The sequence below is a fragment of the Pristiophorus japonicus genome, chromosome 8 (assembly GCF_044704955.1).
Source record: "Pristiophorus japonicus isolate sPriJap1 chromosome 8, sPriJap1.hap1, whole genome shotgun sequence".
NCBI classification, from domain to species: domain Eukaryota; kingdom Metazoa; phylum Chordata; class Chondrichthyes; family Pristiophoridae; genus Pristiophorus; species Pristiophorus japonicus.
In genome coordinates this window covers 31,541,658-31,685,836 of record NC_091984.1, presented here as the reverse complement: position 1 = coordinate 31,685,836, position 144,179 = coordinate 31,541,658, and the positions used below count along the sequence as shown (strand labels likewise).

The 144,179-nt window shown below is 43.5% G+C and overlaps 1 protein-coding gene across 2 annotated transcripts; it reads right to left on the bottom strand.

Moving 5' to 3' along the window:
* Positions 1–65,865: 65,865 nt before the first annotated feature.
* On the bottom strand, positions 65,866–137,266 carry LOC139268464 (polypyrimidine tract-binding protein 2). 2 transcript variants are annotated; one of them, XM_070886650.1, is made up of 15 exons: positions 137,159–137,266; positions 136,285–136,315; positions 124,674–124,746; positions 115,554–115,726; positions 112,323–112,466; positions 106,912–107,076; positions 106,709–106,819; positions 88,491–88,686; positions 79,646–79,726; positions 78,251–78,384; positions 75,826–75,859; positions 75,318–75,410; positions 74,998–75,214; positions 74,808–74,885; positions 65,866–68,225 (listed from the first exon to the last, which is right to left on the bottom strand). In XM_070886650.1, the coding sequence occupies exons 1-15, from the start codon at positions 137,164–137,166 to the stop codon at positions 68,093–68,095; spliced, it is 1,671 nt and encodes a 556-aa protein (XP_070742751.1). In that variant the 5' UTR covers positions 137,167–137,266; the 3' UTR covers positions 65,866–68,092. The 2 variants fall into 2 exon arrangements, with proteins under 2 accessions (XP_070742751.1, XP_070742752.1); XM_070886651.1 differs by having other exon boundaries at positions 65,866–68,222.
* Between the last annotated feature and the right edge of the window lie 6,913 nt (positions 137,267–144,179).

The following is a 144,179-nucleotide window of genomic DNA, read 5'->3' as shown; positions in this document are numbered from 1 at the left end:
CTGAAGGCCAGGAAGTGGCGAGCTATGTTGCCGAGCTGAGACGCCTTGCAGGACATTGCGAATTTGAAGGACATTTGGAGCACATGCTCAGGGACTTCTTTGTACTTGGCATTGGCCAGGAAGTGATACTTCGCAAACTTTTGACTGCAGAGATCCCAACCTTGAGTAAGGCCATAGCAATAGCCCAGTCGTTCATTGCCACCAGTGACAATACCAAGCAAACCTCTCAGCACATTAGTGCTGTTACAAGTACTGTGAACAAAGTAATGTTTTTGAATCGCAGCATACAGGGCAGGCCTCACATGCCTGCAGCTGTACGTCCGCAGATGTCTCAAAGTCCACCATCAAGGGTGATGAATGCTAGGCCATTAACACCTTGTTGGTGCTGCGGGTGTGATCATCATTTCCATTCATGCCGCTTCAAAGGGTACGTTTGCAAGGGCTGCGGAACAATTGGACATCTCCAATGTATGTGCAGGCGAGCTGCAAACCCTGCTAATCCTGCAAACCACCATGTTGCAGAGGAGGACAGATCCACAGCGGATCACGATGAACCAGAGCCTCAGACCGAAGAGACAGAGGTATATGGGGGGCACACATTTACCACAAAGTGTCCCCCGATAATACTGAAGGTTGAATTAAATGGACTCCCGGTGTCAATGAAGCTGGACATGGGTGCGAGCCAGTCCATTATGAGCAAAAAGACTTTCGACAAATTGTGGTGCAGCAAGGCCTCAAGGCCAGTCCTGACTCCTATTCGCACTAAACTGAGAACTTACACAAAAGATCTGATTCCCGTAATCGTCAGTGCTACTGTAAAGGTCTCCTACGATGGAACGGTGCACAAGTTACCACTCTGGGTAGTACTGGGTGATGGTCCCACGCTGCTATGCAGGAGCTGGCTGGGAAAGATACGCTGGAACTGGGACGACGTCCGAGCACTCTCGTCTGTCGACGACACTTCGTGTGCCCAGTTCTTAAACAAGTTCCCCTCGGTGTTCGAACCAGGCATCAGGAAGTTCCAAGGAGTAAAAGTGCAGATCCTCCTAATTCTGGGGGCACAACCCGTCCATCACAAGGCGAGAGCAGTACTGTACATGATGAGAGAAAGGGTGGAGATCGAGCTGGACCGGCTGCAACGAGAGGGCATCATTTCGCCGATCGAATTCAACGAGTGGGCCAGTCCGATTGTTCCAGTCCTCAAGGGAGACGGCACCGTCAGAATCTGTGGTGATTACAAAGTAACTATCAATCGTTTCTCACTGCAGGATCAATACCCACTACCAAAGGCAGACAACCTTTTTGCGACGCTGGTGGGAGGAAAGACGTTCACGAAGTTGGACTTGACCTCGGCCTACATGACGCAGGAGCTGGAGAAATCATCGAAGGGTCTCACCTGCATCAATACGCACAAAGGTCTCTTCATTTACAAAAGATGCCCGTTTGGGATTCGATCAGCCGCGGCGATATTCCATAGAAACATGGAAAGCTTACTGAAGACGGTTTCGAGCACTGTGGTCTTCCAGGACAACATCTTGGTGACAGGTCAGGACACCGTCGAGCATCTGCAGAACCTGGAGGAGGTTCTTAGTTGGCTCAACCGCGTGGGGCTCAGGCTAAAACGCTCGAAGTGCGTTTGCCTGGCGCCTGAAGTGGAGTTCCTAGGGAGAAGAATCGCGGCGGACGACATCAGGCCCACCGATTCGAAGACGGAGGCAATCGAGAACGCACCGAGGCCACAGAACGTAATGGAGTTGCGGTCGTTTCTAGGACTCCTGAACTACTTTGGCAACTTCTTACCAGGTCTCAGCACACTGCTAGAACAACTGCGCGCCTTACTGCGTAAAGGAGACGAATGGGTATGGGGTAAAAGCCAAGAAAATGCCTTTGTAAAAGCTAGAAAACTGTTATGCTCGAACAAATTGCTTGTGTTGTATGATCCATGTAAGCGTACTAGCATGTGATGCGTCGTCGTATGGGGTCGGGTGTGTATTGCAACAAGCTAATGAATCTGGGAAACTGCAACCGGTTGCTTATGCATCCAGAAGTCTTTCTAAGGCTGAGAGAGCCTACAGCATGACTGAAAAAGAAGTGTTAGCGTGTGTTTATGGGGTAAAGAAAATGCATCAATATCTGTTTGGGCTCAAATTTGAATTGGAAGCTGACCATAAGCCACAGATATCCTTCTTTTCCGAAAGCAAGGGGATAAATACGAATGCATTGGCCTGCATCCAGAGATGGGCACTCACGTTGTCCGCATACAACTACGCCATCCGCCACAGGCCAGGCACAGAAAACTGTGCCGATGCTCTCAGTAGGCTGCCATTGCCCACCACGGGGGTGGAAATGGCACAGCCCGCAGATTTAGTCATGGTAATGGAAGCATTCGAGAGTGAGCAATCACCCGTTACCGCCCAACAGATTAGAACCTAGATGAGCCAGGACCCCTTACTGTCCTTAGTAAAAAAACTGTGTGCTTCATGGGAGCTGGTCCAGTGTCCCATTAGAAATGCAGGAAGAGATAAAGCCATGCCAGTGGCGCAAAGATGAAATGTCTATGGCAGACAGACTGCCTTCTGTGGGGTAATCGGGTAGTGGTACCCAAAAAGTGCAGGGACACTTTCATTAGTGATCTCCACAGTACCCCCCAGGCAGTGTAATGATGAAAGCGATAGCCAGATCCCACGTGTGGTGGCCCAGTATCGATGCGGGCTTAGAGTCCTGCGTGCACAAACGTAACACATGTTCACAGTTAAGCAATGCACCCAAGGAGGCGCCACTAAGTTTATGGTCTTGGCCCTCCAAACCATGGTCTAGGGTCCATGTCGACTATGCAGACCCATTCTTGGGTAAAATGTTTCTAGCGGTTGTAAATGCATACTCCAAATGGATTGAATATGAGATAATGTCGGCAAGCACGTCTGCTGCCACCGCTGAAAGCCTGCGGACCACGTTTGCCACGCACGGCCTGCCTGATGTCAATGTGAGCGACAACGGGCCGTGTTTCACCAGTGTCGAGTTCAAACAGTTCATGACCTGCAATGGGATCAAACATGTTACATCTGCCCCGTTCAAACCAGCATCCAATGGTCAGGCAGAGAGAGCAGTGCAAACAATCAAGCAGAGCTTGAAGAGGGTAACTGAAGGCTCACTGCAGACTCGCCTATCCCGAGTCCTGCTTAGTTACCGCACAAGACCGCACTCGCTCACTGGGATTCCACCCGCTGAACTGCTCATGAAAAGGGCACTTAAGACCAGGCTCTCGTTAGTCCACCCTGATCTACATGAACAGGTAGAGAGCAGGAGGCTTCAACAAAGTACATATCATGATAGCGCTAATGTGTCACACGAAATTGAAATTAATGATCCTGTATTTGTGTTGAACTATGGACCAAGGTCCCAAGTGGCTTCCCAGCACTGTTGTGGCCAAAGAGGGGAGTAGGGTGTTTCGGGTCAATCTTTCAAATGGACTCATCTACAGGAAATACTTGGACCAAACCAAACTCAGATTCACGGACTATCCAGAGCAACTCACATTAGATTCTACCTTTTTGACCCCCCAACATACACACCAGTGGCAACCGACACAGCAGTTGACCATAAAGCAGAACCCATCACCCGCAGCAGCTCAGCAGGACTCACCACACCAGGAAGTCCAGCAAGGCCAGCTGCACAGCAGCCCAGCGAGGGCCCAACAAATGACTGACCAAAACCAGCATTTGCACCGAAACGATCAACCAGGGAAAGAAGGGCCCCAGATCGACTCACCTTGGAAATAGTTACACTGTTGACTTTGGAGGAGAGTATTGTTATATATGTAAACCTGTAAATACCTTGTGTAACCACCAGAGGGCTCGTCCCCTGGAGTCCCAAGTGATCCCACAATCCCTTGGGAGCACCTGTACTTAAGGAGACCTCACAGGCTGGGGATGCACTCTGGAGACCTGAAATAAAAGACTAAGGTCACACTTTACTTTGAGCTCACAATATCTGGTCAGACTCTTTATTCATACATTACAGTTAGTATGCAGGTACAGCAAGTAATCAGGAGATAGAGTATAAAAGCAGGGAAGTCCTGCTACAACTGTACAGGGTATTGATGAGGACACAGCTAGAGTACGGCGTACAGTTTTGGTCTCCATATTTAAGGAGGGATATATTTGCATTGGAGGCAGTTCAGAGAAGGTTCACTAGGTTGATTCCTGAGATGAAGGGGTTGACTTATGAAGAAAGGTTGAGCAGGTTGGGCCTATACTCAATGGAGTTTAGAAGAATGAGAGGTGATCTTATTGAAACATACAAGATACTGAGGGGGCACAACAAGGTAGATGCAGAGAGGATGTTTCCTCCCGTGGGAGAATCTAGAACTAGGGGACATAGTTTTAGAATAAAGGGTCACCCATTTAGAACTGAGATGAGGAGGAATTTCTTCTCTCAGAGTGTTGTAAATCTGTGGAATTCTCTGCCCCAGAGAGCTGTGGAGGCTGAGTCATTGAATATATTTAAGGTGGAGATAGACAGATTTTTGAACGATAAGGGAGTCAAGGTTTATGGGGAGGGGGCAGGGAAGTGGAGCTGAGTCCATGATCAGATCAGCCACGATCTTATTGAATGGCGGAGCAGGCTCGAGGGGCCAAATGGCCTACTCCTGTTCCTATTTCTTATGTTCCCTTATGTTCTTATGATATATTATGATAATTAAAACCCAATCAAATGACGTTATGTGAAAGAAAGAACAAACATATTTGTATAATGTCTTTCATATCCTCAGCACGTCCCAAAGTGCCTCACAGCCAATGAAGTATTGTTGAAGTGTAGTCACTCTGGTAGTGTAGGAAACTGTAACGTAGTGTAGGTACTACGGGGCCCCTCTCCCGACAGCAGCCAGGAATATCGAAGTACAATAAAACTTCAAACCCAGAGCTATAGGGTCAAACATTCTTTGCTTGGGACTCTGGTTTTAATTTTTAGCTTTCAGTCAAATGTTTAGTTTCAGCCTTGGCTCAATGGTAGCAAGGCTTCACAAACATTAATGTGATAAATAATGGGATAATCTGCTTTAGTGATACTGGTTGAGAGATAAATATTGTTCAGGACATCTGGATAGTGCCGTAGGATCTTTTACATCCACCTTCAAAGGCAGACAGGGCCTTGGCTTAACATCTCATCTGAAAGATAGCACCATCAACATCCTCAGATACTGCGCTGAAGTGTCAGCCTAGATTATGTGCTCATGTTTGTGGAGTGGGGTTTGAACCCGTTACCTTCTGACTCAGACGAGAGTGCTACCATTGAGCCAAGGCTGAAGCTAAACATTTGACTGAAAGCTAAAAATTAAAACCAGAGTCCCTAGCAAAGAATGTTTGACCCTATAGCTCTGGGTTTGAAGTTTTATTGTACTTTGATATTCCTGGCTGCTGTCGGGAGAGGGGCCCCGTAGTACCTTTACAAGTACAGGCTGCTCACCGGATTATGTGAATGACCCTGTCTCTCTAGCTCTACAATTTGGGATGGGATGTGCATCCATCTCCGTGAGCAGCTGAGAGTTCCACTCCTCCACACTCTCCCTGGCAAATCAAAGACTCCTGTATCTTTACAGCTTCTGTTTGCTTCTGCAGTTTGCCCCCAAGCGTTTCCACTGTTGTTCTCTCCTCTTTTCCTGAGGGTCACAGCATGGCAGGGACTGGCACCTCTCTGCTACCTTGTCCAAATCGGTGCTCTTCATATGTTAGCTCAGCTAGCAGAGCAATCCTGTTCTCACCCACTGTTTACCAGACATGTTTCACTAAGTATTTATCAGAAGTAGGTTGATTTTTCCCTCTACTGAGTCCAGGAGTGCTGGGGTCAATTATATCACCCATACTGATAGCCTGTCTCAGATCAGTCAAGTGTTCATAGACCAGGGACTGAACCCATTATTTAACACTTCACTGGGCCACTGGGGAAAAGTATTGTTATAGTTTAAGTCAAAATGTCAGCACATTTACAGAAGTACAGACTGTCAATTGGATAATAAGAATCAATACATGTATAAATTCACACTGCAGTTGCTTAAATAGCAGATTAATATTGATCCATTTTCATTTTTGCAACTTCTAATATATTGTGTAAATATCATAACATAAACTCTGCCAGCAGTCCTAAACTGTTGTACTAAATATTTACTTATATACAGTGACATTGTGCGGTATGAATAAGTTACATATAGAGAGTTTGAAGATTAATTTATATACATCACATTTAGAGAAACTATATATAATATTAACAGTAATAAACATATCTAGATTAAACTTATGCATGTGTATCAAAGTAGGACCCATATTCAACACCATATATGAATACTGTTATTTATACGTAGTTGCCGATTATTATTTCATCCCACTCCCACTCTGATCTCTCTGTCCTTGGTCTCCTACACTGTTCCAATGAAGCTCAACGTAAGCTCGAGGAACAGTACCTCATCTTTCGATTAGAAACTTTACAACCTTCTGAGCTCAACATTGAGTTCAACAACTTTTGATCATAATCTCTGCCCCATTTTTTTGAATGGCTGCTGTGCTGATGATTCGGCTATTCCCATTTAGACCTTCTCTAGAACCATCTTTTGTTTCTTAACTTGTCCCATTACCATCTCCTTTTGTCTTGCACCATCATCCCTTTTGTCTTTTAATCTCTCCTGCCTTCCACCCTATCACAGACTTTCCCTTTTGTTCTTCCCAATCCTCCTACCTTTCCCGGCCTCTGCATTTGCTTAAAACCTGTTACATTTTCCAGTTCTGACCTGAAACGTTAACTCTGTTTCTCTCTCCACAGATGCTGTCTGACCTGCTGAGTATTTCCAACATTTTCTGTTTTTATGCCTATTACTACAACTGTAAAATGGCATTGGGAAAAGGTTATAGTGTATTATACTCATCATGCATCTTTTATGTGTATCTCATATATCTATTTTTTTTTAAGTGACAATTTCAGTCATTGCAGACCCAAAATAGTAAAATTCTTAATAGAGGATAGGAATAGAAAAAAACGAATGCACTGTTCTTTAAAAGCAAGGTTATATAACAGCACTGAATACAAAAGCAAGGGGCCGACGATGAATCTGTTCAAGTCATTGTTTGGAGCACGGCTGGAGAAACATGTGCAGATTTATGTCAGCTGTGGCTCAGTGGGCAGCAATCTCGCCTCTAAGTCAGAAGGTTGTGGATTCAAGTCCCACTCCAAAGACTTGAGCATGAAAAATCTAGGCTGACACTCTAGTGCAGTGCTGAGGGAGTGCTACAATGTTGGAGATGCCGTCTTTCGGATGAAACGTTATATCGAGGCCCCGTCTGCTCTTTCAAGTGAATATATTTCGAATGCCACTATTTCAAAGAAGACCAGGGGAGTTATCCCCAGTGTCCTGGTCAATATTGATGCAACTATTGGTACTAACTGAATGACAGCTATTTCTCTGATTGGCTCTCCATTATCACATGACCTATTGCAGATTGGTCCCCTTGGAGGATAAGCCACACCCTGAAGATTCTCTGGAATGTGTAAATGGAACTGCCCAGCCTAACTTTACACATTGTAACATGATCCATTTTGACTTCAGAAGTCAGAGAGGACACATGTCGAACACATTCCCCAGCCAAAGTCCCTTACCCCAGTGCAAGTGCACCCTCCCCCAGCCAGAGTGCCTTATCCCAGCACAAGTCCCTTACCACCCCCGTCCCCGCCATTGATGGGGCATTGTGTGCAGGTTTATTGGGTATGAAGTGAATAGTGACAGTGTCGTGACTTCTGGATTTCATCCACTCCAATGATGTCCCTTATATCACACGCACCGAGCTTTCTGAGAAATCGGGTGTTGGGGTAAAGGGGGTTGGAAGAACGTGATCCGACTTCTCTAAGTTCCCTCTCTCCCCTCCGATCCCCCCACCCCCTGTGTCTCTCTTCTCCCCCCCACCCATGTCTCTCTCCCCACCCCCCGCAAGGCTCTCTCTCCCCACCCCCCCCCACCCGTGTCTCTCTCTCTTCCCCCCAAGGCTCTCTCTCTCCCCATCCTCTCCCAAGGCTCTCTCTCTCTCTCCACCCCAACTCTCTCTCTCTCTCTCACCCCACCACCCATGTCTCTCTCTCTCTCCCCACCACCCATGTCTCTCTCTCTCTCTTTCTCCCCCATTCCCCAAGACTCTCTCTCCCCCTCGAAGGCTTTCTCTCTCTCTCACACCACCCGTGTCTCTCTCTCTCTCTCTCTCTCTCACCCCCCCCCCCCAAGGCTCTCTCTTCCCCTCCCCCCCCCCCCCCACCCACAAGGCTCGCTCTCTCTCACCCCCACCGCCCCCGCCGGGGCCCGTTGGAGGCTTGTGGCTCGGCGGCTTGGGAACTAATGTCTTTGGGGCCACACTTCCGGTTCGGGAGGATGCATGAGCAGAAAATCGTTAGTACAAATTTCACTGGTGGCGGGGTGTGGGGGGGGGGGGAGGGGCGTTGGGAGGGCGCATGCGCAGAAGCAATTAGTACAAATAGTTACTCCGAATATTTATCCCGAAGTCAACATAACAAAAAGAGATTATCTGGTCATTATCACATTGCTGTTTGTGGGAGCTCGCTGTGCGCAAATTCTGCTGTGTTTCCCACATTACAACAGTGACTGCACTCCAAAAATACTTCATTGGCTGTAAAGCGCTTTGAAACGTCCGATGGTCGTGAAAGGTGCTCTATAAATGTAAGTCTTTCTTTTTTGTTTCAGATATATGTATCCCATTATAGAAAAGTTAAAGTCATGGAAGAGGCGCTACATAAATTCACTAGGATGATACCATGGATGAGACAATAAGAATAAGCAAAACTGTATTCACTGCAGCAATTTACAAAATGTTGAAAGTGTTTAAGAGGGTATGTTAACTGGGCAACTTAGTTTTGTAAGATTGATTAAGGACAGCAAGAAAATATGCTCACAGGCAAGTAATTTTTAAAATTTCAATATTTACAAACAAGCAAGCTCAGGTGGGAATCGCTGTATCTCAAGTTACAATTAATGAGCTCAGTCTTCACGTGTCAAATGAATGTTGCTAGGAAGAAATCCGTCTCAATACATTCCCTGAATGTATTAATCCCAGATGTGATCTATTGGTTGACTATAAATCCAAACCTTCATCTGCACCATTGTAACTAATTGAATTTGAGCCAATAGCAAGAGTTCCCAGCCGCCCATCCCTCACAAGACCAATGATGCCAAGAGGGTAGGAGCACTTGACTTCTCACTTCTGTCAACTCTAAAGATAGCGTCTTATGGTTTTGGACACCAGAAAATCAAGCTCACAACAACAATTTTGTTTAATAACTTTATTAACCGCACTGAAAGATACAGACAGAGAAATGTTTCCCAACCAGGAACAGAAATACAGTGGCTTTCAACCTCCCTTCTGCTGGAAATACACAGCAGGTCAGGGAGCATCAGTGGAGAGAGAAACAGAGTTAATGTTTCAAGTCGATGACATTTCATCAGAGGCTATTTCTAACCGCTTCCTCGTCTTCTTTGTCACTTACATCACGCTACCCTCCTCCAATCTCCCTATTCTCACCATCTGTCCATGGGAGAAACTCTCCCCTAGCTCCCTCTACAACTATCAACTCCCTCTAGACTAGCCCTCCACCTGTCACAGTACTTCCGCCACTGTCAACCTGCTAATAGTTGAGTCTGGGGGAGACAAAGGCATAGATGAGGGTTTCAGCAGCAGGTGGGCTGAAGTAGGGATGTTACGGAGCTGGAAGTAGGAGGCCTTTGTGATGGAGTGGATGTGGGGTGGGAAACTCAGTTTGAGGTCAAATAGAATAGAGAAGCTGAGACAATGGTAAAGGAGGGGATGGAATTGATGGCAAGAGTACGGAGTTTGTGGCAGAGGCCGTAGATTATGGTTTCAGTGTTTAACTGGAGGAAATTGCTACTCATCCAGAACTGGATGTTGGACAAATAGCCCGACAGGAAGGGGAAAATGGGCCAGAGTTTCCGTTCTTGATCATTATCTAGAGACCCTGTAGAAAGTTTGTGCACGTATGGTAATTGGGTTCGGATCAGACTTGGCTACGATACCCTACACATTGGAATAACTTTCCAACACTCACAGTCAAAGCTCAGACAGGAATAATGGCCATTTGGGCAAGGTGTGACTAGTGCCTGTGGAACTGTACTCCAGATTTTTTAAATGGGGAATAACATCTAACCGCACGGTTAACTTGATAAAATTAGCCTGTAGCAGAGGAGTACAGAAGCTCCAAGATTAAAGTTCAGTTATCTGATTGTAGCTGCTATGACAGTAAGGGCACTACATTTGGCCTAAGTGGGCTTGGTCTCCAAAGGGAGAAACTAGCTTGGATTCTTGAACCTAATTGCTAATCAGTGACCTATGCTGCAAGTGCGCCTGTGTGGATCAGGCTTGGCTCAGGTATCCTCCCACAGTCATAGCATGCTGACGCTTGCCAATTACCAGCTCTAGGTCAGGAACCCTGCAGGTTACGGCACTTTAAAAGTGGTGAGGGTTTCTTAAAAGTGGTGAGGGTTTCTACATCCACCACTCTTCCAGGCAGCGAGTTCCAGATCCCGACAAACCTCTGTGTAAAAAAGCCTCCCCTCAAACCCTTCTAAACCTTCCACTACCCACCTTAAAACTATGCCCCCTCATAACTGACACCTCCACAAATGGAAATAGGCCTTTACTATCCACTATGTCCAGGCCCCTCAATATTTTGTACACCTCAATGAAGTCTCCTCTCAACCTCCTCTGTTCCAATGAGAACAAACCCAGCTTATCCAATCTGTCCTCATAGCTAAGATTCTCCATTCCAGGCAGCATCCTGGTAAATCTCGTCTGTACCCTCTCGAGTGCAATCACGTCCTTCCTATGATATAGCGACAAGAACTGCACGCAGTACTCCAGCTGTGGCCTAACCAAAGTATTATACAATTTAAGCATAACCTCCCTGCTCTTATATTCTATGCCTCAGCCAATAAAGGCAAGCATTCTGTATGCCTTCTTAACCACCTTATCCACCTGGCCTGCTACTTTCAGGGATCTGTGGACAAGCACTCCAAGGTCCCTTTGTTCATCTACACTATTAAGTGGCCTACCCTTTCCTTATTAGCCCTCCCAAAGTGTATCACGTCACACTTCTCTGAATTAAATTCCATTTGCCACTGCTCTGCTCACCTGACCAGTAGATTGATATCCTCCTGCAGCCTATGACTTTCTTCTTCATTATCAACCACACAGCCAATTTTAATGTCACCTGCAAACTTCTAAATCATACTCCCTTTATTTAAATCTAAATCGTTGATATATACTACAAAAAGCAAGGGACCCAGTACTGAGCCCTGCAGAACCCCACTGGAAACATCCTTCCAGTCACAAAAACATCCATCAACCATTACCCTTTGCTTCCTACCTCCAAACCAATTTTGGATCCAACTTGCCACTTTGCCCTGGATCCTGTGGGCTTTAACCTTCTTGACCAGTATGCCATGTGGGACCTTATCAAAAGCTTTGCTAAAGTCCATATGCACTATATCGTACACACTACCCTCATCGGCCCTCTTAGTTACCTCCTCAAAAAATTCAATCAGGTTACTCAAACGTGATCTTCCCTTAACAAATCCATGCTGACTGTCCCTAATTAATCCTTGCCTTTCCAAATGTAGATTTATCCTGTCTTTCAGGATTTTTCCAATAATTTTCCCACCACTGAGGTTAGGCTGACAGGCATGTAATTACTCGGCCTATCCCTTTCTCCCTTCTTAAACAAGTGTACTACATTAGCAGTCCTCCAATCCTCCGGCACCATGCCCAGATCCAAAGAGGACTGGAAAATGTGGGTCAAGGCCTCTGCTATTTCCACTTTTACTTCGCTCAACAGCTTGGGATGCATTTCATCCAGGCCTGGGGACTTATCTGCTTTCAAAGCTGCTAAACCCCTTAATACTTCCTCTCTCACTATATTCATTTCATGCAGAATATCTCCTCGATAGCAGTATCTGCATTGCCCTTTTCCTATGTGAAAACAGATGCGAAGTATTCATTAAGAACCTTACCAACATTTTCCGTCTCCACACAAAGATTACCGTCATGGTCTGTAACAGACCCTACCCTTTCTTTAGTTACCCTCTTACTCTTAATATATTTATAGAACATCTTAGGTTTTCTTTAATTTTACTAGCCAAGAATTTCTTGTGCTCTCTCTTAGCATTCCTAATATCCTTTTTAATTTTGCCTTTTAACTTTCTATATTCCGCTAAAGATTCTATAGTATTTAACCATTGGTATATGACATAAGCGGCCCTTTTTTTACTTTATCCTCCCCTGTAAGTCCCTAGACATCCAGGGGGCTCTAGAATTATTATTCCCAACCCTTTTCTTTAAGGGCACATGTTTGACCTGCGCCTTCCGGATCTCCTCCTTGAATGCCTCCCACTGTTCCGACACTGATTTACCCACAAGTAACTGTTTCCAGTCCACTATGGCCAAATCACTCCTTAACTTAGCAAAATTAGCTTTTCCCTAATTCGGGACTCTTATTCCAGGCCTATTCTTGTCCTTATCCATAATCAACTTGAATCTGACTGAATTATGGTCGCTGGCACCCAAGTTGTCATGTTTGTAACCTTCACATAACTGTAACCCTTATGTAACAACACTGTACACTATATACACCTGAGTAATGCACACCTTGACCACAGGGGGTGAACTTGTGGGAGACACTCCTCACCTGGTCATCCAGGTATATAAAGGGAGGTCCCACGCAGGGTCAGCACTTCTTGGTCCTGGGAATAAAGGTTCAGGTCACGTAGTGACCTTGTCTGCAGTACATGCCTTGTGTGATTCTATAGTAAGGTGTAAGGACACCACATTTGGCGATGAGAAACGGGAATCAACGACCCACGAGGATGGCCACCAGTAGCACAGAGGAACAGTACTGTGTTGGTGAGGACTGGGACGATTTCGTTGAGAGGCTCCAGCAGAGCTTTGTCACGAAAGACTGGCTGGGAGAGGAAGCGGCTGGCAAGCGGAGGGCGCATCTACTGACCAGCTGTGGATCCAAGACGTATGCGCTGATGAAAGACCTGCTCGCACCTGAGAAGCCGGCGGACTTCTTTGAAGAGCTCAACACTCTGATCGGTGAGCAATTCAAACCGGCGAAAAGTATACACATTGCCCGGCACCGGTTCTACACACACTGGCGTCGGGAGGGACAAAGCATATCGGACTTTGTTGCGGACCTTTGGCATTTGGCCAGCCTCTGTAAGTTCACTGACGCCTGCAGGGCGGAGATGTTAAAGGATTTCTTCATTGAGGGCATTGGTCATGCCGGGATTTTCAGGAAGCTTATTGAGACCAAGGACTTGACTTTGGAAAGGGCAACGTTGCTAGCTCAGACCTTCATGGCAGGGGAAGAGGAGACCAAGATAATTTACGCACGCAGTCCTGATTCCAACGTGGCGATGGACCAGGGAGTTAACATTGTAAATGAGATTCAGAACCCCGCAGGCAGGCAAGGGCAATTCAACACCACTCAGGCAGCAACAGGCGCCAGGGTGGGCCAGCAACAGAGACAATGGCAGGGAGATCGGCAATTCATGCCAACACAAGGGACAATGCGTCCTGGGATGGGACCATTGACACTCAGCAACAGAGTGCTCAGGAGTAATCAAAGAGAAAATCAGAGAGGAATGCCTGTTAACAGTTCCTTTGTTCACAACAATCTCAGCTCATGCTGGAGGTGCGGTGGCAAACATGCTGCGAGAACCTGCAGATTTTAGCAATTTATCTGCAGAAAATGTAACTTCAGTGGACATCTGGCCAGAATGTGCAGAAAGACCATAGCGAGGCTAGTTTACGAGGCAGAGGAACCAGACGAGTGGTCTGCAAGGCAGGGTGATGCTTGGGGCAAAGCTATGGACGCTGAAGTCCAGCGGGCTCATATGGCAGACGTCCACAGCTCGTATACCAAAACACCACCTATGATGATGAAAGTTCTATTAAATGGCATCCCGGTATGCATGGAGCTGGACACAGGAGCCAGCCAGTCACTTATGAGTGCCCAATAATTTGAAAAACTATGGCCACTCAAAGCTAACAGGCCCAAACTGGAATGCATTGACATGCAGTTACGGACGTACACCAGAGAGATCATCCCAGTACTAGGCAGTGCAAATTTGTTGGTCACACACAATGGATCGGAGAACTGGCTGCAACTCTGGATTGTCCCGAGGAATGGTCCCGTGCTCTTGAGGAGGAGCTGGTTAGCCAAGATGAACTGGAAATGGGGGGATGTGCACACCATTTCATCTGTGGAGCGAAGTTCATGCTCACAGGTCCGACAGAAATTCGAGCCACTTTTTCAACCAGGTGTCAGGACTTTTAAGGGCACCAAAGTAGTTATACGCATCACCCCGGACGCCAGACCAGTGCACCACAAAGCCAGAGCTGTGTTGTATGTGATGCGTGAGAGAATTGAGAGTGAGTTGGACAGGCTGCTAAGAGAGGGCATAATTTTGCCTGTTGAATTCAGTGACTGGGCAAGCCCCATCGTTCCTGTCCTTAAAACGGATGGCTCGGTCAGGATTTGTGGCGACTACAAGGCCACCATCAACCGAGTGTCACTACAGGACCAATACCCGCTTCCGAGAGCGGAGGATCTTTTTGCCACGCTGGCAGGTGTCAAGCTGTTCACCAAGTTGGACCTCACTTTAGCCTACATGACCCAGGAACTGGCTGAAGAATTCAAGCTTCTGACCACCATCACTACGCACAAGGGGCTATTCGTTTACAACAGGTGTCCGTTTGGCATTCGTTCAGCGGTCGTTATCTTCCAGAGGAACATGGAAAGCTTGCTTAAATCCATCCCTGGAACAATCATATTCCAAGGTGACATTCTAATCACGGGTCGAGACACCGAGGAACACCTCCACAACCTGGAGGAGGTGGTACGCTGACTGGACCGGGTCGGCTTGCGACTAAAGAAGTCCAAGTGTGTGTTTTTGGCCCCAGAAGTCGAGTTTTTGGGCTGTAGGGTTGCCGCAGATGGGATCCGGCCCACCAAATCCAAAACGGAGGCGATCCGTCGTGTGCCCAGGCCCGGCAACACATCAGAGTTGCGGTCATTTCTGGGACTATTGAACTACTTCGGGAACTTTCTGCCGAACTTAAGCACATTGTTGGAGCCGCTGCACGTGCTTCTGCGTAAGGGTTGTGAATAGTTTTGGGGGGACTGTCAATGTTAAGTCCTGACTCTAATGTACTGACTTACACGAAACACATGCTGAAGTCAAGATCACTGAGGACCTGCACCTTTAATTCCAGCTCTACAGTGCTGCACTTGCCTGAGACCTCCCTTTATATACCTCAGTGGGACAGATATGGAGTGTCTCCTGCAAGTGCACCCCTGGTGGTAAGGTATGCTTATTATTACAGGTCATATCCAGTTACAGTCATGTATAGCATGGTAAGATACAGTTATATACAGTAATGTGAGATACATGACAGTCAAGAACAGGCTTTCAATCGGGCGCGGAATCTGCTTTGTTCTAACAAGCTGTTGACCTTGTACAACCTCTGTAAGAAACTGGTTTTAATGTGTGATACATCATCCTATGGGGTTGGGTGCATGTTGCAGCAGAGTAATGAGGAGGGCCAACTCCAACCTGTGGCTTATGCCTCCAGGTCGTTCTCCCAGGCAGAACGGGGATATGGAATGTTTGAAAAGGAAGCACTCGCATGTGTCTACGGGGTGAAAAAGATGCACCAGTACCTTTTCCGCAGAAGGTTCGAGTTAGAAATGGACCACAAACCGTTAACATCCCTGTTGTCTGATAGCAAGGCTGTCAATGCCAGTATGTCAGCTCGCATACAGCGGTGGACCCTTACGCTGGCTGCGTATGACTACACCATACAGCACCGGCCAGGCACCGAAAATTGCGCTGACATGCTCAGCAGGCTCCCACTGGCGATCACCGAGGGGGCGTCAGAGCAAAGCGCGGAGATGGTCATGGCAACGTATTCACGTAGACTACGCGGGTCCGTTTATGGGAAAAATGGCCCTGATTGTTGTCGATGCATACTCGAAATGGATCGAGTGCATCATATTGAATTCATGCATGACATCCACCACCGTGGAGAGTCTGCGTACGGTCTTTGCGACCCACGGCTTGCTGGACATCCTGGTTAGCGACAACGGCCCATGTTTCACGAGCTATGAATTCCAGGAGTTTATGTCGGGTAACGGTATCAAACACGTCAGGACAGCACCATTCAAGCCAGCTTCCAATGGCCAGGCGGAACGTGCGGTTCAAATCATAAAACAGGGCATGCTCCGGATTCAAGGACCCTCCCTTCAGTACCGCCTATCATGCCTCCTGCTGGACTATAGGTCCCGCCCGCACTCACTCACGGGAGTCCCGCCCGCGGAACTACTCATGAAACGTACGCTTAAAACGCGGCTGTCCCTCATTCATCCGGCCCTGTCAGACATTGTTGAGGGCAAGCGCCAGTCCCAAATCGAGTGCCATGATCAAACTCAGTGGGGAGATGTATAGAAATTGATGACCTTGTATTCGTTCTCAATCATGCTTTGTGACCCAAGTGGCTTGAAGGTACTGTAATTGGCAAAGAGGGAAATAGGGTCATAGTGGTCAGACTAAACAATGGGCAGATATGCCGCAAACATCTGGACCAAGTAAAGAAAAGGTTCAGCATGGACACTGAGGAACCTGAGGAAGAGCATGAGATGTCACCCACACCACTGCCAGTGAACGAGCAACAAGGACATTCACCAGCATGCACAGTCCCTGCGGCCAGCCTGAACAGAGGCTCAGGCGACAGAGACGCATGCCAAGGCCCAACCACCAGAGCCCCAACTGCGGCTCTCCACGAGAGAGTGTCGACCGCCTTAAAGACTCAATCTTTGATCCAAAGACGTTGGGGGCGAGATGATGTCATGTTTGTAACCTTCACATAACTGTAAACTTATGTAACAACACTGCATACTGTACACACCTGAGTAATGCACACCTTGACCACAGGGGGTGAACTTGTGGGAGACACTCCTCACCTGGTCATCCAGGTATATAAAGGGAGGTCCCACGCAGGGTCAGCACTTCTTGGTCCTGGGAATAAAGGTTCAGGTCACGTAGTGACTTTGTCTGCAGTACATGCCACGTGTGATTCTATAGTAAGGTGTAAGGACACCACACAAGTGCTCTCCCATTAATATCCCTTCAACCTGCCCAGCTTCATTCCCCAAAATTAAATCCAAGACCGCCCCCCTCTCGTGTTGGGCTAACTACATACTGACTAAAAAAGTTCTCTTGAATGCATTTCAAGAATTCCTCACCCTCTATACACTTCACACTACATTTGTCGCAATCAATATTTGGATAGTTAAAATCCCGTACTATTACTACCCTATGGTTTTTGGACTTCACAGCAATTTGCTTACGTATTTGCTCCTCTATCTCCCTCCCATTGTTTGGGGGTCTATAATACACACCTAGCAGTGTGACCGCTCCTTTTTTATTTTTCAATTCGATCCATATGGCCTCATTTGATGATACCTCTAATATATCATCCCTCCTCAACGCTGTAATAGTTAATTTAATCAGTACCGCAACACTACCCCACCTTTTTACACCCCTCTCTATCTTGTCCAAAAATCCTGGAACCAGGAGTTCTTGATCTGCCAAACCTGCCCCTCTTTCAGCCATGTTTCTGTAATGGCTATAATGTCGTACTCCCAAGTATCTACCTGTGCTCTTAGCTCATCCGCCTTATTCGCTATACTCCTTGCATTAAAGTATATACCATTTAGCACAGGAAGACCTCCTTGCTTACTACTTACTAAGCCTTGTTTCCTCTGTCTAACAGATTCGCTTTCTAGATTCTTGCTATCAAATTTCTGCTTTACTTCCTTCTCTTTTGAATTTATTGTCAGGTTCCCATTTCCCTGCCAAGCTAGTTTAAACTATCCCCAACAACACGAGCAAAACTCCTCGCAAGGATATTGGTCCTGGCGTTGTTGAGGTGCAACTCGGCCAGTTTGTACAGGTCCCATCTCCCCCGAAGTGGTCCCAATGCCTCAAGAATTTAAAGCTCTCCCTCCTGCACCAATTTTCCAACCATGTGTTCATCCTCCCCATCCTTCTATTCTTGTACTCATTAGCACGTTGTAGCGGTAGTAACCCGGAGATTACTACCTTTGAGGTCCTACCCTTTAAGTTTCTTCCTATATCCCTGAATTCTGCCTGTAGGACCTCATCCCCTTTTTTACCTATGTCGTTGGTCCCGATATGGACCACGACCTCTAGCTGTTTACCATCCCCCCCCCCCCACCGAGAATGCCCTGCGCCTGCTCTGTGACATCCTTGACCCTGGCACCAGGAAGGCACAAAACCATTCGGGAGTCACGTCTACGGCCGCAGAAACACCTGTCTGTTCCCCGAACTATAGAATCCCCTATCACTAGAGCTCCTTTAGTCTTCGTCCCTCCCCCCTGTGCAGCTGAGCCACCCGTGTTTCTTTGGAATTGGCTCTGGCTGCACTCCCCAGAGGCACCATCATCCTTACCGATACTCAAACATGAATATCAGTTTGAAAGCGAGATGGACTCCCGGGGGGACTGCTGCACTACCTGCCTAGCACACTTACTACATCTGGTGGACACCCACTTCCCCTCTACCTGCACACCTTTAAGCTGCGGGATGACCACCTCCTGAAACGTGCTATCCATGTAGCTCTCAGTCTCTCGGATGCACCATATTGACTCCACCCGCTGCTCCAGCTCCAAAACGCGGAGCTCGAGTAGTTGAAGCTGGAGACACCTCCTGCACACATGGTTGTCTTGGCTGCTCGAAGCGACCAGGACTTCCCAGATGCCGCAAGATGTGCACTCCACGGGACTGAGCTGCCCTGCCATCAGTCTAGTTAGACTTATCTAGTTTAAAATCTAATTATAAAGAAATAGAGAAAAGAGAGATACTTACCAACTCACCTCACCGACCTCTGTGGCCTCCCAAACTCTCGGACTCCTGACCTCTCGAACTCACTGACCTCCTGAACTCACGGATTCTCCCGTTCTCGGACTCCCCCAAACTCGGACTCTCCTGCTCTCGGACTCACTCGGACTCACCAGAACTCGGACTCTCCCGCTCCCGGACAGAGGTAGACAAGGCCATAAAAAAAACAAATTTTACCATGAACAAATAAAAACTCATATCGAGTCTATCTCTGATAAAGCAAAATTATTTTCGCACTAACAAAAATTGAACTTTTTAACAATTCGCATTAAGCAAAACGGGGCAAAGTGGAAATTTAGTTCTGAAACATCCCTCAGATGGGATTTCCGTTTGTCTATTTTACTTTGCTTTCTGTTTCCCTTCCCGTGTTTGATCAAGTATCTGCTAAAACTCACTTTCACAGCCACATCTCTTTCCTCAGTAACTGTCTCCGTCTCAGACTTAATCCATGTGGATTCCAACTGAAATTTCACTCTTCGTGTTTTGGATCCATCCAGGATTACAGATATCTCCGAGACATTCAACATTCCTCGAAGCACTGCTCTCGCCGGATCCTAGAATCCACACACAACGCTGTGCGCTGCCACATGCACGCTCGTGACCTCTCCCTTCAGCAGCACCGACTCACTTTAACAAAAAACTTTTTTCCTTCCTTTCAAGTGTCAAGGGTCGTAAACTTCAACAACTCTTGGACACCAACGCCCCTCCGGAACCTTCTTCCTCCTTCACTTCCCTCTGATCCCATCCCTTCTTCCAATCTCACCCCCTGCCGTGTTTTCACTATCCCCTCTGACCTACCCCTCTCTGACCCCGAACAATCAGTCCTCCGCAAAGGCCTGAGCTTCATCCCGTTAAATCCCCGCCTCAATGAATTTCGACCTTGGCATGATGCTGAGCTTTTTTTCTGCCACCTTCACCTCCGTGCCCACTTCTTCAGCCAGGAGTCTTCCCCCCGCAGAGCTGACCCTTTCTCCCGTTTTCAGAATTCTCTGTCAACCTGGCCCCCTCCCTCTTACCTCGCTAGATCTCTTCATTGCGAACTGTTGATGGGACATCAACCGCCTCAATGTCTCTGCTCCCCTCATTCACTCCAACCTACCTCCCTCTGAACTTGCAGCACTCCGCTCTCTCAGATTCAACACCAACCTTGTCATCAAACCTGCTGACAAAGGTGGCGCTGTTGTTGTTTGGCGAACCGACCTCTACCTTGCAGAAGCTGATCGGCAACTCTCTGACACCTCCTCCCACCTCCCCTGGATCATGACCCTACTACTGAACATCAAGCCATAATTTCCCAGACTGTCACTGACCTCATCTCCTCTGGAAATCTTTCCTCTACGCCACCAACCTCATAGTTCCCCAACCCCGCACAGCCCACACCTCCTTCCCAAGATCCACAAACAGGACTGCCCTGATAGACCCATCGTTTCAGCCTGTTCTTGCCCCACAGAACTTATTTCTTCCTAACTCGACTCTATTTTTTCTCCCTTGTCCAGTCTCTTCCCACCTACATCCGCGACTCCTCCGATGTCCTCCGCCACTTTAACAGTTTTCAGTTTCCTAGCCCCAACCGTCTCCTTTTCACTATGAACGTCCAATCCCTCGACACTTCCATCTCCCACCAGGATGGCCTGAGGGCGCTCCGCTCCTTCCTCGAGCAGAGGCCCAACCAGTCCCCATCCAACACCACCCTCCTCCGCCTGACTGAACTTGTTCTCACATTGAACAACTTCTCCTTTAACTCCACTCACTTCCTCCAAATTAAAGGTATTGCTAAGAGAATCCACATGGGCCCTAGCTGTGCTGCCTTTTCGTGAGATATGTGGAACATTCTTTGTTCCAGTCTTTCTCAGGTCCCCTCCCTCACCTCTTTTTCAGGTACATTGATGACTGTATTGGTGCCATTTCCTGCTCTTGCCCTGAACTAGAAAATTTCATTCACTTTGCATCCAATTTCCACCCTTCCCTCACCTTCACATGGTCCATCTCCGACTCTTCCCTTCCCTTCCTCGACTTCTCTGTCTCCATATCTGGGGATAGACTATTGACAAACATTCACTATAAGCCCACTGACTCCTACAGCTACCTGGTCCTCCCACCCTGCATCCTGTAAGGACTCTATTCTATTCTCCCAGTTTCTCTGTCTCTGTTGCATCTGCTCTGATAACGCCACATGTCTTCCTTCTTCTTCACCAAGGATTCCCCTCCGCTGTGGTTAACATGACCCTCAAACGTGTCCGTTCTATTTCCTGCACCTCTGCTCTTGCCCCTCCCCTCCCTCTCAGAACCATGACAGGGTTCCCCTTGTTCCTCACCTTTCACCTCACCAGCCTCCACGTTCGATGGATCATCCTCCGCCATTTCCGCCACCTCCAACGCGATCCCACCACCAATTGCATCTTTCCCCCCCCCCCCCTTCACTCTCAGCATTCCGAAGGGACCGCTCCCTCCGCCACACCCTGTTCCATTCCGCAGTCACCCCCAGCACTCCCTCCTCTTCCTACAGCACCTTTCCGTGCAAGCGCAGGAGATGCAAAACCTGCCCTTTTAACTCCTCTCCCCACTGTCCAGGGCCCCAAATACTCCTTCCAAGTGAAACAGCGATTTGCTTGAACTTCTTTCAATTTAGTATGCAGTATTCGCTGCTCACGATGTGATCTCCTCTACATTGGGGAGAGCAAACACAGATTGGGTGACCGCTTTGCAGAACTCCTTTGTTCAGTCCACAAGGGTGACCCCGAGCTTCCGGTCATCTATCACTTTAATTCTCCACTCCAGTCCCACTCTGTCGTCTCCGTCCTCAGCCTATTACACTGTGTCAATGAAGCTCAACGCAAGCTCGAGGAACAGCAGCTCATCTTTCGTTTTGGCACGTTACAGCCTTCTGGACTCAACATCGAGTTCAACAGTTTCAGACCATAACCTCTGCCCATAATTTGCTTACTTTCCTCCTTTTTTTTAAACCCACCTTCCCCCGCACCTGAGCTTATGTATTTTTTCTCTCTCTTTGTTTCCCATGGCAGCTGGTCATTATTCCGCCATTCACATTCAAACCGGACTAACCTTTTTCTAACCTCTGCCATTACCATTTCAATTCGGTCCATCATCCCTTTTGTCTCTCTAATCTCTCCTGCCGTCCACCCTATCACAGACCTTCCTTTTTGTTCTTTCCTCCTCTCCCCCTTTCAGTGCTCCTTAAGAATCTGTTAATTTCAAACATTCGACAGTTCTGATGAAGTGTCATCAACCTGAAATGTTAGCTCTGTTTCTCTCCCCAGGTGCTGCCTGACCCGCTGAAATTTCCAGCATTTTCTGTTTTTATTTCAGATTCTGGCATCTGCAGTATTTTGCTTTTATATATTATATTAAAAAAAGCAAACCAAGCACTAGGGTATATTCCTAGAGGTATAGAATTGAAAAGTAGGGAAGTTATGCTAAACCTGTATCGAACCTTGGTTAGACCAGATTTGGAGTACTACATAAAGTTCTGATCGCCATATTATAAAAAAGATATAGCGGCACTGGAGAGGGTGCAGAGAAGATTTACAAGGATAATACCAGAAATGCGAGGGTATACATATCAGGAAAGTATAAACAGGCTGGGTCTCTTTTCTCTTGAAAAAAATAAGGCTGATGGTTGACCTAATAGAGGTCTTAAAATTATGAAAGAGTGGATACAGAGAGAATGTTTCCACTTGTGGGGAAGAGCCTAACTAGAGGCCATCAATATAAGATAGTCACCAAGAAATCCAATCGGGAATTCAGAAGAAACTTCTTTACCCAAACAGTGGTGAGAATGTGGAACTCGCTACTACAGGGAGTGGTTGAAGCGAATAGTATAGATGCATTTAAGGAGAGGCTAGACAAGCATATAAGGAAGAAGGGAATAAAGGGTTATGCAGATAAATTTAAAGGAGGAAAGACGGGAGAAGGCTCGAGTGGAGCATGGACTGGTTGGGCCAATTGGCCTGTTTCTGTGTCGTATCTCCTATGTAATCCTATGTGATTTAATAAAGTAAGAATGATAGCATGAAGATTATATGAAAAATAGTAGCTAGATCTCAGTGTTGAAGTGGTAGCTGTTTGGAATCAGAGGCATTGAAATAAAGTTATGCAATTGGAAAAATAGTAAAGTTATTTTTTATCAACACGAGAGCTGTATATTGTCTCGAGTACTAAATAACACTTCAGTTATGGAAGCTGTATTCTAATTGGTAAGGAAGTATATTTCTATATTTAATACCAAAAGTTTACCATCATTTCTGTATTAATTAAATGTGTATTACAGTAGTGCTTATAACTAAAACCCATTCATTCTGCCGAGCCCCAGGTGGGCAAAGAAAACGCTTCAAGGACACCCTCAAAGCCTCCTTGAAAAAGTGCAATATCCCCACCGACTCCTGGGAATCCCTGGCCCAAGACTGCCCAAAGTGGAGGAAGAGCATCTGGAAGGGCGCTGAGCACCTCGAGTCCCATCGCCGAGAACAAGCAGAAACCAAGCGTAGACAGCGGAAGGAGCGTGCGTCAACCCAGACTCCCCACCCACCCTTTCCTTCAACCACTTCCTGCCCCACCTGTGACAGAGACTGTAGGTCCCACATTCAACTCCTCAGTCACCTGAGAACTCACTTTTAGTGTGAAAGCAAGTCTTCCTCGACTCCGAGGGACTGCCTATGATGATGATGATTCATTCTGAATATACACTTCAAGAAAACAGTTAAACCTATGAATAGCAAACAATATATTAGGCAAATTTAAGACAAGTGTGGAATGAGTGGCTGGAAGAACAAACAACAGCTGAAATGTTTTCCAGAAAAATATTTTCAGTTGATGAAAGAGCTTTAGAGTTCTTTTAGCTATTTTAATAAAGCTACCTTGGGAAACTATACAGACCGCTATTTTTCACAATGCTCTGAGGCATCGCTCGAACGCAATGTCAACATGGAGAGCACCGAGGGTGACTTTACCAATAACCATGATAAAATCAGTTGACAATGTCAGAAGAAAAGCAATAAGGTAATCCCTGTGGTGGTTATGTAATAAGTGTAGAAGTTTCTGGAACAGCAATCTGAAATGCTGGAAATATTTCATACAGAAGTGTGGTGAATAATCATTCTGTAAGATTTAGGGCCTTAATAATGGATAACATCTTAATCTTAGAATTGTCCATACAGCTAAAAACAAATACTTAAACTGAGAAGCCTCCGAGAAATAACTTTTTAACAATTTGCTTGACATTATATCAGATCCCACTTTAGAGGAGAAATTAATTTTTAAAAGATAGGTAGTAAAATGTTGCTAACATGCCCAGAACAGAAGGAGTAGGAATTTCCGCCCAACGTAAATTTCAATTGATTTGAAATAATCCTTGGCTGCTTTCAAAAAGGTTCCAGCTTACCATTTATTTTAATACCTCATATTTAAATATTACAGGAGTGAAATTGGTCTTTGGTGAAACGGGCAATAGCGACTCTGCAGGCTGATTTTATTTTCCATTGTAGGAGAGCGAATCAGCTCCAGTGTAAAACATGCTGCCAACTCACTCTCGCCCATTTCACACATCTATCCGCCAAAGACAAATTCCACTCTTCCATGTGTCTATTTAAAATGATGGTTTATTATCCCTCTCTAACCCCTTTTCCTGATTTTTCTCTCATTTTTATCATCCTGCATGATGCTCTCTTCAGTTTCAGTTTCTAACCACATCCTGAAACCTAAGTTTCTCCTTTATCCACAGTCCTGTGGGGCAATATAAACTGGAGTACAATTTTGAAAGGGCTGAAAGAACAGAAAGACCTGCGATGTAGGTACACAAATCTTTGAAGGTGGCAGGATAAATGGAGAAGGCTGTTAAAAAAGCTCACGGGATCCTTAGCTTTATAAACAGAGGCATAGAGTACAGAAACAGTTCTGCTAAACCTTTATAAATCATTGATTAGGCCTCAGCTGGAGTATTGTGTGCAATTCTGCGCACCTCACTTTGGGAAGCATGTCAAGGCCTTAGAGTAGGTGCAGAGGAGGCTTACCAGAATGGTACCAGGGATGAGGGACTTCAGTTATGTGGAGAGACTGGAGAAGCTGGGATTGTTCTGCTTACAGCAGAGAAGATTAAGGGGAGATTTAATAAAGGTGTTCAAATTATGAAGTGTTTCCACTGGCAGGAGGATCAGTAAACTGAGAATAGAAATTTAAGATAATTGGCAAAAAAGCCAGGGAGAGACAAGGAGATGTTTTTTACGCAGCAAGTTGCTATGGTCTGGAATGCATAGCTGGAAAGGGTGGTGGAAGCACATTCAATCAGAACTTTCAAAAGAGAACTGGATATATACTTGAAAAGTGAAAAATTGGTAGGCCATGGGTCAGTGGGACTAATTCGATTGCTCTTTCAAAGAGCCGGCATAGGCACGTTGGGCCAATTGGCCTTCTGTAAGGTTGTGCTGTGCTGTAACTTAAGAGTCTATGGGCTAGAAGTTCGGTGCATTTGCGCCTCCCATTAGTACCCTTGGGGGGGGGGGGCGCTAATGGGGCACAAATGCCTTACCGCCTGGGCATGGCACTGGCAACGACTCCCGCCATATTGGGCGGAAGTTTCCTGGCGGTGCTACGGCTTTGCACCCCCGATCTCCTGCGCCCGGAGATCGTGACATCATCGCCGTGCGCACCGCCCCGTTAGCATCCCGGCCCCGAAATTCACTATTTCCCCCTGCAGTAGCACTGGGCAAAAGCACTGACAGCTGCAGGAGGCGCGGGTTGGGCAGCCAGCCACTACCGGGGGTGAAAATTCAAGGTGAGGTGGCCGATGGAAAATACAAAAAAAAAACCTTATGTTGGTTTTCCCGCTCCTGCACTGTTTTCTTTGCGGAGTCCTGGCCGCGATCGCTCAGCCCGGCACTCTGCTTGAGTGCTGGGCTGATCGCGCGGCAACCCTGCTCCCGAGGTGATCCAGGTAGGTGCCTTTTTCATTCGCAGTGTCTGCAGCGTGGGCCCTTCACTTTAAGGGAGGGAAGGGCCCCTCGGACGTGGCAGCTTGATTTAGCGCTCCACTTCCTTCCCGGGACGGTAACCCAAATTTTTTGAGAGGGGTGAGAATTCAACACCTGGTGCTAAATCTCGTGCCTCCCAACTGTTACCGCCACCAAACGGGGCGATACCGAATTTCTGCCCCTATGATTATAGATACATTTTCACACCAAAGCCAAAAATGATTCGCAAGTTAAATACTGAGTAAACAACCCTGGCACTCCAGTGCAGTATGGTGGGACTATTGCTTTTTGAGGTAGCACTCTTCAGTTGGAACATTAAACTGAGGCCACAATTGCCTGGTCCAGTGGTTCATGTGAATTAAAGTTCTTACAGAATTATTTGAAAAAGAGTGGCGAGTTCTCCCTGTGTCTGGAACAACTTTCCTGCCTGAACTAATACCATGAAATACAGATTAACTGATCGTTCATCTCACTGTTGATTGTGGGATCTTGCTGTGTGAAAAATTGCCTATAAGTTTACACATTGACATAATTAATTGATTATGTTGTGCTTTCTGAGTGACATGAGTAAGTACTTATATAATTTTGTCTTTTTAATTACATAGGCAACTTCATTTGGCACATAGCTCACAAAAATACCTTATTGGAAATGACTAATTATTTAACAAATGTATTAATTTATGGTAAATTTATAACTTGTTGCATCAGAAGAGTTTTCGTTTGATGAATTTATAAGATCCATGGCCAAGCTGTGAGGTTAATAAGTGGCAGAAAGAGAAAACAGTTGGAGGAGGGGAGTTGGTCCACCTACACTTATCTAACGTGCCTATCTTATACAGGTGCAGCGTCCCAAATCCGGAACCCTCGGGACCGAGGCCATTCCGGATTTTGCATTTTGCCTGATTTTGGAACGTCTTTCTGATGTCACGAATCCGGAAACACCCGAGCCCAGGTTCGGGTATTTCCGGATTTCGGAACGTCAGAAGTCGGGGGGTGGGTGGGGATGGGAGTGCTTGCCGAAGAGCTGTTCGGGTCGCCGGGCGATAAAGTGCTCTGGCGGGCTCTGCCGCCGTGGAGGAGTTCGGGTGGGGCCCGCCGCCGAAGAAGACCTGGTCGGGTGGCCCCGTCGAGGAGGAGGTGTTCGCGCAGGCCCGGCGATGAGGCCCCGAGGTCGGGCAGCAGCGGCACCTCGAGGTCGGAAGGGGCCGGATTCCGGAACATTTAATGGATTCCGGACGACGCTGCCACCAATCGGTCCGGAGTCCGGATTCCGGAACATTACGGAACTCCGGATTTTGGACGCTGCACCTGTATAAGATAGTCACTAATAAATCTAATAAGGAATTCAGGAGAGACTTCTTTAATCAGAGAGTGGTGAGATTTGAAATTCACTACCACAAGGAGTGGTTGAGGTGAATAGAATGAATGCATTTAAGGGGAAGCTAGGTAAGTAGATGAGGGAGAAAGGAATAAAAGAATAAATAGGTAGGATGAGATAAAGTAAATAGAGTGGAAGGAGGCTCGTGTGGGGCATAAACACCGACGGCCTGAATAGCCTGGTTCTGTGCTGTACTCCTTGCCACAGTCTCTCAGATAAGATTCTCAATTTAAGGAGTCAGTGATCAGTGACAAGTAAGTTGGTATGCGGCACTGGACTTGGAATCTAGAATATCAAGATACCGGACACATCACAAGCCCTCCTGCTTAGGGCCGTCCAATATGGTGAAGGCAGATTTTTGTCAAACAACCAATGAGAAAACTTTAATGCTTAGGGCAGCAATAACAACAGCAACTTGTATTTATATAGCACCTTTAACATAGTAAAATATCCCAAGGCGCTTCTCAGGACAGTTATCAAACAAAATTTGACACCAAGCCGCATATTAGAAATCTAGAAACATAGAAACATAGAAAATAGGTGTAGGAGTAGGCCATTCGGCCCTTCGAACCTGCACCGCCATTCAATAAGATCATGGCTGATCATTCACCTCATTACCCCTTTCCTGCTTTCTCTCCATATCCCTTGATCCCCTTAGCCGTAAGGCCATATCTAACACCCTCTTGAATCTATCCAACGAACTGGCACCAACAATGGATTCATGAAGGGAAAATCATGTTTAACTAATTTACTAGAATTCTTTGAGGATATAACGAGCATGGTGGATAGAGGTGTACCGATGGATGTGGTGTACTTAGATTTCCAAAAGGCATTCGATAAGGTGCCACACAAAAGGTTACTGCAGAAGATAGAGGTATGCGGAGTCAGAGGAAATGTATTAGCATGGATAGAAAATTGGCTGGCGAACAGAAAGCAGAGAGTCGGGATAAATGGGTCCTTTTCGGGTTGGAAATCGGTGGTTAGTGGTATGCCACAGGGATCGGTGCTGGGACCACAACTGTTTACAATATACATAGATGACCTGGAAGAGGGGACAGAGTGCAGTGCAACAAAATTTGCAGATGACACAAAGATTAGTGGGAAAGCGGGTTGTATAGAGGACACAGAGAGGCTGCAAAGAGATTTGGATAGGTTAAGCGAATGGGCGAAGGTTTGGCAGATGCAATACAATGTCGGAAAATGTGAGGTCATCCACCTTTGGGAAAAAAATCAGTAAAAGGGAATATTATTTGAATGGGGAGAAATTACAACAAGCTGAGATGCAAAGGGACCTGGGGGTCCTTGTGCATGAATCCCAAAAAGTTAGTTTGCAGGTGCAGCAGGTAATCACGAAGGCGAATGGAATGTTGGCCTTCATTGTGAGAGGGATGGAGTACAAAAGCAGGGAGGTCCTGCTGGAACTGCATAGGGTATTGGTAAGGCCGCACCTGGAGTACTGCATGCAGGTACTTAAGGAAGGATATACTGGCTTTGGAGGGGGTACAGAGACGATTCACTAGGCTGATTCCGGAGATGAGGGGGTTACCTTATGATGATAGATTGAGTAGACTGGGTCTTTACTCATTGGAGTTCAGAAGGATGAGGGGTGATCTTATAAAGTAGGACCTCAAAAGTAGTAATCTCGGGATTGCTACCAGTGCCACGTGCTAGTCAGAGTAGGAATCGCAGGATAGCGCAGATGAATATGTGGCTTGAGCAGTGGTGCAGCAGGGAGGGATTCAAATTCCTGGGGCATTGGAACGGGTTCTGGGGGAGGTGGGACCAGTACAAACTGGACGGGCTGCACCTGGGCAAGACCAGAACCAATGTCCTAGGGGGAGTGCTTGCTAGTGCTGTTGGGGAGGAGTTAAACTAATATGGCAGGGGGATGGGAACCAATGCAGGGAGACAGAGGGAAACAAAAAGGAGGCAAAAGCAAGACAGAAAGGAGATGAGGAAAAGTGGAGGGCAGAGAAACCCAAGGCAAAGAACAAAAAGGGCCATTGTACAGCAAAATTCTAAAAGGACAAAGGGTGTTAAAAAAACAAGCCTGAAGGCTTTGTGTCTTAATGCAAGGAGTATGCGCAATAAGGTGGATGAATTAACTGTGCAAATAGATGTTAACAAATATGATGTGATTGGGATTACGGAGACGTGGCTCCAGGATGATCAGGGCTGGGAACTCAACATCCAGGGGTATTCAACATTCAGGAAAGATAGAATAAAAGGAAAAGGAGGTGGGGTAGCATTGCTGGTTAAGGAGGAAATTAAGGCAATAGTTCGGAAGGACGTTAGCTTGGATGATGTGGAATCTATATGGGTAGAGCTGCAGAACACCAAAGGGCAAAAAACGTTAGTGGGAGTTGTGTACAGACCTCCAAACAGTAGTAGTGATGTTGGGGAGGGCATCAAACATGAAATTAGGGGTGCGTGCAATAAAGGTGCAGCAGTTATAATGGGTGACTTTAATATGCATATAGATTGGGTTAACCAAACTGGAAGCAATACGGTGGAGGAGGATTTCCTGGAGTGCATAAGGGATGGTTTTCTAGACCATTATGTCGAGGAACCAACTAGGGGGGAGGCCATCTTAGACTGGGTGTTGTGTAATGAGAGAGGATTAATTAGCAATCTCGTTGTGCAAGGCCCCTTGGGGAAGAGTGACCATATATGGTGGAATTCTGCATTAGGATGGAGAATGAAACAGTTAATTCAGAGACCATGGTCCAGAACTTAAAGAAGGGTAACTTTGAAGGTATGAGGCGTGAATTGGCTAGGATAGATTGACGAATGATACTTAAGGGGTTGACTGTGGATGGGCAATGGCAGACATTTAGAGACCGCATGGATGAACTACAACAATTGTACATTCCTGTCTGGCGTAAAAATAAAAAAGGGAAGGTGGCTCAACCGTGGCTATCAAGGGAAATCAGGGATAGTATTAAAGCCAAGGAAGTGGCATACAAATTGGCCAGAAATAACAGCGAACCCGGGGACTGGGAGAGATTTAGAACTCAGCAGAGGAGGACAAAGGGTTTGATTAGGGCAGGGAAAATGGAGTACGAGAAGAAGCTTGCAGGGAACATTAAGACGGATTGCAAAAGTTTCTATAGATATGTAAAGAGAAAAAGGTTAGTAAAGACAAATGTAGGTCCCCTGCAGTCAGAATCAGGGGAAGTCATAACGGGGAACAAAGAAATGGCGGACCAATTGAACAAGTACTTTGGTTCGGTATTCACTAAGGAGGATACAAACAACCTTCCAGATATAAAAGGGGTCAGAGGGTCTAGTAAGGAGGAGGAACTGAGGGAAATCCTTATTAGTCGGGAAATTGTGTTGGGGAAATTGATGGGATTGAAGGCCGATAAATCCCCAGGGCCTGATGGACTGCATCCCAGAGTACTTAAGGAGGTGGCCTTGGAAATAGTGGATGCATTGACAGTCATTTTCCAACATTCCATTGACTCTGGATCAGTTCCTATGGAGTGGAGGGTAGCCAATGTAACCCCACTTTTTAAAAAAGGAGGGAGAGAGATAACAGGGAATTATAGACCGGTCAGCCTGACATCGGTAGTGGGTAAAATGATGGAATCAATTATTAAGGATGTCATAGCAGTGCATTTGGAAAGAGGTGACATGATAGGTCCAAGTCAGCATGGATTTGTGAAAGGGAAATCATGCTTGACAAATCTTCTGGAATTTTTTGAGGATGTTTCCAGTAGAGTGGACAAGGGAGAACAAGTTGATGTGGTATATTTGGACTTTCAGAAGGCTTTCGACAAGGTCCCACACAAGAGATTAATGTGCAAAGTTAAAGCACATGGGATTGGGGGTAGTGTGCTGACATGGATTGAGAATTGGTTGTCAGACAGGAAGCAAAGAGTAGGAGTAAATGGGGACTTTTCAGAATGGCAGGCAGTGACTAGTGGGGTACCGCAAGGTTCTGTGCTGGGGCCCCAGCTGGTTGCACTGTACATTAATGATTTAGACGAGGGGATTAAATGTAGTATCTCTAAATTTGCGGATGACACTAAGTTGGGTGGCAGTGTGAGCTGCGAGGACGATGCTATGAGGCTGCAGAGCGACTTGGATAGGTTAGGTGAGTGGGCAAATGCATGGCAGATGAAGTATAATGTGGATAAATGTGAGGTTATCCACTTTGGTGGTAAAAACAGAGAGACAGACTATTATCTGAATGGTGAAAGATTAGGAAAAGGGAAGGTGCAAAGAGACCTGGGTGTCATGGTACATCAGTCATTGAAGGTTGGCATGCAGGTACAGCAGGCGATTAAGCAAGCAAATGGCATGTTGGTCTTCATAGCGAGGAGATTTGAGTACGGGGCAGGGAGGTGTTACTACAGTTGTACAGGGCCTTGGTGAGGCCACACCTGGAGTATTGTGTACAGTTTTGGTCTCCTAACTTGAGGCAGGACATTCTTGCTATTGAGGGAGTGCAGCGAAGGTTCACCAGCCTGATTCCCAGGATGGCGGGACTGACATATCAAGAAAGACTGGATCAACTGGGCTTGTATTCACTGGAGTTCAGAAGAATGAGAGGGGATCTCATAGAGACGTTTAAAATTCTGACGGGTTTAGACAGGTTAGATGCAGGAAGAATGTTCCCAATGTTGGGGAAGTCCAGAACCAGGGGCCACAGTCTAAGGATAAGGGGTAAGCCATTTAGGACCGGGATGAGGAGAAACTTCTTCACCCAGAGAGTGGTGAACCTGTGGAATTCTCTACCACAGAAAGTTGTTGAGGCCAATTCACTAAATATATTCAAAAAGGAGTTAGATGCAGTCCTTACTCCGAGGGGGAATCAAGGGGTATGGGGTATGGCGAGAAAGCAGGAATGGGGTACTGAAGTTGCATGTTCAGCCATGAACTCATTGAATGGCGGCACAGGCTCGAAGGGCCAAATGGCCTACTCCTGCACCTATTTTCTATGTTTCTATGTTTCTATATTAGTTTTAACTCCTCCCAAACAGCACTAGAAAACACTCCCCCTAGGACATTGGTTCCGGTCCTGCCCAGGTGCAGACCGTCCGCTTTGTACTGGTCCCACCTCCCACAGAACCGATTCCAATGCCCCAGGAATTTGAATCCCTCCCTTCTGCACCACTGCTCAAGCCACGTATTCATCTGAGCTATCCTGTGATTCCTACTCTGACTAGCACGTGGCACTGGTAGCAATCCTGAGATTACTACTTTTGAGGTCCTACTTTTTAATTTAACTCCCAGCTACCTATATTCATCTCGTAGGACCTCATCCCGTTTTTTACCTATATCGTTGGTACTTATGTGTATCACGACAACTGGCTGTTCACCCTCCCTTTTTAGAATGTCCTGCACCCGCTCCGAGACATCCTTGACCCTTGCACCAGGGAGGCAACATACCATCCTGGAGTCTTGGTTGCGGCCATAGAAACGTCTATCTATTCCCCTTACAATTGAATGCAGATGACACAAAGATTAGTAGGAAAGCTAGTTGTGTAGAGGACACAGAGAGGCTGCAAAGAGATTTAGATAGGTTAAGCGAATGGGCTAAAGTTTGGCAGATGGAATACAATGTCGGAAAATGTGAGGTCATCCACCTTGGGAAAAAAAACAGTAAAAGGGAATATTATTTGAATGGGGAGAAATTACAACATGCTGCGATGCAGATGGACCTGGGGGTCCTTGTGCATGAAAATCCCAAAAAGTTAATTTGCAGGTGCAGCAGATAATCAGGAAGGCGAATGGAATGTTGGCCTTCATTGCGAGAGGGATGGAGTACAAAAGCAGGGAGGTCCTGCTGAAACTGTACAGGGTATTGGTGAGGCTGCACCTGGAGTACTGCGTGCAGTTTTGGTCACCTTACTTAAGGAAGGATATACTAGCTTTGGATGGGGTACAGAGACGATTCACTAGGCTGATTCCGGAAATGAGGGGGATACCTTATGATGATAGATTGAGTAGACTGGGTCTTTACTCATTGGAGTTTAGAAGGATGAGGGGTGATCTTATAGAAACATTAAAAATAATGAAAGGGATAGGCAAGATAGAGGCAGAGAGGTTGTTTCCACTGGTCGGGGAGACTAGAACTAGGGGGCACAGCCTCAAAATATGGGGGAGACAATTTAAAACCGAGTTGAGAAAGAATTTCTTCTCCCAGAGGGTTGTGAATCTGTGGAATTCTCTGCCCAGGGAAGCAGTTGAGGCTAGCTCATTGAATGTATTCAAATCACAGATAGATAGATTTTTAACCAATAAGGGAATTAAGGGTTATGGGGGAGCGGGCGGGTATGTGGAGCTGAGTCCACGGCCAGATCAGCCATGATCTTGTTGAGTGGCGGAGCAGGCTCGAGGGGCTAGATGGCCTACTTCTGTTCCTAATTCTTATGTTCTTATGTTCAAATGTTCTATGTTCTTATGAATTCCCTATCACTAATGCTCTCCCACTCTTTTTCCTGCCTTCCTATGCAGCAGAGCCACTCACGGTGCCATGAACATGGCTGTTGCTGCTCCCCCCTGATGAGTCATCCCCCTCAACAGTACCTAAAGCGGTGTATCTGTTTTGCAGAGGGATGACCGCAGGGGACCCCTGCACTACCTTCCTTGCACTGTTCTTCCTGTTGGTCTTCCATTCCCTATCTGGCTTTGTACCCTTTTCCTGCGGTAAGACCAACTCGCTACACGTGCTACTCACGTCATTCTCAGCATCGTGGATGCTCCAGGGTGAATCCACCCGCAGCTCCAGTGCCGCAATGCGGTCCGTCAGGAGCTGGAGGCGGATGCACTTCCCGCACACGTAGTCGTCAGGGACACGGGAAGCGTCCCTGACTTCCCACATATTACAGGAGGAGCATAACACGTGTCCGAGCTCTCCTGCCATGACTTACCCTTAGATAAACTTAAATTGGCAACAACAATGCTGAAGGTTACTTACGGATAAAGAAAGAAAAAGGACAGGTGAGATAGGTTTTAAGAAGCATCTTAAATGATGAGAGAGAGGTAGAGAGGCGGAGTGGGTTAGGAGCGGAATTCCAGAGCCTAGGGCCCAGGTAGCTGAAGACATGGTTGCAAATGGTGGATCGATTAAAATTGCAGTGCTCAAGAAGATAGAATTGGAGGAACACAGAGATCACGGAGGGTTGCAGGTTGTTACAGAGATGAGGATGGGTGAGGCCATGGAGGAATTTACAAAAAAGGATGAGAATTTTAAAATTGAGGCATGGTTGGATCAGGAGATAATGTGGGTCAGTCAGCGAGCACAGTGGTGACGGGTGAACGGCACTTTGTGTGAGTTAGGATTCGGGCAGCAGAGTTTTCGATGTGTTCAAGTTTATGGAGGGTGGAAGAGCATTGGAATAGTCAAGTCTAGAGATAGCTTGGTTCTGTGCTGTAAATTCAGCTTCTGAAAAGTGTTCCTGAAGGCAGATTGTGTGAGCACACAGTGCTATATGCACGTCCAACTATGACTGCATTGCAGAAAGGTTAGCTGAAGCTTTGCACCTCCAGCTGAGGGAACATCATTTAGGGGGCTGTGCTGTCCATCTATACAGTGGTCAGGTGTCGATGCCTTCACGCATTTTATGGTGAGTTGTGACGGGAAATTGGAAGCGAATTGTTCCTCTGTGGACGACTTGGTAATCCAATACCTGAGCCACACAGTTCATCAGTGATCCAGGATAATGTTGATAATTGACCAACCATTGGCTCATTGGTGAGATCTAGAAAGGTAGATCTGTCATTAGCAGCTGGGATTATTTCAGATAACACTGCACTCCAATGTATCAATGTGTACCATGGTTCTAATGGGAGAAGTAGCAGAAAGCTGGTCAGTGCTCTGTACTCGTGAGGCTGCATGATTTTTAGCTGGTTAAAATCCAGCAGTTCCCTTCCCCAAATCTGAAAGTCCCCAAGGCTTGGCTATTGTCAACCTGCATCCAAGTTCTCTGTGTGGAGAGAAAGCAGGACTAACATTTCAGGTCGATGACCCTCCAGCCGGGAGAAAAAGCAAAAAAGAAGTAGAAAGAACTCAAAAGGTGACATCACAGCCAAAGGGGTAAATGATTGGTGAGTAGCTTTTCTTTTTCTTTTTTATATCAGTGAGTAAACTTTTAACATTGTTGTCGCCAAATTAAGTGTATCTAAGGGTTAAGTCATGGCAGGAGAGCTCGGTCACGTGATATGCTCCTCCAGTACCATGTGGGAACTCAGGGATGTCTCCAGTGTCCCTGACGACTACGTGTGCGGGAAGTATATCCGCCTCCAGCTTCTGACGGACCGCGTTGCGGAATTGGAGCTGAGGGTGGATTCACTCTGGAGCATCCACGATGCTGAGAATGACATGAGTAGTACGTGTAGCGAGTTGGTCTTACCGCAGGTGAAGGGTCCACAGCCAGATAGGGAATGGAAGACCAGCAGGAAGAGCAGTGCAAGGAAGGTAGTGCAGGGGTCCCCTGCGGTCATCCCCCTGCAAAACAGATACACCGCTTTGAGTACTGTTGAGGGGGATGACTCATCAGGGGAGGGCAGCAGCAGCCAAGTTCATGGCACCATGGCTGGCTCTGCTGCACAGGAGGGCAGGAAAAAGAGTGGGAGAGCGATAGTGATAGGGGATTCAATTGTAAGGGGAATAGATAGGCGTTTCTGCGGCCGCAACCGAGACTCCAGAATGGTATGTTGCCTCCCTGGTGCAAGGGTCAAGGATGTCTCGGAGCAGGTGCAGGACATTCTGAAAAAGGAGGGTGAACAGCCAGTTGATGTGGTGCACATTGGTACCAACGATAAAGGTAAAAAAAGGGATGAGGTCCTACGAGACGAATTTAAGGAGCTAGGAGCAAAATTAAAAAGTAGGACCTCAAAAGTAGTAATCTCAGGATTGCTACAAGTGCCACGAGCTATTCAGAGTAGGAATCGCAGGATAGCTCAGATGAATACGTGGCTTGAGCAGCGATGCAGCAGGGAGGGATTCAAATTCCTGGGGCATTGGAACCGATTCTGGGGGAGGTGGAACCAGTATAAACCAGATGGTCTGCACCTGGGCAGGACCGGTACCAATGTCCTGGGGGGAGTGTTTGCTAATGCTATTTGGGAGGAGTTAAACTAATATGGCAGGGGGATGGGAACCAATGCAGGGAGACAGAGGGAAACAAAATGGAGACAGAAGCAAAAGACAGAAAGGAGATGAGTAAAAGTGGAGGGCAGAGAAACCCAAGGCAAAAAACAAAAAGGGCCACTGTACAGCAAAATTCTAAAGGGTCAAAGTGTAATAAAAAGGCAAGCCTGAAAGCTCGGTGCCTCAATGCGAGGAGTATTGGGAACACAGGAGAGAGCTCTGAGCTAGTTAGAGTGGGTGAGAGCTCAGATGAATAGGACCCCAAGAAAGAATGCAAAAGGCAGGAGGCAACAGAGCAGAGTAGCACTGGGGTAAGTGTAAACCACAAGGTGATAGGAAGGGACAATATGTATCAATATAAAGGGGCTGCAGGAGGGGTCAAAACTAAAAATCATGGTATTAAAACACTCTACCTAAACGCACGCAGCATTCAAAATAAAGTAAATGAGTTGACAGCACAAATCATTACAAATGGGTATGATTTGGTGGCCATTACAGAAACGTGGTTGCAGGGTGGCCAAGACTGGGAATTAAACATACAGGGGTATCTGACAATTCGGAAAGACAGACAAGAAGGGAAAGGAGATGGGGTAGTTAATAAAGGATGATATCAGGGCTGTTGTGATAGACGATATTGGCTCTAATGAACAAAATGTTGAATCATTGTGGGTGGAGATTAGAGATAGTAAGGGGAAAAAGTCACTGGTGGGTGTCGTTTAATGGCCCCAAATAATAACTTCACGGTGGGGCGGACAATAATCAAGGGAATAATGGAGGCATGTGAAAAAGGAACGGCAGTAATCATGGGGGATTTTAACCTACATATCGATTGGTCAAATCAAATCGCATGGGGTAGCCTTGAGGAGGAATTCATAGAATGCATATGGGATTGTTTCTTAGACAGTATGTTACAGAACCTACAAGGGAGCAAGCGATCTTAGATCTGGTCCTGTGTAATGTGACAGGAATAATAAACGATCTCCGAGTAAAAGATCCTCTCGGAATGAGTGATCGCAGTATGGTTGAATTTGTAATACAGATTGAGGGTGAGGAAGTAGTGTCTCAAACGAGCGTACTATGCTTAAACAAAGGGGACTACAGTGGGATGAGGGCAGAGTTGGCTAAAGTAGACTGGGAACACAGACTAAACGGTGGCACAATTGAGGAACAGTGGACGACTTTTAAGGAGCTCTTTCATAGCGCTCAACAAAAATATATTCCAGTGAAAAAGAAGGGCGTGTAAGAGAAGGGATAACCAGCCGTGGATAACCAAGGAAATAAAGGAGAGTATCAAATTAAAAACGAATGCGTATAAGGTGGCCAAGGTTAATGGGAAACTAGAAGATTGGAAAATTTTAAACAACAAAGAATGACTAAGAAAGCAATAAAGAAAGGAAAGATAGATTACGAAAGTAAACTTGCGCAAAACATAAAAACAGATAGTAAAAGCTTTTACCGATATATAAAACAGAAAAGAGTGGCTAAAGTAAATGTTGGTCCCTTAGAAGATGAGAAGGGGGCTTTAATAATGGGAAATGTGGAAATGGCTGAGACCTTAAACAATTCTTTTGCTTCGGTCTTCACAGTGGAAGACACAAAAACCATGCCAAAAATTGCTGGTCACAGGAATGTGGGAAGGGAGGACCTTGAGATAATCACTATCATTAGGGGGGTAGTGCTGGACAGGCTAATGGGACTCAAGGTAGACAAGTCCCCTGGTCCTGATGAAATGCATCCCAGGGTATTAAAAGGGATGGCGGAAGTTATAGCAGATGCATTCGTTATAATCTACCAAAATTCTCTGGACTCTGGGGAGGTACCAGCGGATTGGAAAGCAGCTAATGTAACGCCTCTGTTTAATAAAGGGGGCAGACAAAAAGTAGGTAATTATAGGCTGGTTAGTTTAACATCTGTAGTGGGGAAAATGCTTGAAGCTATCATTAAGGAAGAAATAGCGGGACATCTAGATAAGAATAGTGCAATCAAACAGACGCAACATGGATTCATGAAGGGGAAATCATGTTTAACTAATTTACTGGAATTCTTTGAGGATATAACGAGCATGGTGGATAGAGGTGTACCAATGGATGTGGTGTATTTAGATTTCCAAAAGGCATTCGATAAGGTGCCACACAAAAGGTTACTGCAGAAGATAAAGGTACGCAGAGTCAGAGGAAATATATTAGCATGGATCGAGAATTGGCTGGCTAACAGAAATTAGAGCGTCGGGATAAGTGGGTCCTTTTCGGGTTGGAAATCGGTGGTTAGTGGTGTGCCACAGGGACCACAACTGTTTACAATATACATAGATGACCTGGAAGAGGGAACAGAGTGTAGTGTAACAAAATTTGCAGATGACACAAAGATTAGTGGGAAAGCGGGTTGTGTAGAGGACACAGAGAGGCTGCAAAGAGATTTAGATAGGTTAAGCGAATGGGCGAAGGTTTGGCAGATGGAATACAATGTCGGAAAATGTGAGGTCATCCACCTTGGGGAAAAAAAACAGTAAAAGGGAATATTATTTGAATGGGGAGAAATTACAACATGCTGCAGTGCAGAGGGACCTGGGGGTCCTTGTGCATGAATCCCAAAAAGTTAGTTTGCAGGTGCAGCAGGTAATCAGGAAGGCGAATGGAATGTTGGCCTTCATTGCGAGAGGGATGGAGTACAAAAGCAGGGAGGTCCTCCTGAAACTGTACAGGGTATTGGTGAGGCTGCACCTGGAGTACTGCATGCAGTTTTTGTCACTACCTTTGGAGGGGGTACAGAGACGATTCACTAGGCTGATTCCGGAGATGAGGGAGTTACCTTATGATGATAGATTGAGAAGACTGGGTCTTTACTCGTTGGAGTTCAGAAGGATGAGGGGTGATCTTAGAGAAACATTTAAAATAATGAAAGGAATAGACAAGATAGAGGCAGAGAGGTTGTTTCCACTGGTAGGGGAGACTAGAACTAGGGGGCACAGCCTCAAAATACGGGGAAGACAATTTAAAACCGAGTTGAGAAGGAACTTCTTCTCCCCAGAGGGTTGTGAATCTGTGGAAGTCTCTGCCCAAGGAAGCAGTTGAGGCTAGCTCATTGAATGTATTCAAATCACAGATAGATAGATTTTTAACCAATAAGGGAATTAAGGATTATGGGGAGTGGGCGGGTAAGTGGAGCTGAGTCCACGGCCAGATCAGCCATGATCTTGTTGAATGGCGGAGCAGGCTCGAGGGGCTAGATGGCCTACTCCTGTTCCTAAGTCTTATGTTCTTATGTTCTTATGACCCTTCGTCAGAACTGGGGAGTGTTCAGAACGAATAGATTCTTAACAAGCACTGAAAGGGGGAAACATAGAAACATAGAAAATAGGTGCAGAAGTAGGCCATTTGGCCCTTCGAGCCTGCACCACCATTCAATAAGATCATGGCTGATCAATCCTTCAGTAGCCCTTTCCTGCTTTCTCTCCATACCCCTTGATCCCCTTAACCATAAGGGCCATATCTAACTCCCTCTTGAATATATCCAATGAACTGGCATCAACAACTCTCTGCGGCAGGGAATTCCACAGGTCAACAACTCTCTGAATGAAGAAGTTTCTCCTCATCTCAGTCCTAAATGGCCTACCCCTTATCCTAAGACTATGTCCCCTGGTTCTGGACTTCCCCAACAACGAGAACATTCTACCCACATCTAACCTGTCCAGTCCCGTCGGGATCTTATATGTTTCTATGAGATCCCCTCTCATCCTTCCAAACACCAGTGAATAAAGGCGCAATTGATCCAGTCTCTCCTCATATCACAGCCCAGCCTTCCCTGGAATGTCTGGTGAAGCTTCGCTGCACTCCCTCAATAGCAAGAACGTCCTTCCTCAGATTAGGAGACCAAAACTGAACACAATATTCCAGGTGAGGCCTCACTAAGGCCCTGTACAACTGCAGTAAGACCTCCCTGCTCCTATATTCAAATCCCCTAGCTATGAAGGCCAACATATCATTTGCCTTCTTTACCGCCTGCTGTACCTGCGTGCCCACTTTCAGTGACAGATGAACCATGACACCCAGGTCTCGTTGCACCTCCCCTTTTTCTAGCCTGCCGTGATTCAGATAATATTCTGCCTTCGTGTTTTTGCCCCCAAAATGGATAATCTCACATTTATCCCCATTATACTGCATCTGCCACATATTTGCCCACTCATCTAATCTGTCCAAGTCACCCTGCAGCCTCTTAGCGTCCTCCTCACAGCTCACACTGCCACCCAGTTTAGTGTCATCCGCAAACTTGGAGATATTACACTCTATTCCTTCATCCAAATCGTTAATGTATATTGTAAAGAGCTGGGGTCCCAGCACTGAGCCCTGCGGCACCCCACTAGTAACTGCCTGCCATTCTGAAAAGGACCCGTTTATACCGACTCTGCTTCCTGTCTGCCAACCAGTTCTCTATCCATGTCAGTACATTACTCCCAATACCATGCGCTTTGATTTTGTACACCAATCTCTTGTGCGGGACCTTGTCAAAAGCCTTTTGAAAGTCCAAATACACCACATCCACTGGTTCTCCCTTGTCCACTCTCCTAGTTACATCCTCAAAAAACTCCAGAAGATTCGTCAAGCATGATTTCCCTTTCATAAATCCATGTTGACTCGGTCCGATCCTGTCACAGCTTTCCAAATGTGCTGCTATTTCATCCTTAATGATTGATTCCAACATTTTCCCCACTACTGATGTCAGGCTAACCGGTCTATAATTACCCGCTTTCTCTCTCCCTCCTTTTTTTAAAAGTGGCGTTATATTAGCTACCCTCCAGTTCATAGGAACTGATCCAGAGTCGATAGATTGTTGGAAAATGATCACCAATGCATCCACTATTTCTAGGGCCACTTCCTTAAGTACTCTCGGATGCAGACGATCAGGATCCGGGGATTTATCGGCCTTTAATCCCATCAATTTCCCTAACACAATTTCCTGCCTAATAAGGATATCTTTCAGTTCCTCATTCTCACTAGACCTACTGTCCCCTTGTACATTCGGAAGGTTATTTGTGTCTTCCTATGTGAAGACAGAACTGAAGTATTGGTTCAATTGGTCGGCCATTTCTTTGTTCCCCATTATAAATTCACCTGAATCCGACTGCAAGGGATCTACATTTGCCTTTACTAATCTTTTTCTCTTCACATGTTTATAGAAGCTTTTCCAGTCAGTTTTTATGTTCCCTGCAAGCTTCCTCTCGTACTCTATTTTACCCTTCTTAATTAAACCCTTAGTCCTCCTCTGTTGAATTCTAAATTTCTCCCAGTCCTCAGGTTTGTTGCTTTTTCTAGGCAATTTATATGCCTCTTCCTTGGTTTTAACACTATCCTTAATTTCCCTTGTTAGCCATGGTTGAGCCACCTTCCTAGTTTTATTTTTACTCCAGACAGGGATGTACAATTGCTGAAGTTCATCCATGTGATCTTTAAATGTTTGCCATTGCTTAACCACCGTCAACCCTTTAAGTATCCTCTGCCAGTCTATTCTAGCCAATTCACACCTCATGCCGTCGAAGTTACCTTTCCTTAAGTTTCCCTAGTTTCCGAATTAACTGTGTCACTCTCCATCTTAATAAGGAATTCTATCATATTATGGTCACTTTTCCCCAAAGGGCCTCGCACAAAAAGATTGCTAATTAGTCCCTTCTCATTACACATCACCCAGTCGAGGATGACCAGCTCCCTGGTTGGTTCCTCGACATATTGGTCTAGAAAACCATCCCTATTACACTCCAGGAAATCCTCCTCCACCGCATTGCTACCAGTTAGGTTAGCCCAATCTATATGTAGATTAAAGTCGCCCATGATTACTGCTGTACCTTTGTTGCACACATCCCTTATTTCTTGTTTGATGCTGTCCCCAACCTCACTACTACTATTTGGTGGTCTATACACAACTCCCACTAGCGTTTTCTGTCCTTTGGTATTCCGCAGCTCCACCCATACCGATTCCACATCATCCAGGCTAATGTCCTTTTTTACTATTGCATTAATTTCCTCTTTAACCAGCAACGCCACCCTGCCTCCTTTTCATTTCTGTCTATCCTTCCTAAATGCTGAATACCCTTGGATGTTGAGTTCCCAGCCTTGGTCAGCCTGGAGCCATGTCTCTGTGATGCCAATCACATCGTATCCATTAACGGCTATCTGCGCAGTTAATTCATCCACCTTATTTCGAATACTCCTCGCACTGAGGCACAGAGCCTTCAGGCTTGTCTTTTTAACACACTTTGCCCCTTTTGAATCTTGCTGTAATGTGGCCCTTTTTGCTTTTTGCCTTGGGGTTCTCTGCCCTCCACTTTTACTATTCTCCTTTCTATCTTTTGCTTCTGCCTCCCTTCTATTTCCCTGTGTCTCGTTGCATAGGTTCCCATCCCCCTTCCATATTAGTTTAACTCATTCCAAACAACACTAGCAAACACTCTCCTTAGGACATGGGTTCTGATCCTGCCCACGTGTAGACTGTCCGGTTTGTACTGGTCCCACCTCCCCCAGAACCGGTTCCAATGTCCCAGGAATTTGAATCCCTCCCTTCTGTACCACTGCTCAAGCCACGTATTCATCTGAGCTATCCTGCGATTCCTACTCTGACTAGCACGTGGCACTGGTAGCAATCCTGAGATTAATACTTTTGAGATCCTACTTTTTAATTTAACTCCTAGCTGCCTAAATTCGTCTCGTAAGACCTCATCCCGTTTTTTACCTGTATCGTTAGTACCTATATGCATCACGACAACTGGCTGTTCACCCTCCCTTTTCAGAATGTCCTGCACCTGCTCCAAGACATCCTTGACCCTTGCACCAGGGAGGCAACATACCATCCTGGAGTCTCGGTTGCGGCCGCAGAAACACCTATCTATTCCCCTTACAATTGAATCCCCTCTCACTATCGCTGTCCCACTCTTTTTCCTGCACTCCTGTGCAGCAGAGCCAGCCATGGTGCCATGAACTTGGCTGCTGCTGCTCTCCCCTGATGAGTCATCCCCCTCAATAGTACCCAAAGCGGTGTATCTGTTTTGCAGGGGGATGACTGCAGGGGACCCCTGCACTACCTTCCCTGCACTGCTCTTCCTGTTAGTCTTCCATTCCCTGTCTGGCTGTGGACCCTTTACCTGTGGTAAGACCAACTCACTAAATGTGCTATTCATGTCATTCTCAGCATCGTGCATGCTCCAGAGTGAATCCACCCGCAGCTCCAGCACCGCAACGCGGTCCGTCAGGAGCTGGAGGCGGACACACTTTCCGCACAGGTAGTCGTCAGGGACACCGGAAGTGTTCCTGACTTCCCACATTGTACAGGAGGAGCATAACACATGTCCGAGCTCTCCTGCCATGACTTAACCCTTAGATACACTTAAATTGGCAACAACAATGTTAAAAGTTAATGCTTTTGATGGATGATTGCTCACTCTCGAATGCTTCCAGAACCATGACTAAGTCTGCGGGCTGTGCCATTTCCACTCCTGTGGTGGGCAATGGCGGCCGACTGAGAGCATCAGCACAGTTTTCTGAGCCTGGCCTGTGACGGATGGCATAGTTGTATGCAGACAACGTAAACGCCCATCTCAGGATGTGGGCCAATGCATTCGTATTTATTCCCTTCCTTTCGGAGAAAAGGGATATCAATTGCTTATGGTCAGTTTCCAATTCAAATTTGAGCCCAAACAGATATTGATGCATTTTCTTTACCCCATAAACACATGCTAACGCTTGTTTTTCAATCATGCTGTAGAGGCTCTCTCAGCCTTAGACAGACTTCTGGATGCATAAGCAACCGGTTGCAATTTCCCAAATTCATTAGCTTGTTGCAATACACACCCAACGCTGTACGACGGCGCATCACAAGCTAGTACCAAACGCTTACATGGATCATACAGCACAAGCAATTTGTTTGAGCATAACAATTTTCTAGCTTTTACAAAGGCACTTTCTTGGCTTTTGCCCCATACCCATTCATCTCCTTTATGCAGTAAGGTGTGCAGCGGTTCTAACACTGTGCTGAGACGCGGTAAGAAGTTACCAAAGTAGTTCAGGAGTCTGAGAAACGACCGTAGCTCCATCACATTCTGTGGCCTCGGTGCATTCTTGATTCCCTCCGTCTTCGAATCGGTGGGCCTGATGCCGTCCGCCGCGATTCTTCTCCCCAGGAACTCCAGTTCAGGCGCCAGGAAAACGCACTTCGAGCCCCACACGGTTGAGTTGACGAAGAACCTCCTCCAGGTTCTGCAGATGCTCAACTGTGTCTTGACATGTAATAAAGATGAAGACCACCATGCGCGGGATCGACTTCAGTAAGCTACCCATGTTTCTCTGGAATATCGCAATGGCTGATCGAATTCCAAACGAACGTCTGTTGTAGATGAAGAGACCTTTATGCGTGTTGATGCAGGTGAGGCCCTTTGATAATTCCTCCAGCTCCTGCGTCATGTAGACCAAGATCAAGTCCAAGATCATGTCCTCCCGCCAACGTAGCAAAAAGGTCGTTAGCCTTTGGTAGTGGATATTGATCCTGCAGGGAGAAATGATTGATAGTTACATTGTAATCACCACAGGTTCTCACTGTGCCATCTCCCTTGAGGACTGTGACAATCGGACTGGCCCACTTGTTGAAATCGATCGGCGAAATGATGCCCTCTCGTTGCAGCCGGTCTAGCTCGATCTCTATCCTTTCTCTCATCATGTATGGTACTGCTCGCGCCTTGTGATGGATGGGTCACGCCCCGGAATTTGGTGGATCTGCACTTTTGCTTGATGCCTGATGCCTGGTTCGAACAGCGAAGGGAACTTGTTTAAGATCTGGGCACACGAAATGTCGTCAGCGGACGAGAGCGCTCGGACGTCGTCCCAGTTCCAGCGTATCTTTCCAGCCAGCTCCTGTCGAGCAGTGTGGGACCATCACCCAGTACTTCTCAGAGTGGTAGCTTGTGCACCGCTTCATCGTAGGAGACTTTTACAGTAGCATTGCCAATTATGGGAATCAGTTTCTTTGTGTAAGTTCTCAGTTTTATGTGAATGGGATTCAAGGCTGGCCTTGAGGCCTTGCTGCACCACAATTTATCAAAAATCTTTTTGCTCATAATGGACTGACTCGTGCCCATGTCCAGCTCCATTGACACCGGGAGTCCATTAAATTCAACCTTCAGCATCATCGGGGGACACTTTGTGGTAAATGTGTGCACCCCATGTACCTCTGCCTCTCGGTTCGTCGTGATCCGCCGTGGATCTGTCCTCCTCTGCAGGGTTTGCAGCTCACCTGCACATACGTTGGAAATGTCCCATAGTTCGACAGCCCTTGCAAACGTACCCTTTGAAGCGGCATGAATGGAAACGATGATCACCCCCGCAGCGCCAACAAGGTGTTAATGGCCTTGCATTCATCACCCTTGATGGTGGACTCTGAGACATCTGCGAACGTGCAGCTGCAGGCATACGGGGCCTGCCCTATATGTTGCAATTTGAAAACAACATAATTTTGTTCACAGTACTTGTAGCAGTATTCGTGTGCCGAGAGCTTTGCTTAGTATTGTCATTGGTGGCAATGAACGCCTGGGTTATCGCTATGGTTTTACTCAAGGTTGGGGTCTCCACAGTCAAAAGTTTGTGAAGTATCACTTCATGGCCAATGCCAAGTACTAAAAAGTCTCTGAGCATGTGCTCCAAATGTCCTTCAAATTCGCAATGTCCTGCAAGGCGTCTTAGCTCAGCGACATAACTCGCCATTCCCTGGCCTTCAAACCTTTTGTAAGTGCAGAACCGATACCTCGTCATCAAAACGCTTTCCTTCGGGTTCAGATGCTCCCGGACCAGTGTGCACAAATCATCGTACAATTTCTCTGTGGGTTACGCTGGAGCAAGCAGATTTATCATGAGGCCATACGTTGGTACCCCGCAAACGGTGAGGAGAATCACCCTTCATTTGGCAGCGGTCGCTTCTCCTTCCAGCTCGTTGGCCATGAAGTATTGGTCAAGTTGCTCCACGAAGGTTTCCCAATCATCTCCCTCCAAAAATTTCTCCAGGATGCCCACTGCTCTCTGCATCGTTGGATTCGTCATCTGTATCTCGTCGCCAGTTGTTATGTCTGAATAAAGAGTCTGACTGGATACTATGAGTTCAAAGTAAAGTGCGACCTTAGTCTTTTATTGCAGGTCTCCAGAGTGCCTCTCCAGCCTGTGAGGCCTCCTTAAGAGGAGAAGGAGGATGAGGAGCAGGAGGAAGAGGAGGAGTAGGAGGAGGATGAAGAGGAGCAGGAGCAGCAACACAAGCGACGGAGGAGGCAGGTAAACAATTGTGATTCTGCAAGGGCGATCTGCAACTGTCTTATCAGACGTTGGTTCCAATGAATTCCATCCCACTTGCCAGTTCCTCTGGAAGTCCCTATCACCATATTAGAAACATAGAAACATAGAAACATAGAAAATAGGTGCAGGAGTAGGCCATTCGGCCCTTCTAGCCTGCACCGCCATTCAATGAGTTCATGGCTGAACATTCAACTTCAGTACCCCATTCCTGCTTTCTCGCCATACCCCTTGATCCCCCTAGCAGTAAGGACCTCATCTAACTCCTTTTTGAATATATTTAGTGAATTGGCCTCAACAACTTTCTGTGGTAGAGAATTCCACAGGTTCACCACTCTCTGGGTGAAGAAGTTCCTCCGCATCTCGGTCCTAAATGGCTTACCCCTTATCCTTAGACTGTGACCCCTGGTTCTGGACTTCCCCAACATTGGGAACATTCTTCCTGCATCTAACCTGTCTAACCCCGTCAGAATTTTATATGTTTCTATGAGGTCCCCTCTCATTCTTCTGAACTCCAGTGAATACAAGCCCAGTTGATCCAGTCTTTCTTGATAGGTCAGTCCCGCCATCCCGGGAATCAGTCTGGTGAACCTTCGCTGCACTCCCTCAATAGCAAGAATGTCCTTCCTCAGGTTAGGAGACCAAAACTGTACACAATACTCCAGGTGTGGCCTCACCAATGCCCTGTACAACTGTAGCAACACCTCCCTGCCCCTGTACTCAAATCCCCTTGCTATGAAGGCCAACATGCCATTTGCTTTCTTAACCGCCTGCTGCACCTGCATGCCAACCTTCAATGACTGATGTACCATGACACCCAGGTCTCTTTGCACCTCCCCTTTTCCTAATCTGTCACCATTCAGATAATAGTCTGTCTCTCTGTTTTTACCACCAAAGTGGATAACCTCACATTTATCCACATTATACTTCATCTGCCATGCATTTGCCCACTCACCTAACCTATCCAAGTCGCTCTGCAGCCTCACAGCATCCTCCTCGCAGCTCACACTGCCACCCAACTTAGTGTCATCCGCAAATTTGGAGATACTACATTTAATCCCCTCATCTAAATCATTAATGCACAGTGTAAACAGCTGGGGCCCCAGCACAGAACCTTGCGGTACCTCACTAGTCACTGCCTGCCATTCTGAAAAGTACCCATTTACTCCTACTCTTTGCTTCCTGTCTGACAACCAGTTCTCAATCCATGTCAGTACACTACCCCCAATCCCATGTGCTCTAACTTTGCACATCAATCTCTTGTGTGGGACCTTGTCGAACGCCTTCTGAAAGTCCAAATATACCACATCAACTGGTTCTCCCTTATCCACTCTACTGGATTAATTTGCCTTTCCATACTAAAGCCCCAAAACTGAAATGAAAGACACCATCAAAGGTAAAAAGAGGGAAGAGGTCCTGCAAATATATTTTAGGGAGCTAGGAAAGAGATTAAAAGGCAGGACCTCAAAGGTAGTAATCTCCAGATTACTCCCATTGTCACGTGTAACTGAGTATAGAAATAGGAGGATAGAACAGATGAATGCGTGGCTGAGGAGATGGCGCAGGAGGAAGAGCTTCAGATTCCTGGGGCATTCGGACCAGTTCTGGGGAAGGTGAGATCTGTACAGTTCAGGCGGCTTGCACCTCAATAATGCCAGAATCAATATCCTCGTGCAGAGGTTTCCTACTGTTGTTGGGGAGGGTTTAAACAAATTTGGCAGGGGGATGGGCACCAGGATGTAACATTAGAAAAGGAAAATAAAATGCTCAAAGGATTGGGAGAGGCAGAGAGCACTAAAATAAGAAATAAGAACATAAGAACATAAGAAATAGGAGCAGGAGTAGGCCATAAGGCCCCTCGAGCCTGCTCCGCCATTCAATAAGATCATGGCTGATCTGATCATGGACTCAGCTCCACTTCCCTGCCCGTTCCCCATAACCCCTTATCCCTTTATCGTTTAAGAAACTGCCTATTTCTGTCTTATATTTATTCAATGTCCCAGCTTCCACAGCTCTCTGAGTCAGCGAATTCCACAGGTTTACAACCCTCTGAGAGAAGAAATTTCTCCTCATCTCAGTTTTAAATGTGCAGTCCCTTATTCTAAGATCATGCCCTCTAGTTCTAGTCTCCCCTATCAGTGGAAACATCCTCTCTGCATTCACCTTGTCAAGCCCCCTCATAATCTAAAAGCAGGAATCTATAGACCAGTTAGCCTAACATCTGTGGTTAGGAAAATGTTGGAGTCCATTATTAAAGAAGCAGTTGCAGGACATTTAGAAAAGCAAAATTTGGTCAAGCAGAGTCAGCATGGATTTAAAAACATAGAAACATAGAAATATACAGAATAGGAGCAGGAGTAGGCCATTCAGCCCTTCGAGCCTGCACCACCATTCAATAAGATCCTGCTTGATCATTCCCTCAGTACCCCTTTCCTGCTTTCTCTCCATAACCCCTTGATCCCCTTAGCCGTAAGGGCCATATCTAACTCCCTCTTGAATATATTCAATGAACTGGCATCAACAACTCTCTGCGGCAGGGAATTCCACAGGTTAACAACTCTCTGAGTGAAGAAGTTTCTCCTCAGCTCAGTCCTAAATGGCCTAGCCCGTATCCTAAGACTGTGTCCACTGGTTCTGGACTTCCCCAACATCGGGAACAATCTACCCGCTTCTAATCTGAATCTTGTATGTTTCTATGAGATCCCCTCTCATTCTTCTAAACTCCAATGCATAAAGGCCCTGTTGATCCAGTCTCTCCTCATATGTCAGTCCAGCCATCCCGGGAATCAATCTGATGAACCTTCGCTGCAATGCCTCAATAGCAAGAACATCCTTCCTCAGATTAGGAGACCAAAACTGAACACAATATTCCAGGTGAGGCCCCACCAAGGCCCCGTACAACTGCAGCAAGATCCCCCTGCTCCTCTACTCAAATCCCCTAGCTATGAAGGCCAACATACCATTTGCCCTCTTCACCGCCTGCTGTACCTGTATGCCAACTTTCAATGACTGATGAACCATGATACCCAGGTCTCGTTGCACCTCCCCTTTTCCTAATCTGCCACCATTCAGATAATATTCTGTCTTCGCGTTTGTGCCCCCAAAGTGGATAACCTCACATTTATCCACATAATACTGCATCTGCCATGCATTTGCCCACTCTCCTAACCTGTCCAAGTCACCCTGCAGCCTTTTAGCATCCCCCTCACAGCTCACACTGCCACCCAGTTTAGTGTTATCTGAAGGGGAAGTCATGATTGACAAATTTTCTGGAATTCTTTGAGGATGTAACGAACAAGGTGGATAAAGGGGAACCAGTGGATGTGGTGCATTTGGACTTCCAGAAGGCATTTGACAAGGTGCCACATAAAAGGTTACTGCACAAGATAAAAGTTCATGGGGTTGGGGGTAATATATTAGCATGTATAGAGGGTTGGCTAACTAACAGAGAACAGAGAGTCGGGATAAATGGTTCATTCTCTGGTTGGCAACCAGTAACTAATGGAGTGCCGCATAGATCAGTGCTGGGACCCCAACTATTTACAATCTATAGTAACAACTTGGAAGAAGGGACTGAGTGTAACGAAGCCAAGTTTGCTGACGATACAAAGATGTGAGGAAAAGCAATGTGTAAGGAGGACACAAAAAATCTGCAAAAGGACATAGACAGGCTGAGTGGGTAAAAATTTGGCAGATGGAGTATAATGTTAGAAAGTGTGAGGTCATGTACTCTGGCAGAAAAAAATCAAAGAGCAAGTTATTATTTAAATGGAGAAAGATTGCAAAGTTCCGCAGTACAGCGGGACCTGAGGGTACTTGTGCATGAAACACAAAAGAATAGTATGCAGGTACAACAAGTGATCAGAAAGGCCAATGATATCTTGGCCCTCATTGCAAAGGGGATGGGGTATAAATGCAGGGAAGTTCCGCTACAGCTATACAGGGTATTGGTGAGGCGACATCTGGAATACTGCGTGCAGTCTTGGCTTCCATACTTACGAAAGGATATACTTGCTTTGGAGGCATTTCGGAGCAGGTTCTCTAGGTTGATTCCGGGGATGAGGTGATTGATTTATGGGGAAAGGTTGAGTAGGTTGGGCCTCTACTCATTGGAATTCAGAAGAATGAGAGGTGATCTTATAGAAACATACAAGATTATGAGGGGGCTCGACAAGGTGGATGCAGAGTGGATGTTTCCATTGATGGGGGAGACTAGAACTAGAGGGCACGATCTTAGAATAAGCGGCCGCCCATTTAAAACTGAGATGAGGAGAAATTTCTTCTCTCAGAGGGTTGTAAATCTGTAGAATTCGCTGCCTCAGAGAGCTGTGGAAGCTGGGAGGGAAGAAAGACCAAAAGGGAAGGTCTGTGATAGGATGGAAGACAGGAGAGATTAGAGAGGGATGATGGGCCAAGTTCAAATGGTAATGCAAGGAGTTAGAAAAACATTAGTCAAGATAGAGTGTGAATGGTGGGATACTAACCAGCTGGCATTAGAGACAAAGAGAAAAAAAAGAAAGAAACAGGCTCGGGAGGTGGGTGGGTGGGGAGGGGAGCCGAAGTTTGGCAGCGGCTATGCTCTGAAATTGTTGAACATAATGTTGAGTCCAGAAGGCTGTAAAGTGCTTAAACGGACGATGAGGTGCTGTTCCTCGAGCTTGCGTTGAGCTTCTTTGGAACAGTGTAGGACACCGAGGATGGAGAGGTCAAAGTGGGAATGCAGTGGAGAATTAAAGTGACAAGCGACTGGATGCTCAAGGCCACACTTGCGGACTGAATGGAGGTGTTCCACAGAGTGATCACCCAATCTTCCCCTCCCCCTTTTAGTGTTCATTAAGAATCCGTTCTTTCCGAACACTCTCCAGTTCTGACGAAGGGTCATCGACCCGAAACGTTAACTCTGCTTCCTCTCCACAGATGCTGCCTGACCCGCTGAGATTTTCAGCATTTTCTGCTTTTATTCCAGATTTCAGCATTCGCAGTATTTTGCTTTTCTCTAAGTTCTCTGTGCTTACATGGGGAGATGGGGTGTGTCCCTACCAGGAGTGTGCACTCCACATCAGGCAAATAGAAATAATCATGTGGAACTCTCAGGAGTTTAGTTTGAAGACTCTTAGAATGGTGATAGGTTTCTGCATACGTAAAACACCAGCTAACCAGAAAAAGATACAAAATTGGCATATTTGAAATTTTTGAATGCACAAAAATAACTAGAAAAACCTTTGAATAAAATAGAAGTTACATTTCCTGTTAAAAGAACTAACAAGTATTTTGGTTTCTTACTAAACAAACAGACCAAAGTACTCACAGATGCTGTAGTTGAATAGCAACAGTTTTGTTCTCTGATGAAGAATTCCCCTCACCCCAAACATTACCCAGTCAACAGTGGTTCAGTGGGTAGCAATCTTGCCTTTGAGTCAGAAAATTGTGGGTTCAAATCCCACTCTCCGTGACTAGAGCACAAAAATCTAGGCTGACACTCCAGTGCAGTACTGAGGGAGTGTTGCACTGTGGGAGGTGCCATCTTTCGGATGAGATGTTAAACCGAGGCCCTGTCTGCCCCCTCAGGTGGATGTAAACGATCCCATGGCACTATTTCAAAGAAAAGCAGCGGAATTGTCCCCGGTGTCCTGACCAATAGTTACCTTTCAATCAACATAACAAAAGAACAGCTTATCTGGTCATTGCTGTGCGCAAATTGGCCGCTGCGTTTCCTACATTTCAACAGTGACAACACTTCAAAAGTACTTCATTGGGTGTAAAGTGCTTTGAAAGATGCTATATAAATGCAAGTCTTTCTTTTGTCACATGCTGAACTTTTTCTGCTTTTATTTCAGATCAATTTTTCTTCAAACTTTTAGTTTTGTTTTCTGATCTCTCCAGCTTCATCCCTCTATTATTTTAAGTACTCGTCTAATTTATACCTCACTTACTGGACTTTACTCAAAAAGCAACACTGTGCCAACTAGTGCCAACCGCATAGTGACGTCATCCAGCGGATAACGCCTCTTTGAAGCTTCAGTCGCGACATTTGCCATACCGGCAGGCGGCTGTACAGCCAGGAAAAAATTGTCGTAACAGAGTGGATCTCGGGCGGAATCGCCCAGAGAGCAAGGTAGGTTTTTCTCTTTATTTATTTCTGCATGTTTTCATTAGTTTTAAGAGTGGGGAAGTCTGTGTATGGAGAAGTTTTAGTTCTTTTCTTTTTCTTCCCGTTTTTATTCTAGCAAGGCAGCATTCTTCTGTCGGGAAATTCAGTCGGCTTCCTGAGCTCCCGCCCGAGGATGCGTGTGCAACAGTACTTTTTAGTGCTGCTCTCATCTTTGGGTGCAAGAACTGAAGTTAGGACTTTGAGGCTGCGTCTCCCGCCCGGCGCTAAAATCGGCACTCAGGCAGTGACACCGCCTCAAAAACGGCGGTACCGAATTTCGACTCCATATTTCCTTTTCCTCACGCAATCTTGCAGCACATTGCATAATTATCATGCATAGAATTATGCAGCTGGGGGCACTTTGCATCAGCAACTTACAGCTGCAAGAATTCAGTCTCATTCATCGCAAACAAAGCCTCCCATCTCAAAGCAGCTAAACGATGGGTGCATAGGTTAGCACAGTCACTGTGGGCTGCTCCATGACACTTGGGTACGAATATATGTGCTTATGACAATTTTAGCTATTCACCTCAGCTTCTCTGCAGATGAAGGCTGCACATAAAAGAGTGATGTGCTTTTAACAAGGCTGAGGCAACATAAAGGGAGTTGCTCACAGAGAAACCAGAGCCACTACATGTTCATTTCAGGATAGCGTGTGTCCTTGAGGTGACAATGTTCCCTACAATATTACTGCCAATTTCCTTCTTGTTGGTCGTGACACGGGAAGAGAGTTGCTGCGGTGTTCCTGTACATTGCACATACAGCCAACCTGCAATGAAGGGGGTTAAGCTTGACCCTGGTGAGAGAGGTACGAATCAGGTGATCTGCTCTGTTCTGGATGGTGCCAAACTTCTTTAGTGTTGTTGCGGCTGCACCCATCCAGAAAAGTGGTGAGTGTTCCATTCCACTTTCAACTTAAGCTTTGTGGTTGGTGGAGAGGCTGTGAGGAGTCACAAGCTGAGCCACTTGTCACAGAGTACCCAGCCTTTGCTCTTGTTGTCAGTGTTGATATGACCAGTCCAGTGAAGTTTCTGCTCAATAGTGACTCCCAAGATGTTGACTCTTTTCAAAAATACCGGTATATGTTATTCATATAAAATTTTCACAATACATTGGAAAATAGTTCAGTACCTTGCGGTCAGCAATTCCATACAATTCATTTGGATGCTGACAGCAGTTCCATACAATGCACTAGCGTGCATTTCATTTCATTTCAAGGTACAGTTTAGTACAATCCGTAAATCACGTTACGTGTAGTATTGTGCAAATAAGGGTATTACATGCAGCAGATAACAGGCTTACATTCCATTCCAGGATACATTTCAATACCGATCACGAATCATGTTATGTGACTCCCAAGATATTGACCCAGCAATGATGGTGCCATTGAAAGTCGTGGGGAAGATGGCTGGGCTTTCTCTTGTTCAAGATAATCATTAGCAAGCACTTATGTGGCATGAACGTCACCTGCCACTTATTAGCTCAAATCTGCAAGTTATCCAGGTCCTGCTGGAGTGAAATGGGCTTCTTCATTATCTATGAGGCTGTGACTAGAATTGAACAACCTAGAACCATCAAGGAACAGCCCAAGCCTGATCTTACGATAGAGGGAAGTCATTGATGAAACAGCCGATGGTGGTTGGGGCAGACGGAACTCCAATGATGCCCTAGGGCTACAATGACAGATGGCTAACAACCATAACCTGCTTTGTGGCAGGAATGGCTGCAGCCACTGGAACGTTTTCCTTCCGACTCCTATTGATCCAAGTTTTGCTATAGCTTTTTGGCACCACACTTGGTCAAATGTGTTGTAGGCTACTCCCTCTAGTGGACTACTGATGTAATAACTACTGATGTAATAACAATAAAGCATATGGTCACACAGTTCTGTTAGGAGCCATCTTGTAAGTGTGTGTGCTTGTGTAGCTGTGTCTCAAGATATCACAAATTGCCGACGAGGGTGCGATTTTTGGATTCCCTAGCTGATATGTTTGTTGGTAGATAATCCTACAAACTGACAGAGAGACTTTGAGAGCTTATTTGTTTTGCAGAACAGCTAAAAAATCCAAGGTAAATTTCAAGCACAGTTGCCTGAACTGTCGATGTTGCCAGAGTCCAGGTGAGCATGTCTGGGAATAATAGGGCATGTGGGTGAGTTCCATCATGACCGAGCGGCTATCGGAGCCTATGGGGAGCGGCTAGAAATGCTTTTCACTAAGAATAGTATCGTCAAAGTCCCCAATGATGTAAACCGTTACTGAGTGGTTTTAGAAAGGAAACGGTCTATTTTCTTGACTGAAGCAGGCCCTGAGGTGTATGAAGCCCTGAAAATTTGCTTGTTCCCAGCAAGCCAAAGGACACACCACTGATGAAGATTCTGACCAGCACTACAGTCTTGAGCCCCTGGAAATTGCTGAAAGTTATCATTTTGGAACATAAAATCAATTAAGTGACGAGAGTATCAGTGAGTACATTGTAGCTTTAAAAAAGCTATCCATTCACTATCATTTCAGAAACTTACAGGGCCGAGCATTACACGACCCCTTTGTCAGTTGAAAAATGAAGGAGTCACAAGGAAATTGTTGACAACCCCTAACTTGACTTTTGATTTAGCCTGTTGACCAATACCCCCAAGAATTTCATGCCATTCCCAGTCATCAGACAACCGAGGTGAATCGACTGCAGGCTAAAAGTAAAAGGCAGTTGAGCCCCAAAGCCTCAGCAACTGGCCACGGTAATAGTACAACTTCAGTGTACTATCAGTGCCTGGGACAACACATTGCTCAAAGCTGTGCATATATGAAGGCAGAGTGTTCCTGTTGCAAGAAAACTGGGCATCTTGCAAAGGCGTGCCAACAGAAGAGTAAACCGAATTTCACAGAAACATAGAAAATAGGTGCAGGAGTAGGCCATTTGGCCTTTCGAGCCTGCACCACCATTCAATAACATCATGGCTTGTATTCACTGGAGTTCAGAAGAGTGAGAGGGGACCTCATAGAAACGTTTAAAATTCTGACGGGTTTGGACAGGTTGGATGCAGGAAGAATGTTCCCAATGTTGGGGAAGTCCAGAACCAGGGGTCACAGTCTAAGGATAAGGGGTAAGCCATTTAGGACCGAGATAAGGAGAAACTTCTTCACCCAGAGAGTGGTGAACCTGTGGAATTCTCTACCACAGGAAGTAGTTGAGGCCAATTCACTAAATATATTCAAAAGGGAGTTAGATGAAGTCCTTAGTACTCGGGGGATCAAGGGGTATGGCGTGAAAGCAGGAAGTGGGTACTGAAGTTTCATGTTCAGCCATGAACTCGTTGAATGGCGGTGCAGGCTAGAAGGGCTGAATGGCCTGCTCCTGCACCTATTTTCTATGTTTCTATGTTTCTATGTTTCTATCATTCACCTCAGCATCCCTTTCCTGCTTTCTCTCTATACCCCTTGATCCCTTTAGCCATAAGGGCCATATCTAACTCTCTCTTGAATATATCCAATGAACTGGCATCAACAGCTCTCTGCGGTAGGGAATTCCACAGGTTAGCAACTCTCAGTGAAGAAGTTTCTCCTCATCTCAGACCTGAATGGATTACCCCTTATCCTTAGACTGTGTCCCCTGGTTCTGGACTTCCCCAACATCGAGAACATTCTCCCTGCATCTAACCTGTCCAGTCCTGTCAGAATTTTGTGTGTTTCTATGAGATCCCCTCTCATTCTTCTAAACTCCAGTGAATACAGGCCGAGTCAATCCAGTCTCTCCTCATATGTCAGTCCTGCCATCCTGGGAATCAGTCTGGTGAACCTTCGCTGCACTCCCTCAATAGCAAGAACGTCCTTCCTGAGATTAGGAGACCAACACTGAACACAATATTCCAGGTGAGGCCTCACCAAGGCCCTGCACAACTGCAGTAAGACCTCCCTGCTCTTATTACTCAAATCCCCTAGCTATAAAGGCCAACATACCATTTGCCTTCTTCATCGCCTGCTGTACCTGCATGCCAACTTTCAATGACTGATGAACCATGACACCCAAGTCTCATTGCACCTCCCCTTTTCCTAATCTGCCGCCATTCAGATAACATTCTGTCTTCGTGTTTTTGCCCCCAAAGTGAATAACCTCACATTTATCCACATTATACTGCATCTGCCATGCATTTGCCCACTCACCTAACCTGTCCAAGTCACCCTGCAGCCTCTCAGCATCCTCCTCACAGCTCACACCACAACCCAGCTTAGTGTCATCTGAAAACTTGGAAATATTACACTCAATTCCTTCATCTAAATCATTAATGTATTTCAATGCTAGTAGAAATCACAAGATACTACATAACATTGAAAAGATGAATCAGGACGAGGTGGTTCTGGAGATGCACATCATCAGGAGCACAAAGATATCTAACAGCAATTCGTGAAGTAGCGTCATCCAAGTAGCATTTTTCAGGTCAAGAAGTTTCACAAATACTTGTTTGGTTGTAAGTTTACCATAGTTACTGACCATAAGGCCCTGATGGCAATCTTCCATCCAAAGTCCCCAATTCCAACCTTAGCTGCAGCCCAAATGCAGAGATGGGCGTTGATTTCGTCAACGTATACATATGACATGGAGTACAGATGATCAGCTGATCACAATAATGCTGATGCTATGTCCAGGTGGCCATCATAAGTTACACCTAATAGGGAAAAGGTGTTCTATTTTTCATACATTGATGAGTTGTCAGTCACAGCTGAAGAGAAAAAGGGCAACCCAAACATGAGCCAGTCACATCAAAGGAGTATGATTACATAGCAAATGGATGGCCAAACCAGGTATCAGAGGAAGATATTCATCCATACTTCGTTCGTAGGAATGAATTGTCAGTGGATAAAGATGGTATCATGTGGGGTGCAAGAGTGGCTATCCCAAATAAGTTCAGATCCAAATTGTTAGATCTTCATGACCATCACCTGGGAATGTGCTTGACCAAGAGTTCTGCACACAGTTACTTATGGTGGCCAAGTTTAGATAAACATCTGTACAACATCTCAGCAAGAAACCACCATCAGTATCATGACTGCTACGGAAATGGCCTCCCAGTGTGTGGCAAAGGTTACATGTAGATTTTGCTGAGCTAGAAGGACATAATGATAGCTAGGCATTCGAAGTGGATGATGTGGAAAATTACAAGTAAACACTAGACAATTTGCAAAGATTGTTTTCTTCATATGGGCTCCAAGAAGAAAGTGTCTGATAATGGACCACAATTTTGTTCAGAAGAATTTGCAGTTCATGAGCAGAAACGGTATGAAACAGATTAAAGTTCCACCATTCCACCCTGCTTCAAATGGTGCAGCAGAGCACAATACAAATTGCAAAATGTGCCCTCATCAAGAAAATGTTGGATCCAAATCCAAGGAAACAGCAGTTGTCATTGGACCACAAACTGGCAAATTTCTGATTACTTATCGGAATACTACTACCGCTATGAACCAGGTTTTCATTGTTAAAGGCAAACTTGGCAGTCAGAAGAGAAACAACCAAGGCAGAGTCTCCAAATGTAGATCAAGGTCAGCCCTTGGAGAAAAAATTCTCCTCAGGCTCAGCCTAGAATGAGTCTAAGACCTACAACAAGGTATCCTCTTCAAAACAGAAAACCAGTGGTTAACTTTGATTTGTAAATATGGAAAAATAAGTTCATATCTTTTGTTGTGTATACCATGTAAGTGATGTATAATGATTATTTTGTTATGATTAACTTATTCAATAAGGAGGGAGACATTTTGTAGACTACTGATGTAAAAACAATAAAGCATGTGGTCACACAGTTCTGTTAGGAGCCATCTTGCAAGTGTGTGTGCTTGTGTAGCTGTGTCTCAAGGTATCACAGATGTGTCTCAAGGTCTTGATGTCAGCCCTTTGATGCCAGTTTACGCCAGAAGCAGTCACACAGAAGATTCAGGTGCCAATTCTTTTTTCATGTGCCATATTTTTTGCCTTCAGTCTATTAAGTATGCATTGAAAACAAGGTTAATGTGCAATTTCTGTATTTTATACTGGCACACAAAATGCTGTGGCAGGCCATTGAACCTCTCTTAAACTTGCCCATTTAATGTCGATATTTTGCACTGCAAGTTGCAGCAAGTGCGAGGTGGAAACAGTGCGGCACCTCTACAGGGCATCTGCGACCCTAGTGAATAGGGGAAGCAACTGTGCAGCTCCTTAACCAATGAGATTGAAGAATTCTGAAATTAACAGCGCAAGGTCTGAACAAGCAAGTGCAAGTTAGAATGGTGAATTCAATGTCAAATCAGGTACAGAAAGAATAGAGAAAGAAAGATTGGATTGAGAAGAGAAAACAGATATTTTTAAAAATAATCCCAAACAGCATTTAAAATCTGAAGCCACACTTGTAATAGTTACTTTTCAGTGCCAGAAAGGTTGACTAGCAGTAATTAACACTCATCACATCATTAAAAAGATATTAAAACTTGAAATGACTTGACTTAACTTTGAGGCGAGTTTACTTCATATCTAGTAAGTACAGGAACTTCACGATGTTCAATACAGTTGAATGGGGTGCCAGACAGTGAGATGCCGTTTTCGCAAAGTGAACGGCGTATCTCGGATAGTAACTCGTCGATTTCCGGGTATAATCGCGTAGCTGCCCTTGCCTGAAGTTGTTGTGGCATTTGCACATAAATAATGGCATACAGCAATTTTTGGGCTGATGCTCTGGAATTCACTTTCTAAACCCCTCAGCTTCTTCATCTCCCTCTTCTTAAAACCCACCTCCTTTACGCTTTTGGATACCGTTCCTACTCTTGTTCATGGCATCAGTTTTTCCTTACATTTCTGTGAGCTACCTTGGGACATTTTACTACATTAAAAGGTGCTATTTCAATGTAAGTTGTGGTTTTACTTTCTTCCAACAACTACTCACATCTTCCCCCAGAATTGCTCAATTTTCTAGCTGCATTAACAGTTTCTGCTTCCACTCCCCACCCCCTAAAAATCCTGTCTTTGAAACATATATCCACACCATGTGCAACAGTATTCCTTATGAAAGGGTCCAGTCAGTGACCTGATCTGTAACTGTAATTTCAAGAATGTAGAGCAATTACAACAACTTATATTCATATAGAGCCATTCTCATGGCAAAACATTCCAAGGCACTTCATAGGAACGTTATCAAACAATATTTGACACCAAGCCACACAAGGAGATAATCATCATCATAGGCAGTCCCTTGAAACGAGGATGCGTTGCTACCACACCAAAAAAAGGATGAGTTCACAGGTGTTTCAAATGAAGAACCCGAACTACATCCACAAGGGTGGAAGATGCCTGTGCATGGATTTTTTTAACGTATGGTGGCCGTTGTACACCAGTCACAGAGCTAGGTCTTGGTCTAATGACAAGGATTACCCAAGACAACTGGAGACCTGCTCTGCTGCACAGACCTAGTGCGCGCACACATCGCAGTGTGGTCCGTGCTGCCCCTGGGCCCCGATCACATCCATCCAGTCTCTCTCAGCTCCTTTGCCCTGATCTCGCCGCTCCTGCTGCATCTGCCCACACTCCAATCACCGACCTGCACCTTGATGACGTCACTCTTCGCTGCCGTTGCCCTGCTGCACCAGCTCGCGCTATTGGGACAGATGACCAAAAGCTTGGTCAACAAGGTAGGTTTAAAGGAGCATCTTAAAGGGGAGGTAGGGAATTCCAGAGCTTATGACCCATGCAGCTGAAGGCATGGCCACCAATAACGGAGTGATGAAAATCAGGGATGCACAAGAGGCCAGAATTAGAGGAGTGCAGAGTCTGAGGGTTGTAGGGATAGAGAGGGGCAAGGCTATGGAGAAAATTGAAAACAAGAATGAGAATTTTAAAATTGAGGCATTTCCAGATTGGGAGTCAATGTAGGTCAGCGAGCAGAGGTGATATGGGTGAACAGGACTTGGTGCGAGTTAGGATAAAGGCAGTAGTTTTGAATGAGCTCAAGTTTACATGGGTGAGGCCTGCCTAGAGCATTGAAATAGTTCAGTCTAGAGATAACAAAGGCATTGATGAGGGTTCCAGCAGAGGCGAGTGAAGACAGACGACATTATGGAGGTGGAAGCAGTTTTGATGGGAGGATTATGGGGTCGGAAGCTCAGCTCCAGGTTGAATAGGACCCCAAGGTTGTGAACGATCTGATTCAGCCTCAGACAGACAGTGGCCAGGGAAAGGAATGGAGTGCGTGGCTAGAGAAGTTTATGGTAGAGACTGAAGACAATGGCTTCGGTCTTCCCAATATTTAATTGGAGGAAATTGCTGCTGTCGGACAACCAACAAGACAAAGCAGAGGCAGTGGAGGGGTCGAGAAAGGTGGTAATGAGGTAGAGCTGGGTATTGTCAGCGTCCATGTGAAACACCTTATAGCTTTAAAGGGGACACACAGCTACTTTATAAGAATAAAATTGTTTTATTTTGTGTACTATTCCTGCCCTCCATAGAATAACTTTCTTTGATGCAACAGGAAATTCACTTTAAAAATATTCTTACATGTTAAACAGAAACATTGAAAACACCATGGGTAAAGGCAGTTGCCATTGGGTATCCTTGAACGTATAAACCATGCCTGTTGCCAACTTATCTAGTGATGAATAATTTAAGTGGCTCCCAACATAGAAAGGAGCAAAAACACTGGCAATGCCTGATCTTCAGATATCTCAACCATATCTACCACTGAATTCCTGAGTGTACAGGAAGCTGAAATCTTACCCAAACAAAACTGTCAGTGGATGACTTTGGCTTGCCACTCAATACTGGTGATTTAGAACCAACTGTTTAACCCCAAAGTTGAGCAAGCTCCTGACACTGGAAGATTGCAAAAAACCCAGAAAAATATGGCACCATCTCAGCCATCAGATGACACAAAAGATGTATCTTTCCCAGAACGCTTTAAAGTACCCATGGCAACACAATTCATTGCTGACGTTGAACTGTACTTCAGTGTTTTGGTGGAACTAGAGTATATGTGCTCAGAAAAATTGATTTATCACTGGGTTAATTTCCTATAGTTACAGCGACATGATCAAATGAGTAATTATTCTTGGTTGGTATTTCTAATGCAATCAAAACAATGTATGTGATTGTTCTTGAAATAGACAGGAAATCTTCCAGCATTTATGTTAAACATAGTGACTACAAAAGATCTCCATAGAATAGCAATACTGGAAAAGATGATCACATCAAGCCAGTGAATGTATGCAAGTCAAGTGGTCTTAACAGATTCTGCAGATAATAAATTGGCAAGAATTCATTCTCTCACAAGACATTTTTATGGAGTTTGTTTGGTTGTGGGTAAGAGTACGGCAACAAATGACTAGAGGAAATGTGGAGCTTTTCCCTTTTAAAAGAAAATGTAAACCATCTATACAGTTGCCTGAACAATTTTCAAATCAAAGGTAGATAGCTTAACACCTGAACATTTAGGGGTCAAAATTCAGTAGTGCCGTGATTTTATCACTGCCTCAAACTGCCAAATTCAGTTTTACCACCCCAAGATGAGAGCAGTGCTAAAAGTGGCATTGCACAAAGCTCAGGAGGCTGACTCAATTTCCAGACAGTCGGCTGCCGGCATGAGTTAAAAAAACTGGGAAAAAGAGTTTCCAAAAACTTCTGACCTACACCCATACTGGTGCCATTAATACATAAATGCTGAAAAAATTAAACTGATAGTTGGCTTGTACAAAAGGAAACTACGAAGTGACAAACTTATCTTGATCTCCTATGTACCGACAGCTTTTCCAGGCTGTACAAATGCCTGCCGGTAAGGCCACCCCTAATTTTGCAACTACACCAAGGGGACATTGCACACTCGATGACGTCACCACGTGGGTGGCAGTAGAGCAACAGCCGTACCTCTTGGAGCCATCCCCACCACCCAACTAAATTTCTCGTGAGCTGAGGAACGCTCCCTGACAGCAAGTCCTTAGCCGCCCCTCTCTGGCACTAACGGGTGGTGCTGCAAACTGAATTTCGACTCCTTAGTGTTCTAGTTTTGAAACACTTCACTGAGTTTGAAGAGTTATTATTTATTTTTTTTTTTTTAAAGTGGACCTAAATAAAGTTCCTTTCAATTGATCTTTCCCAATGCATATACTGCTTTCAGTAAGAGTTGTAGCTTGATTAAGAAACAAATCTGTATCTTGGCACACATTTACATTTCTAAAAGCTTTTACTTCAAATACAAAAATGTATTCACTTGTCTTTAAAGCTGTTTTGGACCCAAGGTCAACAGAAATTCACCCATTACAAAGCTCTAATGCCACCATTGTTCACTGCTCATCAGCCATGTTAGATTCCTTAGGCATCAAGCTGATGTGGACTATAACCAGGACAAGAATGTACCCCAGTAAAACTAATTACATACTTCGTTGCCTGCTTACAGATGTATTTTTCACTTACTATGAATACGTTCTTCCTTAATTTCAGTATGTTACAACAAGGTCTTGCCCACAAACTCATGTGCCAGTACAGAACATCATTAATAAGGGAGTTAGTGAGTAGCAAAACACAGAATTGGAAATGAGAAATAGGTAAGATCCTGAAAGCTGCATTTAGATGAAATGGAACAGCAAGAGTAGATGAGATTAGATTACTCACAAATGAGCCATTAAATGTGATGATAAAATTGAATTTCACAATGATTTCCACTGCTGTCAGTTCAAATAAAAGTTCCATTTCCTAAAACAAGATTTCTTGATGTGTTAACCTTGTTTGAGTTCAGCTTTTAAAATCTGAAAATACATTTTTCAGAACTTATGCCAGTTTAATCAGGTACACATTACAAGAATTTTTCCTGCAATGTTATAAGCATGAATAGACAATTATCTTTTTAGTTTATTGAAATGGAATACATTATCTTGGTATTTAGACTGAACAATGCACTGGGTGACAGTGGGTTATGCCTTTCACCTTGAATCTTGTGCTTAAAGCCAGCCCAAACTGATGGCTATAAACATTCTGTGCAAAATTAGAGAAATCTTAGCATTAGTTTCTAGTGAACATTGGTTCCCAAGCTGCTCCTAATTAAGCACTGCCACATTTCTGAGACTGTTCATTGTTATGACAGAGCAATGCTGCATCTATCTGTGGTATACTTAACCTGGGAGAGATGCACAAGATGCCCGAAAAGAAAGAGTTCCATTTGCAAGCTCTGATGTTGCTTACCTTTGGGCTAGTACAAAAAGAAACTACGAAAGGACAAATTAAAACTTTTTTTTTTTTTAAAAGTGGATTCTTGGCAAAGTTACCACCAATATATTTAGTGGGTTTTACAAGCTGAAGTTATAGGGCTTATTTAATTATCATGAGAGAATCCACAAATGTTTCCAGTACAAATAACACATTTAGTTTTCTGAAATTCTGTCACCTAAATTCAGAGTCTCTGCCACATGTTTGGTTGAATCGATTTCAGAATCTTATCACAGTAGTGCATTTACACTATTTAGTGGCTTGTTCCCTCATTGTCCACATGAAACCGTTTGTGTAATTGCTCATTTATGACCAGATTAATCCATATTTATGAAATGCATCTCAATTTAGATTTTTTAAAGTTCTAAAAGTACCAAATTTTCAGAGAACGCAACTGATTAACATATTACATCTAAAATGAGGTCTCTCTTCATAAATGTCATCACACTATTGAACTGCCTGATATACAATGAGCACTGGCACTACATATTACGTAGAATATCAGTCAGTACTAAATCCAGTTTCAGAGTGACTATGTATTTCACACAAAAGCTTGGAGGATGGCTGGAAAAATTCCCTCAAATAAAGTTTTCTGAATGTTCTTTTAGTTTGCTTTTAAATTACAAGTTTTCAAAGATGATCCATGAAGTCACCAGATTCCTTTCTGTCCATCATAGATTTCTGTATGTGTTAACTCACGTGTGTTATTTATGTTGCTGTACACGAAAACAATTTCTGCAATGACTATTTTGGGTAGATTTCCAAAGGGCTCCCTGGAATGTTAATTTTACACAAAAAGCAAGAATATCAGTAAAGAATAAACTAACTGCTAGAATATTGCAATTCAAGATGACTATTTTTTTTAAACTTCCCTGTAAACATTTTAATCTCCCATTTACATTTTTGAAAAAACTAGAATTGATGTAGATCACAGAACATATCACAATTCAATCACAATGTCACTAATTATTTTTCGATTTAAAAAATTCACTGCATTTTACTTAAAAGCGCATGTATGTTTTAAAATGTTCACGGCTTTTAAAATATTCAATCCAGAATAGCTGCATTATATTCAGGATCCATCGTCAGTGGAAATATCTCAAGCCTTTTAATTTGCAGCTTGGCACTAATTTAAAAAAAAACTAGTGCTAATTTGTATTTTTAAACAAATACAATCAAACATTAAATATATCTTGTCCTGCTTCTGCTGCACTGCAGCTTCTTCTGTGCCAATTTTAGTACAATCAACATAGAACGTTGATAACGCACCATAAATCTTAAGCCCATTTAAAAAACATGAAGTTTGGCAATTACTAAAATAACCCAGTGGTATTGAGATGAATCAGAAGTTATTTGGCTTTTCAAAGAAACTGTAGAAAACTTCAAAAAGGGGTATATTTAACATTTTTATTTTTGACAAAAATTTCAGATAGGTACTTAATTATAAGGTCCGTTATTAAAACTGCATTGCTCCAATTTTAAATGTTGTTTGCATAAATGGAGATAAATTAGATAAACTGGAGTACTTGCACCCCAAGTTGAACAATGGTCAAGTTACAGGAAGAAGGGCGTTCATAATTTTCCCACTCTAACAAGAGTATTAACCATGAAGTCAGAAGTTTAATGAGGTGAAGACAAACAAGGGAAGTGAGGAAAAGCAGTACAGAAAGACAGAAGAGGTGGATAGAGCTACAGAAGTATTTATTAGGCATGCTACAGGCAAGCAAACAGAGTACACAGGGAAAAAAATCAAAGTCAACACAACCATCAAACATCCCAATTTTGTTAGAAAATTAATTTTAATTGTGCCTCTTTGAAACTATACTGAGATTTACATTGCTAGAGATCAAGATGTAAAAACGTAACTAATATAGAAAATATATATGACCTTTTTTGCTACATAGTCCAGAGATTCTATGTATATGAATTATGCTAATACATAGATCTGAAAGTTCCTGGCCATTAAACTACTTAAATTTGACAACACTTGTAATTGTTGGACTTCCTTCAAATGATGAACTCTACTTGTACAATTCCTCTTATTTGAAGATACAGAACCGTTTATAGTAAAGTCTGTTTCCGTTCAAATACAAAATATCTTGGAGGTTTATTAAAACTGAATATTACAATGCAAGGTAAATTAAGACTAAAGGCACATAAACTTTGGTCCCACCTGGTTGTCCATTCTAGAAAACTGCCACAAAACTATTCTTTTTGCTCCCTATTTTGAAGCATTTTTCTTTTGCCTTTCTATGACACATGCACCAATTTCATTAACTAACTAGACTTGACTGCACATGCTCAAAAGTCCACAGCCATTTTCAGTCCTTAATTACAAACTAAAGATGGTAATAGAAATGCACACAAGCAATTTGCAATGTCAACTCCAAACATCTACAAAATGTATATTCAGCAACAAGCAAGACTGTAACTTAGTGCTAACATTTACACAATACTCCCACTATTACTGAAATTCTCCAACCATGTGCCCAAAAGAAGGCCCCAGCTTCACTTTCATAGTATATTCAATTGTATTAATAGAAGTTTTTCAACTTTTAAGGTAAGGCACATTTCAGATTTTTCTACTAAATAAAAAGATGCAGAGATTATTCAAATCCCCAAAAACTAAAAATGAATGAATTCTCTAAAATAAAATCCAACAGAAGAATGTTTTGAATTTTCATCCCAAGCAGCAGCTGAATGAAGTTCCTCTGCCCTTTCTTATGATTGCTCATCCTCCAAATTTTAGTATCACAAATGTAAATACAGGTGCAGCGCCAAAAATCCGGAACCCTCGGGACCGAGGCCATTCCGGACTTCGTGTTTTTCTGGACTTTCGACCATGTTTCTGATGTCCGAAGTCCGGAAACACCCGAGCCCAGGTTCGGGTATTTCCGGATTTCGGAATGCCAGAAGCATGCCCCGAGTCCGGAAATGCCTGGGCCCAGGTTCCGATAGTTCCGTTTTTTCAACGTCATTTTGTAGCTCTTCACAGGCCTTGCAGTTCTCGCTTCTTCGCAACGCATGGCAAGTCTCCTGCTCTTGTTTTTGTACCTGTATGTTTTGGAAGGTAATCTGATGCACAGTATACCTGTACTTGAAAAGTTCTTACGAACATTCCGTGTGTTAAAAAAGGCTTCTACCCTGTAGTGTATTTTCACCATGTTGGTTCTGGCCGAAGGGAGTTGCCTGGGAGCTTGGTTGGTTCTGGCCGAGGATTTGCGTGCTTTGCAGAGTTGGTTCTGGCCCCGAAGGGACTTGTGCGGGAGCTTGGTTGGTTCTGGCCGAAGGGACTTGTGCGGGAGCTTGTTTGGTTCTGGCCGGCGACTTGCGCGGGAGCTTGGCTGGTTGGTTCTGGCTGGGGACTTGTGTGCTGTGCAGGGTTGGTTTTGGCCGAAGGGACTTGTGCGGGAGCTTGGTTAGGTCTGGCTTGGGATTTGCGCACTGTGCAGAGTTGGTTCTGGCCCCGAAGGGACTTGTGCGGGAGCTTGGTTGATTCTGGCCGGGGACTTGGGTGCTGTGCAGAGTTGGTGCGGATCCAGGAGCAGCGGTGCGGTGACTGTGAAGACCTGGCCTGGAACAGGTAGGATTGGCGTTTTTATTCTTGCAATTTGTGTTACTGTACAGTGGTTGGATTTCATTTTTTGACTTTTCCCTGGGCCCGACTGGCAACGGTAACAGTTTGGCAGGGTGTCCGGATACCGGAACATTTTGCGGATCCTGGACGACCCTGCCACGGATCGTCCAAGTCCAGAACATTCCGAAACTGGATTTTCGACACTGCACCTGTATATGAAGGAATGACAACAGCTGGAATTATTAAACGCTGGTCCCACTTCCCTGAAACATGTCTACAATTAACCACAAAAACTCAATCAAATAATTAAACTGTAAGCTCTCTCTGGACATTCTCAGATGGTTGATTTGGAGAAGGAAACTCTCAGATGGTGGTTTTCTCCAAGATCATAGTTGTGAAGATCAATCAGTGCCTGGATGGCTTCCTCCACAGAACACATTTGTAGCAGCGCCATTTTGTGATCTCTTCTGGAACAAAAGTATGGAATTAGGGAAGTGCGCTTAAAATAGTAAAAGCTATGGCTACATTTGCCTGCTTGAACAATATTCACTGCAATGCATTATAACTCGAACTCAGAATATTACATCCTTACAAGAACAATCTATTTAAATTTTTGGAGTGACTATTCGTACTAACACTTTTTGCTTCCTTCTACGCCTGAGTCTTCCAGCGCCTCCCGTCCAAAACCAGAAATGGGGCCCCGCAATTCACCACATTGTCCGAGCCAGCTGCTGAGTCTCCAACCTAGCTGGGGAGAGAGGGGCAGCGGGGGATTGGGAATTCAGATCACTTTTTTCGGAAAGCTCGGTGCATCAGGGACATCGTTGGAGTGGATGATATCCAGTTCATGGCACCGTGGCTGGCTCTGTTGCACAGGAGGGCAGGAAAAAGAGTGGGAGAGCGATATTGATAGGGATTCAATGGTGAGGGGAATAGATAGGCGTTTCTGCGGCAGCAACCAAGACTCCAGGATGGTATGTTGCCTCCCTGGTGCAAGGGTCAAGGATGTCTCGGAGGGATGCAGGACATTCTAAAAAGGGAGGGAGAACAGCCAGTTGTCATGGTGCACATTGGTACCAACGACATAGGTAAAAAAAGGGATGAGGTCCTACGAAACGAATTTAAGGAGCTAAGAGCTAAATTAAAAAGTCGGACCTCAAAAGTAGTAATCTCGGGATTGCTACCAGTGCCACGTGATAGTCAGAGTAGGAATCGCAGGATAGCGCAAATGAATACGTGGCTTGAGCAGTGGTGCAACAGGGAGGGATTCAAATTCCTGGGGCATTGGAACCGGTTCTGGGGGAGGTGGGACCAGTACAAACCGGACGGTCTGCACCTGGGCAGGACCGGAACCAATGTCCTAGGGGGAGTGTTTGCTAGTGCTGTTGAGGAGGAGTTAAACTAATATGGCAGGGGATGGGAACCAATGCAGGGAGACAGAGGGAAACAAAAAGGAGGCAAAAGCAAAAGACAGAAAGGAGATGAGGAAAAGTGGAGGGCAGAGAAACCCAAGGCAAAGAACAAGAAGAGCCACTGTACAGCAAAATTCTAAAAGGACAAAGGGTGTTAAAAAAAACAGCCTGAAGGCTTTGTGTCTTAATGCAAGGAGTATCCGCAATAAGGTGGATGAATTAACTGTGCAAATAGATGTTAACAAATATGATGTGATTGGGATTACGGAGACGTGGCTCCAGGATGATCAGGGCTGGGAACTCAACATCCAGGGGTATTCAACATTCAGGAAGGATAGAATAAAAGGAAAAGGAGGTGGGGTAGCATTGCTGGTTAGAGGAGATTAATGCAATAGTTAGGAAAGACATTAGCTTGGATGATGTGGAATCTATATGGGGAGAGCTGCAGAACACCAAAGGGCAAAAAACGTTAGTGGGAGTTGTGTACAGACCTCCAAACAGTAGTAGTGATGTTGGGGAGGGCATCAAACAGGAAATTAGGGGTGCGTGCAATAAAGGTGCAGCAGTTATAATGGGTGACTTTAATATGCACATAGATTGGGCTAGCCAAACTGGAAGCAATATGGTGGAGGAGGATTTCCTGGAGTGCATAAGGGATGGTTTTCTAGACCAATATGTCGAGGAACCAACTAGGGGGAAGGCCATCTTAGACTGGGTGTTGTGTAATGAGAGAGGATTAATTAGCAATCTCATTTTGCGAGGCCCCTTGGGGAAGAGTGACCATAATATGGTGGAATTCTGCATTAGGATGGAGAATGAAACAGTTAATTCAGAGACCATGGTCCAGAACTTAAAGAAGGGTAACTTTGAAGGTATGAGGCATGAATTGGCTAGGATAGATTGGCGAATGATACTTAAGGGGTTGACTGTGGATGGGCAATGGCAGACATTTAGAGACCTCATGAATGAACTACAACAATTGTACATTCCTATCTGGCATAAAAATAAAAAAGGGAAGGTGGCTCAACCGTGGCTATCAAGGGAAATCAGAGATAGTATTAAAGCCAAGGAAGTGGCATACAAATTGGCCAGAAATAGCAGCGAACCCAGAGACTGGGAGAAATTTAGAACTCAGCGGAGGAGGACAAAGGGTTTGATTAGGGCAGGGAAAATGCAGTACGAGAAGAAGCTTGCAGGGAACATTAAGGCGGATTGCAAAAGTTTCTATAGATATGTAAAGAGAAAAAGGTTAGTAAAGACAAACGTAGGTCCCCTACTGTCAAAATCAGGGGAAGTCATTAACAGGGAAAAAAGAAATGGTAGACCAATTGAACAAGTACTTTGGTTCGGTAATCACTAAGGAGGACACAAACAACCTTCCGGATATAACAGGGGTCAGAAGGTCTAGTAAGGAGGAGGAACAGAGGGAAATCTTTATTCGTCGGGAAATTGTGTTGGGGAAATTGATGGGATTGAAGGCCGATAAATCCCCAGGGCCTGATGGACTGCATCCCAGAGTACTTAAGGAGGTGGCCTTGGAAATAGCGGATGCATTGACAGTCATTTTCCAACATTCCATTGACTCTGGATCAGTTCCTATCGAGTGGAGGGTAGCCAATGTAACCCCACTTTTTAAAAAAGGAGAGAGAAAACAGGGAATTATAGACCGGTCAGCCTCACCTCAGTAGTGGGTAAAATGATGGAATCAATTATTAAGGATGTCATAGCAGCACATTTGGAAAAAGGTGACATGATAGGTCCAAGTCAGCATGGATTTGTGAAAGGGAAATTATGCTTGACAAATCTTCTGGAATTTTTTGAGGCTGTTTCCAGTAAAGTGGACATGGGAGAACCAGTTGATGTGGTGTATTTGGACTTTCAGAAGGCTTTCGACAAGGTCCCACACAAGAGATTAATGCGCAAAGTTAAAGCACATGGGATTGAGGGTAGTGTGCTGACGTGGATTGAGAACTGGTTGGCAGACAGGAAGCAAAGAGTAGGAGTAAATGGGTACTTTTCAGAATGGCAGGCAGTGACTAGTGGGGTACCACAAGGTTCTGTGCTGGGGCCCCAACTGTTTACATTGTACATTAATGATTTAGACGAGGGGATTAAATGTAGTATCTCCAAATTTGCGGATGACACCAAGTTGGGTGGCAGTGTGAGCTGCGAGGAGGATGCTATGAGGCTGCAGAGTGACTTGGATAGGTTAGGTGAGTGGGCAAATGCATAGCAGATGAAGTATAATGTGGATAAATGTGAGGTTATCCACTTTGGTGGTAAAAACAGAGTTTCAGACTATTATCTGAATGGTGACAGATTAGGAAAAGGGGAGATGCAACGAGACCTGGATGTCATGGTACATCAGTCATTGAAGGTTGGCATGCAGGTACAGCAGGCGGTTAAAAAGCAAATGGCATGTTGGCCTTCATAGCGAGGGGATTTGAGTACAGGGGCAGGGTGGTGTTGCTACAGTTGTACAGGGCCTTGGTGAGGCCACACCTGGAGTATTGTGTACAATTTTGGTCTCCTAACTTGAGGAAGGACATTCTTGCTATTGAGGGAGTGCAGCAAAGATTCACCAGACTGATTCCCATGATGGTGGGACTGACCTATCAAGAAAGACTGGATCAATTGGGCTTGTATTCACTGGAGTTCAGAAGAATGAGAGGGGACCTCATGGAAACGTTTAAAATTCTGACGGGTTTAGACAGGTTAGATGCAGGAAGAATGTCCCCAATGTTGGGGAAGTCCAGAACCAGGGGTCACAGTCTTAGGATAAGGGGTAAGCCATTTAGGACCGAGATGAGGAGAAACTTCTTCACCCAGAGAGTGGTGAACCTGTGGAATTCTCTACCACAGAAAGTAGTTGAGGCCAGTTCACTAAATATATTCAAAAGGGAGTTAGATGAAGTCCTTACTACTAGGGGGAATCAAGGGGTATGAAGAGAAAACAGGAATGGGGTACTGAAGTTGCATGTTCAGCCATGAACTCATTGAATGGCGGTGCAGGCTCGAAGGGCTGAACGGTCTACTCCTGCACCTATTTTCTATGTTTCTATTCACTTCATACCCAATAAACCTATTAACAATCCATGACCCACACAATGTCCCATCTATGCCCGGGGGGGGGGGGGGGTAAGGTCGTGCACTTGCGCTGGGGTAATGGACTTCGGCTGGGGGAGGCAACACTTGCGCTAGGGTAAGGGACTTCGGCTGGAACTAGGTAGCTTTTACTGGGTTGTTCGAGATTTGTCCTATCTGGCTTCTGAAGTCAGAATGGATCAAATTGCAATGTTAGTCAGAACTTGGGCTGCGCAGTTCCAGTTACATATTCCAGAGAAACTTCAGTGTGGGGCTTATCCCTCCAAGTGGACCAATCAGCAATAGATCATGTGATATTGAAGAGCCAATCTGAGACACAGCGGCCATTTTATTAGTACAAATAAACCCGTCCTTAAATTTCACACAACTGTAAAATATTCTGATGTCTAATTGTTCTAAGTTTTAATGTGTATTCTAAATTGTTCCAACTTCAAAATGTATCCTCTTTTCCTTTAAAAGATACAAGTATCCTTGCTTTAACTGTGTCTCATGACAAAGCATTCCATTCTTCTGCATCACTCAGCGTAAAGAAATTTCTCCTAACCTCTTCACTCTAAGGATGTTGTGACCTTGTCATTGGCTCCTGAAACAGAGGAAATCGTTTCTTCCCTATTAAAACCTTTCATAAATGTAAATTCCTCTATTAAATCTCTTATCCTTCTCAACTCCAGTCGGTTAAGTCCCAGCAGTTTGACATGCTGAATGTGTCACGAACTGGCTGAGCAGATGAGACAGGGTTGGCATCTTGAAATTCCCCTCAGAATGACAAGGCATAGATTCTTCCTCATCAGGGGACTGGTGGAAGAGGGGTGTTGAGCGACTGCCCGAGAGGGAAAATTCAAAGCTGGTTACACAAAGTGGACTTTGTGCAATTTATTTTTGGTGGCAGAAATATGAAAGCATATTTGCTTATCTCCTAGCCACAGGTGATGCATATTGTGAGAGTTGCAAATTGGGAAGGAAAAGTACCATTAAAAATGAAGGAAAAGGAAAAAAAAAACCATAACGGGAATTACGTATTACATTGATGTGGACAAAATATCAGCATGTGTGAACTCAAATCAGTAAGAATATACGAAAAAACATAATAGACGTGGGAGTAGGTCATTCGGCCCCTCGATTCTGCTCTGCCATTCAATAAGATCATGGCTGATCATTTACCTCAACTGCACCTTCCTGTCCTATCCCCATAACCCTTGGTTCCCTTAGTATCCAAAAATCTATTATCTCTGTCTTGAATATACTCAATGATGAGCATCCAGAGCTCTGAGGTACAGAATTCCAAAGATTAGTCACCGAGTGAAGAAATTTTGCCTCATCTCAATCCTAAATGGCCGACCCCTTGATCCGGAGACTATGCCTCCTAGTTCTAGACTCCCCAGCCAGGGGAAACAACCTCTCATTCTTCTAAACAAGAGTATACGCCCAATCTATTCAATTTCTCTTCATAGCACAACCCTCTCATCCCGATGAACCTTCGTTGCACTGCCTCCAAGGCATGTATGTCCTTTCTCAGATAAGGACATCAAAACTGTGCATAGTACTCCAGGTGTGGTCTCACCAAAGCTCTGTACTTGATTCAACACCTAGATGCAACATCTGCCCTTTTACCTCCTCTCTTCACACTGTTCAAAGTCCCAAACACTCCTACCAGGTGAAACAGCGCTTTATTTGTACTTCTTTGAATTTAGTATACTGTATTCGCTGCTCACGATGTGGTCTCCTCTACATTGGGGAGACCAAACACAGTTTGGGTGACCATGTTGCAGAACACCTCCATTCAGAAAGCATGACCCCAAGTTTCCAGTCGCCTGTCATTTTATTTCTCCACTCCAATCCTACTCTGATATCTCCATCCTTGGCATCTTATACTCTTCCAATGAAGCTCAAGGAACAGCACCTCATCTTTCGTTAGGCACTTTACAGCCTTTTGGGCTCAAACATAGAGTTCAACAATTTCAAACCATAACCTCTGCCCCTATTTTGTTTACTTTTTCCCCACGCCAGCTGTTGATTATTTTGCCATCTCCATTTAAAACCTATCTAAACTCATCTTTTCTTTCTTAACTTGTCCCATTCCCATCTCCTTTTGCCTTGCACCATTATCCCCTTCGTCTCTTAATCTCTCTACCTTCCACCCTATCATAGACCTCCTCCTTTTGCTCTTTTCTCCCCTCACCCCTTTTTCTGCACTTGCTTAAAAACCTGTTACATCTCTAACTTTTTCCAGTTCTGACGAAGGGTCATCGACCTGAAACGTTAACTCTTTCTCTCTCCACAGATGCTACCTGACCCGCTGAGTATTTCCAGCATTTTCTGTTTTTATTCCGAATTGTTTCCTGTTGTGCAACAAAAACAAAAATAGCTGAGGAGTCTGCACGATTTCAATTTTTGAACCTAGTCCCACCAAATGTTGTCCAGCACAGAATGGAAACTGTTCATGATAGAAGCAAAGCCAATGTTAATAGATTTGAAGAAAATGCTGGCTAAAGAAATATGTACACACCAATTACAATTTTGGAAAAGACTTACTGGAAAAATTTAAAACCTTTCACTTTGCCACCAGTATTTGTAAAAAGTGTCTTGAGATCATCTTCAGTAATGGAAGGTCTGTGAAAACACATTAATTAGAACATAATTTCAAAAAATTTCCCACAAAAACCAGCTCATAATTTCTTGAAGATAGACCACTGCATGCATTACACTCACGGGGATTACTTACGGAATATTTGAAAGGTGGAGAGTAGCAGAGGGAGGGAATATATTCTGGAAATTCTTCGATCCAGGTTTTTTGAAACGATGGAGTGGGGAATTGGTAAAATCCTTTGTCAATCCCTGGTCATCTAGGCCCTCTCGAGGTAACTGTACTGTCTGGTGTTTGGACAGTGTGACACGGATAATCTTTCCATACATTTTCTGCCCATTCAAGTGGCTCATAGCTAACAAATAAAAAGTCAGCTTTAGCACATTTTAAAAGGACAGTGCATTTTCCAAGACCAAAAGCTTAAGACGATTGGTGGTCAAATGCATACAGAATCTTACCCAGCTGTGCCTGGTTGACATCAGCCATTTGCACAAGAGCACTGTCCTTTTTATTGTACAAAATCTTCACACGCTGCACATCACCATAAACACCTTTGCAGAGTGGAAGAGTGAAGAAAAATAAAAGTTATGCATGTAATAAATTTGACAGACTAACAAAATTACCAACAGATCAATGAAACATTCATATCAGACATCAATGTGAACAAAGTTTTGACATCCAAAATGAGTACAACAAATCAAGATTTAGCATAGTGATTATCTGAAGAGAAAAATCCTGGTAAATTCCCTCAAAGCTAATGTGAAGTGATACTAAATTAAAGAACATGCAAAATAATTTTTAGCATGCATTACCATAAATAAAATAGCATCTATGGAGAGAATTACAGCAAAAGAAAAAGTAGAAGATTATCTACTTATCTATAAGCCGAATTGCTAGTTACAAATAAGAATTAAGGTGAAATTTTTAAAATCAATAATAAAAAGTATAGTGCTAACGATAACATACCGAAGAGGGTAAACAGACTTTGGGGCGAAACCATCTTTAGAAGGAGAGAAGAGCAAGCAGCGTAAGACAGGAAGAGAGAAGAATCGAGGAAGAGCGGAGATGAACAGATCATCCATAACGAAGGGTGGTTCCCGTAGAATGGTGAGGTGGTCATGGATCATGGTTCAAGGCAGTTAATTGGGGCAAGTTGGTCCGAGGAACATTTTGTTCAAGCACATAAGCATGAACACAAGGAATGAGGTAGGGATGGGGTAGAGAGAGGATTGGTATTGGGGAGGGATGGGAAACGTGAAAGAAACACACAGGGTAAAAAAGAGGGATGGGATGGGTAGGGGGTGGAGCAATGCAGAAGAAAACAAGGAGTTGGGGAACAAAACAAAAATAAATATATAGGTCAGTACATAGGAAATGCAGGAATTTGGTCAGAAAATGGCTGGTTCATGTACTTTACAAGAAAATAGTGTTGAATGTAGTCACCCAAGACAAAAAAAAAACATGGGTAAAGTACATTTATAATCAAAGAATTACAATACTTCATATTACATGAGAAAGTAAAAAAACACAAATCATGCACAAAAAAAACCTTGAACTTGGAAGTTAATTGCATAATCATGGCCAGGTATGAAATGCAGGCAAATAAATATTTGAGAGGCACTCTAATTTAAACATTACACTTAACAGCATGCAAAAGTGTAGCATGAAGAAAACTATCAAATGTTACCAATAATTTTCCAACATTTAAATCTATATCAAAGTTAATTTGAATTTTATAAATGAAAACAGAACGTTGGGCAACTTCTCCTGTGAAGTGCTCCAGATACAAGCCACATTTCATACCAGCTTTTGCTAAAGCCAAAATGAAAATAGAGTATAACTAGATCATTTGAGGACAAAAGCCCGAAGAACCAGCTTTTTATATAGTACAAAGATTTGCACAGTGCAAGAACATGTTTAGATATAACATAACCAAGGTTTGCAAAAGGAAAAATTACTGCAAAGACTGGGAAGAGTGTCTCATCAAACTCTTTGGAGAGAACCTTTAAGGAAAAGGCATTAAAGCAAAGTTTACATGACGCAAGATTTCATGACAAACATAACATATGCAAGCATGACAATAACCAAGCAGTAAGACTACATCGAATTTTACAGCCGAAAAACAGGGCATTTGGCCAAACAAATCTACAAGTATTTATGCTCAACACAAGACTTCTCGCACCTTACTTCATCTCACCCCATCAACATATCCTTCTACTCCTTTCTCCCTCGTATATTTATCTAGCTTCCCCTTAAATGCATCTATGCTAATCACCTCAACTACTCCATGTGGCAGCAAGTTGCACATTCTCACTACTTTTGAGTAAAGATCCTCCTGAATTTCTCATTGGATTTATTAGAGACTGGCTTATATTTTTGACCTCTAGTTTTGAACTCCAACACATTTGGAAACATCTTCTATATGTCTATCCGATTGAACCCTTTCATAATTTTAAAAACCTGATGAGGTCACCTATTTTCTAAGGATAAGAGCCCTAGATTGTTTAGTCCTTCCTGATAGTTGTACCCTGTTCGGTTCTGGTATCGCCCTTGCAAATCTTTCTATATAGCCTTTATGTTATATGGAGACCAGAACTGTGCATAGTACTCAAGTGTGATCTAACTTCTCTGCTTTTGAATTCTACTCCTCTAGAAATGAACCCCAGTGCTTTATTTGCACTTTTTACAGTCTTAACATGTGTTGCTATTTTTAATGATTTGGGAATCTGTACCCCTAAGATCCCTTTGCACTTTTACCACATTTTCCCAGGAGTAGGTGGTCTCCTTATTCCTCTTACCAAAATGCACCACCTCACACTATTTTTACTGAAATTCACTTGCCATTTACATGCCCATTCTGCAAGTTTGTTAATGTCTTCTTGTACTGCTACAAAGTACGACATTTCATGCTACTCAACCTAAACTGATTGTGCTACTCACTGACTCATCAGCTTCATTAATTTCAGGATCACCAACTTTCTATACAACAGCACTCTCAATTCCAAAATATATACTCAAAAGACTTGTTGGGGTTGGGGGGGGGGGGATGGCATTCCCTCCATCCCTGCCAACAGTAACTTGTGTTGAAACAATTTATCATCCGGGCAACTGGATCTAAAATCCACATTTATTCCAAATCATTACTTTGTAAATGCAGTTATGCCATTGTTAGTAACACTTGTAAAAAAAAAAAAGACATTTATTTAACCGTATAAATTTTGTTTCTACATTTACAGCGAATTTAGGCAGTGGACTATAACATAGACATTGACACAGCAAAAGCAACAAGACAATGGATGAGGAAGACAAACAAATGTCAGACAAATGAATTAAACCAACTTACTGTGAACAGAAGTGCGAAGAAAAAGATTTGTAAGAAACAAATAATTACCTCATCATTCAGATTGCTAACCAGGAGGACACTGTGGTTGGCAGATGCAACTCCAGACATTGCTACACGCCCTGCAGCTGCCGCTGCTGCTGCAGCACCAGGCATAGACAGTGGGCTCAGGGATCCTGGAACAGCTGCAACAGAAGACCAATTATTTTTAAAATAAACTAATACCAAATAATTTTAAATTGACCAGACTCTCAATTCCACCAGGAAGGAAACATTTCATATAACAATGGGTATTGTCAATGGGTAAGTCAATTCAGACGAGAGATTTTCAGCAAGTTTATTCAGCGAACAGCAGAATCAATCAAAGTCCATGCTTTGACCCTCCATTGTGCTCAGTTAAATGATTGGAGCAGTTATTAGGGTGTTACAATTGGTCTCAGTGGCCCCCAAGTTAGGTTCCAGAAAATTGGCTACTGGAAGTGTACTTTGTTGGACGAGGACAGGGTTGGATGTCTGTGAAGCACCCTGCAGGCCAATAGACCGCCGACATCTAATGTCAAAGTTCATACATGAATAAAGGCCACTCAGATAAGCTATGAAGCACTGGTAGAACCTCACCAATGAGTTTATCTTCTCAGTCATGGAGAGTAAATAAAAATTGGAGAAAAATAAAAGACATCACAGTTAATAAATTATCAAAAACTAAACCAACTGGTGACACTGGTGCTGCACATACCATGTTTCCTCTGGTTGGAAATAAACACTCCCAAATTCTTTGCTTGTGGCAACAATATGGTCAACATACTAACAAGAGCAACTAAAAGCAGAACCAGGTTAGAAAGAAAAATCAAGGGTAAAGTGGGCTGGAATAAGACTGAACTTCTTCCAAACAATGATAACTATTGTCACTTTATCCATCTTCTCTTTCTGTCGCTCAGCATCCACATTCACGATGTTGTGGTCCCTGGCAGTAGGGTTCTTAACTTGAGGTAGCAGACAAAATTTCAACACCGTAATTTCCTGAAGTGACCCACATATTTCACAAAAATAGTTGAGAGTTTAAAATTGCTCAACTGCATGCAGCAGAATTTTAGTAGGGTTGTATTTTGGAAGTTTACCAATAGGGCTGTAGCATCTCGAAGATATGGTAACTGCTTCTACACGATGAATCCACTCAGGTAGCTGGACATCACCTTGTTCATGGATGTATACTAAGATATTCTGCACTCCTGTGTACTGTTCAGTATAAACATCTGAAGCTCGATGACAACAGTTGAAAACTGCATGGTGCCACGTCCAAGTAAGCAGGACATGGTCCCTCTGTTTCTATATATCTAATCAGCGTCATGTCAGTCTGACCTACACTAATATAATGCAGGGAAAAAAAGTAACATTTTCCAAATACAGGCACAATTTACTTATAAACATTACTAGTGCAACTCTAACCTGCAGTCTGTGCAAAGCTTAATGAAGGTGGAAACCCAGATCCTCCACTGTATGGACCAGACATCATTCCTGCAGGGGTACCTAACATATGGAAGGCAACAAAAAAAGTTCACTCAATTTGCTTATACACTATATAATTGTGTAAAATTGGTATCATAAATTATCTGTGTCCACTTTTATTTTAAAAAAGTGTAGGTACATACAAACATGTAGTATGCAACCTCAGATTTTAACATGCCCATTTTATTTCAAGGTAGAACTTCTCAGAAGAAAAGACCACTTGGCCCTCCAAGACTGTACCTTATATATTGCACCGTAAACATCAATTTAGCCGTTTCTCAGAAACATATCTAATTGCCTCATATCCAATTATACCATTAGCTTCAATGACCTTCCTTGGTAACATGATTCACAATTTAATACCCTTTATGCAAGAAATTTACATCAAACTGCTTAATTTTAAAAATTTATCCTCTGATATTTTGAGTCCTTCAACCACTGAATAACGTTAAACCAGTTCATATAAGCGGGCAGCTTGCAACACTGCTGCCTGCTCCAACATGTTGCTGAAAATGACTTTCCCTTAATAGGGCCTACTAAGCCCGCCCAGCGCGTTACCCGGCCCAATTAAATGGAGCGGGGATCTGGTGACGTCATACATTATGCGTCATCAGCCGAGAGTTTTAAAGGGACCATGGCCACACTGGATTTGACATTTAATCTAACAGTTCTGTCAGTATACAACAGCACTGGAGTGCTGCAAACACTTATAAATGACTGCACCCAGGTCCTTCGATAACTCCCCAGAGCACGCAGGAAGGTCCTCTTCCCTTTTATTGGGTGCAAGCGATCTCCCCAGGAGACCAAAACAGCCTAGTTGTAGATTGCAGGAAGTCACGAGGAGGGATTTGTTCAGGAGAACCTGGGTACAGTGGCGCAAACATTTCAATTATCTCATCAGATCAGGAAACTTTAGTACAAAGCAACACTCAACTTCACCCTGCCGTGCCTCTCAACACATGCCCATCACTCTGCCTGCCCTCACACCATCACTCTATCTATCTACATCACATCCCCATCTCACTAGCCACCCCTTACACTCACCCTCATCCTAGTGCAATCATACTGGTCAGGTGGGCAGAACAGTGGCAAATCGAATTTAATTCGGAGAAGTGAGAGGTAATGCACTTGGGGAGGGCTAATAAGGAAAAGGTATACACATTAATCGGTAGGCCACTGAAAAGTGTAGATGAACAAAGGGATCTTGGAGTGTTTGTCCACAGAACTCTGAAAGTAGCAGACCAGGTGGGTAAGGTGAAGAAGGCATACAGAATGCTTGCCTTTATTGGCTGAGGCATAGAATATAAGAGCAGGGAGGTTATGCTTAAATTGTATAATACTTTGGTTAGGCCACAGCTGGAGTACTGTGTGCAATTCTGGTTGCCGTATTATAGGAAGGACGTGATTGCATTAGAGAGGGTGCAGAGGAGATTTACTAGGATGCTGCCTAGAATGGGGAATCTTAGCTAGGAGGACAGAAACATAGAAAATAGGTGCAGGAGTAGGCCATGCGGCCCTTCGAGCCTGCACCACCATTCGATAAGATCATGGCTGATCATTCCCTCAGTACCCCTTTTCCTGCTTTCTCTCCATACCCCTTGATCCCTTTAGCCGTAAGGGCCATATCTAACTCCCTCTTGAATATATCCAATGAACTGGCATTAACAACTCTCTGAGGCAGGGAATTCCACAGGTTAACAACTCTGTGAAGAAGTTTCTCCTCATCTCAGTCCTAAATGGCCTACCCCTTATTCTAAGACTGTGCCCCCTGGTTCTGGACTTTCCCAACATCGGGAACAATCTACCCGCATCTAACTTGTCCCGCCCCGTCAGAATCTTGTATGCTTCCAAGAGATCCCCCTTCATCCTTCTAAACTCCAGTGTATAAAGGCCCAGTTGATCCAGTCTCTCCTCATGTGTCAGTCCGGCCATCCCAGGAATCAGTCTGGTGAACCTTTGCTGCACTCCCTCAATAGCAAGAACATCCTTCCTCAGATTAGGAGACTAAAACTGAACACAATATTCCAGGTGAGGCCTCACCAAGGCCCTGTACAACTGCAGTAAGACCTCCCTGCTCCTATACTCAAATCCCCTAGCTATGAAGGCCAACATACCATTTGCCTTCTTCACCACCTGCTGCACCTGTATGCCAACTTTCAATGACTGATGAACCATGACACCCAGGTCTCATTGCACCGCCCCTTTTCCTAATCTGCCACCATTCAGATAATATTCTGTCTTCGCGGTTTTTCCCCCAAAGTGGATAACCTCACATTTATCCACATTATACTGCATCTGCCATGCGTTTGCCCAACCTGTCTAAGTCACCCTGCAGCCTCTTAGCGTCCTCCTCACAGCTCACACCGCCACCCAGCTCAGTGTCATGTGCAAACCTGGAGATATTACACTCAATTCCTTCATCCAAATCATTGATGTATATTGTAAAGAGCTGGGGTCCCAGCACTGAGCCCTGCAGCACTCCACTAGTCACTGCCTGCCATTCTGAAAAGGACCCGTTTATCCCGACTCTCTGCTTCCTGTCTGCCAACCAGTCAGTATATTACCCCCAATACCATGTGCTTTGATTTTGCACACTAATCTCTTGTGTGGGACCTTGTCAAAAGCCTTTTGTAAGTTCAAATACACCAAATCCACTGGTTCTCCCTTGTCCACTCTACTAGTTACATCCTCAAAGAATTCCAGAAGATTTGTCAAGCATGATTTTCCCCTTCATAAATCCATGCTGACTTGGACCAATTGGATAAGTTGGATTTATTCTCATTGGAACAGAGGAGGCTGAGAGGAGACCTCATTGAGGTGTACAAAATTTTGAGGGGCTTGGATATAGTGGATAGCAAGGACCTATTTCCCTTGGTGGAGGGGTCACAGTTTTAAGATGTGTGGTGGAAGGTTTAGCGGGTATATGAGAGGAGGCTTATTCAAGCAGAGGGTTGTGGTGGTCTGGAACTCGCTGCTTGGAAGGGTGGTGGATGCAGAAACCCTCACATTTAAAAGGTGCTTGGATGGGCACTTGAAGTGCCATAACCTGCAGGGTTACGGACCTAGAGCTGGTAAGTGGAGTTAGACTAGATAACCTGTTGGCTGGCGCAGATACGATCATAAGTACTGCAGGGAATCGAAAATGGCCAGGGTGATCTTCTGGATTAGCTTCGATCGCCTGGATGAGTTGGAGAGTAATTTTCCCAGATTTTTTCCTCCCAATTGGCCTGGGTTTTTAAAATCTGTTTTTTTGCCTCTCTCAGGAGATTACATGGCTTCGGTTGGAGTGGAGTGTAGAATGTTGTGGTGCAGGGGGTGTCGCAGTTGTGTGGGGTGGACTGGTTGGGCCAGATGCTCTTTACCTTTCCGCCATTGTTCATTGGTTTATATGTAACCTTCAGGGCTGCTGACCTGAGGGCCTTTTGGCCCTTTGTCGGACACAATGGACCGAAATGGTCTCCTTCAGCACTGTAGATTTCTATGTTGTTATATCAACTACCACCACAAAAGGTTGGGCACTTGGGTGTTTTATCCAATGTTTATGTAAAGTGCCAAATATAAAATTCTTTATTTTCAACACTTTCTGGTCTTGGGCAGATTCGTGTGCACCTTTGGAAGTGGCTTAGTGAGTTGCAGTGAATGGTGAGACATAACAGTTTACCCTCCCCCCCAATGGTGATGAGTGTGATAGAAATGGCTTGGTCATTGTAGGGATGCTTTATGCTGTTGTGGGGTGGAGTCAACCTGGTACATTATGTGGCAGCCATTTGGGTGCACAGCATAAAGTTAACTAAATCTGGCCATAATGAGGCCATCCCTAAAGCCCTCTGTCCTGTGTAGCATCAGGTGATTGCGGAGAAGGCTGGTGTTGCTGTTGGAGCTAGTGGTGTTGGGGCTCATGATGGTTGGATTCGGAGGACCAAGGTGATACAGTATAAACGGCATACATGTTGATGGAATAGATGGCAGGGGAAGTATAGATGACAGAAGCATTCCGTCAATGGTGAGAGAGTTCTTCCAATGAGGTAACACTGGATGGAGACTTTGCTGGAAACACTTGCAGCCTGCAGAATCTGTGCTGGAAATGGACTGAGCAACAGCTTCTACCTGAGGAAAGTGGTCATCTGTCAGGTGGGTACATTTGATGCTGTCAAGTAATCAGCTGGAGCAATGGCCACTGAACTCCTGCCTCAGGTTGACAGACGTGTTTCCCGTGGCCATGCAGTTAAATTTAAAAAGGTGAAAAAGGTGTTAAGGATCTGACAACTAGCTGTTAATCATCTCAACTGGGTCACCCGCTGCTGCCAGTCGGGTGGGCTCCACATTGACAGACACGCCTGGGGGCAAGGCACGTGGGGCACAGTGGGTCCCCGACCCATTGTCAAAAATAACTTTCCCACTCGACCCACCACCACCCCGGAAAATTCCAGCCATCAGTTTTTTTCCCTGGTCACTGAGATGGACTCACTAGTTATAGGATTTTCTACCTGAAAGAACTGTCACAAATGGTGAGAATTCTAAAGCAGTAGTTTGAAAACTATTAAATCTAGATGCAACAAGTAGAATAATAAATGAATGGAACAAATGATTGCAACAAGAATATTTGCAATTGATTCTTAGAAGGGACAGCAACAATGAAATCTATTGTGTAATTGATTGAATTTTCATGACTGAGATCGACAGCTAGGTAAGGGTATCAAGGGAAATGGATCAAAGTCGGGTATGTGGAGTTGAGGTACAAATCAGCCATGACTTAATTGAATGGTGGAACAGCCAAGAGGGACGGAATAGTCTACTCCTGTTTGTATGCAGTTGTTTAAAAGTAAAAAAAGTCTGAGAATAATTTTAGTCAAAGTATTCTTCTAATTGGACAAAATGATACGATCACCAGAGATTTAGACTATTTTCCCCAACAATGGAGATCTTCTTAAAACATTCCTGCCTTCTAGGCCACTCCAGCAATAGGGGAACGTGCCCTCATGTCTCAGAGCAGCTCCACTGCCAATAACAGGGATTCCCTTTTAATCTCCAAATGACTTGCAAGTGCTTCAATGCAACCCAATCCTATACGGTCTCTCATACCCCTCCAGTGTGCAATGAAACTGTCCCAGGGTGGTCCTGGTTGTTTCAAAAATTAGTTCAGGGATTTGGGAGTCGCTGGCAAGGCCAGCATTTATTGCCTATGCCTAATTGGCCTTTAGAAGGTGGTGGTGAGCCACCTTTTTGAACCGCTGCAGTTCTTGTGATAACGTACTCCCAACAGTGTTGTTAGGGAAGGAGTTCCAGGATTTTGGTCCAGCGACGATGAAGGAACGGTGATATATTTCCAAGTCAGGATGGTGTGCAACATGCAGATGATCGTGTCCCCATGTGTCTGCTGCCCTTGTCCTTCTTGGTGGTGGAGGTCGCGGGTTTGGGAGGGGCTACCGAAGAAGCCGTGGCGAGTTGCTGCAGTGCATCCTATAGATGGTACACTGCAGCCATGGTGTGCCGATGGTGGAGGGAGCGAATGTTGAAGGTGGTGGATGGTGTGCCAATCAAGAGGGCTGCTTTATCCTGGATGGTGTTGAGCTTCTTGAGTGTTGTTGGAGCTGCACTCATCCAGGCAGGTGGTGAGCTTTCCATCACTCCCAATTTGTGCCTTGTAGATGGGGGAAAGGTTTTGGAGAGTCAAGAGATGTGGCACTCACCGCAGAATACTCAGCCTTTGACCTGCGTGGTGAGTACTCAGCCTTTGACCCGCTTTTGTTGCCAGTGTTTGTGGTTGGTCCAGTTACGTTTCTGGTCAATGGTAACCCCCAGGATATTGAAGGATTCGGCGATGGTAATACCGTTGAATGTCATGGGGTGATGGTTAGACTCTCGCTGGTTGGAGATGGTCATTGTCTGACACTCACGTGGCGCGAATGTTACTTGCCACTTATTAACCCAAGCCTAAATGTCATGCAGGTCTTGCTGCACGCAGACATGGACTGCTTCATTATCTGAGAAGTTGCAAATGGAACTGAACACTGCAATCATCAACAAACATCCCCACTTCTGACCCTATGATGGAGGGAAGGTCAGTGATGAAGGTGGTTGGGTCTAAGACACTGCCCCCTGAGGAACTCCTGCTGCAATGTCCTGGGGCTGAGATGATTGGCCTGACCACACCTTTTTGAATGCGAAATTTCTGATTTATGTATCTGGACCTGCAGATCCCTCTGCTCCTCTACCCCATTTGGACACTTGTTTTCCAAGAAGTATGTGGCCTCCTTATTCTTACCAAAATGTACCACATCACTTATCTATACTGAAGTTAATATGCCAATTACATGCCACTCTGCAAGTTTATTAATGTCAAAATTCCAGAGTCCAAATCGTTCATGTAAAGAATGACAACAGTGGTCCCAGCACCGATCCTTGTGGAACACGACTTCCCAACTTTTGCCAGTCTGAGTAACTACCTTTAATCCCTGCGCTCTTTTCTGGCCATTTTGCTACTTGTCCCGACTCCACATGCACTGACCTTAGTCAACTTCCCTTCTAAGTTACTACAAAATGTATTTCTAAAGAAGGGTTGCACTAGAGATCATTTATAAAGGAATCAGAGTAACATTGTACTCTTTTGTTCCATCCATTTCTGTGATTTATCTTTTTGTGTCTTGATAGGGAATTTTGTGGATATCACGGTACGTGAAGAGCTCTCAAGCCAAATTATGAGGTACCTTTCTAGTCATAAAACCATGCATATTAATTCAACATAGTCACCGTCAGGGTATACAAGCCAACATCTCTTGATTCACCATCAATCCTCTTTTAAACATTAGCAAAAGGATGGAACAGAACAAAAAGGATGTTGACGTTTTATCAATTTTTAACTCTGGAGAATCTCATCAATTCTGCATTGTATCCTGTGTATTGCTTTATGCCCTCTAAGTGCAGGGCAAAACTACAGGCACATTAGTTGTTCTAGTCATAATACATTTCCTCAAATGATTTCCAAACTTATATTCACCAAATCCAGATCTGCCTTGAAAGGGTAGGCATGTATAATTATTAAATAAAGCTAGCCAATCTGGCAATATATAAAATTGAGCTCAGTTAAAACACTCGAAAGAAAGACACAGTTAAAAGAGACAGGCTATTATCACAATGGACCGGGGGGGGGGGGGGGGGCGGCGGCAGGGAAGAAAGCATAATGAAGGAATTTCATTTGCCGTAGTAGACAAGAGATCACTTCCTTTCCAATAAAGATTGAAAGAGATAAGACATCAAAGGCAGAGACACAACAACGGTAACAGCAATTTTGTCAACAAGATACACACAGGGAGGTAGTGATGACAGTGATACTCACATTTGTCCTACACAATGAAACATACAAGAATACAACATTCTGAAACTCAATAAAAAGAACTCTGGAACCTACTCGAGACTAGCATATGCAACAAAAGACATCTCCTGAAGTATGAGACTATTATTATTACATGTAGTATATATGAAATATAGGCAAGAGGTTATGTTTTATTATCTCAATGTCTTCAAGTACAGGTTGAACCTCTCTTATCCGGTACTCTTATCTGGCAACCTCCCTTGTCCGGTATCACTTGCCAGGGAGGGGGGGCATGCACATGCACAGAACACGGCCGTGTCGTTGACAGCAGTACCCGGTAAGGTACCCGCTCCGTGTCCACTCGGCCCGGCACTCAGCCACACTGTGCCGGCGACTTGGAGCTGCTCATTCACAGCTATTTCAGAGTGGGTTTGGGGGATGAAAGAGGCACAGCTTAAAATAATAAACCTAACCTCAGCTCAACCCCTCCACCTTCAATAAATAAATTTACTTCACTTCAATACCAATCCATAAACAACAACTACTCAGTGTAGAAATTATTAAACGATTATTTTCTGATTCAGCCTCCCCCCAACCTGCACCGTCATGGGCGGATTCTTGTTACGCAGGTCCAGCGAGCACACCGAAGGGAACCACGTGATGGCATACTGCAAGAACGGTACTCCCTCTGAGGCCGGATCAGCGCGATGCGCCCTGGGGCCGACCGAGGAAGTTTGTCAATCACCACCCGGATCATTAAAATGGAGAGGCCGGGGGAAGGAAAAAAGAGGATAAGGTACTTCCCCGAGCAAGGCTCTGTATCTGTCCCTGTACCGGTCACTATAGCCTTGGCCTCCTGTTCCACACACGGCTCCCTCCGAGGCTGGGTGCTGCATCCTGGGGCCGGTTGCTCCTCCTCCTCCTCTCCCCACCGCCTCCAGGCCGACTGAGGCCCTGAAATGCTGACCTCCCGTCGTCCGGCAAATCCTCTTATTTGGCACTGGCCAGGTCCTGAGGATGCCGGATAAAAGAGGTTCGACCTGTATTAATCAAATGTTTTTCAGTGTTTCCCTACTCCTAGAACTTATATTAGAAGTAAAGGATGTATGACAATATTCTATACCTCCACATAGGGCAATAGGGATATATGACAATATCCTATATAAACCCAACATTCGCGATATATAACACTAATTTTAGTTCGGTGGTTGTTCCCAAGATAACTTAACTTACTCCAGTCCCAGTACATCTAACCTTTTGTATTTATCCAGGGAAAATGGTTCGTTAATACAAATATTAACTGCACTGAATTGGAGTCAAATTTGGAAAAATACTTTCAGAATTTATAATTATGGGGATATGCAGTTCTAAAAAAGATAATCAAAACCCTTTTTTCTGTCCAAGATAAAGTACAAATTATAGTTTGCTGTGGAAAAAAAACCAATTAGATTATTACAAGCTATTTTATCCTACCAAGAAGGGAGCTCTCCTTAGCAAATGCTGCAGCAATAGCAGGATCCATAGCTGGCTGCCCATCTCCTGAAGGAAGATCTGGACGGGTATAGTCCCGACTTTTATCATTGTTGTATTTTACATTCAAATTCACCAACTTGGAAAAATCAATCCTGAGGGTACAGCAAGCATTATAAATGTTCTGACCATCCAAAGCCTGTAATGATGAATTACAATGGGTAATCAGAAGATGAAGAATCAGAAGCATACAAATTGTATCATACAGGTCCAAAGAGATACAAAAATCTCTCATACTTTTAACAATTTTTTTTGTAACCTTCGAGGCATTATAAAAGACAGACTGCATTTTAGAAACAAGCCGTTACTGGTTATATTTTGGCAGTTAAATTTAAAAAAAATCTGAATAAAATACTTCTATTTAAATAGCATTTTGCGCATTAAAATATCCCACAGCAGTTCACACAATTAATTACTTTTGGAGTAGTGACATTATACAAGCAAATGATTAAAGGAGGACAAGAAAACAGTGTCCGGCTAAGATACCACAAAGGATCATTTAAAATCAGTTTTATGACAATGATCAATAAGCTAGTCAGGGGATACCTGCTCATCAGTTTGCAAATCGATGTCCCAACACAATTGCACATTTTCTACCTTCTATTCCTGATTAAACACCATTGTATTTCGTAGATTTCAAATACCAGATTTCAGAATAAGAGGGAAAAAAACAGCTGAGTTACCAATGGGGGGCGGGGGGGGGAGGAGGAGGAAAGAGACTGGTAATAGCAGGTTGGAGAACGAAGCAACCGGAGGTGGACAAGTTTCAGGGGCCCAACTCACATGGTAGCAACAGGTAGTTAGTGAATTCTCATATGCTACTTTGGTTCATCAGGAGCCATCAGAAAACTATTGTAAACATCAGAACCCACACTATAGACCTTGGACTAGAAAGATACAGCACAGAAAGTGGCCATTCGGCCCATCATGCCTGTGCCAGCTCTTTGATTGAATAACTCTGTTAGTCCCACTCCCCTGCTCTTTCTCCATAGCCCTGAAAATATTTTCCCTTCGGGTATTTATCCAATTCTCTTTTGAATGTTACTACTGAATCTGTTTCCACCACCCTTTCAGACAGCACATTCTAGATCATCACAACTTGCTGTGTAAAAAAGATTCCTTATGTCATCTCTGGTTCTTTTGCCAATCACCTTAAATCTGTGTCCTCCGGTTACTGAACCTTCTGCCACTATAAACAGTTTTTCCTTTTTACTCCATCAAAACCGTTCATGGTTTTGAACACCTCTTGACCTTCTCTGCTCTAAGAATATCCCCAGCTTCTCCAGTCTCTTCACATAACTGAAGTCCCTCATCCCTGGTACCAGTCTAGTAAATCCCGTGTGTCTGGACATCCTTCCTAAAACGTGGTCCCCAGAATTGGACACAATACTCCAACTGGGGCCTAATCAGCATTTTAGAAAAATTTAGCCTAACTGCTTTTGTATCCCTCGCCTCTATTAAGATAAAAGCATATGGGATCCTTGGCTTTAACAGCCTTCTTAACTTGTCCTGCCACCTTCAAAGATTTGTGTACATACATCGCAGGTCTCTTTATTCCTGCACCCCATCTAAAATTGTATCATTTAGTTTATATTGCCTCATTCTGGATATCAAAATGCATCACTTCACATTATATTTAATCCGTCATGTGTGCCTATTTCACAGTCAATGTCCCCCTGAAGTCCTTTACGATCCTCTTCATTGTTTATTGCATTTTGAAGTTTGTGGCATCTGCAAAATTATGTTTTGTGTACCCAAATCCATTTCATTTATATATCAAAGACAGCAGCGGTACTAATTCCAACTCCTGGGGAACACCACTGTTCACTTCCCTCCAGTCTGAAAAATAATGGTTCATCACTGCATCAAACTCCTTTTGACAAAACTAGATCAAAACAAATAGTCTAAAATCCAATCACAATAGAGCTACAAGACAAAGACTGCTTTTTAACTGCCAAAGTTGTTCAGTAGAGGGAGTGATGTATATAGTTACTTCAATTTCTTCAACATTACGTATGGCAAGAGATAATTTTCTATATTCTAAATCATTATGGAAGTGGCCGAGAGAAGTTTCGAACTAAAAATAAATTGATGTATAAGAATACAATACAGGACAACCCAGGGTGTTAAGCTTCGTGGACCACATAGAGGAGTGACCACAGACCCTCAGTATAAAAATTTTATTTATTAATCTGTATATATCTCAAGTTGTTAATACCAACAGATTTAGTGTTTTGTTTTAGGATTTAACCACCAACCAGCAAACAGCACTATAAACAACCCTTTCAATAGCTCTAGTCCTACAAAATGAAATGGACAAGCCAGCAAATAAAAGATATAAGTGTAAATATGACCAAGTTCCCTATGCTTCAAAGGAAGGATTGTCAAGGCATATATGACTATTATATAAATGAAAGTATCTTCCTAATCTATCTAGATTTATGTGGTGTTTGTGTAACATTGAAACATCTCAAAAGTGCTCCATGGCAGCTATTGTGATGAACTATAGATGTGTTTTCAGATGGTACACGATCTACAAAATCAGGAATATGCTTGTAAAATGAAAGGATGGCTCAAGGACCATATTATTGTTATCACACCTCCCATTTCACTGCACATTTTTGATCTTTCCCATCCAAATCTCCTGGGAGTAAAAATTATCCAGTGAGTGATTTTGAGATTGTTGCTGCACTTGTCACTTTGGGCCCAGTGGCAGCACTTTCACCCGAGTCAAAGGTCATGGCATAATCTAACCTGACACTTCAATGCAGGAATATTGTATTGTCTTTTGGATGCGACGAAGCCCTGTCTGCCTGCTTAGGTGGATGCGATGAAGCCCTGTCTGCCTGCTCAGGTGGATGCAAAAGATCCCACAGCAGCATTTGAAAAGCAGAGTAATTCTCATGGCATCCTGGCCAAGCTTTATCCCTCTACAAAGACTACAAAAACAAATTAACTGGTCGTTTATCTCATTACTGTTTGTGGGAGCCCGCAGTGCACAAATTCATCATTTGGTTATATATGTGACTATACTTTAAAAGTAAATTATTGACCATAAAGCATGTGGGATGTCAAGAAGACATGAACAGCACTATACAAATGTAACCTCGTTCTAAATGACCTGCGTGTGAACAAGAAGCATATTTGTAAGAGGTCCTAAACTTCACAATCATTCTTGAAATTATCCTCATCTTACAGTGCTTATTAAAAGTTTTAAACTCCATCTGTGCTCCTTTCCCTGATTAGCTACTTTTGAAACTCCCATAAGAGTGATACTAGAAACAAATACTTATCTTTAAAAGTAAAACATAAATGCCATGAATTCTCCCCTCCTCAATAGTCCAAAGCATGAATGGTCCTCCCCTGATTGTAGTGCATCAGCCTGCGTTTGCCCTTCAGTGTCAGTGAATGCGAAATCAATTATGGTCTGCTGGAGTATTTGCATGAAATTTCCTGGCCTTGTAGTGACTAAACCATGACCAGTGGGATTGGTGACATGAAATCGGAACCTCCGGCCCAGCCCCCCACAGTACAATCGTTTGCGTGTACCCCTATGTTTGTAGGGACGATCTGGATTTTGCAAGGGGGGGGGGGGGGGGTAGTAAAATTCCCCATGGAAAGAGAGATTTGTGGCCTGCTGCCCAATACTATAATTTTTTGACATTTGGATTAGTCACTCTTCACAGGCACTGTTCGAGAATGTCAGGCAAACACAGCTAGCCACTATATTCAATGTACCTGCTATTCAAAAATCTTACATGAGCTGTTCCATTCTGTAGATTACTTAAAGCATCTGACAAACACTGGTATCAACATAGACCTAACAAAGACACTTTGTTTTGCTGCAGGCAATATATTAAAAGTCAATGCTGGCAGACACACTGAATGATGAGCAATTGGGGTTGGAAACAATGTGCGGAGTGCAAAAATTCTATTTTGTATCTTGGGTCCATTGTTTGTCCTTATTTGTTTAGGCTGATTTTATGGCTTTAAGGCTGGTAGATCAACGATATGACAAAATGGCCTGGAATATGCAATGCTTACAGCCAAACATATAAACAGGCAACAGTGACAGGTTTATTCCCCCACCCCGAATTACTATTTTGTTAGTACTGCTCTAGTGGTTTGTAGGAACATGTGCAGGCCATTCAGCCCCTTAAGCCTGATCCACCATTCAATTAGAACATGGTTGATCGGTATCTCAACTCCATTTAGCCACCTTTGGTTCCATATCCTTCAGTATCCATACCTAACTCCGTTTTGAAACAGCTTTTAAGGCAGACGGGGAGGGGTGAAATAGTTTGATTTCCATTCCCGTGTGTGTGAAGAAGTGCTTTGACATTACCCCTAAACGGTCAAGCTCTCATTTTAAGGTTATGCCCCTTGTTCTGGACTCTCCACTTCTCCTCCCTCCACAACAGGAAATAGTTTCTATCTACCCCATCAAATGCTTTAAATCATCTTAAATACCTCATCACCCATTAATCTTCTATATTCAAAGGAATACAAGCCTAGTCTATAATATAATATCCCTTTTAGCCCTGGTCCCATTCGGGGGAATCTGCACTGCACCCCATCCAAGGTCAATATATCCTTCCTGAGATGTGGTGCCCACAAGTGAAAGCAGTACTCCAGATGTGGTCTAACCAGAGCTTAATACAACTGGAGCGTAACTGTAGCAACTAGGACCAGAGGATTCTAAGCTCCTTTACTTTTGGGTTGAAAAACCTGGCAGATTTGGAATACACTTGCAAACTGCAAAAACATTTTTTGAAGACTATAACTAAACTAACCTATGCCTGAAACATAGACCTGCATTATTTAGTGCCTTTCACGACCACCAGACTTCTCAAAGTATTTAACAGCCAATGAAGTACGCCTGTGACAAAACCAAAGACTTTGCCTGAATTCAATGAGGGCATGATACACAGAGCAGAAAGTGCAATGTTTTTAAGCTAAGTGGAAAATAAGATAAACTTGTGCAAGAGTGCCATTTCTAGGGCTTTATGGGATTTGGGAGAAGGCAGCAACATATACTGCTAATCATCTATAAATTGCATGCCATTTTATGTGCTTCCTAAGAACCTGGTTTTCCAAGACAGATCAAACTGGCTTCGACTGCTACAGCGATGTAAATGATGATCGATGATTTAAAAAAAATATGTAAACATACATCTCGGGCAGATAAAGACCTTGTATTTTGATGTCATTTTATTTACAGTAGCAAGGGTACAAAAACTAAACTAGTGTCTATCCTTCTTCAAGCCTCAGGGATAAGTGAATTATTAGGGTGAAGATAGCTCCAAAAAATGATATGCCACGTGACAAGGTCAGTTTCCAAGTCAACCCTCTTTGGGGAGACGGTGTGAAATCTGCATCATGTAAACATGTCTAGATTTCTCAGTAGTTTAGTTAGAGACTCATGCAAGATCCCTTTGCTCCTCAACCCCATTTAGACTTATTTTCCAAGGGGTATATGGCCTACTTATTTTTCCTAACAAAATACACCATCTCACTCATCCAATATTAATATTAATTTGCCAACTTCGTGCCCATTCTACAAGTTCATTAATGTCGTCTTGTATTTTAACTCAGTCTTCCTCAGTGTTAACTTTACTCCCAAATTTGAAGTCACCTGCAATTTTTGAAACTGTACTTCTGATTCCCAAGTACAAATCAGTTATATTGTCCAAATCGGTTATGTATTAAGTTATAGCTCAACATTCCTAACCAATGCTTACTATATGCAATATATGCATTTAAATACTGATACATGTATGGTTTACAAACTCTTCTTTTCTCCCTCCCGTTCTCAAAATACAACTGCAATTATTGCTTACTGCAGATATGGCAATGCAAGTATAAATCAAGAAATAATGGAAGCTTATGATAAAAGGTACGGCAATAACCATGGGCGATTTTAATCTTCATATTGATTGGACAAATCAAATTGGCCAAGGTAGCCTTGAATAAGAGTTCATAGAATGTATCCAGGATGGTTGCAGGACCAACCAGGGAGCAGGCCATCTTGGATCTGGTACTGTGTAATGAGACAGGATTAATAAATGATCTCATAGTAAAGGATCCTCTAGGAAAGAGTGATCATCGCATAGTGGAATTTCAAATTCAGTTGGAGGGTGAGAAAGTTGAACCTCAAACCAGTGCCCTGATCTTAAATAAAGGTGATTACAAAGGTATGAGGGCAGAGTTGGCTAAAGTGGACTGTGAAAATAGATTAAAGTATAAGACGGTTGAAAAGCAGTGGCAGACATTTAAGGAGTTATTTCATTAACTCTCAACAAAAATATATTCCAGTGAGAAGGAAAAACTTTGAGAAGGGAGAACCATCCGTGGCTAACTTAAGGAAATAAAGGATGGTATCAAATTGAAAACAAAGGCATACAATGTTGCCAAGATTAGTGGGTGGCCAGAGGATTGCAAAATTTTTAAAAAAACAGCGGACAACTAAAAAAAAGAGAAGATGGATTATGAGAGTAAACTAGCAAGAAATATAAAAACAGATAGTAAGAGCTTCTACAGGTATATAAAAAGGAAGAGAGTAGCTAAAGTAAACATTGGTGCCTTAGAGGATGAGACTGGCGAATTAATAATAGAAAACAGAGAGAAACAGGCAGAGACTTTGAACAAATATTTTGTAGCGATCTTCATAGTAGAAGACACTAAAAAATCCCAATAATAGATAATCAAAGAGTGATAGGGAGGAACTTAAAACAATCACAATCACTAAAGAAAAAGTACTCGGTAAAATGGAACGAAAGGTGATCTTAAAAGAAATGGCTGCAGAGACAGAGGATGCATTGGTTGTAATCTACCAAAATTTGCTGGATTCTGGAGAGGTCCCAGCGGATTGGAAAACCGCAAATGTAACACCCCTATTTTTTAAAAAAAGGAGGGAGACAGAAAGCAGGAAACTATAGACCAGTTAGCCTAACATCTGTCATTGGGAAAATGCTGGAGTCCATTATTAAGGAAGCAGTAGCAGGACATTTGGAAAAGCATAATATAGTCAAGCAGAGTCAGCATGGTTTTATGAAAGGGAAATCATGTTTAACAAATTTGCTGGAGTTCTTAAGAGGATGTAACAGCAGGGTGGATAAGGGAGAACCAGTAGATGTTGGATTTCCAGAAGGCATTCGATAAGGTGCCACATAAAAGGTTACTGCACAAGATAAGAGCTCACGGGGTTGGGGGTAAAATATTAGCATGGATAGAGAATTGGCCAACTAAAAGAAAACAGAGTCCGGATAAATGGGTAATTTTCAGGTTGGTAAACTGTTACTAGTGGAGTGCCACAGGGATCAGTGCTGGGGCTTCAACTATTTACAATGTACATTGATAACTTGGATGAAGGGACAGAGTGTAATGTAGCCAAGTTTGCTGATGATACAAAGATGGGTCGGAAAGCAAGTTGTGAGGACACAAAAAATCCGCAAAGGGATATAGGCAGGCTAAGTGAGTGGGAAAACATTTGGCAGATGGGAGTATAATGTGGGAAAGTGTAAGGTTATCCACTTTGGCAGGAAAAATAAATAAGCAAATTATTTAAATGGAGAGATTACAAAATGCTACAGTACAGAGGGACCTGGGGGGTCCGTGTGCATGAAACACAAAAAGTTAGTATGCGGATACAGCAAGTAATCAGGAAGGCAAATGGAATGTTGGCCTTTATTGTAAAGGAAATGGAGTATAAAAGCAGAAAAGTCCTGCTACAACTGTACAGGGTATTGGTGAGGCCACACCTGGAGTACTTAAATAAGGAGTTTTGGTCTCCTTATTTAAGGAACGATATACTTGCATTGGAGGCAGTTCAGAGTAGGTTCACTCGGTTGATTCCAGAGATGAAGGGGTTGAAAAGATTGAGCAGGTTGGGCCTATACTCATTGGAGTTTAGAAGAATGAGAGGTGATCTTATTGAAACATAAGCTACTGAGGGGACTCGACAAGGTAGATGCAGAGAGGATGTTTCCCCTCATGGGGGAATCTAAAACTAGGGAGCATAGTTTCAGAATAAGGGGTCGCCCGTTTAGAACTGAGGAGGAGGAATTTCTTCTCTCAGAGGGTCGTAAATCTGTGGAATTATCTGCCCCAGAGATCTGTAGAGACTGGGTCATTAAATATATTTAAGGTGGAGATAGGCAGATTTTTGAGCGATAAGGGAGTGAAGGGTTATAGGGAGAGGGCAGGGAAGTGAAACTGAATCCATCAGATCAGCCATGATCTTATTGAATGGTGGAGCAGGCTCGAGGGACCAAATGGCCTACACTCCTGCTCCTATTTCTTATGTTCTTATGTAACAGTGCATGAAGTGGAGGAACGACTGATTATATAGCTGTGTGAACAGGTTTCATGGAAGCTCAAAAGACAGTGCCATCCACAGTTGGATGGTTTTTCATAGAACCCAAGGTGCCCTGCTGTACTGTGGCAGAAATTATGGACATTCACCAATCATTATGCCAAACGGTGCAATGGATTTGCCTGAAGTGCAATTCTACAATAACACACATAAAACAACAAGACTGCTGCCTAATCTTGTGAATGCATCAACAGAAAGTACTATCTCCTGTAACAACAGTAGAATGTTTCTGCTCCCTCCTACAGGCAAAATCTTTCCCTCTCTGGTTGATAATGGAGAGAAAAGGGTAGGAGAGAGAGAGAGGAGAGAGAGACACAGACAGAGAGAGAGACACAGAGAGAGAGAGAGAGAGAGAGACACAGACAGAGAGAGAGAGACACACACAGACAGACAGAGAGAGAGAGAGAGACACACAGACAGAGAGAGAGAGAGAGAGAGAGAGAGAGAGAGACACACAGACAGAGAGAGAGAGAGAGACACAGACAGAGAGGGAGAGAGAGACACAGACAGAGAGGGAGAGAGAGGGGGGTGGTGGCGGCACAGGGAGCATTTATATGGTAATATGAACCATAATCTCTTTCCTATGTAATAGACAGAACCGTTAACAACCCTCCTACCGAAATGGATTGTTTCCAATAGATCACTCCTTGTGATTTATAGAAGTGCTGGGCACCTAACCAGAAAGCCTACAGCCGACAAGAATGACTGCATGGGAATCATCAGTTCCAAGTCTGTATTCAGGCCTTTTGAAAGATATATACAAGTCATTGAAATGTCTAGGAATGTCTCCCATCTTTATCACAACCTGCGCTAAAATATCATTTATTTAACAAAGGATCCCAGAAACCAGAGTAAGGAGGACCAATAAGCTGCAGTGTCACAAGATTACTGTTTAGTTGCACAAGTAACATTAGCAGAAGTCTTTTGCACAGCCAAAACATTGCAAGCAGCACAATCAAAGCTCTGCAGCCAGTCATTCCCTTTCGTCACACCACCTAAAACATCTAAAGAATGGTGTGGGAAATCTCCCAATTCCAAAAAAGAAAAAATGGCTTCTTCCTTGCTGAGCATAATAAACCACTGAATTTGATCTGAAAATCACACAGAACATGGTTAACGGACAGCCATTATGAAGGGAAAAGAAATTAAAGTTTCAATTAATGAAATCTGAAATTGAATGAAAAAGGCAACATGCCAATTTCTAGACCGTGCTAAAATACAAGGATGAAAATTGAATGTGTGCATCTTTTATGAACCTTAAATCGAAGATTATTCTCTACCTCAAAATGCCATCACTCAAAGAGCTCAGCTTAAACCCCTCCACTATTTCACCTCACCTGAAATTTTCTCTTCCATTCCAACTTTCTCGAAATGGAGTTACCTCACCAGTACTCACAAATCTCTTAACAATTCCCCTACAATTCAGTTTGTGCCCATGGCAGAGACTACTCTGATTATATTTATTAATGTTGTATCTTTGTGGTTGTTGCCACGATTGTATTTTTATTGCTCTTCAGCTTTCTCCATAATTGCAACCATCTTCAGCCCAAGGTGCCAAGCGGATGATCCACATGGCCTCCTCCCAAGATCCCCACCGTCACAGAAGAGTCTTCAGCCAATTCGATTCACTCCACGTGATAGCTTCTTCTTAGGCAGCCCCCCGGAGAAGAGGATGACTTGTTTCTCCACTAAAATGAGTTCCAAGGTGACTGATGAGACCAATGCGGGATCTAGTCTCTGTCACAGGTGGGGCAGACGGTGGTTGGAGGGACGGTGGATGGGGTGGTTGATTTGTCGTACGTTCCTTCTGCTTTTTGCACTCGGCTTCCGCGTGCTCCCAGCGAAGAGACTTGAAGTCTTTGGTGCTTTCTTGGACGCTCCTCCTCCCCATTGAGCAGTCTTGGGCCAGGGACTCCAAAGAGTTGGTGGTTGTTGCATTTTTTCTAAGGAGGCTTTGAGGGTGCCCTTGAAGCGTTTTCTCTGCTCTCCTGGGACTCGTCTGCCTTGACGTAGCTCGGAGTAGAGTGCTTGTTTCGGAAGTCTAGCATCAGGCATGCGGACAATGTGGCCCGCCCACCAGAGCTGGTCGAGCGTAGTCAATGCCTCGATGCTGGGGATGTTGGCCTGAGAGAGAATGCTGTCGTTGGTACGCCTATCCTGCCAATGAATTTGCAGGATATTGAGGCGGCAGAGTTGGTGGTCATCATCATAGGCAGTCCCTCGGAATCGAGGAAGACTTGCTTCCACTCAACGAGAACCACAGTCCCCGTCATAGGTGGGATAGATTGTCATTGAGGAAAAGGGTGGGTGGGACTAGTTTGCCGCATGCTCTTTCCGCTGCCTGCACTTGATTTCTGCATGCTCTCGGCAATGAGACTCGAGGTGCTCAGCGCCCTCCCGGATGCACTTCCTCCACTTAGGGCGGTCTTTGGCCAGGGACTCCCAGGTGTCGGTGGGGATGTTGCACTTTTAACAGGGAGGCTTTGAGGATCTCCTTGTAACGTGTCCTCTGTCCACCTTTGGCTCGCTTGCTGTGAAGGAGTTCAGAGTAGAGCGCTTGCTTTGGCAGCCTCGTATCTGGCATGCAAACAATGTGGCCTGCCCAGCGGAGCTGATCAAGTGTGGTCAGTGCTTCAATGCTGGGGATGTTGGCCTGGTCGAGGACAATAATGTTGGTGCGTCGGTCCTCCCAGAGGATTTGTAGGATCTTGCGGAGACATCGTTCGTGGTATTTCTCCAGCGACTTGGTGTCTACTGTACATGTCTCAGCCATACAAGAGGGCAGGTATTACTACAGCCCTGTAGACCATGAGCTTGGTGGTGGATTTGAGGGCCTGGTCTTCAAACACTCTTTTCCTCAGGCGGCTGAAGGCTGCGCTGGCGCACTGGAGGCGGTGTTGAATCTCATCGTCAATGTCTGCTCTTGTTGATAAGAGGCTCCCAAGGTATGGGAAATGGATCTTGATGACTGGGGGACAATGCTGTGCGGCGAGGACAGGCTGGTGGAGGACCTTTGTCTTACGGATGTTTTGCCTAAGGCCCATGCTTTCGTACGCCTCAGTAAATTAGTTGACTATGACTTGGAGTTCAGCCGCTGTATGTACGCAGACGCAGGCATTGTCCGCGTACTATAGTTCGGCGACAGAAGTTGGGGTGGACTTGGACCTGGCCTGGAGTTGCCGAAGGTTGAACAGGTTCCCACTGGTTCTGCAGTTTAGTTCCACTCCAGTGGAGAGCTTGTTGAATATGAGGCAGCGAGGAAGATTCAGAAGAGGGTTGGGGCGATGACAGCCCTGATTTTGAGACGGCAGCGTTGGTGGTACTTCTCCACCGAAGACGGTGTTGGATTTCGTCATTGATGTCTGCCCTTGCTGATAGTAGACTCCCAAGGTATGGGAAGTGGTCTACATTGTCAAAGGTCTCATCGTGGATCTTGATAATGGGGAGCAATACTGTGGCGGGGGCAGGTTGGTAGAGGACTAAAGCCATCCGTTTGGCTCCAGTCAGCTCCTGCACACCTTTCCATTTATACCTGTCGACTTCCGCAATTTTCATTTTGGACTAGGTCTGGTAGGGGACGCATCCCTTGATAAACTAACTTACATTTTCTTCCCCATACCCTTGAATTCCAGCAGTCTCTCTGGTTACAGCACAGGAAGATGCCATTCGGCCCGTCGAATCCATGCCCGCTCTCTGCAAGAGCACTTCAGCTAGTCCTACTCCCCCGCTCTTTTCCTGTAGCCCTGCAAATTTCTTTCCTTCAGGTTATCCAATTCCTTTTTGAAAGTCACGATTGAATCTGCCTCCACCACCCTCTCAGGCAGTGTATTCCAGATCTCAACTACTCACTGCATAAAAAAGTTTCCCCTCATGTCATCTTTGGTTCTTCTGCCAATCGCCTTAAATCTGTGTCCTCTGGTTCTCGACCCTTCTGCCAAGGGCAACAGTTTCTCTCTATCTACTCTGTCTAGAACCCTCATGATTTTGGAACACCTGTGTCAAATTTACTCTCAACCTTCTCTGCTCCAAGGAGAATAACCCCAGCTTCTCCAGTCTATCCACATAACTGAAGTCCCTCATCCCTGGAATTATTCTCGTAAATCTTTTCTACACCCTCTCCAAGGCCTTCACATCCTTCCTAAAGAGCGGTTTCCAGAACTGGACACAATAATCCAGTTGAGGCCCAACCAGTGTTTTATAATTGTTCATCAGAACTTCCTTGCTTTTGTACGCTTACACCTCTATTTATGAAGCCCACGATACTGTATGCTTTTTTTAACCACTTTCTCAACCTGCCCTGCCACCATCAATGATTTGTGCACATATACCCCCAGTTCTCTCTGTTCATGCACCCCCTTTAAAATTGTACCCTTTTGTTGATTATGCCTCTCCTCATTCTTGTAGCACTTTACACTTTTCTGCATTAAATTTAATCTGCCACATGTCCGCCCATTCCACCAGCCTATGTCCTCTTGAAGTCTATCATTATCCTCCTCAATGTTCACTATACTTCCAAGTTTTGTGTCATCTGCAGATTTTGAAATTGTGCCTTGTAAACCTAAGTCCAAGTCATTAATATATATCAAGAAAAGCAGTGGTCCTAGTACTGACTCCTGGGAACACCACTGTGTACTTTCCACCAGTCTGAAAAACAACCGTTCATCACTACTCTCTGTTTCCTGTCACTGAGCCAATTTCGTATCCATGCCATCACTGTCCCTTTCATTCCATGGGCTTCACCTTCGCTGGCAAGCCTATTATGTGGCACTTTATCAAATGTTTTTTGGAAAGTCCATGTACATCACATCAGCCGCATTGCCCTGATCAACCCTCTTACCGCATCAAAAAACTCAATCAAGCTAGTTAAAACACAATTTGCCTTTAACAAATCCGCGTTGGCTTTCCTTAATTAACCCATACTTGTCCAAGTGACTTAATTTTGTCCCGCTTAATAGTTTCTAAAAGCTTTCCCATTACCAAGGTTAAATTGACTGGCCTGTAGTTGCTGGGTTTATCCTTACACTTTTTTTGAAGGATGTAACACCTGCAATTCTCCAGTCCTCTGGCACCACCCATATTGAAGGAGGATTGGAAGATTATGGCCAGTACCTTTGCAATTTCCACCTTTACTTCCCTCAACATCCTAGGATGCATCCCATCTGGTCCTGGTGACTTATCTCTTTTAAGTATAGCCCGCCTTTCTATTAGTTGCCGATCAATTTTTATCCCATCCAGTATAACTACCTCCTCTTTCACTATGACTTTGGCAGCATTTTCTCCCTTGGTAAAGACAGATGCAAAGTACTCATTTAGTACCTCCGCCTCCATGCATAGGTCTCCATTGTGGTCCCTAATTGCACCCACCCCTCCTCATACTACCCGTTTAATATTTATATGCCTATAGAAGACTTTTGGATTCCCTTTTTATTCTCATACGCCTCATTTCCTTTTCACTTTCCCGCTGAACTTTCTACTTCATCTTACTCTCTTCTCTTTCGTCATCCAGGGAGTTCAGACTTTAGTTGCCCTTTGGTCGTGGGAATGTACCCAGAATGTACCTGAGCCATCTTTAAAAGGCAGCCCATTACAGATTACAGTTTTGCCTGCCAATCATTGATTCCAATTTAGCCAGGCCAGATCCATTCTCACCTCACAGTATTTTGACTCTAGATTGCTCCCTGTCCTTTTCCATAACTAATCTAAGCCTTATGATACTATGTTCACAGTTCCCTAACTGTTCTTTTACTGACACTTGCTCCACTTGACCTACCTCATTCGCCATTTGGCCCCATCTAGCCATTCTTTCTTTCCACCTGGTTTCCATTTTTTTCTTCTAATAATAAGTGCAAGTGTTGCTATAGTGCATACAATTGAGTGGCCAGGAGAAAAACTAACTCAGTAAAAGATCTTGCCTAAGCAATTCTAAAAACAAAAGTTGGAAGATCAAAATTTAATTGACAGCAATTTCCCCAATATTTGCAGTGTCTCTCTTTCTACCTGTAGAGTACTTGCACATCTTGTGTTTCCAAATCCTTCATTAATCAGAAATGATTATTGTTTTAGTGAGAAGCACTTTGATTAGCTATGCCAACACTGGCGTTGAAGTACTTCATTCTAGCAAAAGGCAGTCATATACCTGAGAAACTTAAGTTACATCTTTCAAAGATCTTTTAAATGATTCTCAACATGTTTGCAAGTAAAGAATAAAAGCAGCACTAATTCTGAAGGATCGGGGAAAAAGACACTGGTGCCAGCAAATGCAAAACAATGGGGAGATTTCAAGCCGAATTTCTTATATACTATTGAAGCACAAAAAATAATACATTTCCACCAGGTAGCAAAAGCACGACTCAAACTTATTTGTATGATTTTTCTCCCAATGAGCAACGTATACTTAATGCACATGACACAGAATTACTTAGGAAAATAGCTAGGCATTTATTAACAAAGCAATAACCAGCTTGCGCCTTCTGGGTCCACTGGAGAAAGAGGCTAGAATATATACAGATATGATTTGGGTTTGCTGAAGAAATTAAGATGCTGAAATAATCTGTTTGTTATTTCCATCCATAGTGATTTCACATATTGTATGCTCAAGTCAAAATTTAGATAGAACTTTAAAATAAATAGTTGGGGGGTGGGGGGAAGAGAGAAAGAGATCCGGTGAGCAGAAATTTAAAAAGTCAAAGAAAAAGGAGAAGGCAATAGTGCAGGGTAGCGATGGGGGTAATGATAACCAGAGTATGAAAGGAAGGGACAGAGCGTATATACATAATAGTGTATCAGAAAGTGGGATCAGAGTAGGGAAAAATGGAAAAAAGACAAAATTAAAATCTCTATCTGAATGCATGCAGCATTCATAACAAGATAGGTGAGTTGATGGCACAAATAGAAATAAATGGGTATGATCTGGTAGTCATTAGAGATGTGGTTGCAAGATGACCAAGGCTGGGAACTGAATATTCAGAGGTATTTGCCATTTCAGAAGGATAGGCAGAAAGGAAAAAAGAGGTGGGGTAGCTCTGTTGATAAAGAATGAAATCAGTGCAGTAGTGAGAAATGATATTGGCTCAGAAGATCAAGATGTAAAATCAGTGTGGGTGGAGATAAGAAATAATAATGGAAAGAAGTCACTGATGAAAGTAGTCTCCTGGTCCCTGAACAGTAGTCACACTGTAGGGCAGGGCATAAATCAAAAAATAATGGATGCTTGTAAGAAAGGTACAGCAATAATCACGGGCGATTTTAATCTTCATATTGATTGGGCAAATCGAATTGGCAAAGGTAGCCTTGAGGAAGAATTCAGAGTGTATGCGGGATGGTTTCTTAGAACAATATGTTTCGGAACCAACCAGACAGAAGACTATTTTAGATCTGTTAATGTGTAATGAGTCTGGATTAATTAATGATCTCATAGTGAAGGATCCTCTTGAGAAGAGTGATCATAGCATGGTAGAATTTCAAATTCAGTTTGAGGGTGACAAAGCTGGGTCTCAAACTAGTGTCCTGAACTTAAATAAAGGCAATTACAAAGGTATGAAGTGGACTGGGAAAATAGATTAAAGTGTAAGACAGCAGATAAGCAGTGGCAAACATTTAAGGAGATATTTCATAACACTCAGCAAAGATATATTCCAGTGAGAAAGGAAGACTCTTGAGAAAAATGAACCATCCGTGGCTAACTAATGAAATAAAGGATAGTATCAAATTGAAAACAAAGGCATACAATGTTACGAAGAATAGTGAAAGGCCAGAGGCATGGGAAATTTTTAGAAACCAGCAAAGGACGATTGAAAAGAGAGAAAAGACAGTTGGAGAGTAAACTAGCAAGAAATATAAAAACAGACAGCAAGAGCTTCCACAGGTATATAAAAAGGGAGTAGCTAAAGTAAACGTTGGTCCCTTAGAGGACGTGACTGGGAAATTAATAATGGGAAACAGAAACTTTGAACAAATTTTGTATCGGTCTTCACGGTAGAAAACACTAAAATTGATAATCAAGGGGCTACTTGGGGGGGGGGGGGGGGGAAAGAGAACTTAAAACAATCACTATCACTAGAGAAAAAGTACTAGGCAAACTAATGGGACTAAAGGTGGTCAAGTCCCCTGTTTAATACCTCTAAATAAAAAAGGAGACAGAAAGTGGGAAACTATAAACCAGTTAGCCTAACATCTAACATTGGGAAAATGCTGGAGTCCATTATTAAAGTAGTAGCAGGACATTTTGAAAATTATTATAGTCAAGCAGAATCAGCATGGTTTTATGAAAGGGAAATCATGTTTGACAAATTTGCTGGAATTCTTTGAGGATGTAACAAGCAGGGTGGATAAAGATGGCATGTATTTGGATTTCAAGAAGGCATTCAATAAGGTGCCATATAAAAGGTTACTGTACAAGATAAGAGCTCACGGGGTTGGGAGTAATATATTAGCATGAATAGAGGATTGGCTAACTAAAAGAAAAGAGTCAGGATAAATGGGTCATTTTCAGGTTGGCAAACTGTAACTAATGAGGTGCCACAGAAATCAGTGCTAAGTCTTCAACTATTTACAATCTATATGAATTACTTGGATGAAGGAACAAAGTGTAATGTAGCCAAATTTGCTGATGATACAAAGATAGGTGGGAAAGTCAGTTGTGAGGAGGATGCAAAGAATCAGACAGACTAAGTGAGCAGGCAAAAATTTGGCAGATGGAGCATAATGTGGGAATGGGAGGTTAGCTACTTTAGTAGGAAAAATAAAAAAAGCAAATTATTTAAATAGGTAGAGATTACAAAATGTTGCAGTACAGAGGGATCTGGGGGTCCTTGTACATTAAACATAAAAAGTTAGCATGCAGGGACAGCAAGTAATTAGGAAAGCAAATGGAATGTTGGCCTTTACTGCAATGGGAATGGAATATAAAAGTAGTAAGTCCTGCTACAACTGTACAGGGCGTTGGTGAGACCAGACCTGGAGTACTGCATACAGTTTTGGTCTCCTTATGTAAGGAGGGATATACTTGCATTGGAGGCAGTTCAGAGAAGGTTCTCAACGTTGATTCCTGAGATGAAGGGGTTGTCACATGAAGAAAAGATGATCAGGTTGGACCTATACTCATTGGAGTGAAGAATGAGAGGTGATCTTATTGAAACGTTTAAGATTCTGAGGGGGCTTGACAGGATAGATGCAGAGAGGATGTTTCCCCTCATGGGGGAATATCGAACTAGGGGGCATAGTTCTGGAAAAAGAGTTCACCTATTTAAAATGGATATGAGGAATTGCTTCTTGAATCTTTGGAATTCTCTACCCAGAGAGCTGTGGAAGCTGGGTCATTGAATATATTTAAGGTGTAGACAAGATTTTTGAAAGCTGAGAGAGTGTCCAGGGCTATGGGGAGAGAGCGGGGAAGTGGAGTTGAGGCCAAGATCAGATATGATCGTATTGAATGGCCCCTGCTCCTATTTCTTATGTTCTTATGATTTTCAAGTTATGACCAAGTAAAACAATGTGAATAACAAAAATATTAAGGATGTTAGAATCTTATACATAGCACTTTTATTTCATAGAAAGTATGTTTAAGGCATTACTTCAGGTGTAAACTTTTACCTTCAAGAGTGAGCAGGTTACTTAAACATACTAAATCCACCATTAGCACAGATCTCAACCAGACTAACAAGTAAGAGTTCCCAGTTAAGCATAAAAACTAAAGACTTAAAGACCACAGGCACCAATGTTTAGCTCCACTGATTAAGATAAATAGGAATGCAGGTATAATGGAAATTGTTAGCTGTGCCCTGCTTACCAGTTTTGCTTGTTGTGCATTCATAGGATCAGAATATTGCAGCAGTGCTTGAAACTGATTATTCTTTGTAAATGTAATGATTTTCAGTACCGGCCCAAACTTGGAAAAAATCTTTATTAAAAAAAAGGAAAAACAATGCAATTATTGCCCGTCAAAGGTTGAATTGAAATCTACTCACAAAACAATGTGAAGCATAAACGCACCTGATAAAGTACATCCAGAGTGACTGGATAGTACATGTTGTCAATAATTACTCTGAGTACTGGGCTCTGAGCAGGTGTCACTGCGCTCTCACTGACTGTAGTTCCAGTAAGGGGGGTACTTGCCGTCTGCACAGCAGTTACAGCCTGAAGAACTGCTTGGGCACGCTGAAAGCAGTAATGCACAAATTAGTTTTCCATTTCGCTATCAGCAGTTTCAGTTTAATGCGTTATTTCCGATATATAATTTTTAAACCTACAATCAAATAATTTTTAAGTTGCTCGAATTAGGGATGATTTTTTTTTAAAGTGAGGGCAGGGATGGCAGGAGAAAAATATAAAAGTAGCATGTTTCTGTATGTCAGTTTTAAAAATGAATACCGTCTACTCAGAATTTAAAGCTGCTTCATTCAAATGATCTGCTTGAGCATTAAATTCAAACTTGGGTATTATTTACATTGCTTATTCATTTACAATGCACAAAATGGATTAGTAGACTATATACCAAGCATATCTACAGCAGCACAGGCTCATTAAAAATGATTCACAATTCAAGTGCAACTGTAATAGAAATTTCCTCCCAAAGAAATGCTTTGAATGTTACAAGTGGAAGAAGAAAATCTCATGGCCAAATTATGATGGGCCACCTGAGGTAGGCAGAGCCATGCAAACAATGAACTGCCAGATTCTTTACATCTTGCACCATAAATGAAGCCTTTTAAGATCAATTATACACAGCAATACTAAATGACAAATCCTGGTCAACCTATAGAGCAAAAGAAATCAATAGTGTTTCATCAATTTGTGGTGTGCATTCAATTTTCATAGAAATTTCAGCCCAGACCAATCTATGCATCATAGATGTGCCAGTGCTTGCTCGTATTGGAGCTATCTACTGTAGGTCCCATTTCTTTGTCCTGTATCGATTAACATTTTTTCCTGTGATTGCTTCCAATTCCCCTTAAATATAGTGACTGGTTCAGCTGCAATTCACTTGAAGCAATGCATTGCATACTCTAATAACTACACGACAAATATCTAATATCCCTTTGCTTTTAGTGCTAATCCTAAATTTATACTCATTATTGATTCACAAACCAGAATAATTGTTCAGTAGTTACTCTCTCAAATCCTTTCCAAACTTTAAATATTTTTATTAGATGCCCCTTAACTCCCTCTGTTCAGATTTCCTCTTAACCCACTCTGGTAAATACAGTTCTAGTTTAAGTCTATCATAACTATATCCTTTTATCCATGAATCATCAGAGTAAATTAGTGATGCACATTTTCTATTACTCCAATATCCTTTTTATAATAGAATGCCCAAAGTTTCACACAGTACTCCCAACTATGGCATGAATATCTTGTACAGATCTATTCAATGCCCAATTGTATTCAATGCCCATATATAATCCATTTCCCTCATTTACATCTCTTTCTACCTACAATTTGACTTTAAACAGCTGGCATATCTGAACCCTCAAGATGTATATTCCTCTACTCCAGAGTTTTACTGCTCAAGTTCAATTTCCAAAAAGCAACTCACATCTGCTAAACTGAAGTTCCCACTCCCCTCATTGTTCCATGGCCTCCTGCATTCTTTCTTAGTATGCCATACCCCTTAATTTGAGGTTGGCCGCAACTATCGATATCTGTCCCTCCACTTATGTGCATGCAGAACAAGAGAGGTCCCAAGAGAAATCACTGGAGCACATCACTCGCTATATCTTCCTAATCCAGGTTCACCTGCACTCTGCTTCTATCCTGAAGCCATCCCATATCCATGCCACCACTTTACCGTTAATATTATCATGGGCTTTAATCTTAATGAGTCTTGCATGGCATTAACAACATTTAGAAATTCAAAAAATATACAAAAGCTGCTATATTCTATTTTTGTGTATTAATTAAATAATTTTCGCAATGAATTTGATTAACTTAATACTCACTTTTATCTTATGCGCCCTCAGACTTAATTTTTGACCTAATCTCCAGATTTATCCTGGGGGGGGGGTTAAGCCTTTTCCACACAGCCTTTACTCCTGGTTAAAATCTTTCAATCCACGCTAAATATACATCCCCTAACTTAAATATTTTACACTACTGTTGTTTGTTATTGGTCATCCCTCTAAAATTTGCCCTTTTCCATGTAAACCTAATTATGATACTAACATTGATCCCAAATATTCTACTTAACAGGCATGGTTCATTATCCAGAACCAGTGCTGTATCTTTTCTCAGTAGACTTGGAACATATTGATGTAAAAAATGCAACTAAGTCAGTTTTCTACAAACCCCTTCCTATTTTGATAATGTTACCCCAATCTATTTCAGATGGTTATTACAACCCTGTTACCTCTGCAAATCTCTCAATTACTTTCAGCTCACTTGCTCTATTTTTCCCTCACTATTTGCCAGTCTATAATGTATGCACAATACTGTTATTTCTCAATTCAATCTAGACTCAAGTTTGACCACTACCACTGACAATATCCTCCCTCTACAAGCCAGTTAATTTAACCTCTGTCTGTACTGTTGCCATTTCTTTCTACCTTTTGAATATTTTATAGCCAGAAATATTTAATTACCAGTTCTGCTTTGTCTCAAGCCAAGATTTAATTAAAGCTATGACAAGTCCTAGTTCAGTTCAAGTAGAGTCAAAATTGGTCCCAATGTCCCATAAACTTGAAATCTTGTGTCCTATATCAATTCATTGAACCATGCATCCAGCTTCTTTTACCTGCATGTCTTAAGCATGTGGAACATGTGGTCTTCTGGACTATAATAGGCTGAGGACTTGCCTCTTATCTTCTTTCCTAGCTGTTATTCTCTATGCCAGACCATTTTCTTCAGTCCTACCAACTCTTCATTTCCACAGAAAATATAAACAGTGGCTGCTCACCCAATGCTTCCAAACTCCTGTCTGAACACTCCTTAACCGTGCCACAAGGGAGGCAACATTGTGTTAAGGGATTCCTTTTCTCAGCCTCAGACTACCCATTTACACCCGAGCATCTAGTCTCCCACTAGCACCCGTCTCTTGCTATGCTCCCTGATCCTCCAGAGGGTCATGAGACACTGGGGTAGAAATTTACCCCCACCGGAAACCTGGCGCACCTACCGTTTTCTAAGTGTTTTTACCGTCGCGTCAGACTCGATACATTTTCAGCTCTTTGGCAATTTTTTTGAGAGCGGACCAGAAGTCGGTCATAATGGCAGTGCGGTGTTAAGTGCTGGTGAGGGGCGAGACGGAGTCTCCACGGAGCTGTGCTGATGTCAGTGCGCATTTGCATCACACATCTCGCCCCTCATTTAAAAGGGGAGAGAAGCATCGATTGTTTAGATTCGGCCCGCTGGGCCACCACGGAGGGTTTCGGCCGGGCCAGCAGCCTGGCACAAGAGGGAATGCCAAGCTGCCTGTTGGTGGCCCGGCCGAACCCGGGGTCATAACTGTCCGGCCGACAAAAAAAAACATACAGCCACGGCAGTGCGCCCTCCCCTTGAAGGGCTGCCATGGCTCAGAGTGAAAGGAAGATGCGACAGAAAAAGCTGCTGGGGGCACCGCACAGTGAATCTGTGGATTTTTTCATGGAGGTGCGGGAGATCGGCGATGTGTGCTTTGATGGCGCGCTGAGGACAGTCGGCAACAACTGGGTAAAAGTGGGGACCGCCAGAAAAATTCCCGACGTGAATTTCCATCATGACGGCTATTGGACCGGAAGTCGGCGGCCGCTCAATTCCGCTAACTGGCCGCTGTTTTCTGCCGGTAAATGGTCTTTTTGGGAGGCTGAATTTCTATCACATAGAATGTATAGCACAGAAACAGGCCATTTGGCCCAAACAGTCCATTCCAGTGTTTATGCCCCACACAGGCCTCCTCCCATAGCTAGTTATCAGCATAACCCTCTATTCCCTTCTCCCTCATGAGCTTGTCTAGCTTCCCCTTAAATACATCTATGCTATTTCCCTCAACTACTCCCTGTGGTAGTGAGTTCCACCTTCTCACCACTCTCTGGGTAAAGAACATTCTTCTGAATTCCGTTTGATTTCTTGGTGAACATCTTATATTGATGGCCGGTGACTATCTTATATTGACGGCCTCTAGTTTTGCTCTTACCCCACAAGTGAAAACACTATCTGTGTCTACTCTATCAAAACCTTTCATAATTTCGAGAGAAAAGAAACCCAGCCTGTTCATCCTTTCCGGATAAGGTATCTCCTCACAGGTTTAGTATCATCATTGTAAATCTTTTTTACACTATCTCTAGTGCCTCGGTCCTTTTTATAATATGGCGACCATAACTGTACACAGTACACCATGTGCGGTCTAACAAAAGTTCGATACATGTTTAGCATAATTTCTCTACTTTTCAATTCTATCCCTCTTAGAAATAAACCCTAGTGCTTGTTTTTTTTTAAAAAACAAGCTGATTAACCTGCTTTGTTACCTTTTAGTGATGTGCATTTTACTCCCAAATCCCTTTTCTCGTCTACACCATTTATTTTCTAAGTAATGTGTGACCCCCTTATTTTTGTTACCAAAATATAACTCAAACTTATCCAAGTTGAAATTTATTTGACAATTACATGCCCGTTCTGCAAGTTTATTAATGTCTTCTTGCAATTTGTTGTAGTTCTCCTCAGTATTGACTAACCGCCACCATCTACCCCTCCCACCCCATTTGGTGTCATTCACAAATTTAGAAATTATCGCAGCAATTTTGCTGACCTCGCGGACATCGTCGGTGACAGGTCCCAGCCCAGCTGCTGTAATGAATTTACCGGGATTCGGCTTGTTAAGCTCGCCCAACACGTTCCCAGACAATTAGAGAAAGCGGATCTGGTGACTTCATTTGATGGCACGTCATCAGCCAGTTTCCTTAAAGGGAACTAGTCCAAATTTATTTTGACATTTGTGCTGTCAAGTGTTCTACAGGATTGAGGTGCTGCAAACACTGACAAGAAATGCAGAGCTGCACCCAGACTCTCCCTTGACTTCCTCTATATGCTTATGGAGGTCCTCTTCCCTTCCCATGGGCAGAAGAGACTTCCCTAGTTCAACATAGCCTGGTTGCACATTGCACAGGAGGACACAAGCAGAGATGTGGTCAGGAGGGCCTGGGTGCAGTGCTGCACATGTTTAAATGATCTCAGATGATCAATAAACGTTAGTACAAAGCCACACTCAACTTCATCCTGCTGTGCCTCTGTCACATCCCCATCACTCTGCCTTCCCTACCCAAATCCTGCACATCCTAACTCACACCAACTTAACTTGGATCTCCACCCATCCCATAAAAATCAGGGCAGAAATCCACTCAAATCCCAAATTTCAAAACCATAATCCCAAAAAACAAATCAGATACTAGTGAAACACAGGCACATATGTAGCATTTTCACAATCAATGAACAACCTGGTTTAAAGCATTGTCTGTCTTCAACTCTTTATGATTTGAGTACTGGATGTAGATAGGCTGATTCCGAAGATGAGGCGTTACAGCGGTATAATAATTCACCATGGTGATAGCTGCCTCTTCAGAAGCCATTTCCAAGAAAGCCTGTAAAACCACAAAGGAACCGTACCAATGGTGAGAATTAATTCAAAAAATAGCAATTTAAGCTTTTAGACAGTACAATTAAACAATTTCTAACATACCTGCTGTGTAGTCCCAGCATTTTCTGTTTTTAACTACAGATTTCCGACGTAAAATTTATTTTTCTCAATGAATGAGATTGTTAGTTACCAGTTCCAATTCTCTCACATGGTTAACTCAATCTTATAGAACACGAAAAATTACATTTTTAGCAATTTTATGCAAAGCAATCGCAGCATTAAAAAAACAATGTTTTAAAACAGATGGGAGTTCTTTAGGCCATTCATTTTCAAGTTATATTTGGCTATTCCTCACCTTTTTATTATTTCTTAAAGCTATACAAGGATGAAATTTTTGGGAATAGCTGAACAGTGAATAACAGAAATTCATACATTCATCGCTATAATATATAATATGCATTACAATCCAGATCTTTACACATTTTATCTCCCCTCATTTGTTTTTAAATCACAAATTCCTTAGAATACGTTCAAAGGAAGTTCACACGGCATTTCCCCCCCCCCCCCAAATTGTGATATCGCAATTTATTGATATTATTCATAGAAAAAGTTTCCAGATGTTTGCATTATATAAACTATATAAAAATACGCCATTAAGGTTGTGTTACAGTATTAGATAAGATAAGAAATGGGAGCTGGAGTAGGCCATTTGACCATTCGAGTCTGCTCCGGCATTCAACAAAATTATGGCTGATCTTCTACCTCAACTCCACCCTCCCGCACTATCCCCATATCCCTTAATTCCACAAAGTTTATTGAGCTCTGTCTTGAATATACTCAATGACTGAGCAGCTCTCTGGGATAGAGAATTTGAAAGCTTCACAACCCTTTTTTGAATGAAGAGATTTCTCCTCATCTCAGTCCTAAAAAGCCAACCCCTTATTCTGAGACTGTGACCCAATGATCTAGATTTCCCAGCCGGGGAAACATTTTCCCAGCATTAACTATGTGAAGCCCCTGAAGAATTTTGTGTGTTTCAATAAGATCACCTTTCATTCTTTTAAACTCTAGGGAATATAGACCTAGTTATTCAATCTCCCCTCATAGGGCAATCCCTTCATTCCTGGAAGGTATCAAGGGCATGCAGTAAAATAAATCTTTAACTGCAGATCAAGTCACCTAATTCCAATCAAAAAATTCCACATCCAACATTGGCAAAAGTAAACTTATAAGAACTAAATCCCATCCGTCCCCATGGAAAACCCTGAAGAGATAGAACGTTTTTAAAGTATTTTCTTGCAGTTTATTTAAAACCCGTAATGCATTACAGCTTCTAACATTTATAGATAATCTTACATGAAGCCCACATTCATACGTTATTCTATTGATGTGAACTTGGCAGAATAAAAAGAATCCCTACGATTCCATGTTCAAGTATTATAAGTATCCACCGCACAGCACCGGCAGCATCCAAGTTTAATTTCAGTCAGTTGCAAGCTGTGCCACACAGAACATTTCAATCGCACCAGTATGTAAATAAATGCATTAAAAAAACTGCACTTTTCTGCTACCTGCCTTGAAATTTACAAAAGAAAACAATTTAATGTACCATTTTCATAGAATTACATGGAAATGACAATACGGAAAAGAGGCTGCTCAGCCCAACCAGTCCATGTTGGTGTTTATCCTCCACACGAGCAAGAGTCTTAATCCCATGTGCCTGCTTTGTTCTCGTATCCCTTTATCCCATTTTTCTTCAACTACCTATCTAATCTATTTTTAAATGTTAACATGGTCGCTGTTTCAATCACTAATTCCAGTAGGCATTACACAGCCTCACAACCTTCTGTGTAAAATTAACTCCTCTCCTAAATCTTTTACACATGACAAACCTGTGAAAGTACTAGGGAATTGTTGACAATCTTACAATGCCCAATATAAATTATTCTTCCAAAATTGGCAGGGTATACTCTTCAGAAATTGTCATTTAAAAGGGGAGAAAATTAGGGCTCTTTGAAGGTTTCAGAGTTCAGCCCTAGTATGGCTAGAGGGGGCATGGACAACAAAATGCAGAAAAAATGTCAATGGCAACTTTACCAGCTATGCTTCAAAGCATTATCTCTTGGGATGGACAGACTGAGAAACTAACAAATGTATTATTAATTGCACACTGCTCAAATGGAACTAGATGAACCCAACCTTTTGACATATTTATGTTTGTACATATGTTGACAAGTAGGAATAATGTGCCTAAACCACAACATGTTACTTACAAGGCAGCTCAATTATTAAACTTGTCTATTTACACTGAAATATTTGATCATTTGAAAAGCTCAAGTAGTAAATATCCCATTAAGTTCACTGTGGAAAATTCTGCTAGATACTCAGCTATGCTTCTGAAGGCTAATGAAAATGTTCAGCCCACATAGTCCCTCGAGCATTTTCGCATAAGTTGGGGAGTTAAGCACTCCCACTCTTGTCAAATATCATTTTACACCCAGCTTGAGTATGAAGAAGAGTATACGTAACTTGTTTCTTCTGTTCACAGATACTGACTGATCTGCTGTGTATTGTCAGCATTGTTTTTATTTCCAAATCCAAGATTCAGTGCTATGTTGCAGTCGTCAGCACATATGCATCTCAATATAGAGAAAACTCTACGGTATAGAGCCCTTTTTACTAATGAGCAGGTGCAAATGCCGCAATCGTCCACAACATATTACCCAACGTATAGGGAAAGGGAACTAAAATATTTGAACAGGTAAATTATGATTACTCAAGAATAGCAGTTACTCATGCTTTTTAATCTGGTTAAATGTCGCCACACCATTCAGGTAACCTCAACCATTTTGTATCGTTGAGCACGCTTGTACCACAATTTTCCAGGGAAAGGAGGTATTCAAGTATGCGTGAATGTACTTGACATTTCAACTGCTAAAAGCTTTAAAAATAGCAACATAATTAAAGATAAAAGTTCAAAACATAGTGAACATTACTACCATTAAGCATCCTTGTTAAAGTATCAAGCTAGATACATTTGCTTTCAAATTATTATACTTGTGCCCAGCAATTCATTCCAGGTTGTACATACCTGGTTTTTCCCTTTCAGCATCAGAATGTTGGTAACCTTTCCAAATGGCAAGCCCAAAGCTATGACCTCAGTTTCCATTACTTCACTGGGCAATTTCCGAATATGGAGGACACGGGATGGAGCACCAACCATCTTATCGTCACCTTTAAATTTCTTGCTGTCATTGCCATTAGCTGCAGAACATCAGTTTAAAAACAGCAGTGAATCAATCTGTTGCCACATGAAAAATGGCCTCCAGCTTTGCTACAAATAATATAGAAAAGCTTGAATAGAAACAATTAAAAGTTACTAGACACTTATAAAAAATAGTACAGGTAGAGCATCCGAAATCTGGAAACCTCAGGACCGAGGCCATTCCGGATTTCGGAACGTCCTGAATCCAGAAACGCTCGGGCTGAGGTTCGGGTATTTACGGATTTTGGAACCTCTTATCGTCCCTAATCTGGAAACGCCTGGGCCAAGGTTAGGGTGGGGGGGGGGCGGAGGCAGCAGCGGCAGAGGTCTAGCGGCCCAGGTGAGACCTAGAGGCCGAGGTCGGTCGGCGGAGTGAGGGGTCCGGATTTCAGAATATTTTCTGGATTCCGGACAACACCGCCACGGATTGGCCCGGTGTCCGGATTTTGGAACATTCGAATTTCGGAACTACAGATTTCGGAACTAACAGAATGTTACTGATGCAACCTGGCAAATTAACTACACTGTAAATGGTCAGATAGTGCAACCAAAATTTAGTTTGCAGTATCATAACTGAACAAACATTTTACTGCAAACCAAGGCTTTGGGAAGAGGCGGAGACTTTCAAGCAAAGACTTATTTTTAGTTAAATCTAAATTTTGGACATTACAATTTTCAGCTACTGAGGGGGAAAATGGTTGTAAGGGGATAAAAAAACGGTCACTAGAGTGGAGACAGACCGATGGTCAAGAATGGAGATACTGAAGGTAGTGAATTGCTCTGACACGTAAAATGGTCCAGATTAAGAGGGAGTTCTGAGGAATCAGGAGTTCTTCGGTCTTACGGTATGGATTGTAATATTGACCGATTATGTATAACCCGCATATATATGTAAAGCATGCTCATATACTCGCTTACATTGGGCTAGTAAGAGGGGAATAGTGAAGCCTGATGGGTAATGAACCATCCGTTGTGTTAACCTTAATACAGATTAACAATCTGAATGAGCACATCCACCAAGGGCAAGTGCAGTGTCAACAGTCTGGAACATAGATTGTAAACAGCATCTGAATCTCATGAGAAACTAAGACATGACTGACGTTCTTTTGGGAACAGGGTAAGAAAGCAGGTGTTTTGGGAACAACATATCAAACCCTGCGAAGCAAAGTTACTTCACACGTCATGAGAAACTGAGGCAAAGTAACACCATTGAATAACACATTCCAGAAGGGAGACACATGATGAGAGATGGACAGGTGGGGGAAAAAACCACTCAGAGCGAGTCTGATAAGAGTCGACAAATCAATGTAACTTTGCTGATAGCAGTAGACCAATCAATGGTTTTGGAGGAGGGTCGCACCCCTCAGAATATGTATAACTGTCATTACAAACTGTTGTTCTGGGAAGTGTTCATCGGAAAACTAATGTTTAAACTAATATGGCAGGGGGATGGGAACCTATGCAGCGAGATAGGGGGAAGTAATATGGAGTCAGAAACAGATGGTTGAAAGGTAAAAAGCAATAGTGGAAGGCCGAGTAAACAAATGCAAGAAACAAAAAGGGCCACACTACATCATAATTCTAAAAGGACAAAGGGTGTTAAAAAAAACAAGCCTGAAGGCTTTGTGTCTTAATGCAAGGAGTATCCATAATAAAGTGGATGAATTAACTGTGCAAATAGATGTTAACAGATATGATGTGATTGGGATTACAGAGACTCCAGGATGATCAGGGCTGGGAACTCAACATCCAAGGGTATTCAACATTCAGGGAGGATAGAATAAAAGGAAAAGGAGGTGGGGTAGCATTGCTGGTTAAAGAGGAGATTCATGCAATAGTTAGGAAGGACATTAGCTTGGATGATGTGAAATCTATATGGATCGAGGTGCAGAACACCAAAGGGCAAAAAACGTTAGTGGGAGTTGTGTACAGACCTCCAAACAGTAGTAGTGATGTTGGAGAGGTCATCAAACAGGAAATTAGGGGTGCATGCAATAAAGGTGTAGCAGTTATCATGGGTGACTTTAATATATATATAGATTGGGTTAACCAAACTGGAAGCAATACGGTGGAGGAGGATTTCCTGGAGTGCATAAGGGATGGTTTTCTGGACCATTATGTCGAGGAACCAACTAGGGGGGAGGCCATCTTAGACTGGGTGTTGTGTAATGATAGAGGATTAATTAGCAATCTCGTTGTGCAAGGCCCCTTGAGAAAGAGTGACCATAATATGGTGCAATTCTATATTAGGATAGAGAATGAAACAGTTAATTCAGAGACCATGGTCCAGAACTTAAAGACGGGTAACTTTGAAGGTATGAGGCGTGAATTGGCTAGGATAGATTGGCGAATGATACTTAAGGGGTTGACTGTGGATGGGCAATGGCAGACATTTAGGGCCCAAGTTTCCACACGATAAAAAACGGGCGCCCCACCGAGCTGGGCGCCCGCTTTTCGCGCCTAAAACGGCGCCGGAGCCTACACTCACGCCGATTTTGTAAGTGGGAGGGGGCGGGTACGATTTAAATTAGTTTTTTTCCTGCCGGCAACACTGTGAAGGAAACATTGGCACTCGGCCATTTTTGTAGTTCTTTGTAGCTGTTTAATTTTTGAACATTTTTTAATAAAAGCACATTGCCATCAGCACAGAGAAGGCTGCAGGAAGCCTCAGAAAGTTGAGGCAGCCGTTTCTGACGACCTCCCCCTTTTGCCGTCGGGAAATGGCTCCTCAATTTCTGAGGCTTCCTGCAGCCTTCTGTCGCCTTCCTTCCCTCCCCCCGCCGTCTGGAACAGCTTCCCGCCCCCCCCCCGCGTTCGGTCCCCTCCCTCCCGCCAGCCGTCTGGAACGGCTTCCCCCCCCCCCCGGGAACGGCTGCCTCGTTTTGTAAGGCTTGCTGCAGCATTCTCCCTGGCTGAAGCACTTTCACATAGGTAGGAAGATGGTTTATTTAATCTTTTCTTTGATTATAAATTTTTATTCAGGTTGGATTTATTTGTATAATATTTGTATAAGTATAAATAAGGATTTATTGTAGAATTTAATGACTTCCCTTCCCTCCCCTCCTCGCTCTGGACGCCTAATTTGTAACCTGCGCCTGATTTTTTTAATGTGTAGAACAGGTTTTTTCAGTTCTACAAAAATCTTCACTTGCTCCATTCTAAGTTAGTTTGGAGTACGTTTTCACTGTGGAAACTTTCAAATCAGGAGTCAGTGGCCGGACACGCCCCCTTTTGAAGAAAAAATTCTGTTCCAAAGTGGAACTGTTCTACCTGACTAGAACTGCAGAAAAAAAAATGTGGAGAATTGCGATTTCTAAGATAGTCCGTTCTCCACCAGTTGCTCCTAAAAATCAGGCGCAAATCATGTGGAAACTTGGGCCCTTAGAGACCGCATGGATGAACTACAACAATTGTACATCCCTGTCTGGCGTAAAAATAAAATAGGGAAGGTGTCTCAACCGTGGCTATTAAGGGAAATCAGGGATATTATTAAAGCCAAGAAAGTGGCATACAAATTGGCCAGAAATAGCAGTGAACCCAGGGACTGGGAGAAATTTAGAACTCAGCAGAGGAGGACAAAGGGTTTGATTAGGGCAGGGAAAATAGAGTACGAGAAGAAGCTTGCAGGAAACCTTAAAACGGACTGCAAAAGTTTCTATAGATATGTAGAGAAAAAAAGGTTAGTAAAGACAAACGTATGTCCCCTGCAGTCAGAATCAGGGGAAGTCATAACGGGGAACAAAGAAATGGCAGACCAATTGAACAAGTACTTTGGTTCGGTATTCACTAAGGAGGATACAAACAACCTTCCAGATTATAAAAGGGGTCAGAGGGTCTAGTAAGAAGGAGGAACTGAGGGAAATCCTTATTAGTCGGGAAATTGTGTTGGGGAAATTGATGGGATTGAAGGCCGATAAATCCCCAGGGCCTGATGGACTGCATCCCAGAGTACTTAAGGAGGTGGCCTTGGAAATAGCGGATGCATTGACAGTCATTTTCCAACATTCCATTGACTCTGGATCAGTTCCTATCGAGTGGAGGGTAGTCAATGTAACCCCACCTTTTAAAAAAGGAGGGAGAGAGAGAAAACAGGGAATTATAGACCGGTCAGCCTGACATCAGTAGTGGGTAAAATGATGGAATCAATTATTAAGGATGTCATAGCAGCGCATTTGGAAAGAGGTGACATGATAGGTCCAAGTCAGCATGGATTTGTGAAAGGGAAATCAAGCTTGACAAATCTTCTGGACTTTTTTGAGGATGTTTCCAGTAGAGTGGACAAGGAAGAACCAGTTTGATGTGGTGTATTTGGACTTTTAGAAGGCTTTCGACAAGGTTCCACACAAGAGATTAATGTGCAAAGTTAAAGCACATGGGATTGGGGGGAGTGTGCTGACGTGGATTGAGAACTAGTTGGCGGACAGGAAGCAAAGAGTAGGAGTAAATGGGCACTTTTCAGAATGGCAGGCAGTGACTAGTGGGGTACCGCAAGGTTCTGTGCTGGGGCCCCAGCTGTTTACATTGTACATTAATGATTTAGACAAGGGGATTAAATGTAGTATCTCCAAATTTGCGGATGACACTAAATTGGGTGGCAGCGTGAACTGCGAGGAGGATGCTATGAGGCTGCAGAGTGACTTGGATAGGTTAGGTGAGTGGGCTAATGCATGGCAGATGAAGTATAATGTGGATAAATGTGAGGTTATCCACTTTGGTGGTAAAAACAGAGAGACAGACTATTATCTGAATGGTGACAGATTACGAAAAGGGGAGGTGCAACAAGACCTGGGTGTCATGGTACATCAGTCATTGAAGGTTGGCATGCAGGTACAGCAGGCGGTTAAGAAAGCAAATGGCATGTTGGCCTTCATAGCGAGGGGATTTGAGTACAGGGGCAGGGATGTGTTACTACAGTTATACAGGGCCTTGGTGAGGCCACACCTGGAGTATTGTGTACAGTTTTGGTCTCCTAACTTGAGGAAGGACATTCTTGCTATTGAGGGAGTGCAGCGAAGGTTCACCAGACTGATTCCCGGGATGGCGGGACTGACATATCAAGAAAGACTGGATCAACTGGGCTTGTATTCACTTGAGTTCAGACAAATGAGAGGGGATCTCATAGAAACGTTTAAAATTCTGATGGGTTGAAGACAGGTTAGATGCAGGAAGAATGTTCCCAATGTTGGGGAAGTCCAGAACCAGGGGTCACAGTCTAAGGATAAGGGGTAAGCCATTTAGGACCAAGATGAGGAGAAACTTCTTCACCCAGAGAGTGATGAACCTGTGGAATTCTCTACCACAGAAAGTTGTTGAGGCCAATTCACTAAATATATTCAAAAAGGAGTTAGATGTAGTCCTTACTACTAGGGAGATCAAGGGGTATGGCGAAAAAGCAGGAATGGGGTACTGAAGTTGCATGTTCAGCCATGAACTCATTGAATGGCAGTGCAGGCTCGAAGGGCCTACTCCTGCACCGATTTTCTCTGTTTCGATGGAACATTTCCCCTGCATATGCTCGAATAAAACCCGGTTGAGCCGAAGTTTTCATCTGAGTGATTCCGTGGTCACTATTAAAAGGGCAGGTGTCGACTCCTTATATCAGGGAGTCCACCTTGAGGAAGAAAAGTCTTCCTTCTATCCCAACAATGGTAGACGATTTTTTTCTCTCCAGAAAGCATGACAGAATAGTGGCCAGATTATATAGTGATGAGGTATTCTCTGTATAAATATTTATAATGGAAGAGGTTGACACAAAGTGCAATAAAAATACAACAGGAAGTCACCTGGTGCAGACAGAAAGTGCACACAGACTATTTAAAACATATAGGGGCTGAATTCACGGCTCCTACGGGCACATATGAAGTGCACACGGGCCCATATGAAGTGCACACGGGCCCGTAGGGGCCTCAAGTTCCGGGTTTAGGCATGCACTTTGCACGCGCCGAAACACTGAACTTGCGATCTGTGGAGAATCCTCTTGACAGATCACACGCATCCGAAGAAAAGGGCCTCCGTGGGCAGAGAGTTGGGCTATTTGCCCAACTTCTGCCCAGGGAATGCCCTTGAAATTCTTACGCTGGTAAAAGCAGGCAAAGGGCCTGGTTTTACCAGCGCAACAGTTTAAAAAAAATAAAAATAAAATTATCAGTTATTTATATATTAAGAAGCCTGTCCATTAAGGCAAGTTAATTTTTTAGCCCGGTTCAAACATTTAAAAAAAAATTTGTATAAATTTTGAATTAAATTGCATCTTAATTAATTTTAAATATGCAATTTATTTAGTGTGTGTTTTTGGGGGTATTCCCATTCACACTTATGGCAGCTCCATAGAAACAGAAATCACCAGAAGTTTGAATGGGGATCCCCCTACTTTCATTGGGTGGGCCGGCCCACATGATTCTCAGGGATGTTTGCGAAGCGCCTGTACTCCTGGGACGCAGGATGAGGAGGCCATGGACTGCAAGTTGCCGAATCACCCGGACCAGCAGGTAAGTTCATAGATTTTTAATAGATCGGAGGCATCCGCCCGCAGGAAGCAACTTCTGGTAGCACCTCTAGCCGAGTCCCAAGGACCAGCTGTCAGAATGTCATATGATCTACCTTAAGAAACTCTAGTCCACTAATTCTGGGAGCTGAAACGGAAACCAACAATGCAGTTATCCACGCAAGAAACAAAATCAGTCCAAAAGATTTGAATGATGACTAGTTTAAATTGTGAGGAATTAAATTAAGATCCCAATTGGGAACCAGTAAAAATCTATCTGGGCACAATGGGGCACCGGTGGGTACTCCTCTAACAAGCCAAACGTAAAACAGGTTATGAAAATAGAGCTGGGTTTAAAGCAGACAAAAACTAGGCGTTTCAAAATCTGGGTTACATCACCTGATGTAGGCTAACCAACTTTGTAGACGACTACACCACTTTGTGTGGCAAGGGCCAATTAGTATGCATCTTACAGGAACTGATCAAGGTGTTCACTACCAATGATTGGAGACCCTGTTCTAACAACTGCTCATTTCAATAACCAGGCTGGAAGTTAGAACTTTTCCATGTTCAGATGAACTCTCCCAAATGAGATCATCTCTCTGACAAGCCAGTGGAGTACTATACCAGCTCACAATGAAAATTACAGTTTGGGAGGCCAATGACAGGAGGGGGGTGCGGTGGCGGGGGGGGGGGGGGGGGAAAGAGAGAGATCAAGGTTAACTTTCTTGTAACTTGTATTGAGTAAATGGAGTTGAGGTACAAATCAGCCATGATCTAATTGAGTGGCTGAATGACCTACACCTGCTCCTATGAAATATAGGAGCCATTGTCTGCCAGGATCACCCCCATGGCTAAAAATTTCTTGAAGCATTACGAGATAGATTCTCCTCTTGGAATGGTAAACCATGAGGCGACTGAGTCTATCTGTATGTTATCCACCCCCACAAACCATTGGGCAAGGAGTATGTGATTCAGATACCCTCGGTCAACTGAATCAGATCCTTAGAAAAAGAGGCCTGTTTCAGTAGCAACGAATGTGCACGCTATTGCCCTCAATTCCACATCACGTGATCCATTCTGTCATCCACCTGCCATTAATCGAGGACCCACATAGGGTCATCACACCAATACCTCCATATGCAAGATTCAGAGTTACGGCTTGTTTAATTCTCATCAGCGGAAATGGGTGAGGGCTCTGTAGGAAGACAACTGGCTGAGCAAGTTTAGCTGAGGCAGCCTCTAATAAATGGAAATTCTGAACTATAAAGATTATTGCAACCAATAGAAAGAGCATCTATTAATAACTGCATGGCCGCCTGAGGTGATTATCTCAGATACTGCAATGCTGAAAACCAAGAGAGAGAGAGATTCCTGCTAAATAGTTTGGAATAACCCCCGAAGAACAGAGTTTTGCAGCTAAGATATCTAACAGTTGACGGAGCGCATTCCTTGAAATTGAACTGGAGTACTTCTGATGAGACTCAGAAAGCAATATAGAAATAGAAATATCTCCAGCTTATAACTAGCTCTCTGGGCATATCTGAAAAATTAGTAGTGTAGTAGCCAGCTTGAACCTCTTCCAACCGAGGATTTAAAGCACTGAGTTTAGTGACCATCTTTTTGGGAATATAAAACATTAGTAGCTGCTTACTCTTTCCCCTTTCAATTCCACCCCCAACTACTAATTTGTTGATCGCTATGAACAATGTTGCTATTATATTGTTTATTTAGCTATCTTATGTGAACTGTAAGAAATAAAATGTTTTAATTTATTTTGATATTTTTTATAAAGCCAAATTAACTCAAAATTAGACTGAAGGCTTATTGCTCTGGATATCTCAGGTGATTTATCAATGCCACAGGATATCAGGTTTAAGCAACTGTGATGACAGCAGCAGAGGACACAGATTTAATTTTCCTATAACACTTGTGCGGAGAACGAAAGTTAAGAGGGCAATTCTTGTCTATTTTTAGACACCCTTAAAGGCTCACTCAAGTGCAAGAGCAAGTGGCCACCCACCATCTCAACAGGATCACATGCATGAAGATCTGCGAGAAAATTCAGGCAATGTTTCATTTCAAAATGACATTAGAAAAAAATATATATATTACTCATGCATCACTACCTCTCCAATTGTGACATAGATCTTAGTTTCTGAATTTATCTTGAGGAAAAAATCTGCAATTTTTCTCCCTGGTCTCATACCAACTGTACTAACAATGTACTGACCAATAAAACAAGCCCATTCAATTGACAGTCATTCCCAATTGTATCACTGAAACTAGAAAGAAGTTCAAATATATCACCTGTGCATAACCCTCCCAACCTGTAGGAAAGCACTAGACCATCATTCAATAGCAGCCTTACATTACAGCAGAAATGAAACATATGCTTATCTTTTTAATACAAGAGTTATAACAAAGAACTACTGTATTAAACTGTGGACTAATCAACCTACCAGTAACAACCACGCTGCTCATGGTAGAGTTTGGGCTGCTGAGAATGGTGCCAGAAAGTTCGTCAGATCCCCTCTGTAAAAAAACAAATTGCAAAATTCATCAATTCATTACAGCTATTCAGTTATATTGAACATTGTTCTCATGCAGATCTTCCAAAATGGCTTCTGGGAACCACTGTGATTAGATATAGATTCCTCATATTACTGCCAAGCTAAAACCAAATATTTAAAAAAAACGGGATCAACAATTTATGGAATATAAAATCTGTGGGACATTGCCCAAATCAACATAAACAAACATAAATCAGAGACACTACAAACATAAACCAGAGATAAAATAAAAAACAAAGAACATAAGAAATAGGAGGAGTAGACGACCACCTGGCCCCTCGAGCCTGCTTCGCCATTTAATAAAATCACGGCTACTGATCTGATCATGGACTGAGCTTCACTTCCCTGCCCGCATCCCATAACCCTTTACTTCCTTATCGCTCAAAAATCTGTCTACCTCCGCCTTAAATATATTTAATGACCCAGCCTCCACAGCTCTCTGGGGCAGAGAATTCCTCAGACTTACAACCCTCAAAGAAGAAATTCCTCCTCATCTCAGTTTTAAATGGGCGACCCCTTATTCTAAAACTATGCCCCCTAGTGGAAATATCCTCTCTGCACCTACCTTGTCAAGCCCCCTTATTATATTGCATGTCTCAATAAGATCACCTCAGATTCTTCTGAATTCCATTGAGTATAGGCCCAACCTGCTCAATCTTTTGTCGTAAGTCAACTCTTCATCTCAGGAATCAACCGAGTGAACCTTCACTGAACTGCCTCCATTGCAAGTATATCCCTCCTTAAATAAGGAGCCCAAAACTGTATGCAGTACTCTAGGTGTGCCCTCACCAATACCCTGTAGTTGTAGCAGGACATCTCTGCTTTGATACTCCATCCCTCTTGCAATAAAGGCCAACATTCCATTTGCTTTCCTGATTACTTGCTGTATCGGCATGCTAAATCTGTGTGTTTCATGCACAAGGACCCCTAGAACCCCCTGTACTGCAGCATTTTGTAATTTTTCTCCATTTAAAGAATTTTTAAAAAAAATTTCTGCCACTCCCACATTATACTCCATCTGCCAAATTTTCGCCCACTTAGCCTGTCTATATCCCTTTGCAGATTTTTTGTGACCTCCTCACAACATGCTTTCGCACTGATGTGACAGTTTAACTTGTTTCTCAGTGTTATATGTAGGAGCCTAGTATCTCCTGCCCCAAATCACTAACTGCTGACATGAGATATTTAAAGATGCATTTTTTCCTGTAAAGATAAATCAATTCTTTACCATATTGGAATTGCATAGTATGAAAATCTGCTGGCCACTTTAGCCTCAACAGTCCTACAAACAAGTTTACTCAGTGATAATATTTCCTTTGTTTGATATACAAATTCATCTGGTTACACTCAAGTTACAATGTCTGTGTCCAGCAGTGTTAATTTTGTAGGTCAGGTTATTACAAAAAAACCACACCTAACATTCAAATAGCTTTATTACTGTAATATCTTGCTGCTTCGGTGCATCAGTTGAAAAGATGTGAAATCAACTTCTCCAGGCAGTCATTTGCCAAGACAAGTGCAAAACCTGTGGCCCAATGACCACAGGCAGCCCCATGAGTCATGGCAATTCAAACCTTAATACTACACTAATTCAGTTCTATTTGTAGTTATTTTTCTTGTTTGCCAATTTATGTTTGGATTTTTGTGGGCCTAGAGTTTGGAAAGTGTAATTTTTAATATTTTTGCCTCATTTGGTAGGCAGATAACTCTCAATCCAGAAAACCCAAATTTTATTAGCATCAGCAACTTAAAATGTGAGTAATGAGAATATTGATACAAGCTTTATGTATGGCCCCCAAGTTTGGACACCCCTGCCCTAGGCCTAAAAGCAACCTACAGATTAAAATAAACTCATTTTGTATATATAATGCGTTTAACATTTTGTAAAACTATGGTATTTACTTCCTTCTCCCTAATAAGGTCTACAAATCTGCACAAAAAGATGATGCTCAAAAAGTACTAGCCCCAAACAATTTCTAGACCACAAAAATCTTAAATCATTAAACATCCATCTTTCTACATACAAATCACCTTTAACTGCTCATTCTGCTGTGTGAATTGTAGCACTGTGGTATATAATGTAAAGTACATAATTAAAAAAGTTAAGTTGTACAAAAATGGGCACCTCAAGCACAAACTTCTCTAAAGAAAAAAATTTAATATTTATAAATACCAATCCCTCTTCTGCGACATCGCACACAGGAAGTCAAGACCAAATGTAGTCAACAGATGAAGACGGGATGGAGGGCGGGGGAAATCACTGGTCCAGAACACACAAGTGTAATTCAGACCCCATTTTTGTCAGTCCTTATTTTTAATTCTATTGTAGATTCTTATGTCTACTTTATAATGTAAACTGGTCACGCAGTAATTAAACCCTCCTGACAATGATGCCATGTAGTGCCTTCAGTGAGACGAATTTAGAGAGACAGCTTCCATTATAAATATGGATATAGGAATTTATATTGAAAAAAGTTGACAGGAAATGCATATATGCAAGGTTGTTAATATACACAAAAATTACTCAGGACTCAATGTAACTGAGACTGCAACGAAGATTGCGTTACTTTGAAAATCTGCAATTGAGCCTCTCCCAGTCCATATGACCCAGATTTCACTTCTGCTGCCCTCTGCATACCTTGCGTATGCCCCAAATGTATATGGTACTAACAATCTGGGATAGGAAATTAAAGCTTTAAAAACAACAAGGACACACAATAAAGTTCCAACTAGAATTTCATACCTGAATAGTACTGAATGTGAATCTCAATATCTGAATAAGTGCTGTTAGGATATTCTTGATTGTCGGAGAATTTTGTTGCTAAACTTTACCATCTATTAGACTACTTACCAATATGATCAGCAAGCCAAATTTTACATGCATTTATTTCAGCCTCCCAATAACTGGGACTTTGATTTACATTATGCTTGGCCTCTTTAACAACTACACAAACAACAGACTCGGTTATGTCACATTACCATTGAAAATGCTAGCTCATGCAGTTTGATTTTCATTATGGGATAAAACTGAATTTATAAAACATATTCAAAAAGCATACTTAACATAACTCTTAAATAAGAACTATGGATAGTGCTATGAGTTTAGTAAATACAAGATCACTTAGTATAAAGAACTTGCTATGCAAAATACGAAGTGGGTTCCAATCCAGAGTATACAAATAGGATAAATTGAGCAATACTTTAAAAATTACCATTAGGTTAATTTTATATCTGATGCATAACCAAAATCCAAACTGCAAGGTTTTACTGAAATCAGAAATCATTCAACACAATTCACATACAGGTTGAACCTCCCTTATCCGAACCCTTGGGACCTGGCTTGTTCTGGATAAGGGATTTTTCCGGACGAGGGGTGGTCACGTTAAATTGTATGGTGCAGGTACTGAGCGGGGAGATATCGGGAGTGGCTGGTTTGGGGCTGGGATCATGGGGGGGGGGGGGGGGGGGGGGAACGACGACAGTGGATCGCAGGATCAGGCCAGCGAGTGCGGGAGTCGGCAGCAATGAAGGACTTCACTTTGTTCATGATGGCATTCTGCGCATACGCCACCCGGTGGCCGGGAATGGTTCTGGACGAAGGGTGGTTCTGGATAAGGGAGGTTCAACCTGTACTAATTACCCATAAACTCAATGTAAAGATTTCATTAGTACGATCCTAGTTGAAAATACACTAAAATATGTTTCAACTCATTTAATCCTGAAATAAATTTGACGGAAATGCAGTTTTAAAGTGTGGGCTAATCATTATAAAGCAGACCTTGCAAGTTGAACGATAGGCAAGCCTTCAGTTCTGGCTTTGTAATTGACAGAAGCCAGGAAACCAATATTTTAAGGTAACTGTAGATAAACAGTCACTCTGCTGAAAAATGACATTCCCAGAGCAGGTTTCTAATCTACATTCGACAAAGAAGAAAACATTTGAGGCAAACCAACCTTTACCACTTGCGTACCCAGTCAAATGGCCTACCAATTGCTTTGGATGACAGTGTACAAAGAGGAAAAAAAACATCCAAAATAAAGCAAATAAAAAATGTAATAACTTCAAACAAATGTCATGATGAATACGACTCCTTTGAAGCGGTTGTCTCAGGGCCTAAAACAATAATGCAGTAGTGTAGCTTTAAATGCTTAGTGCTTCTGCACCATTTGTACTCATTTTCTGGTTCTAATTTTAGTCCTTTATAGGTGCAGAATTGAGAATCCGGACCGATCGCTGGCAGGGTCATCTGCACCCAACGACCCTGCCAACCTCACCGCCGCTGCCCTGATCTCGGGGCCCGCCCGCCCGACAACATCTTCCTCGGCGGGGCCCGTCCGCCCGACGACATCTTCCTCGGCGGGACCAGACAGCCTGAACAGCTCTTCAGTGGGAATCGCCCCCACCCCCCTTTCCAATGTTCCGAAATCTGGAAATAACCGAACCTGGGCTCGGATGTTTCCGGATTTGTGACGTCAGAAAATAAATCGAAGTCTGGAAAAGCCCGGAATCCGGAATGGCCTCTGTTCTGGATTTTAGACGCTGCACCTGTACTACATATATCCATTTATTCCCCTTTTCTCTTTGGTCCATCATAAAAATACACAAAAATGGGATGGAAAAAGTGGAAGGGAAAACAAGAGGATAAGGAGAGAAAAAAAAAATGGAATTTCATAATTTTGAACAAGTGAAGCTATTTCAATAAAGCTTCTATGCAATTTTTGTGGCCAGCAAATCCTAAAATTATCTTTTCCCATTCGGCTACCCAAAAGGATGAGAGTATCGCACTCATAGTATTATACCAAGACTGAAGATTTGTATTATGATTATAAAAAACATCTACCTGCAGTGTAATAAAACTTCACTATGAACTTAAGAATACTAAAATGCATACTAAATAATTGACTAATACTGGCTGAATTTTGTCAATATTGCAGTATCAATAATGAATCTGAATTTCTAAAAGCTTTGTCATGAACAGAAATTAAAAGCAGGTAATCTTATCTTTTTGTAGGTTGTTCATTTCCCATTCTGGCAATTTTCTTCAGTGTTTGAAGTTGTTACAAAATTGTCTCACTTAATTCAACAGTACTAGTAAAGCTTAAGGCTACAATAAATATTGGTGCACTACTCTTTTAAATGATAAATCACTTCTACAAATTTAGCAACGTTTTAAGTGTGCGACAATGTCTTCATCTTTTGGTTTTGATTTTAAACAATGACTTCTGTACTCATTAGGGTAACACTGCAACCCTGAGGCGTTCAATATCTATATTACTTAGTTTGCTGATTTATTAATCATTTCATTAATAAAACATGAAAGCAGCTCTTCTTAGTACCTGAATTTTTACTTATATTCCTCAAACAAACATCTTATATGTTTTCCTCTGCTCTTGTAGTTTCATTGTGCACTGGCAAGTTTGGCAACCCTATAAGTATTTTGCTCAGGGTACATTCTTCATAGCAAAGCTAGTGTTAAGTATGCTATTTGGCCATAGGAAGCATTGAGGCCAAGCCACTTCTTTCCTCGTCCAATGGCCATATATGTATACTTTCCAGCAGACATACTGGACATCGATCAGGACCAGGCAGGAATTCTGGCAGTTTCCTGCCATCAGTCCGGGGGCAACAAGGCCAACAGCAGCACCTCAACCACCACACCAAAAATCAGGTAACAAAAAGAGAGTCATTTTGGTCTATAAAGCTCATCATATCAAGACAGTATATTTAAGCAATAAACCACTAGGAGTGCGACCCTATGTTTTTCTATCATGTCACACCAGCTCTATTATTTATTTCATTAAATCTTTTGGGATAATAGAAAAGAGTAAAAACAAATATCACTCTTCCATGATCCCAGTTACTGACAGTATTATAAACACAAAACCCCAGATTATTTTGTATTATAAGTGGCACAACCTGATCAACAAAATTGTCTACTTTAAAAAATCTTCAACATTGCAACATCATAATGGCCTCAATGTCATTTTAAGTCTATGAAGCAATGAAAAATTGCTGATCGAGCCACAATTGTAAATTTAAATACAGCTATGTTCTATAATTTAACTGCCCCATGGAAATGGAGGTCAACAACTTAAATACTATTCCCCAAAACCCCATGTATGAAGGAAACATCCATCTCGCACTGAGACCAAAGAATTTGAAAAAAAGCTCTGCCAAATTTAAGTATTCTATAAAGAGGGAGACCAGCAATCAAGAATGGCTGTTGCTTCTAGTCAATTTAAACAGAAATAGGAAAGCACAAGTATATAACTAGGAACACATGAAGTCAACAGCTTGATCAACGAACTCAATTTGGGAAAACATCAATACAACTAAGCAAGATTAGATATTTTTTTAAAGCTTCAAGCATACTTGTCTGAATGGACAGGATGTCCAAGTCTCAATTACTGTTTCTGAAAAAAATATAATTGCCCCTAAAGAACCTTGTTTCGACACCAATTTAAAACTTATACAATCCACCAAGTCGATCATAATAGCAGCAATGCTAAATGACTAAACTCTGCTGAAAATTCTCAGTATTAGATTACAAAACATTCTATGTAAATAAGGAAAAAAGGTGAACAGAGAATCCCATCCAAAACTGATACTTGGAACTACTGTAGGTTCCTGGCAGATAATTAATCACATTTAAGAAAAAAAACATACATTTATATGTTGCCGTTCATAACCTCAGGATATTCCAAAGCATTTCACAGCCAATGAAGTACTTTTGAAGTTTAAACATTTTGTGTTTCTTCCTCAAATAGAGCCATAGGATTTTTTTTACATCCAATTAAGAGGACAGTCAGGACCTTAGTTAATGCCTCATTAAAAAGATGGCACCTCCAACTGGGGGGGGGGGGGAGGAGGGAAAGAGAGAGGTAGCATAGTGGTTATGTTACTGGACTAATATTCCAGAGATCTTGAGTTCAAATCTCACCACGTCAGCTGGGGAATTTAAATTCAGTTAATTAAATAAATCTGGAATTAAAAAAAACTGATACAGGGTATCAGTAACTACCGGATTGCTGAAAAAACTCATCTGCTACACTAATGTCCTTTAGGGAAGGAAATCCACTGTCCTTACCTGGTCTGGCCTATGTGACTCCAGACCCACAGCATTGTGGTTGACTTTTAACTATCCTGTTAGTGACCTAGCAAGCCACTCAGTTGTACCAAACTGCTACGAAATACTATTAAAAAACCAGACGAACCACCCAGGCACGACAAATGCACACCCAGAGTCCTCACTAATATCTGGAGACTTGTGCCAAAAACGAGAGCTGTCCCACAGAATCATAACTTTCAGCCAAAGTCCCAGACTCCTCCATCACCATTCATCGGCAGGACAGACCCACCAGAGGTGGCGGTACAGTGGCATAGGCATAGTCGGGAGTGACCGACCCTGGGAGTCCAACACCATCCTGACTTGGAAATAGAACGTCGTTCCTTCAGTCGCAGGGTCAAAATCCTGTAACTCCCTACCCAACAGCACTGTACTGCAGCGATTCAAGGTGGCTCACAAAGGTATTAGTGATGGGCAATAAATGTTGGCTTTGCCAGTGACGCCCACATCCCATGAATGAATAAATAAATACAAAACATTGCAGCCAATGTTGCCTCTACCGTGCATGCGAGATTTTTTACATTGAAAAGCCGGCTGCGTGGGTTCCCTGGAGCGCTGCATGGTTGCGCAGCTTAAGAGGAACATTGACTGCAGCACTCCTTCAATACTGCACTGAAATGTTAGCCTAGATTATGTGCTCAACATTCAGGTGAGGCTTGAAGCTATGACCTACTGGCTCAAAGGCAAAACTGCTACAACGGAGTTAAAGATGACGAGGTTTACACTATAAGCGTCGAGAAAATAATCCACACTAGAATTTAATTTTCTCATGTGAAAGCTAGAAATAAAGGAAAAGGGTAGACATGTTTAGGTATATTCAAACACCACAAATACGAGTGCGCTTGAAGAACTGAAAACATCTGCAAATTGGTAATAGAATTATATTCTACATAGACACAGAAGTTTTCAAAAACTAAAGTGATAACACCACAAAATAAGATTAATATGTCTATTATGCGATGTTAAATTCATCTATTTGCTGAATCACAAAAATTATCCACTTAATTTTGTGACCACTTCATTGGGGCACAGAAATTATCTGCTAGTCACTACACCAACTGCCACACAGTATTTTCCCTCTACATTTGCTAATGTATAGGAATAAGCAGAAAAAACATTTTTTTTTTTTACAAATCCACCTGTTCAGACTTCTGATCTGTGCATAGTATCATTCTACTAGTCTATTTTGAATCAAGATTTGTTCTTCCAATTCCCATAAAGTTATCAAGTAGGGAGAGAAAATCATTATGGAGCATTTTAAAGTGCATTTAGCATACTGTTGTCATCTGCAGCTCTGACTTCAGTGGCAGTACATTATAATAAATGAGGTAGTTGCCACTTCGAGATTCGTGCACAAAAACAAGTTGTGCACGCAAGTGGGTTTTGCTTGGTGATAATCGGTCTCTAGCCTCCAACACACCTTGATTTGGAGGAGCGGAACAAGATAACTAGAGTATAGAATCAGACATGAATTACATTCTTGGAATTACAACTTTCAATGAGAATCTGAAGTCTTTACTGCAAATAATAGCCTCGAATCATTTAAAATGTCATAAAGATAAATTTCTATCAATTACAACAGGTCCAATTCAGATGTTTTTGCTCCACACAAGCCTCCCACTCTCTTGGCTTTGAAGGTGATCATGACATGAACACATCGTGTAGGATATAGAGTGACCAGTAATTGATTCCATAACTTAGCTAAAATGTAAAATAAAAATTGCAAAAACTTAACGCAATGCACACATGGTAATTATTTTCTGCATCTGACAGATTCCTGTAAACACTTCGTAACTAGGAAGGGGTCCTGTAATTTTGCAGTTGCTGATGTGATAAACCTCAGATTATTCAGATCAACAATTTAACATACCAATTATTATGAAGTTGAATATATTACACAAAATAACACGTTTCGGTGAACCAGATCTCTACATGGTCTGCATGTGTTTATAACGCTATGCATTCATGAGTAAACACTAGTCTGTAAACTTCCATTATTCTTGCCTCAATCTGTTGCAAGTTATTCATGTCATATCAAAGAAATTCCATACATTTGCAATTTAAGATAGATAAGTGTGCAAAGCAGAAGTACTACTTTTATTTATTAAATTAACCAAGGTCAACGGCATTAGAAACAGACAAAAACATATGTTTTGTTTTGTAAAACCAATTTACTGTACTTTATGCAGATACATCTGATCAAGGCCAAGATACCATTGGCCTCCCTGATCATTTGCTGTACCTGCATACTATCCTTTTGCATTTCATGCACAAGTACCCTCAGGTCCCACTGTGCCGCGGCACTTTGCAATCTTTCTCCATTTAAATAATAACTTGCTCTTTGATTTTTTTTCTACCGAAGTGCATGACCTCACACTGATGTACAGCCCGGCCCAAAAATCGGCACGGTCTGGGCCTGCAAGACCATCAGCAGGCCAGGGCCATTGGAGGGAGCAGCGTGCGGTGGCATGCCACTTCAGGGAGTGGCGTGTGCTGGCACAGCAGGAGGGGCGAAGGATTGGCAAGAGTTTGTAGATGGAAGTGACCGGGGCCCAGGAGAGGCGTGAGTTTGGGGCTCAAAAGAGGCGAGAGCCCAGGGGCAGCACGGGCCAGCCCACACTGCGATGTGTGTGCGTACTAGGTCTGTGTAGCAGAGCTGGTCTCCAGTCGTCTTGGGTAATCCTTGCCACTGGACCAAGACCTAGCTCTGTCAAGCCCGTGTGGTGGCTGGTGTGCAATGGCCAACACACGTTAGAAAAAAATCCACGTACAGGCATCTTCCACCCTTCAAGATGTAGTTTGGGATCTGGAATATTATTGAAACACCTGTGAACTCGTCCCTTTTGGCATGGAAGTAAGTCATCCTCGCTTTGAGGGACTGCCTATGATGATGACATCTGTTCAGAGCAGCTTGAATTTAATAATCTCAATAAAATTGGTATAATTTTAAAGGGGGTGCAAGCACAGAGAGACCTGGAGGTGTATGTGTACAAATCTTTGAAGGTGGCAGGACAAATTGAGATGGCTGTTAAAAAAACCATATGGGATCCTTGGCTTTAAGAAAGGAAAACAAAAGCAAGAAAATTATGCTAAACCTTCATAAAACACTGGTTAGGTTTCAGCTAGAGTACTGTGGTCAACTCTGAGCACCACACTTCAGGAAGGATGTCAAGGAGAGGGTGCAGAGGAGGTTTACTAGAACAGTACCATGGATGAGGGACTTCAGTTATGTGGTGAGACTGGAGAAGCTGAGATTGTTCAGAAAAGGTTAAGGAGAGTTGATAGAGATGTTCAAAATCACGAACAGTTTTGAAAGAATAAGGAGAAACTCTTTCCAGTGGCAGTAGAGTCAGTAATCAGAGGACACAGATTTAAGGTGATTGGCAAAAGAATCAAGCGACATGAGGAAACCATTTTTTTTTTTAAACACAGTGATTTATCATTTGGAATGCACTACCTGAAAGGGTGATGGAAGCAGATTCAATAGTAACATTCAAAAGAGAATTGGATAAATACTTGAAGGGAAAAAAATACAGGACTATGGAGAAAGAGCAGGGGAGTGGGATTAATGGGACAGTTCTTTCAAAGAATCAGCACAGGCATGATGGGCTGAATGGCTTCCTTCTGTGATTCTAATTGTTATAAGCAGAGCATGTGCTGGAACTGGAATAAGTTCACTAACATGTCAAGTTGGGCATCACTTGAAAGCAGGTACTGTACCAAATTCAGCTGAATCTCCAAATGAATTCAACATTCATATTCTCAGCTCAAGTCCCAACTCTTGGTTTCTCTCACCCATCACTAAACTTAAGTTTTATAGTAGACTACAAGATTATGATATCCTAGCCGTTGATAGCACTCTATTGTAAATAACCCCCATCTTCACTGTTTCAACTGCACCATAGACTAAAAATCCCCATGTGTCTCATGACTGTCAAATTAAGGTCTTCCACTTCTGAACCAGAATGACTGAGCTGGTTCTAATGCCCGTTAAGTATTTGCATCATGGGGTATATAGAACCAACAAGGTCTCAATTCGCAGCCGGCTTTAATTTTTCTCATAATAAAAACAAAAAATGCTGGAAATACTCAGCAGGTTAGACAGCATCTGTGGAGACACACCTTTCATTACACCTGTAACGTTGACTCGGTTTCTCTTTCCATAGATGCTGCCTAACCTGCTGAGTAGTTCCAGTTTTTTCTGGTTTTATTTCAGATTTCCGGCATCCGCTTTGTATGAATTGTTAACTCTTACTTTGGTCCCTTTGCAGATTCACATGTGAGACATACAGTTAGAAATATACACATACACACACATATATACATACGCAAATATACATTCATATTAAAATATCTATAGTTATGACACCTACCTTTATGCCAACTGTAACATCAGTGAGAATTCTGCAATGGGAAAAGAAAAAAAAATCCTGTTATTGTAAAACCAGAATTTCGTCCCACGCACTATATGTAACTCGTTCATCGCACAATCACCATCTCCAGCTATTTAGTTGATAAAAAAAACCGGTGCTGCATGAGGCATCGGGCTGCGAACTGTTTCCTTTTGTGCTTTTAAAAAACAAGACTTGCTGACTGCCCTGCCCAACCTGGCTCTCTGCCATTGTTGAAAGACCTTTTCTCCATATGCCTGGCGCCCTCTTCTCTCCCCCTCCCCCACAATCACCATTAACTCTTCATCCAACGGCCTGGGTTTTGTTGTCGTTGAAATTTTTTTTTTTAAGAAAATCCCGGTTGTTGTGAAGCAGGAGCGGTTTAAAATTGATTATTCAATGTTTATTTATTGTGTAGGGAGGAGGGAACCGGTTGTATGTCTGGGGAGTGGGGGAGCAATAGTGAACCCGCAGCCCGGCCCGCGATGGACAATGGCCGGAGGGACACGGCGGAGCGGCCGCCGCTTCAGCCGGGGATCAATGCTTCACCCACCCCACCTGTCCTAAACCGGCAGGGATTGAGGACCGGTATCCCGGCGGAGCCAAATTCTCCCGTCAGCGGCACCGGAGGAAGCCCCTGCCCTGGAGTTCGCCTCCATTTCCCGCCAGTCGGCTCACGTTAGACGCCACGCCATCATATTTATATATCTATATATAAAATAAAACAGCGGCACTCGGCCGGAATATTTTATATTTAGAGGGGGCCGCACGGATCGGGCTTTGCATCAAATTGAATATATCGAATCAACAGCCCTGGGGAAGGGGGTTTATTTGCCTACCGTTTACCGTTACTTACCCGTCCATTGCCGGATTACCAGAGGTTTAGCCAGCCAACTGCCGCCGACAGTGAACACACAAAATGGCGCCGCGTGTCGTTGGTGTTTCCTCCCACTCCTGCTCGCCCTCGCCCCCTCCCTCCCAACCGAACCGACCGTCTCCGGAAACAGCCGAGTGCGGCCGAACCGCCAATCGCGCGCGAGTTACTCACGCGGCAAAGCACGCGTCCCAGGGGGGGGGGCTGCGCCGAAACTTCCAGATTGTGTGGCGAAGAGGGACTGTGGCACCATTTGCAGCTTTCAGCGGAGACATTGAACCGACACCCTGAGACTATCCCATACCACTTTTTTTTTAAAGAAAAGTAGGGGAGTTCTCCTCTCTTCCCCCCCCCCCCCCCAGATGTCCTGGTCAATATCCCTCAACCAACATCATTTGTTTTTAAAAAAGTGAAAAATAGACTATTTGGTCATTACAACAGTGACAACACTTCAAAAAGTACTCCATTGGCTGTAAAGCACTTTGAGACGTCCAGTGGTCGTGAAAGGCGCCATGTAAATGCAAGTCTCATTGCTGTAAGGGAGCTTGCTGTGTGCTAATTTGGCTGCCGTGTTTCCTTCATTGCACCAAGTGATTACGCTTCTTAGAAAATATTTAGTTGGTCGTTATGCCACCAAATGTACATGTACTCCTGGTTCCCCCCCCCCCCCCTTTTATAGGGGGCACTTGTAAATTATGGTTTTAGAGCCCCCAAAAAAAGCACAAAATATCTATATGTACTCCTAGTACACTTACCTGGCAGTGACCAAGTGCAAAATCCTCTACAACAAAAACAACGTACATTTATATCGTGCCTTTAACATAGAAAAACATTCCATGGTACTCCTGACAATAATAGTGCTGAACCAAAGAAGGAAATATGAGCGGTTCCAAAAGCTAGGTTAAAGAGATGAGTATTAAGGAGGGTTTTAAAGGAGAGGGATGTGGGTGGGGGGTTGGTTAGGGAGGGAATTCCAGAGCATAGGGCCTAGACAGCTGAAGGCACGGCTCCAATGGTGTGGTGGAGGGATGCACAAAATTCCGAGAAATTGAGTGTTCGGGGTGGGGAGTTGTGCAATCTGCTGCAAGGAGAGCTACAGCCGAGTTCCACCATGGCATCGTCATGGAAAGTTGAAATCAACTTCTCTGCTTCCACCTCCTCCCAGGCTACTATTGGAATCACCTGCCATATCAATTTGCTGTCACCCAGGTCGGGTGGCACGGTTTAATGTCTTATGTTTTATAGGTAGACTCTAAAAGAGTTATAAGTATATTCCACGAGAGGTGGGCACCGGAGGGACTGGAGTGCATCATCACGCCCGGCAACCAAATTTTAATTTGATTTTACGTTTTAAAGTTTAATTTGTTTTAAATGCCGGTGCTTTTAGTGTCCCCCTCCCCTTTTATAGGGGGCACTTGGAAAAATGTGATTTTAGCGCCCAAAAAAAAACCAAAAAAAAAAAGGGCCTTGAAAATGTCTGCTGTGTCACCCAGGCGGGTGGCACGGTTTAATGTTTATGTTTTTTTCAGGTAAACTCAAAAGAGTTATAAGTATATTCCACGAGAGGTGGGCACCGGAGGGACTGGAGTGCATCATCACGCCCGGCAACCAAATTTTAATTTGATTTTACGTTTTAAAGTTTAATTTGTTTTAATTGCCGGTGCTTTTAGTGTCCCCCTCCCCTTTTATAGGGGGCACTTGGAAAAATGTGATTTTAGCGCCCCAAAAAAAAACCCCCAAAAAAAAGAAAAACAAAAAAAAAACCACAAAAAAGGAAAAAAAAAGGGCCTTGTAAATGTCTGCTGTGTCATCCAGGGCGGGTGGCACGGTTTAATGTTTTTTTGTTTTACAGATAAACTCAAAAAGAGTTATAAGTATATTCCACGAGAGGTGGGCACCGGAGGGACTGGAGTGCATCATCACGCCCGGCAACCAAATTTTAATTTGATTTTACGTTTTAAAGTTTAATTTGTTTTAATTGCCGGTGCTTTTAGTGTCCCCCTCCCCTTTTATAGGGGGCACTGGAAAAAGGAAAAAATGTGATTTTAGTGCCCAAAAAAAAAACCCCAAAAAAGAAAAACACAAAAAAAAAACCACAAAAAAGAAAAAAAGGGCCTTGTAAATGTCTGGTGTGTCATCCAGGTCGGGTGGCACGGATAAATGTTTTATGTTTTTTCAGATGGACTCCAAAAAGAGTTATAAGTATATTCCGCGAGAGGTGGGCACCGGAGGGACTGGAGTGCATCATCACGCCCGGCAACCAAATTTTAATTTGATTTTACGTTTTAAAGTTTAATTTGTTTTAATTGCCGGTGCTTTTAGTGTCCCCCTCCCCTTTTATAGGGGGCACTGGAGGAAAAAAAATGTGATTTTAGTGCCCCCAAAAAAAAAGAAAAACACAAAAAAAAACACAAAAAAGGAAAAAAAAAGGGCCTTGTAAATGTCTGGTGTGTCATCCAGGTCGGGTGGCACGGATTAATGTTTTATGTTTTTCAGATAAACTCCAAAAAGAGTTTTTTATAAGTATATCACCAAAAAAAAGGGCACGTGAAAAGTGTTTCGAGTGTCCCCCAGATCGGGGGGCACTTGATTTAATGTTTATTTTTGCTTCCCGAAAAGAGTTATAAGTATATCAAACACATTACTGATGTTAATCAGGGCCAGCGTTTTCATCTGTTTTCTCACTGAAAGCAATTACACTGCACTGCTGCATTTCCAATTGTACAAGGAGGTCATTGATGGTATCCGTCTGGCCATCTGGGCAGCAGGTTTCTGTTCCTCTTCTAGCAGCACTACTTTCTCCGAATCATGTGCACTGTGATTCACCAAGTGCTACCTTTTCAAGCTTACTAACTGCATCCTCCAGGGTGTGGGCTGCTCTGATGTTCCTTGCAAACTTTGTTGAGAGGAATCCAAGGTGCTGCCTTGTTCTGAGCCACCATCAGTATAGCTGGGCTGCTCATCCAACAACAACAACTTGCATTTATATAGCGCCTTTAATGTAGTAAAACATTCCAAGGCACTTCACAGGTTCACAAACAAAATTTGACACCTAACCACGAGGAGATATTAGGACAGGCGACCAAAAATATGGTCAAAGAGGTAAGTTTTAAGGAGTGTCTTAAAGGAGGAAAGTGAGCTACAGAGGCAGAGAGGTTTAGGGGGAATTCCAGAGCTTAGGGTCTAGCAGCTGAAAGCACCTCGTTTCCACGCTTACAATGACAGAAAAAAAAACATATTTTATAATGCTGGCTCCAAGAGACATCTTCAAACAGAGCTTGTGCTGCATGATACTGTGTGTGATGTTTTTGGGGTTATGTATATTCCTGATGTTAGTGAGTGAAAGGCATAACAAGGGCTAGGTGGGAGGCTTTCGCTTCACTTTTCCTACTTAATGTTCTTATACACAAGGATATCCAAGGATGATCTCCTTAAAGCGAGTCAAGACTTGTAATTTTTGGGCCTTCCTCCAGTTTGGTGTGTTTGCTTATATTATGTGCCATCTTGTCCTGCAAGCAGAGTACTTTTGAGATGTTGTAAGTTTAAGGAGCAGAAAGTACAGGGACTAACGTCCCCAGCCTGTAGCCTTACTGGGTGTCAGTAACTGATCCTACATTTTGGTTGTCTTATAATGATTTGCTATGTGAAGCCTTTTTCAGACGTTAGTATGGCAAGCGTTTCAGTTGTAAGTTGCAGCTTGAATATGTGCCCATTTGGGTAACCCTCTTTGCACCCATCTCAGCAGCAGCACCGCCATTTTCTTATCCATCAAGTGAGGTCCTGCCAGAAAGTTCTCTTCCTGCCTCTACAATTTTTATCTTATCCAGAGAATTTTTCCATCCAAGAATTAGAGAAAGTGATGAATCTTCCAGAGTATTGTATGAGATTCCAGCATAACGGCTTGCTCAGTAAGTGGAATATCAAGTTCAGATTTAAAGGTGTGTTCACTTATTGCAAGAAGAGAAGAGACAGGAAATCAGTGGGATTAGGAACGCAGCATGGAGCTGCACCTTCATGACCAAAGGGCATCCAATCCATGGGAGATGATGGCACAAGCTCATCTAGTGTCCAACGTTGTGAGGTCCTGGCAGCACGAGAGGAAGAAATTTGCAAGAATTCAAAAATGTGACAGCCTATCCTAACATTTACCGATACAAAGTAGGTGGGCAAAGAATGCATGCTGTAAAGAATGTCCTCACAATCTATTACACTTTGATTGAAGCTGCATGCAAAGTACTACATTTTACAGTCTCTTTCAAAGCTTCACATGCATTGCAATATTACAGCGGGACAAACTTTTTTAACTGCAACTAAAAACTGGAACTATTGTAAAGATAATCCATAAAGCAAGCTTCCAACAATACTTAGCTGCATGATGCACATTCATTTACTCACATATGCTGGGATGGAGGATGGCCATTTATGTGGCACTGCATGTGCTCTTCAGCTTTCCAACGTCTCACTATTACTTCTTTGCTTGTAGGACAAGACAGCACATACTAGCATTGGTGGGCTCATCAACTTTGAGCCCTTAAATGCTTTTGAAGAAGACTCATTATATCCTGGGGCCTGAGAGCATAGAAGGAATGTGGAAGGATGAAACCAGTAATCTCCCCCAAGCTCAGGCCAATAGCATTCTTAATTGTAACCTTTTCTCCCCCGATTCACTCATGTATACCACCTTGACACACAATGGGCCCAAGTTTCGGGCCGCGCCTAGAACGGCGCAGCCCCGACCTGGACGCCCATTTTTCGCGCCACAAAGTGCGCCTAAAAAAAACTTACAGATTCTCCGGCTCCCTACAGGTCCTCTGGAGCCGGGCGCGGCGCAGCACGAGCTGTAGGGGGCAGAGCCAGGTCCCTGCGCTGAAAACAGTGCCGGGACCTCTGCACATGCGCGCTACAGTGGCTCCAGGCGCCCGAAACTGTGGGAGGGGCCCGAAGCATGCAGCCCCTAGCCCTGGCCGAATGGCCTCACTGGGGCTGCGTGCATAAGGCTGCGTCCCACGCCCAGCTCCTGCTTCCTCCCGACCCGACCCCCGCCCCCGGACCGGACTGGACTAGACCCGACCCACGCTTCCCCCCCCCCCCGCCCCCCACCACCCGACCTGACCTCCCTCTCCCTCCCTCCCTCCCCCACCCGACCTCCCTCTGCCCCCCCGACCCGCGCTCCTGACGCCCCCCCCCCCCGCCCCCACCCGGACCGGACCCGACCCAACCTGACCTCCCTCCCCCCGCCCCCGACACGAACAGACCCTACCTCCCTCTGCCCTCCCCCCGACCCCAACCGACCCGACCCGCGCTCACTTTGCCCCCACGACCCGCGCTCCCCCCGACCCGACCCGCGCTCCCGATCCCGGACCTGGACCCGACCCAACCCAACGCCACCTACCTGTAAATCTGGTGCTGGGGACGGGCCCTGCCCGAAGTCTTGGGCACGGCCGGGCCCGGCCCGTTCAGCCTCCCCCCTCCTCTGCTTTCTCCCCCCCCCTTCTCCTTTCTCCCCCTCCCTGTCCTTTCTCCCCCCCTCTCCTTTACCCCCTTCTCTTTCCCCTTCTCCTCTCCCCCCTTCTCCTCTCCCCCCCCTTTCCGCTTCTCCTCTCCCCCCCTTTTCCCTTCTCCTCTCCTCCCCTTTCCCCTTCTCCTCTCCCCCCCTCTCCCCTTTTCCTCTCCCCCCTTTCCCCTTCTCCTCTCCCCCCATTTCCACTTCTCCTCTCCCCCCCCCCTTTTCCCTTCTCCTCTCCCACCTTCCTCTTCTCCTCTCCCCCCTTCCCCTTCTCTCCCCCACCCCCTTCTTTCCCCGCCCTCCCCCTTCTCTCCCCCCCTCCCCCTTCTCTCCCCCCTCCCCCTTCTCTACCCCCTCCCCCTTCTCTCCCTCCCTCCCCTCCCCCTGCTCCCCCCTCCCCTCACTGTCAGAAATACAGACATTGACAGACAGAGAGTGAGAGACACACACAGAGAGACAGACAGAGAGATAGAGACACTGACAGAGACACACTGGGGGAGAGGGGGGCATCCCAGCATGATGTTGGAGGGCTCCCGGTGCTGCAGTCGGTAAGTAGAAAATGTTTTATTTATTGATTTAAAAAAAAAATTAGTTCTTATTAATTTTTTTTTATTGATTTATTGGTTGATTTATTGATGATTTTATCATTTATTATTGATGATGGCTCTTTATTTGTAAAACTTAAGTGTTTACATAGAAAACATAGAAAATAGGTGCAGGAGTAGGCCATTCGGCCCTTCTAGCCTGCACCGCCATTCAATGAGTTCATGGCTGAACATGCAACCTCAGTACCCCATTCCTGCTTTCTCGCCATACCCCTTGATCCCCCTAGTAGTAAGGACTACATCTAACTCCTTTTTGAATATATTTAGTGAATTGGCCTCAACAACTTTCTGTAGTAGAGAATTCCACAGGTTCACCACTCTCTGGATGAAGATGTTTCTCCTCATCTCGGTCCTAAATGGCTTACCCCTTATCCTCAGACTGTGACCCCTGGTTCTGGACTTCCCCAACATTGTGAACATTCTTCCTGCATCTAACCTGTCTAAACCCATCAGAAATTTAAACGTTTCTATAAGGTCCCCTCTCATTCTTCTGAACTCCAGTGAATACAAGCCCAGTTGATCCAGTCGTTCTTGATAGGTCAGTCCCGCCATTCCGGGAATCAGTCTGGTGAACCTTCGCTGCACTCCCTCAATAACAAGAATGTCCTTCCTGTACACAATACTTCAGGTGTGGCCTCACCAAGGCCCTGTACAACTGTAGCAACACCTCCGTGCCCCTGTACTCAAATCCCCTCGCTATGAAGGCCAACATGCCATTTGCTTTCTTGACCGCCTGCTGTACCTGCATGCCAACCTTCAATGACTGATGTACCATGACACCCAGGTCTCGTTGCACCTCCCCTTTTCCTAATCTGTCACCATTCAGATAATAGTCTGTTTCTCTGTTTTTACCACCAAAGTGGACAACCTCACATTTATCCACATTATACTT

Excerpts from the sequence above, each read along its gene's own strand:
- LOC139268464 (XM_070886650.1), bottom strand. Across the intron at positions 124,747-136,284 it reads ATGTTACAGTTGGCATAAAG|AGGGGATCTGACGAACTTTC; the intron begins GTAGGTGTCATA and ends GTTTTTTTACAG. Across the intron at positions 88,687-106,708 it reads ATGCACAACAAGCAAAACTG|GCTTTGGATGGTCAGAACAT; the intron begins GTAAGCAGGGCA and ends TCATCATTACAG.